This window comes from Chiloscyllium plagiosum, unplaced genomic scaffold (assembly GCF_037043375.1).
Source record: "Chiloscyllium plagiosum isolate Xiang-an unplaced genomic scaffold, Cpla_swu_hap1 HiC_scaffold_38, whole genome shotgun sequence".
Classification (NCBI taxonomy): Eukaryota; Metazoa; Chordata; class Chondrichthyes; order Orectolobiformes; family Hemiscylliidae; genus Chiloscyllium; species Chiloscyllium plagiosum.
The window spans coordinates 73,601,000-73,745,178 of NW_028270176.1; the positions used below are offsets into that span (position 1 = coordinate 73,601,000).

Consider the following 144,179-nt stretch of genomic DNA (forward strand, 5'->3'; position numbering starts at 1 on the left):
GACCCCCTCACACTGACTCCATCAACGTCACCCTGATCCCCTCACACTCACTCCATCACCCTCACCCTGACCCTCTCACACCCACTCCATCACAGTCAATCGGAGCCCCTCACACTCACTCCATCATCCTCACCCTGACCCCCTCAATCTCACTCCATCACCGTCAACCTGACCTCCTCACACTCACTCCATCACTGCACCATGACACCCTCACACTCACTCCATCAACGTCACCCTGACCCCCTCACACTCACTCCATCACCGTCACCCTTGCCCCCTCACTCTCACTCCATCACCGTTACCCTGACCCACTCACACTCACTCCATCACCGTCACCCTGACCCCCTCACAATCGCTCCATCACAGCCACCCTGACCCCCTCACAATCGCTCCATCACCGTCACCCTGACCCCCACAAAGTGACTCCATCTCCGCCACCCTGTCCCCCTCACATTCACTCCATCACCGTCACCCTGACCCACTCACACTCACTCCATCACAGTCATCCTGACCCCCTCACACTCACTCCATCACTGTCACCCTGACACTCTCACACTGACTCAATCACCGTCACAATTAACCCTCACACTCACTGTATCATCTCCCTGAACCCCTCAGACTCACTACATCACTGCCACCCTGACCCCCTGACAATCACTCCAACACCGTCACCCTGACCATCTCACACTCACTCTATCAGCATCACCCTGATCCCCTCACCCTCACTCCAGAGCCATCGCACTGATCCCCTCACACTCACTCAGTCACCATCACCTTGACACACTTACACTCACTCCATCAACCGCTCCCTGACACTCTCACGCTCACTCCATCATTGAACCTAGACACTTGCACACTCACTCCATCACCGTCACCCTGACCCCCTCACACTCTCTCCATCACTGCCACACTGACCCCCTCACACTGAATCCATCATCGTCACTCTGTGCTCCTCACACTCACGTCATTACCGTTACCCTGACACCCTCACACTCACTCCATGACCGTCACCATGGCCCTCTTACACACACTCCATCACAGTCAATCTGACACCCTCACACTAACTCCATCACTGTCACTCTTTCCTCCTCACACTCACTTCATTACCGTTACCCTGACTCCCTCACACTCACTCCATCACCGTCACCAATGCCCTCTCACACTCACTCTAACACCGTCACCCTGGCGCCCTCACTCTCACGCCAGCACCGACACCCTGACACCCGCACATTCACTCCATCACCACCACCATGACCCCCTCACACTCACTCCATCACCGTCACTCTGATCCCCTCACATTCACTCCATCATCCTCACCCTGACCCCCTCACACTCACTCCATCACTGTCAACCTGATGCCCACACACTCACTCCATCACTGCCCCATGACCCCCTCACACTCACTCCATCACCATCACCCTGATCCCCTCACACTCACTCCATCAACCGCTCCCTGACACTCTCACACTCACTCCATCACCCAACCTAGACCCTCGCAGACTCACTCCATCACAGTCACACTGATCCCGTAACACTCACTCCATCACCGTCACCCTGAACCCTTCACTCTCACACAATCCACCGTCAACCTGACCCCCTCACATTCACTCCATCACTGTTACCGTGACCCCCTCACACTCACTCCATCACTGTCACCGTGACCCCCTCACACTCACTCCATCACTGTCACCGTGACCCCCTCACACTCACTCCATCACTGTCACCCTGACCCCCTCACACTCACTCCATCACTGTCATCCTGACCCCCGCACACTCACTCCACCTTTGTCACCCTGACGCCCTCACACTCACTCCTTCACCGTCACCCTGACCCCTTTGACTCACACCATCACCGTCACACTGACCAACTCACACGACTCAATCACTGTCACCCTGACCCCCTCACAATCACTCCATCACCGTCCCACTGATCCCCTGACACTCACTCCATCACCATCATACTGACCCTCTCACACTCATTCCATCACCATCACCCTGTCCCCCTCACACTCACTTCATTGCCGTTACCCTGAAACCCTCACACTCACTCTATCACCGTCACCCTGTCCCCCTCACAATCACTTCATTGCCGTTACCCTGAAACCCTCACACTCACTCTATCACCGTCACCCTGACCCCCTCACACTCACTCCATCGCCGTTACCCTGACCCCCTCAAACTCACTCAATCACCCTCACCCTGACTCCCTCATACTCACTCCATCGCAGTCAATCTGACCCCCTCACACTCATTCCATCACCATCACTCTGATACCCTCACACTCACTCCATCACCGTCATCCTGACCCCCTCACACTCACTCCATCACTGTCACCCTGACCACCTCACACTCACTCCATCACTGTTACCGTGACGCTCTCACACTCACTCCATCACTGTCACCCTGACCCCCGCACACTCACTCCACCTTTGTCACCCTGACGCCCTCACACTCACTCCTTCACCGTCACCCTGACCCCTCACACTCACACCATCACCGTCACACTGACCAACTCACACGATTCTATCACTGTCACCATGACCCCCTCACACTTACGCCATCACTGTCACCCTGACCCCCTCACACTCACTCAATCACCCTCACCCTGATTCCCTCATACTCACTCCATCACAGTCAATCTGACCCCCTCACACTCATTCCATCACCATCACTCTGATACCCTCGCACTCACTCTATCATCCACACCCTGGCCCCCTCACACTCACTCCATCACTGTCACCCTGACCCCCTCACACTCACTCCATCACCGTCACTCTGACCCTCTCACACTCACTCCATCATTGTCACACTGTCCCCCTCACACTCATTCCACCACCGTCACCCTGAATCCCTCACACTCACTCCATCACCATCTCCATGACTCCCTCACACTCACTCCATCACGGTCACACTGATACCCAGCCTGATCCTCACCGCCGTCCACACTCTGCCCCCAGCCTCACCCTCACCGCCGTTCAACACCACCCGCAGCCTGACCATTACCGCCACCCACGCACCTCCCTCCGCCTGAATATCACCACTGTCCACACACTGCCCACAGCCTCTCTCCCTCTCCTCTCTCGCTCTCTCCTTTCTCACCCTCATCCCTCTCTCGCCCTCCCTCTCGCCCTCCTCTCCAGCCCTCCCCTCTCTCACCCTCTTCTCTCTCGTCATCCTCTCTCGCCCTCCTCTCTCGCCCTCCCCTTTCTCACCTTCTCCTCTCTCGTCCTCCTCTCTCGCCCTCCTCTCTCGCCGTCCCCTTTCTCACCTTCTCCTCTCTCGTCCTCCTCTCTCGCCCTCCTCTCTCGCCATCCCGCCTCTCGCCCTCTCCCTCTCTCTCGCCCTCCTCTCTCGCCCACCCTTCTCTCACCCACCCCTCTCTTGACCTCCACTCTCTTACCCACCTCTCTCTCGCCTTCCCCTCTCTCGCCCTCCCCTCCCTCCCCTCTCTCATCCTCCCCCGCTCATCCTCCCCTCTCCCTCCCTCCCCCTCTCACCCTCACCCCTCTCATGCGCTCCCTTCCCTCCCCTCTCTCGCCCTCCCCCTCCCCTCCCTTGTCTTCTCCCTCCCTCTCGCCCTCCCCTCCCTCCCGCCCCTCTCACACCCTCCCCTCTCTCTCACCCTCCCTCCTCTCGTCCTCCCCTCTCACACCCTCCCCCTCTCTCGCCCTCCCCCCTCTCACCCTCCCCTCACTCTCACCCTCCCACTCTCTGGTCCTCCCCTCTCTCACCATCACCCCTCTCTCGCTCTCCCCTCCCTCCCTGTCCTCTTTTGCCATACCCTTCCCTCACACCCTCTCCCTCCCTCACACCTTCCCGTCCCTCCTTCCACTCTCTCACACTCCCCATCTCTCGCCCTCTCCTCTCTCGACTTCACCCCTCTCTCGCCCTCCCCTCCCTCCCTGTCCTCTCTTGCCCTACCCCTCCCTCACGCCCTCCCACCCCTCACACCCTCCCGTCCCTCTTTCCACTCTCTCACACTCCCCCTCTCTCGCCCTCCCTACTGTCCCTCTCCTCTCTCACCCTCTCCCTCCATCACACTCTCCCCTCCCTCCTTACACTCTCTTGCCCTCCCCCTCTCTCTCCCTCCCCTCTCTCTTGCCAGCCCCTCTCTTGCCCTCCCCTCTCTCGGTCTCCCCTCTCTCGCTCTCCACTCTCTCGCTCTCCCCTCTCTCGCTCTCCCCTCTCTCGCCCTCCTCTATTTTGCCCTTCCTCTCACGCCCTCCCCCTTTATCGCCCTCCCCTCTCTCTTGCCCTCCCCTCTATCGCCCTCCCGTCTCTCTTGCCCTCCCCTTTCTCGCCCTCCTCTCTCTCTCCCTCCCACTCTCCCTCCTCTCTCTTACCCTCCCCTCTCTCTCCCACCTCTCTCCCCTCACCTCTCTCTCTCACCTTCCCCTCTCTCGCCTGCTCCACTCTCGCTCATCCCTCTCTCTCTCCCTCCCCCCTTTCTCGCCCTCCACTCTCTCGACTTCCCCACCTTTCGCCCTCCCCTCTCTCTCGCCTTCCCCTCTCTCCTGTCACTTCTCTCTTGCCTTTCACTCTCTCGGCCTCCCCCCTCTCTCCCCCTCTCGCCCTACCCTCCCTGCTTCCTCTCTCTCGCCCTCTCCTCTCTCGCCATCCCCTCCCTCCATCCACTCTCACCCTCACCCCTCTCATGCACTCCCATACCACCGTCCCCACTATCGCCCTTCCCTCCCTCCCTCCCCTCTCTCGCCTTGTCCCTCCCTCTCGCCCTCGCCTCCCTCACTCCCCTCTCTCCCCATTCTCTCTCTCGCCCCCGCCTCTTTCTCGCCCTCCCCTCTCTCGCTCACCCTCTCTCGCACAACCCCTCCATCTCACCCTCCCCTCCCTCCTTCCCCTCTCTCACCCTCCCCCTCTCGCTCTCCACTCTCTTTCCCTCTCCCTTCCTTTCGCCCACCCCTCCCTCCCTTCACTCTCTCACCCTCCCGTCCCTCTCGCCCTCTACCTCCCAATCGCCCTCCCCTCCCTCTCTGCACTCTCTCACTGTCTCCCCTCTCATGCACTCCCCCCTCCATCACCTCTCTCGCCCTCCCCCTCTTGCCCTCCGCCCTCTCTCGCCCTCCCCTGTCTTACCCTCCTCTCACTCGCCCTCCCCTCTCTCACACTCTCCTCTCCCTCGCCCTCCCCGCTCTCACCCACCCCTCTCACACTCACCCCTCTCGCCCTCCCCTCGCCCGCCCTCCCCTCTCTCACACTCACCACACTCTCACACTCCCCTCCCTGCCTCCATTATCTCACTCTCCTCTCTCGCCCTCCCCTCCCTTTCTCCCCTCTCTCCCTCCCATCCCTCCCTCCCTCTCTCGCCCACCCCTCTCTCGCCCTACCATCTTTCACATTCCCATCTCTCGCCCTCCTCTCTCTCCCCCCCTCAACTCAATCCTCTGGCCCTCCCCTCTCTCACACTCACCCCTCTCTCGCCCTCCCCTCCCTGCCTCCCCTCTCTCGCCCTCCTCTCTTGCCCTCCCCTCCCTCCCCTCTCTCCCTACCATCCCTCCCTCCCGTCTCACGCCCGCCCGAGTCTCACCCTCCCCTCTATCGCCCTCCCCCTCTTTCACCCTCCCAATCCTGCTTCCCCTCTTTCGCTCTCCTCTCTCGCCCTCCCCTCTGTCCCTCCCATCCCTTCCCTCCATCCCACGCCCTCCTCTCTCTCGCCCTTCCCTCTCTCTCAACCTCCCCTCTCTCGCCCTCCCCTCTCTCACTCTCTCACTCCCACTAGCCCTCACCTCCCTCCTTCCCCTCTATCGCACTCCCCTCGCTCACCCTCTCCCTTTCTCTCGCCCTTCCCTCCCTCCCACACGTCTCGCCCTCCACTCCCTCCCACTCCTCTCTCGCCCTCCTCTCTCGCCCTCCACTCCCTCCCACTCCTCTCTCGCCCTCCTCTCTCGCCCTCCACTCCTTCCCACCCCTCTCTCGCCCTCCACTCTCTGACACCCCCCTCTCTCACACTCCCCTCTCTCGCAATCCTCTCTCTCTCGCCCGCCCCTCTCTCGCCGTCCCCTCTCTCGCACTCACCCCTCTCGTCCTCCCCTCGCTCTCACTCCCCTCTCTCGCAATCCCATCTCTCTCGCCCTCCAGTCTCTCATCCTCCCCCTCTCACCCTCACACCACTCTCGCCCAACCCTCCCTGCCTCCCATTTGACGCGCTCCCCTCTCTCGCCCATCCCTCTCTCGCCCTACTGTCTTTCGCCCTCCCCTCTCTCGCTCTCCCCTCTCTCGCCCACCCCTCCATCGCTCTACGGTCTTTCGCCCTCCCCTCTCTCGGCCTCCACTCTCTCGCCCTCCACTCTCTCACACTCCCCTCTGTTGCCCCCCATTCTCTTGCCCTCCCCTCTCTCGCCCTCCCCTCCCTCACGCTCCCCTCTCTCGCACACCTCTCTCTCTCACCCTCCTCTCTCTCGCCCTCCACTCTCTCGCCGTCCCCGCTCTCGCACTCATCCCTCTCGCCCTCCACTCGCTCAGTCTCCCCTCTCTCGTACTCGCCTCTCTCTCACCCTGTCCTCTCTCTCGGCCTCCACTCTCTCGTCGTCCCCGCTCTCGCACTCACCCCTCCCTCCTTCCCCTCGCTCACTCTCCCCTCTCTCGCACACCTCTCTCTCTCGCCCTCCTCTCTCTCGCCCTCCAGTCTCTCACCCTCCCCTCCCTCACACTCCCCTCTCTCGCCCTCCTCTCTCTCGCCCTCCATTCTCTTGCGCTCCACTCTCTCACACTCCCCTCTCTCGCCCTCCCCTCGCTCACTCTCCCCTCTCTCGCACACCTCTCTCTCTCGCCCTCCTCTCTCTCGCCCTCCTCTCTCTCGCCCTCCACTCTCTCGCCCTCCACTCTCTCACACTCCCCTCTCTCGCCCTCCTCTCTCTCGCCCTCCATTCTCTTGCCCACCCCTCTCTCACACTCCCCTCTCTCGCACTCCCCACTCTCTCATTCTGTCCTCTCTCTCGGCCTCCACTCTCTCACACTCCCCTCTCTCGCCCTCCATTCTCTCGCCCTCCCCTCCCTCACTCTCCCCTCTCTCGCACACCTCTCTCTCTCACCCTCCTCTCTCTCGCCCTCCACTCTCTCGCCGTCCCCGCTCTCGCACTCATCCCTCTCGCCCTCCACTCGCTCAGTCTCCCCTCTCTCGTACTCCCCTCTCTCTCACCCTGTCCTCTCTCTCGGCCTCCACTCTCTCGTCGTCCCCGCTCTCGCACTCACCCCTCCCTCCTTCCCCTCGCTCACTCTCCCCTCTCTCGCACACCTCTCTCTCTCGCCCTTCTCTCTCTCGCCCTCCAGTCTCTCACCCTCCCCTCTCTCACACTCCCCTCTCTCGCCCTCCTCTCTCTCGCCCTCCATTCTCTTGCGCTCCACTCTCTCACACTCCCCTCTCTCGCCCTCCCCTCGCTCACTCTCCCCTCTCTCGCACACCTCTCTCTCTCGCCCTCCTCTCTCTCGCCCTCCTCTCTCTCGCCCTCCACTCTCTCGCCCTCTACTCTCTCACACTCCCCTCTCTCGCCCTCCTCTCTCTCGCCCTCCATTCTCTTGCCCACCCCTCTCTCACACTCCCCTCTCTCGCACTCCCCACTCTCTCATTCTGTCCTCTCTCTCGGCCTCCACTCTCTCACACTCCCCTCTCTTGCCCTCCATTCTCTTGCCCTCCCCTCTCTCGCCCTCCCCTCGCTCACTCTCCCCTCTCTCGCACACCTCTCTCTCTCACCCTCCTCTCTCTCGGCCTCCACTCTCTCGCCCTCCACTCTCTCACACTCCCCTCTCTCGCCCTCCTCTCTCTCGCCCTCCATTCTCTTGCCCACCCCTCTCTCACACTCCCCTCTCTCGCACTCCCCACTCTCTCATCCTGTCCTCTCTCTCGCCCTCCACTCTCTCGCCGTCGCCGCTCTCGCACTCATCCCTCTCGCCCTCCCCTCGCTCACTCTCCCCTCTCTCGTACTCCACTCTCTCTCACCCTGTCCTCTCTCTCGGCCTCCACTCTCTCGCCGTTCCCGCTCTGGCACTCACCCCTCTCGCCGTCCCCTCGCTCATTCTCCCCTCTCTCACACACCTTTCTCTCTCGCCCTCCTCTCTCTCGCCCTCCAGTCTCTCACCCTCCCATCTCTCACACTCCCCTACCTCACCCTCCTCTCTCTTGCCCTCCATTCTCTCGCCCTCCCCTCTCTCATACTCCCCTCTCTCGCACTCCCCTCTCTCTCGCCCTCTCCTCTCTGTCTCGCCCTCCACACTCTCGCCGTCCCCGCTCTCGCACTCATCTCTCTCGCCCTCCCCTCGCTCATTCTCCCCTCTCTCGAACACCTCTCTCCAGCCCGCCTCTTTCTGGACCTCCCCTCTCTCAAACGCACGCCTCTCGCCCTCCACACTCTCATGCTCCCCTCTCTTGTCCTCCCCTCTCTCACACTCACCCCTCTCTCGCCCAACCCTCCCTGCCTCCCCTCTCTCGCCCTCTCCTCTCTCGCCCTCCTCTCTCTCGCCCTCCCCTCTCTCAAACTCACCCCTCTCGCTCTCCCCTCTCTCATCCTCCCCTCTCTTGTCCTCCCCTCTCTCACATTCACCCCTCTCTCGCCCACCCCTCCCTGCCTCCCCTCTCTCGCCCTCCCCTCTCTCGCCCTCCTCTCTCTCGCCCTCCCCTCTCTCAAACTCACCCCTCTCGCCCTCCCCTCTCTCATCCTCCCCTCTCTTGTCCTCCCCTCCCTCACACTCACCCCTCTCTCGCCCACCCCTCCCTGCCTCACCACTCTCGCTCTCCTCTCTTGCCCTCCACTCCCACCCTCCCTGCTCTCCCTCCAATCCCTCCCTTCCCCTCACAGCCTCCCGTCTCTCGCCCTCCCCTCTCTCGCCCTCCTCTGTCACCCTTCCCTGTCTCAAACTCACCCCTCTCGCCCTCCCCTCTCTCCACCTCCCCTCTCTCATCCTCCCCTCTCTTGTCCTCCCCTCCCTCACACTCACTCCTCTCTCGCCCAACACTCCCTGCCTCCCCTCTCTCCCTCTCTTCTCTTGCCCTCCACTCCCTCCTTCCCCTCTCTCCCTCCCATCCCTCCCTCCTCCTCATAGCTTCCCCTCTCTCGCCATCCCCTCTCTCGGCCTTCCTCTCTCGCCCTCCCACTCTCCCGTCCTCCCCTTCCTCCCTTCCCTCTCTTGCCCTCTCCCTCCATCTCACCCTTCCCTCTCTCCCCTCACTTGCCCTCTCCCTCCCTCTCGCCCTCCCCTCTCTCACCCTCTCTCTTACTTTTGCCCTCCACTCCCTCCCTCCCCTCTCTCGCCTCCCCTCCCTCCCCGCTCTCGCCCTGCTCTCCTCTCTTGCCTTTCCCTCCCCCTCCCCTCTCACGCCCTCCCCTCTCTCTTGCTCTCCCCCTCTCTTGCCCTTCCCTCTCTCGCCCTCTTCCTCCCTCCCTCACTCCCCTCTCTCGCCCTCTCACTCCCACAAGCCCTCACCTTCCTCCTTCCTCTCTCTCGCACTCCCCTCGCTCACCTTCTCCCTTCATCTCGCCCTTCCCTCCCTCCCTCACCACTCTCGCCCTCCACTCACTCCCACTCATCTCTCACCCTCCTCTCTCGCCTTCCCCTCTGTCCATCCCATCCCTTCCTACCCTCTCTCGCCCTCACCTCTCTCGCCCACCTCTCGCTCGTCCTCTCCCTCCCCTCTCGCCCTCCACTTCCTCCTTCCCCTCTCTCGCCCTCCACTCCCTCTCTCCCCACTCTCGCCCTCCGCTATCGCCCTCCCCTCCCTCCCTCCCCTATCTCGCCCTCCTTTCTCGCGCTCCATTCCCTCCCTCCACTCTCTTGCCCTACTGTCTCTTGCCCTCCCCTCTCTCACTCTCCCCTCTCTCGCCCTCCCCTCTCTCGCCCTACCTTCTTTCGCATTCCCCTCTCTCGCACTCCCCTCTCTCTCACCCTCCCCTCTCTCTCGCCCTCCCTTCTCTCGCACTCACCCCTCTCGCCCTCCCCTCACTCGGCCTCCACTCGCTCCCACTCCCGTCTCTCTCGCCCTCCTCCATCTCGTCCTCCACTCTCTCACACTCAACCCTCTCTCGCGCCCTCACTCCCTCTCACCCTCACCTCCCTACCTCCCCTCTCTCGCCGTCTCCTCACTCGCCCTCCGCTCGCTCGGCCTTCCACTCTCGCCCTCCCCCTCCCTCCCCTCTCTTGCTCCCATCCCTACCTCCAGTCTCACGACCTCCCTTCTTTCGCCCTCCCCTTCTCTCCCCCTCCCCTTCCTCCCTCCCCTCTCTTCCCCTCTCCCTCCATCTCGCCCTTCGCTCCCTCCCCTCACTTGCCCTCTCCCTCGCTCTCGCCCTCCCCTCGCTCACTCTCTCCCTCTTTCTCACCCTCCCCTCCCTCCTTCCCCTCTATCGCCCTCCCCTCCCTCCCTCCCCTATCTCGCCCTCCTCTCTCGCCCTCCACATCTCCCTCCACTCTCTCTTGCCCTCCCCTCTCTCACTCTCCCCTCTCTCGCCCTCCCCTCTGTCGCCCTACTGTCTTTCGTATTCCACTCTCTCGCATCCCCTCTCTCTCGCCCTCCCCTCTCTCACACTCAACCCTCTCTCGCCCTCTCCCTCCCTCTCACCCTCACCTCCCTCCCTCCCCTCTCTCGCCGTTCCCTCTCTCGCCCACCCCTCCCTCCCTCCCCACTCTCGCCATCTCCGTCCCTCTCGCACTCCCCTCACTCGCCATCTTCCTTCCTCACTCCCTCCCTCCCCTCTCATGCTCTCCGCTCTCATGCCCTACACTCTCTCTTGCCTCCTCCTTTCTCGCCCTCCCCTCTCCCGCCCTCCCCCTTTCTCTCACCCTCCCCTCCCTCCCCTCTCTCGCTCTCTCCGTCGCTCTCTCACTCCCATCACTCCCTTCCCTCTCACACCCTCCCCACTCTCGCCTTCTCCCTCACTTTCGCCCACACCTCCCTCACCTCTCTCGCCCTCCCCTTTCTCACCCTCACCCCTCTCTCGCCCTCCCATCACTCCTTCCCATCTGTCGCCCTCCCCTCCCTCCACTCTCTTGCCCTCTCCTTCCCTCTCGCCCTCCCCTCCCTCTCTTCCCTCCCTCGCCCTCTCCCATCTCTCCACTCTCCATCCCGTCTCTGGTCCAACACTGCCCCCTCCCCCAACCCTGTCAACACTGACCCCTCCCCAACCCCGTCCATCACCTCCCCCTCCCCCAACCCCGACCATCACCGCTCCTACCCCCACCCGCCCAACCCCGCCCCCTCTCCCTGTCCAACACCGTCCGCTCCCCAACCCAGTCCATCACCATCCCCCCACACCGTCCAACACCGCCCCCTCCCCCTCTCTGTCCAACAGCGCCTCCCCTCCCCAACCCAGTCAAACTCCAACCCCTCCCCAGCCTCGTCCAACAATGCTCCCCTCCCCCAACCCTGTCCAACACCGCCCCCTCCCCAACCCCATCCATCACCGCCCCCTCCTCCAACCCTGTAGAACACCTCCCCTCCCCAACCCCTTTCTCACGAACTCTGGCCCGCCCCCTCTCTCTTTCTCGCCTCTCTCTCTCTCTCTCACCCCTTTCTCTTGCCCCCTCCCTCTCTCGCCCCATCTCTCTCTCTCTTGCCTGCCTCTCTCCCACCTCTCTCTCGCCCCGTCTCTCTCGACCCCCTCTCACGTCCCTCTCTCTCTCATCGCCCTCTCTCTCGCGCCCCCTCTCTCTCTCTCTCGCCCACCTCTCTCACCTCCCTCTCCCTCTCTCGCCCCCTCTCTCTCGACCCTCTCTCTTGCCTTCTCTATCTCTCTCTTGTCATTCTGCTCTTTTTTGCCCCTCTCTCTATTTCTCACTCCTGTCTCTCTTCTCTTTCCCCATCACTCTTTCACCCCCTAATTCTCTCTCTCTCTCTTCCCTCTCTCCTCTTCTCTCTCTCGCCACCCCATCTCTGTTTTCCCCTTTCTCCTTATCCCTCCCTCTCTCTCTAAGACTTGCCCCCTTTCTCTCTCGCCCCCTCCCTCGCATCTCTCTCGTCTATGTCTCTCATTATCTCTCTCCCTCCCTTACCTATCTCTCTCTTGTTCCCCTCTTTCTCTCCCCGCTCCTTCTCTCTCTCCACCTTCTCTCACTCTCGTGCCCTCTCCCTCGGTATCTCTCTCTCTCTCTCCCCCCCCCCCCCCACCTACCTCCATTTCTCTTTGACTGAATCCCTCTCCCTCCTCTACCACCCTCCCTTTCTCTCTGACACTCTGTCTCCCTGGTCCTTCCCTCTCCCTCTGACCCAGAGACTGGGGTGGGTGGTGGTGCGGCTGCATGTGGGGGTGGGTTGGGGGGGTGAGAGAATAGAGAGATGTGGGATGTAGGAGGAGGGGAAATGGGGTAGAGACGGAATTGCGGGAGGGAAACAGATACGGCAGAGTGAAGTGGAGGGGGAGAGTGAAGAGTGGAGGCAGTTGGAGAAATGGGGTTTGGGGGTGTGTGAGAGAGAGAGAGAGGGAGTGAAAGGGAGAGTTGGTGAGAAAGGGTGAGTGTGCAGAAAGGGAAAGAGAGGGAGACAAGTGATAAGAGAGAGTTGGAGAGGGGAACTGGGGAGGTCAGGTTGAAGTGGAGGGGACAGAGGGAGTTAGACCCAGCTCCGGAGCTCAGGGTGAAGTGCCCTCCCCTTCCCTGAGGCCCGGGACTTGAGGCTGAGTCTGTCTCTCTCCAGCTCAGCTTCTCCAACACAAAGACACACAACAACATCGGTCACTCTGCTGCTCGGCACGCTTTAATGAACATTTTTATTGTTTACAAATGGAAGTAATGGATACAGTCAGTGGGATGGTGCCTTTTCTCACCGGCCCCTGAGTTGTGAGAAACATTCAAATGTGTCCCTGTAACCCCGCTGTGGGATAAGGATGGACAACCCAGCGCTACCCTCAGTCTGTTACCATAGTGACAGGCTGCTCCATCGCTGAAACACCGAACTGAAATGAGAAAATCCCGGATGGATTGATTAATGAGGGAATTTTATTGATTGATGGATTTGGGTGAAGGGATATTTCAGCACATTCTTCAGCTGCTGCCTGAACTTAGTCTGGGTCACGGCATAAATCGCTGTGTTTGTGCAGCAACTGAGGAGCTGCAGCATGAAGCCCAATTCCTGCACAAAGTCATGCAGATACAAAGAGTAATACCCCAAATCATGCATCCGGGCCCATATAGAAAACAGCATGAACGTTGACCATAACAGGATGAAATTGGCCGAGATCACAAACAGTAAAATGATGGATTTTTTTCGGTTTCTGATTTCAGTGTCAGACTGAGCGTCCCCATTGGTGTGAGCGCGGAGTCTCCTGTGGGCTCTGCTGGTCACTAAAATGTGTCTGACGGTGAGAACATTGAGCAGCAGAATCAGGAGAAATGGGACACACGGGGTTAGAATGTAATGGAGGAGCTCGATTGTGACCCAGACACTGGAGTAACGAACAGCGGCTGTAATCTCACAAAACCAGGGGAGGTTCCACAGCCAATACCAAGCCTTGAGCATAAAATCCCAGGAAATGTCCTTTAAACAGCTCAGCACAGTCACTGCTCCCAGAATCACAGCCGCCGTCTTCTCACTGCAATATTTACTTTTCAGCTTCTGGCAACAAATGGCCACAAACCGATCAAAGGTGAAAGTGACGGTGAACCAGACAGAGCAGTCAGTGGCTGCATAAAGCAGGACGGCATGGATATTACACACGGGCACGGAGTACAGGAAATAAAACTGTTCCCAATAAACAATGGGAATGTGTCTCAGGATCAGGTCGAGGATAATGACCAGGAGATCCGCCGCTGCCATGGCCCCCAGGTAACGTCTGACACATGGAGACAATCCACAATCTTTATAAAGCAGGACGTAGATGGTCACTACGTTAACTGTGAGGAAGGAAAACAAACCCATTATCCATCAGCCAGGAGGCAAAGGAATCCGTTTGATCGGGGACCCAGTGAGATTTTCAAATGTGTCCCTGTATTCAGGGATTTATTAAAATAATTGGAGCTGGAATAACAAATGGGAAGGACGGAATTACTGACAAAAATGTCAGTTTTGGAATGTTGGGGACAGAACGTTCCGGGGGATGTCAGTTATAGAATGTCAGGGACAGAACGTTCCAGGATCTCCTTCAACTGTCCATCACCTTTCCATCATGATGTACTGTGCACAGGCTACATATCTGTCCAGCATGGGGAGCTGTGCAGACCACAGCAGGGTACTCATGTGTGAACCTGAAACAAATATCCATCCATCATGGGGAGCTGCACAGACCACATCATTGCAGTATCTATAAACCTCAACCAGAATGACTGACCAGCCACAAAGACCTGCGCAGTGATCACCCGTGAATTAATCTGTAACCCAGGAGCAGTTACCCTCCCAGTATGTAGGACTGTGTACACCACCCAGTGCATTGATCTATAAACCAGGAGCAGTTACCCTCCCAGCATGTAGGACTGTGTGCACCAACACAGTGCATTGATCTGTAACCCAGGAGCAGTTACCCAACCAGCAAATAGCACAGTGTACCCCACCCCAGTGCATTGATCTGTAAACCAGGAGCAGTTACCCTCCCAGCATGTAGAGATCTGTACACCAACCCACTGCATTCCTCAGTAACACTGTGCTAGATCCCTGCGCAGTAGGAGAAACTTGCAGCCCGTGCTGGAAGTGACAGGATGTGCAACTCCCACCCATTAACAGCTACATATCTCCGTTCTACCATGACAAAGGGGTACAGTGGATATGAACATCAGTTCCAGAGAGAGGTGGCGGGGGAATCAGTTTGAATATCACTACATGGGAGTGGTTTGGGGAATAGACAGAGAGGGGGAGACTGAGAGACAGGAGCATGGAAGGATGCGTTCGCAGGTTTCAGAATGCTCAAATGTAGACACTTCGATAACATCCTATAACATGAGCCAATCTTCCCAGGAAAGATGGGAAAAATGGATATTGGTGTGAGGCAAGATTAGCATTTGTTCTGCATCTTTGTTACTGGGATTGCTTTCAACCGAATCTATGACTCATTGGGCATTTCTAACAATAATTTATCTTTGTTTGATTTTCCATGAGTGTGACTGAGGAATCGTCCGCACGAGGCTGAGATAGTTTCCTGGTGCTATCGTATCGGACTCACCTCATTAACTACCCAGCCCACCCCATGATGTCTCTCTCATTCAATACCAGCCCGATTCTCCCACCCATCATGGTGGGTGGTACTCACCATCGCCCGGATGCCCCTGGATATTCCGTGATCCCTGGCACTGGTACCATCTTTAAAAGGCCAATGGGCACACGGTTGAGCTTTCTCAGTTCGGAGCTGCCCTGCATAGTTTAGCTCGACCATGGCAGATCACGGGCAATTACACCACGGTTTGTCGACAGGGGCAAGGAGGTGCTGGTGGATGAGCTAGTACAGAATGAGACCAGTCTCTTTCTAGAGGAGGCCACACCACCAGACCCATCGAGCATGGTCTGAGCTCCCCACCTACCTCAGTGCAGTATCTGTGGTCTGAAGAAATGGCCAGCAATACAGGTCAAGCTTCAATAACCTTCCCCGCTCTTTCAGGATAAGGGTCACCGTATTCTCTCTGCTCCCTCACACTCACTGTACATCTGTTATAGCACCGACCCCCAAACAAGGCTCATGCTCCACCACTCTCACGACTGCATGCAGCACCTTCGCCACCCACCCACTTCCTTCCACTTTACCCCACTCCCCTACACTAATAATGCTGCATGCATACAACTCCGTGGACTGACTCCCTCCGGACACCTCACCATGACATTGTCCCCCACCTACACCAGCAAAAACAGCAGGGCCACCCACCCGCACCCTTACTCCAGCCCCCCCCCCCCCCCCCACCTTCTCCCACTCCAGGAGAAACAGCCTGGAGTAGGACAGAGACGGCCAAGCCGGGTGGTGGAGTGCCCGATATCCGTTCCCTCACCCCCCTACCCTTGCCATGTGGGGAGAACCCTGGTACAAGCCGGAGAGGACCGGGACGCCTCGTGTAGAGATTCTGAAATATCCACGTCCCACCGACCGAGTAAGGAGCAATGTTCAGTGAAGGGCATTTCTCACTTTAAACTCACTGGCAGCTCCGTTTCCCCCCGGCACAACTTAGAAGCCGTGGCCCTTTTCCCATCTCCCTTTTGTGTTGAGATGGTACAAATGGAATCCCCACGGTCTCGGTGGGCAGGAGGGTGGGCTCACAACACATCGTCACCACCACCTCCCAGGAAGGGAGCACCGAGACTCCCTCCTACACCTCCCCCTTTAAACAGCTCAGATACTGAAACTAATCTGTGATAGTTACCGCTTTCCTCACTTGTCCTGACATCTTCAACAATCTATGCTCATATACACGCAGCGCTCTCTGTTCCTGCAGCCCTTATTTAACGGTACGGCCTGTTTCAAACTGTCTTTCATTGTCTTTCCTACCAAAGTGCATCACCTCACACAGCTCTGCACTGATCCCCAGCTGCCATACACCTGAACACAAGACCAACGTGTGATTGTATTGTTAGAGTTCTACACTGTCCTCCATAGACTTTACAATTCTTCCAGGTTTGGTGCCATCTACAAACATTGAGATTGTTATAGCGTCACATTTCCCATGCAACAACTGAAATTCCGCGACACTCACTAGTGTGAGCAAGTGAAATACCGCTATATTCCCACGGACAGAGTCGAATAATGACATGCTGTCAATGGAGCAACAAAAATCCTGATACAAACCAGACGAAGTGAACGAAATATTGACAAACCATAGTGAAGAGAATTCCAGATTGGCTCCAAGTTTCTGTATTGACATCAGGGTATTAATGTCATGAAGTCGTAAGTGTGTATGTACCTGTAAGAGAGAGGGAAAGCTGTTCTGAACTGAGAGCTACCTCTGATATGAGTGTGAAGGACAACTGAAAATATGTCACATTTGGCTGTGAAATAGATCCCTGAGATGGTTGCTCCTTGGACAATAATTCGAATTTTACCAATCAGTTTAAATTATGCCCCAGGATACTAAAACCAAATCAAGTTTGAATGTATTGTTTTTCGGAAGTTGAACCAATGAGATGATCCGACGTTGTGCATATTAAAAATGCAGGCATTTAGAAAATTTCAGACAGAGTAAATGCCATCAACACAGATCCAAGAGTTTAGGAAACACACTGTATCAAAGGTACCTTTTCATATGGAACATATTCACAGTAAAAAGAAAGAAGATGACCCAGGGAGATGTATGGCCACAAGAAGACACACAAACAACAGCTGCTGTGTGATTTTGAAATTAAATGAGTGCAATTTTAATAAGTGTCTTATTGAAACAGTATATCATTATAGAGTTGGAGTGGGGTAATAAGCAGTTAAAAGAAAGGGGGTCTCAGAATTCAGAATGCTTGATGTAAAATGTTCCCTCTCAGAGTTAAAAAATATATTGATGTTATTATGTAAACAGTCGAATTTGGGAGTTCTCTGTCACTCATATTTTAACAGTTTACGAGGTGAATTGAGCATTTCTTTATGTTTAGTTTAAGTTACCAGATGAGCTTCACGTCGCGCGCTAACAATTCCTGTGTGTGTGTATCTGTGTATCTCTGTGTGGGGCAGGTCTGGCAGTCGCTGTGGTTCTTTGAGTAATGCAATGCCACCCTTTGCTGGCCTCCCCACGCCACTGCACCGGCATTGGCAGAGGGTGAAAACCAACAGAGATTCATTCAGAGAGGGGGAGGGGGAGGGCATCTGCTCACAGCACCATCCGAACTGATGTCTTATCCATGTACTGATCTAAATGTCCTTCAAACATTGTAACTGTCCCTGCTTTCACCAATTGCTCTGGGATTCATTCCACACATAAGCCATATTCTGACGAAAATAATTACCTCTCATGACTTCTGTAAATCTTTTCCTCACACCTTAAAATATCCCTGAGTTTTGAATCCCCAACTGTCGGGAAAAGACATCAGCCCTTCAGCTTCTCTGTACCCCTCATTATTTTATAAACCTCTGTAAAGTTACTCCTTAATCTCATACTCTCCATAGAAAAGAGTCCCAGTCAATCCAGCCTCTCCTCATAGCTCACTCCCTCCATTCCCAACAACATCCAGGTTAATATCTGCTCAGTCCTCTCCAGCTTTATTATATCAACGTCAGTAATATCAACGTGAATAATCAATATATTTTCTATGGGTGGGGAGACCAAAACTAGAGGGTACAGGTTTAAGGTGAGAGGGGAACACTTACAAGTGACCCAAGGGGCAGCTTTTTCACCCAGAGGGTGGTGTGCCTATGGAATGAGCGGGCAGGGTGACCAGACTGGACACAGTATTCCAGAAGAGGCCTCACCAATATCCTGTGCAACCTCAACATGACATCCCAATTCCAATACTCAAAGGTCTGACCAATGAAGTCAAGTGTGTTAAACACCTCCTTAACCACACTATCTATCTGAGATGCAAATTTTAAAGAATTATACCTGACGGCCTGGTCTCTGTTCTCCAACACTGCCAAAGGCCCTGCTTTTAATTGTATAGGTCTGCTCTTGTTTGATTTACCAAATCCAATACCTCGCATTAATCCAAACTAAACTCCATCTGCCACCCCTCAGCCCAGTGTGTGATATTACCACCTCCTCACTCTCCCCCTTTAAAATATCCTCCCCGTCTCCAGGATGCCTGAACACTCCGGCCTTGAGTTTCACAAAGACCCTGAACTTGGGTTGCCTTGTGTGGTTTGGGGGAGGAGGGACAGGTTGCAGACACTGTCAATGGGGAGGAGAGGCTGGAGAGTAATCAGCGGCCGAGTGTCATTTCATTGTTTTAGGAAGAGGGCAGTTGCACGTTAGAGGTGAGTAATATTGATCGGTGTTTTGGGACCAGAAATTATGCTTTTTCGTTGTCTGTGGTGTTCAGTGATAAAAATCTATTCGAGACCCTTCATTGGGCAGACTGTGACTGAAGGATTTCTTTCCTTAATATTGTAGATTACAGATAATAGCTATTGAAGACGTTCATAGTTAATTTCGATAGCATAGGACGTGCACTCAATCTCCTACAGTTGAGACAAATATCTTGCATTTGTTTAACAATACAAAGTGTTTTGTGTAATTCAGTAATGGTAACCTGATTATAATAAATCCACACTGAGCTGAAAGCTGGCACTTTAAATATGACGCAAGTCTGGTTATGGTAGTGTTGTGGATAGTGTCCCTGGCTCTGAACCAGAACTCTGGAATTGATTTTAATTCCATGAACTTGTGTGGTAGTGGTCCTATCTCTGGTCTAGTAGGACTGGATTCAAGTCCTGCCTGTTGCAGAGGTATGTCACAGCATGTCAGAACAGGCTGATGAACAAACACACAGGAGAATACTGTTACAGCTTTATGGGTATTGCCCAGTGATGCTCGTTTCCCTACCTCCGAGCACAAAGGTCTCGGTGTAAATCCCACAGAAGTGTCTCATGATACATCTGAACAAACTGATTACACTGGTTGTAGAATTGTGACCTGATGGAGAAAGAACTGTCAGAATTGAATTTCAGAATTTAGGCCCGGAATGACTGAAAGCACAGCTATTCGTGTTGATTGGAGTCACATATTGCAGCAGTAGAGGTTTATAAAATCAGAACGGTCATGGATAGGGTGAGTAGTTAGGGTTTTCCCCCAGGTTAGGGGCGTTCAAAACTAGAGGGCATTGGATGAAAGTGAGAGGGGAAAGGTTTTGAAGAGGACTAAGAGGAACCTTTTCACACAGAGGTGGTGTGCATATGGAATGAGCTGCCAGAGGAAATGGTGGAGGATGGTATAACTACAACATGTAAAAGGCATCTGGGTACTGACAGGCCTGCCGAGCTTTACCAGCAATTTCTGTATTTCTTTAAAAAATGCATTCATTTTAACACAGGTATTCTAAATACATTAAATATTTTATGTTTTTAAAGACGCAGGGGCATATCAACATATTTTCAAATTGACCAAGACCATTTTCAGCTATGGGTGTGGCTATGTGCGAGATGGCAACAATGATGCATCGACATGGAACAGGGAATGTGATGGAGACATAGTTTGGACATTATACAAGGAGACCTCACATGATCCATTTTGGGAGAGGATGACATTATTGTGTGATTCAACTCAGAGAGGGAGACAATGTAATCTTCCTGAGAAGGAATGACCTATTATACTCTCTCTCTCTTCATTATTCCTCATCACAGCAATGTGTGTGAGCGAAAAAAAAAAACTATATGGTCATCATTACCATTCTTATTTTTAAAGAATTCATGCAGTGTGGAAAAAGGCCCTTCGGCCCAACAAGTCCATACCAAACTTCAAAACAGTAACCTTGCCAGGCCCGTTCCCTGAGATTTATTTCTGACTAATGCACCTAACCTAGAAATCCCTGAATATGACTGACAACTTAGCATGAACAATCCACCTAATGTACACAGTTTGAGCTGTGGGAGGGAACTGGAGCACCTATTAGAAGCTCAGGCAGTCAAAGGGAGAATGTACATACCCCACACAGATAATCGCCCGAGGCTGGAATAGAACCCCTGTTCCTCGTGCTGTGAGGTAGCAGTGCTAACCACTGAGCCATTGCGCTACCCTTTGGGTGATTACTGACCAGAATTCATTGGGATTTTCTCACTGCCTAATGCAAAGGGAATTCAGCCAAATTCAACTGTCCCAGGATGAAATCCCATTGCTAGCGGCTTGTGTGAGTAGAATATCTTCAGAAGCCGAATCACATTTTGGACAATCTCTCATTTTTTTCCTTTTGTCAAAAGTTACACTAATTTTTGGACAAAGTTCTTCCAACTTCAAATTGCAGAGATTGTGTGAATGTGTGTCTCAGCATTTTAAACAGGGAAATATTGATTATATATTTGCAATACCCAAACAGTTTGCCATTCATCTTTCCATCATAGTTTGAGTAACATTGTTCTGGATCATAAACGTGTTGTTTTAGCAGATTAAAGAAACTAGCCTGATTTGTTCCTAAAACTGACCCTGACCCAGTCTGAGACCGATAACATCGGCCATATCACCAACCTGGTCACATCTAACATTTGCTGTGAGCAGTGGAGGAGTGGGACTCGAAAAGGAAACAGTGACACAAAAAGTCGGGGAACTATAGACGGGTGAGCCTGATGTCAGTGGTGTGTAAGTTGTTGGAGGGGATTCTGAGGGATAGCATTTACATACATTTGGGAAGGCAAGGGCTGATCGGGGTAGACAACGTGTCTTTCTGCATGGGAAATCATGTCTCATTAATTTGGTTGAGTTTTATGAAGAGGTAAAAAAGAAGATTAATGAAGGCAATTTGGTAGACATTGTCTATATGGACTTCAGCAAGGTGTTCATAACATTCCAATTGGTAGACAGATTAAAGGTTCGGTCACATGGAACACAGAAGAAGCTAGTCACAATTGGCTTGAAGGAAGAGGGACATTTTTCAGACTGGAGGCTTGTGACCAGCAGTGTGCTGCAAGAATCAGTACTGAGTTCACAAAACATTTCATCATTTATGTAAAGAACTTAGATGTGGATATCGGGGTCATAGTTAGTAAGTTTACAGATGACATAAGAATGTGGTGTAGTAGATTATCTCAGAGTACAACGAGACCACAATTAGATGGGACAAATGGCAAGGAGTGACAGATGAAGTTTATTTAGATAAATATAAGTTTTTGCATTTTAGGATGAAATTATACACTTAATGGTAAAGTCCTGGGGAGTGTTACGGAACAAAGGGACCTAGGGCTGCAGGTACATTGTTCCTTGAAAGTGGAGTCGCAGGTAGACAGAGTGGTGCTGAACATATTTGGCACATTTGCCTTAATCAGTCAGAGAATTGAGTATAGGGATTGTGGTGGCATGTTGCATCTGTACACCGTGTTGGGAAGGCTATTTTAAGAATTCTGCACACAACGCGGTTGTCTGCAGAAAGGATTTACGCAGATGTCCCAGGGATAGGTTGATTAGGTTGAGGTGTTTCTCCCTGAAGTGTCAGAGGCTGAAGGGTGACATTATAGATGCTTATAAAATCATCAGGGGAATGGATATTATGAACAGCCACGTTCTGCTCTTCAGGATAGGGGAGACCAGATTCAGAGGCATAGGTTGATGAGGAGAGGGCGAATGATTTAGAAGGTACCTGGAGATAAATGTTTCACACAGAGAGTGGTGTGTGTACAGAAAGTGCTGTCAGAGGAAGTGGTGAAGGCGGTTACAATCGCACATTTAAAAAGTATCTGAAAGAGGAGGGATATTGGTCAAATGCTGGCAAATGGGACTGGATCAGATTTGATATCTGATTGGAGTGAACAGATTGGACTAACGGGTCTGTTTCTGTTCTGCATGACTCTCTGATTCTATAAGAAGAATGACGAAAAATTCTAAAATGACCTTTTAAGTGGGAATTCTCTTCACTGGAAGTTTATCGGGCCTCTAGGTTCATGTTGATTGAAAGCTGCATTATTAAATATTTGACAGGGAAGTAAGTCACGGATATTGGGATACAGACAGGAAAGTGGGGCTGAGACCCCAACCTGATCAGCCACAATCTTAGTGCCTGGTGGAGAAGGCTCAAAGTATCTAATGTCCCACTCCTGCTCCTCAGTCTCATTTTTCTGTATTCCATTCAGCCCCTCATACCTGCTAGACAGGGACAGTCGGAGGCCACTTACTCTTATAATCTGGTGCACAGAAACAGAGGAGACCATTCAGCCTCTCAAGACTGTCACACACGATTTGAGGTGATTTGGGAAATGTAATTCGAAAATCCAGGCACAGGTGGAAGAGGCCCCTCATCTCTCTTCACAGAGCTTCCCCTCTCTGCAACTTGTGCTTCATTTGTTGGTCATGCTGTCGACGCAGATTGACTCTGAATACAGCCCATATACTCACCAGAGATGGCTCACAAAATCATCTGGTCTCCCTGACTGCAATATTCAGTAATTGCACATTTATGACAATAACACCCACTAACTCTCCAATAACAGAATGTGAGAGCATCAGAAACAGGGACAGGTCGTTCACTCCCCAAGCCTGCCTTGTCCTTCACTAAGATCATGACTGATCTGCTCTTGGTCTCAAGTCCTCTTTCATACCCAATTCTTCATCGCCCTCAACTCTCTGTCAGGTCAATATCCATCTCCCTCTTCTTCAAATACTTTCATTCATCTTGCTACCTAACATTCTTGAGAAGAGAAACCGTCACATTCAATACCATTCTTTTTGAAGAAAACACGTGTTGTTCCTATATCATGGCCTATTGACATGGACAAAAGATGTTGGCACAAGGGTTCAGGTAAAAATGACTGGTCCTGATATCAAGGCAATGGTTGGCTTTTGTTGACATCAAGGAGCTTAACAAAGATGGACTTAATGGTAATCAGACTAAACTGTCCAGTGTTTGGAGTCAAACATGGCACAAAGGAAGATGTTCACCATCTCAGTCATGGGTCACCTCTGTGGGAGGTCCTCAGGGTAGCTTCCCCTTCACAAACATCTTCAGTTGCTTCATCAATGTCTCCCCGCCCCCACCCTCCCCACCTTCCCCACCGTTCCCGCCCCTCCCCTTCAAAGATATTTGAAGGCGGTAGCCTTGACTCTAATGTTTTCGTATTTTAAAGGAAATGTAAACTGTCTGTTCCAGATGCAATGTGACTGGCAAAACCAATCGGTGTGAAGCAAACACCATTTATTTAAACAGGAAAGATAAAATGAAATCAAAAAAAGAGGAATTTAGAATAACGTAATTCTATTGGCCAAGTTAACAGAATAATAGATCGTGGAGCGGTTACTAATGAACTGTTCCAATATAGCGCTTGGCAAAAATGAATGTTCAGACTCAGAATGTCACAAACATTTCTCCAATCCAGGAATTAAAAACAGCAGCAAGAGAAAATACAGAGAGAGTAGCAGCCAGGAGCCATTCACTGAAGCTTCCAACTCTGTGTAGACCCAATATTTTCTGATGTTGCTGAGAAACCAAAACCCAGAGATCCTAATCTGTGAGAGTTGGCCACACCCATTCAAGCTGCATTAAAATAAACCCAAGGCCTCCCTCGCTGTTTACCCAGTGGTCTTAACTAGCCAGCTCGTTCAATCTCTCTCTTAAAAGAAACCAGGACAAAATAACCTCTTAAAGTTGCGGCATCATCACACTTGTCAGCACATCTAGCTGTCAAACAGGAAACAGGGGTAACCCAATTCGGCCCTTGGCCATGTCCAACCGGACAAGGAAGAAGTCATTCAGTCCTTTGAATCAATTACACAGAAACAGAATGAGGCCATTCAGCCCGTTGAGCCACTTATATAGGAACAGAATGAGGCCATTCAGCCCGTTGAGCCACTTATATAGGAACAGTAGGAGGCCATTCCCACCTCAATGCACTTACACAGGAGCAGAATAGGGTAATTGATGCTGATCCTGATGAATGGCTTAGCCCAAAACGTCGACTCTCCTGCTCTGCTTTTCCAGCAAACCACTTTCTACTCTGATCTCCAGCATGGGCAGTCCTCACTGTCTCCTAATTGATGCTCTAATATGATGACCAATTGGAGCAGAGGCTGCACAGACAGATTGCCCCACGTTGTATCTCGTGGCGCCATCGCTCATGATACACACGTGGGACATTAATGTGGTTTACTCGCGGTGAGGAGGGAAGCCATATGGCTTGTGTGAAGTCTCAAAAAGGCATGTTCCATCTCCGAGGTGACAGCCTGGTGTTCTCTATGTAGGGCGGAAGCTGGTGGGAATGGCTACCTGTTTCAGATGGAAGGTGTTGTGGATGTTGTTGGGGCTTGTGAACAACATAATGTTCAGTACGGGTTCACACGACGATTAGATTAGATTACTTACAGTCTGGAAACAGGCCCTTCAGCTCAACAACTCCACACCTACCCACCGAAGCGCAACCCACACAGACCCATTCCCCTATACTTACCCCTTCACCTACCACTATGGGCAATTTAACTTGGCCAATTCACCTAACCTGCACATTTTTGGACTGTGGGAGGAAAGCGGAGCACCCGGAGGAAATCCACGCAGACACGGGGCGAATATGCCAACTCCTCACAGTGAGTCGACAGAGACGGGAATTGAAGCCAGGTCTCTGGCGCTGTGAGGCAGCAGTGCTAACCACTGTGCCACCGTGCCGACTTCGCATTCATGTGGGGAGAGTTAATTAAGGCATATAAACTATTAGGAAAAACACGTCAGACTGATGAATGGACTCTCTAAGTTCAAATAATGCTGATCTTATTCATGTTGATCTTGTCTAGTGCTTGTCCTGTACAGTGTATCCTGCATGCCTTACTCTGTCCAAGTCTATTTCCACCCTATGATCTGTCTGGCCATGCTTAGACAATAGATAATAGGTGCAGGAGTAGGCCATTCAGCCCTTCGAGCCTGCACCGCCATTCAATATAATCATGGCTGATAATTCCTAATCAGTATCCTGTTCATGCCTTATCTCCATAACCCTTGATTCCACTATCTTTGATAGCTCTATCCAACTCTTTCTTAAATGAATCCAGAGAGTGGGCCTCCACTGCCCTCTGGGGCAGAGCATTCCACACAGTCTCCACTCTCTGGGTGAAGAAGTTTCTCCTGAGCTCTGTCCTAAATGATCTACCCCGTATTTTTAAGCTGTGTCCTCTGTTTCGACACTCACCCATCAGTGGAAATATGTTTCCTACTGCCAGAGTGTCCAATCCTTTCATAATCTTATACGTCTCAATCAGATCCCCTCTCAATCTTCGAAACTCAAGGATATACAAGTCCAGTTGCTTCAGTTTTTCAGTGTAAGGTAATCCTGCCATTCCAGGAATTGACCTCGTGAACCTACGCTGCACTCCCTCAATAGCCAGAATGTCTTGTCTCAAATTTGGAGACCAGAACTGCACACAGTACTCCAGGTGTGGTCTCACCAGGGCCCTGTACAGCTGCAGAAGCACCTCTTTGCTTCTATACTCAATTCCTCTTGTTATGAAGGCCAGCATGCTATTAGCCTTCTTCACTACCTGCTGTACCTGCATGCTTGCCTTCATTGACTGGTGTACAAGAACACCCAGATCTCTCTGTACTGCCCCTTTACATAAATTGATTCCATTGAGGTAGTAGTCTGCCTTCCTGTTCTTACTACCAAAGTGGATAACCATACATTTGTCCACATTAAACTGCATCTGCCATGCATCTGCCCACTCACCTAACTTGTCCAGGTCACCCTGTAATCTCCTAACATACTCATCACATTTCACCCTGCCAACCAGCTTTGTATCATCAGCAAATCTGCTAATGTTATTGCTGATACCAACTTCTATATCATTAACTATGATCTGCCTCCAGTGCTCATAAATAAAGTGTTTCCCTGTATTGAAGAATATGTGGCAATAAATCAAACCAATCAATCCTTAGTAAAGTATGGAATTTCTCACCCTATCAATGTCTCTTTTGGAAATAAGTGATCGCTGCCACTCCTTGTGTTTCAGCATCACCATTTCTTCGTCTCTCACAGCTCTACCGATTAAGCACTCAGCCAAAGTGCCAAAAGCCTTTTTCACTGCCCTGTCTACCTGTGACTCCACTCTTAGAGAACCGTGCACTGAACCCCAAGGTCTCTCTGCCCACTACACCTCTTAAGACCCTCCCATTCACCATGAAACTCCTACCTTGATTTGAGTTTCCAAAATGCAAGACCTCACACATCTATATTAAACTCCATTTGCCATTTCTCAACCCACATCCCCACCTGAAAAAGGTCAAGCGGCAATTTCTGATAAACGACCTTCAGCTGGCATCTGTGGCTGTACTTTCTATTCAGCAAAACCCGTTCTGTCTTAAAGTGACCAGACATGATTTCGGCTTCATAACACCTCCCTACTTCAGGAAAAAAAAACATGGAACAGCAGCATGAAAAAATGGCTTCAGTTCATTTCCTCTAATTCTTAATCCCATTATTATGAATTACAAAAGTATTAATCTCAGCTATACCATACATCTTAATTCTGCACACATAACTAACATTGCAATAAGTCAAATCTTATCTAAACCTTTTCCTTTAAATCTGCGATAACACATCTGCTATCACATTTTAGAAACCACAGCATGTACATTTTGTAAGTTTAAAGTCGGTAAAATAAGACTCCAATGAAATACTCTCATATTCTTTTCTTTAAATATTCAAAAAAATGCGAGAGGTTTGTTGTTGTCCACGATCATCTCTGACAATTTGTTTATCATATAAACATTAAAATAATGTCAGCCCAGTGCGAAACTTAATCATTCTTTTTCAATAATGGAGATGTTGTATTTTTTTTTCTGGTGGATATTGAGTTTTTTCGGCAAGTAGCTAATTGGCCATTCAATTCCATCATCATCTGATTGTATCAATACATCTCCGAGCCCTATATCGCGAGCATCAAATGCAATTTTCAAAGGTTTTCAAAATATTTGGTTCAGCTAAAACTGGTGCGGTGATTAGTCTTGCTTTAAAATTCTCAAATGCCTCCTGGCATTGTTCTGTCCACTACAATTCTGTGTTCTTCTTTACTAAATTCAGCAGTGGTACCAATACGCTGCTGAAGTTTGGAACAAACTTCCGATAGAATCCACTCAGTTCCAAAAATCGAAGCACCTCTTTCTTCGATGATGGTCGTGGAAATTCCTCAAAGCCCTTCATCTTTGTGTTCCATGGGATCAACCTTCCATGTCCAATGTAATGTCCCAAGAATCTCACCCCAGCCTTCGAGAATTCTGTTTTCTTTAAGTTTATTACCAAGTTTGCTTCTTGTAATCGTTCAACATGGTCTGCCAACTGTAACATGTGAGCTTTCAATTACTTGCTAAAGAACACTACATCATACCGATAAACTACACAATTTGTACATCTGGCCAAAACTCTGTTCCTGAGTCTTAAATGTGTCTGGAGCATTATTCATTCACATGACGTACTCTAACTTTTTTTGTCATCTCCGGTATCTTTACCAGATAGTTGAACTGACTCAACACTTTTTTAATTTGAAAGGGGCCACTAAACCTGGCTTTGAAGGGATTTCCTACCACTGGTGGCAATTCTAGCACGTCATCCCCACGGAGAATCCTCAAAGTTTCAGTGTTTTTATCTGCCACCTGCTTCATTCCATGCTGTGTCCTCTTCAGGTGCTGTTTAGCTAACTCACCTACTCCATCTAATTTCTCCCTCACCTCAGATACATAATCCAAGTGTGAGATCTCCGATTTCGGTCCTGTCAGTTTATAGTTAATTAATTTCAAAGGACCTCTCACTTCATATACGAATATTAACTCAGAGGAAGTAAAGTGAGTCGATTTATTTGGGGCATCTCTAATGGCAAACAATATAATGAGAAATCCTTTATTCCAATCATTCGGGTAATTCTGACAGTACACTGTTTATATTGTCTTCAGCATCTGATGCCAACTTTCCAAGACTCCCTGGGATTTGGGATGCGATGCACTTGATTTAAACTGCTGTGTGCTGAAGCTATCCAAGATATCCTTAAATAGCTGATTGGTAAAATGAGACCCTTGGTCTGACTGAATCACACTGCGTAGCCCACAGTGAGTAAAGAAACCTACCAACTCCTCCACCTCCCCTTTTGCCTTAACACTCCGTAATGGAATTGCCTCTGGAAATCTGGTGGACACATCCATTATGATCAGCAGATATTGGTTTCCACTTTAATTTGGAATGGGGAGCTACACAATTAATCATAACCCACGTGAAAGCTTCTTCGAATACAGGAATTGGCAACAATGGTGCTGGTTTTATTACTGCCTGTGACGTACCTACCATTTGGAATGTATGACATGTACAACAAAAATTAACCACATCCTTGTGCATTCCAGCCACTAGAAATGCTTTAGCCTGAGTCTTCCGTGCATCAACTCCTTTGTTTTTTACTTTTGGTTTTCCTTCCTGTTGTAACTTATGACAGTGGGATCTTGTTACTACACTGTCTGTAAAAATCCCTGGGTATTTTTCTTTTAATTCCCCTGTTCCCTTGTCTTACTTTAGCTTCACCACCACAAGGGGTGCCTCTTCTACCTTTGATCCTGCTAAATCATTCCCAAGAACAAACTGCATTCCTGGAGCTGACACCCTTTCAATCAATCGCACTGTTACTTCCCCAACCTTGACTTGGCACTCCAACCTAATGTTAAACAGGGAATGCTTAATTTCTGTCCCCAATCCACAAATTATCACACTGTTCAGTAACATGTCAGAAAGAGTGAAAATACTTCCACCTCTTACTATTGGAGGCCGAGAGAAAGTGAGGACTGCAGATGCTGGAGATCAGAGTTGAAAATTGTAGGGCTGAAAAAGCACAGCAGGTCGGCAGCATCCGAGGGGGAGGAAAGTTGACGTTTCAGGCATAAGTCCTTCATCAGGAAAGTGGGGGGTAAGGGAGGGGGAAGGGGGTTGAGAAATAAATAGGAGGGTGGGGATGGAGCTGGGTGGGAGGTAGCTTGGAAGGCAATAGGTAGATGCAGGTAGGGGTGATGGTGATAGGTTAGAGATGAGGGTGAAGTGGAGGACATTTGGACCCCCAAACGATACAGCATCAACGTTGACTTCACCAATTTCTAAATCTTCCCTCCCCAAACTCATCCCAGATCCAACCGTTCAACTTAGCACTGCCCTTTTGAACTGTTCTAACTGACCATCTTCCTTCCCATCTATCCACTCCACCTTCTCCTCCGACATATCACTGTCACTGCCACCTACATTTTCCTATCTCCCTCCCAATGACCCTCCAGCCAGCCCAGCTCCTACCCTCGTATTTATCTTTCATCCCACTTGTCCCCCGCCACATTCCTGACGATGGGTTTATGCCTGATATGTCGATTGTCCTGCTCTTCGGATGCTGCCTGATCTGTTGTGCCTTTCCAGCTCCTTGCTTCTCAACTATTAGATACTGAACAGATCCCGTATCTTGCAAAAATTATAACTTCTTGTCCTCCCCCACACCCCATTTTTACTTAGTAAGCTTTATCTACGGAGACAAATTCTTTATAGAGATCAGGCACTGACTCCATACACAGGCCCTCCCTAGGCTGTGCATCATCCTGCATCTCCTCGACTCTACTTGGGGTCTCCTTTACCAGGTTCACTAATACCACTAGATTAAACTCTTTTGCCACATCTTTTCCCAAAGTTTCTTCCTTCAACCCCCAGCACTGTGTGTCCCAGTTTACTGCAGTGAAAACAACTTTTCCTAGTGTCCTTCTTAAACCATCGGCACTGTAATTGTATCTGTACTGCTCCGTTATAGTGAGAACACCTGAGGCCTTTCACCACCTTTCAACCCCCTTGGGCTTCTTTTTCACTGGTGGTAAACTATTGATGTCACAAGGAATTAAGGGCTACGGGGAGAATGTGGGTAAGTGGAGTTGAAATGCCCATCAGCCATGATTGAATGGCGGAGTGGACTCGATGGGCCGAATGGCCTTACTTCCACTCCTATGTCTTATGGTCTTATTGCCAGTGTGCTTTTCTCTGTTTTGTAGTGTAGGATCTCCCCTTCTCTCAATTTCTATCCCTCAACAGGATGAAAATCCTCCCAGAAGCTAAATTTCATCTCATGCACCAATGCATACATAACTGCCATTTCTGCTGCGCTTCTCACTTCTTGAAGTTCCTGTTCATTCACATGAATTCTTACCTTCTGTGGAAGTGAGTATTTAAACTCGTCCAGCCTCACAGGTCTTATCCATTTTTAAGGCCTGCACACATTTATCAAAATGTCTGTGGTTATTTCTTTCAAACTAAACATAACTCTGACCTGCTTCCGTCTCTACATTTCTGAACCGCTGTCTATATTCTTCTAGTAACAATTCATAAGCACTCAAAATAGCCTGTTTGACATCTGCATAATCTTTTGCTCCCTCATGTGACAGCACTGCACATACCTCTCAAGCTGTGCCAACCATCTTAGTCTGAACTAGCATTACCCACATGTTCACTGGTCACGCCATTAGATTACTTACAGTGTGGAAACAGGCCCTTCGGCCCAACAAGTCCACACCGAACCGCCGAAGCGCAACCCACCCAGACCCATTCCCCTACATTTACCCCTGTACCTAACACTACGGGCAATTTAGCATGGTCAATTCACCTAACCTGCACATTTTTAGACAGTGGGAGAAAACCGGAGCACCCGGAGGAAACTCACGCAGACACAGGGAGAATGTGCAAACTCCACACAGTCAATTTCCCGAGGCGGGAATTGAACCCGGGTCTCTGGCGCTGTGAAGCAGCAGTGCTAACCACTGTGCCACCATGCTGCCATCTGCCGAGCCAATTTTGCAAATGAAATAAAAAAGGTTTTGGCATTTTTCTCAGCGAAATATTGCAATGTATTAAAAAGTTGTATACATCCCTACGTTCTCCCTTCATCTTCATTCTGCTAATTTAGCTTTCTTATCTAATTCCAAACTTCTGAATTTCAAATTCTCCCCGTCTTCCTTTTTCCTCACTTTCTCTTTCGCTACCTTTTCTCTCTCTTCCTGTCTCTCTCTTTATCTTCTAACTCCAATTGCTCCACTTGCAATTTAAGTTTTGTCTAACTCGACTGCAGTTTCCTGCTTCTCTGATACACCAAAGTGCTTGACCAATTCCATTATGGTGACAGCTTTCCTTTTGTCTCTGGTGAAACCCAATTCTAATCTACATGTTAATTCTAAAACATTTACCCATTACCTAACACTACGGCCAATTTAGCATAGCCAATTCACCGGACTTGCACATCTTTGGACTGTGGGAGGAAACCGGAGCACCCGGAGGAAACCCACGCAGACACGGGGAGAACGTGCAAACTCCACACAGTCAGTCGCCTGAGGCGGGAATTGGACCCGGTTCTCTGGCGCTGTGAGGCAGCAGTGCTAACCACTGTGCCACCGTGCCGCCTCGGAAATGGAGGTGAGTCCATCATACTACAGCAGCACCACCCTTATCGGCACAGGCTGAATAACACAGTCTGGGTTGGATCGAAGCATACAGCATACAGTCTGTTCAGAGAGTGATAGGTGGGATAGGGTGACGGGGATGCAGAGAAATTAAAACAACCAGTGTCACACGAAAAGTTCTCAAAGTACAGAGTGAGTCAAAGTAAACGCCATAGGAATGGGTCTCGGTGGAGGGAGAGTGTTGGAGCTGGGGGAAGTGTCTGTGGGATGGTGAATGGACTTTTGCTCAAAGAAATGGACACCGAGGAGAAGATAGTGGAACAGGATTTCAACATTAAGTCGTTCCTGAAATTCATTAAAGTGGGGGCAGAAAGGGATAAAGCTGAGACCTTTGCTGAGTACAGAACATTCAGCATGAGAGTGTGGAAGTTTCAGGAGGGATGGTGAATTCACGACAGGAGGTGGGCTTTGGGGAGGGGATGGACTCAGAGCGCAGGGCATGGGTGGGGTGGCAGGTTCCAGAGGCTCATAGGCATCTCTGAGTTGTTCCATCTTGTGGGCCTCGTATAAATGGCGAGCATGGCAAATGAGCTGGAGAATGAAGTAGAATTGTAGAATGGTGCAGCCTTGAGCCAATGTGATGAGATGCTATTGGACAGAGAAAATGTTGATCTCAGTGGCAGTGACATCGCACGATCTGTCCTCATAAAGTAACTGATTGAAAATAATCGGAATCGTTATTTTATTAGATTAGATTAGATTACTTACAGTGTGGAAACAGGCTCTTCGGCCCAACAAGTCCACACCGACCCGCCGAAGCGTAACCCACCCATACCCCTACATTTAACCCTTTACCTAACACTTCAGGCAATTTAGCATGGCCAATTCACCTGGCCTGCACATTTTTGGACTGTGGGAGGAAACCGGAGCACCCGGAGGAAACCCACGCAGACACGGGGAGAATGTGCAAACTCCACATGTGAGTCGGGAATTGAACCCGGGTCTCTGGCGCTGTGAGGCCGCCCACTAATTGCAATGCTCTGATTTCATTGGGGTAACACTCCAATTGGGGTAACACTCAACCAGCAAAGTCTTACTTTTCTGATACTTTAGACCAAACTGTGAAAACAAATGATGATATTAATAAGACAAATCCATCCATGGTTTTGGAAGGTACTAGCAAAGGCAGAGTTTATTTGTCATCCCCAATAGCTCTAGGGAAGGTGTCATTGTTCATTGAGGAAATTACCAGCGCAGGATCTCATCTGATTCCCGTTAACCACAGTTTGCTGAGGGATAATGATGCTACATGAGTCAAATATTACTTTGATGCAAGGGAATTTACTCTGTTCTCACCTCTAATGACATTGGAAAATCAGTTAAAATGGTAAAAGCAAAATGATAGAACATGGCTTATTTGAAAAATGTGGTCACTGTCCTCACAACGTTTAAGGAAAAAGTGATGCATGGACGTTTGATTCTGAGGAGAGGTTTGTCCTATTTGTGATGAGGCTGTTTGGTTAAACGTTATGACACAGAGACAGAAAAAACGTTCCAGTCTCTATGGGGAACAAAACCACACTGTTCACGGTGCATTGGACAGTGACACACACACACTATTGCCTGTTCCTATTGGGCATTGATCATCTCAATGTCACCATTCACTGATGACCAATAGCAGCACAGAAGCCAGCAGTTCCCATCTCCCAAGTTGGAAAGCAAACAGGGAAAGGAATGGCCAGTGGAAGTGGGAGTAACTAGGGAACTGGTGTAACTTACAGTGGGAGTGGGAGAACAAAGATGCGAAGAGGTATCATCAGTGGAAGAGTATGCAGCAGCAGAGGGGGTAGTTCAAGGGAAGTAGGAGTGTAAAAAAGAGTAGGAAGGCGGAGAAAGAATGGTTAATGAAGCTTTAGTGACTGGGAAAAATTTGCTTTAGCAACAGTGAGGTTGGGTGAAAAACATCACTGTTCAGGAAAATTGGGATCTGGTTCCATTGAAAATTAAGTTTTGATGTACTTCATTTTACAGCACTTGATTCTTGGACAGATTGCACATTCACTCTGTACTTCTGTGTCTCCATCAAGTGCGGATGACATGTTTTTTTTTATTCCCTGGTATGGTTTTTCAACATTTTTGAATTTTTTAAGAGTATTGTATTTGCTTCGAATTCAATGTAAACTTGAGAACATGATTTTATCTCCTGCAGTTTGTCCATAACGTAGAATTTAATTTAGTATTTATCCTCATCACATTCACTGATTCAAGCAATGAGTCAGTGTCCATCCTGCAGATGAAAAAATTCTTCAGCTCTGACTATTGTTACGAAGAACAGTGCCACACAGAAGGTTCCAGTGCAATGTGCCAAACCCTAGTTCATCTTAAATTAGGTGCACGCTTTATGAATAAGACATGCTGAGTGGTAGAGTGTAAAAGGTGAATTCAACTTTGTGTCGAAAATGCTATTTGCAGCTCCCTGATAATAGCTGTGAACTGCATCACTCTGTAAATTTCCCAAAATAAGAAAAGTAAGAGACTAGAATTCTTAATTCCTCTTCTGTGAATAACATCTTGAGAACAGGGAGGAAATCAAGGTTTGTTTGTGATATTCATAAATGATGATGGTGAGAATGTGGAAGATGAATGGCAGTGGGATGATAACTAATGTTGGAGATGACACAAAGATTAAATGGGTGGTTCACAGTGAGGAGGAAATGGTTAGCCGAAGGACGATATTAACAGATGGTTTCTATACCAGATTAATGGCCGATGAAGTCTAACACTGATAAATGTGAGATAATGCACATCTGAATTAACAAGACAAGTGAGTACTCAAACTGTGAAGGGCAAGGGATAAATTTACTCCTGTTTTCATTGCAGCAGGGAAGGTTGAGGAGGAAACCTGGTACAGGTGTACAAGAGCATAAGGGGAATGGAGAGGATGAAGAGACAGCAGCTGTTTACCTTACTCAAGGGTCAAAAACAAAGAGATACATACTTTACGTGAAAGGCAGGGAATTGAGAGAGGATTTGTGAGTCTGTTTTGAACGGAGAGGGTGGCACAGACATAGAATATAAAATTCCTACAGTGTGGAAATAGGCTCTTCGGCTCAACAAATCTACATTAACCCACCAAAGAATAACCCACACAAACACGTTCCTTCTATATTTACCCCTGAACAATGCACATAACCTACACATCCCTGAACACTATGGGCAATTAAGCATGGCCAAGTCACCTAACCTGCACGTATTTGGATTGTGGGAGGAAATCGGAATACCTAGCATAAACCACGCAGACACGGGGAGAATGTGCAAAATCCAGACAGGCATGCACCCGAGGCTGGAATCAATCCTGAGTCCCCGTGCTCTAAGGCAGGAGTTCTAACCACTGAGCCATCGTTCTGCCCCTGGTGACATGTGCCTGGAATGCATTTTCTCGGCAGGTGATTGAGCAGATAATCTCACAACCTTTTAAAAAGGCCTTTGTATATGCAATCGGTGGTGCAGGCTCGCATTTTCTTTCAATGATTCTATGTGGTGGCAGCCATGAACACTGATATATTCTGAAGCAATAGCTAATTGCAGGTGCTGGTTTGTTCCATTGACTGTCTCAGTAAGTGAGCCTCCAGTGAAGTGCTGGTGTTGGTTTTCTTCCGTTGGTAATGTAATTTCCTGTGTCGATGATGTCATTTCCAGCCCTTTTTCTCAGAGGGTGGAAGATGGAGTCAAAATTGATGTGTTTGTTGATGGAGTTCCGGTTGGAATACCATGTTTCTAGGAATTCTTGTGCTTGTCTCTGTTTGGCCTGTCCTAGGATGGATATGCAGACCTAGTCAAAGTGGCGTACTTCCTCATCAGTACGCAAGAAATTAGGGTTGGGGTCATGTATTTTGTGGCTAATTGATATTCATATATCCTGGTTACTAGTTTTCTGCTTGTTTTTCCGTTGTAGTGTTTGTTACAGTTCTTGCAAGGCCTATTGTTCCTGGAGCAGAACAGACAAAGATATGAGTTTATTGCCGTGCTCAAAAGTATGAATAAATTGGCACAGTGAAAAATAATACTCTCTTAGTTGGCATTATAGCATCAAAGAATTCTAATTTCAAGGTTGTCAGCAAAAGAGCGAGGAGTGAAATAAGTGTCTTTATTTAGAGAGTTGTTACGAATTGGAATTGACTGTCCGGGAAAGTTGTGGATGAAGAGTCAAAAGAGAGCTGGATATGTATTTGGAAATTATGAATTTAACGGGCAACAGAGAGAGGGCTGGCAAATGGGGGATGCTTGGGAGACGTGTTTGGCGCTGATTCATACATAATGGCCATTGGCTTCCTCCTGTACTTTAAAGTTTTGTACTTTATCATGTGTCAGCTGTGAATAAAAGTCAGTATCCAATTATTTCACAGTGTAAATGCTCCCAAATATCTGATTATTTGGTGTAGCATAAGCATTTAAAATGCAAGTATTGCAAGGTCAGCTTCATTATGAACTCTAATTATTACTCAGAAAATGAATACTTTACATGTTGTATTCCAATTACTAAAACAAATATATCATTGCATTGGCACAAAACTCTTTGGAAAGCTTTGACTTTTCACTGACACGATATAATGTTCGTTGTTTTTTTCACTCTCCACATTTCATATTAAATATCATTCATTCTAAAAATTGGAAGTTTTCAAGTTATTGTTCACTGAAATTTGATAACACAAATAATTTATTTATTTTAATATTCACAGTCCATGTTGAATTATTGCCATTTTAAAATTGCTGGCAAATAGCTGAAGATCATACATTTCAGTGAGAAATTAAACTGATTGATATATATAAATGTATAAGAACGCTAATTCTATTTGTATGTTCAATCTTCTGCTCACTTTGAATATGCAATCACTCAGAAGCCAACCACTTTAAAAATGTTGGACTGGCAAAGCATTGCTTTGAATCCTGACATTGAATATCTAATTCTGATCACCACAAGAGTTATGTTCTTTCTTCGATAAAATAAAATGTACATACTTTATTTCTGTGTTAGAAAATCTTGACAGGAGTTTATATTTTAGTTCCATAAATATAGAATCAAAAAAATTGATTGAAGAGATTATCGTTCAGTTAAATGATTATTGTTCACATCTTGTTGTTGCCCAATTCATGAAATATAGGAAACATCCGTTTATTGTTCTGGTCAGTAAAGTCAACACCTTGCAATGAGCTACGCTGAAAATTGCTTCCAAATTATCTGAAATCATTTAGTGTTATTGGACCTCAGCGCTGCCTGTGATACAGAGAGACTCAGTGGCCTCTTCCAAAATCTGTGCATAGAGCTTCTAACCTGGTTCAGGGAAGTCAGTCAAACATTACTTCAAAACAAATAATTTGGAATCCTCCTTGGGCAGGGGGAGAACCCGCCAACAGACTATCACTGTTCTCAGTGCAGGTACAAATATTGTCCAGGTTAAATACTAATGGCTGACCATCAACCAGATTTTGAAATTCATCTTCAGTCAGAGCCTGTCCCGGAGAGCAAACGTGTTGACATGGAGAGCCAGAATCACACCATACAAGTTACCTATGGTGATGAAACCTGACCTGACTCCCAGAATCCAAACATCTGCACCCCGGTCCAGACATGGGTGAAGACGTTAACAAGTTGACAATCTATTGCAGTGCCTTGTGTCTCTCAAAGAAACCTCTAAAGCCATATCCAATACATGTCACCTTCACATTCTTCAGTATCAAAGTAAAATTGTACATCTCTATGAATGGTCAGAGATTACTACATGGATCACACGGTAGAATTTATGTGAACTAACCAGCAGCAAACGGCAAACCACAAATCACATTAATAACTGAACTTGGCGGATTCTGTCTGGTCCAAGTAACCACACTTATTATATTGGCTTTCAGGTGACTGTAACAATGCACACCATAACTGGAGGTTTTGGCCTTACACCTCTCCAAAGCTTCCTGTTCTCACACACATCACTCCCTCACACATTCAACAATTGATGAAAATCCACAAGCTGGGTGAAACTGGAAACATAGAACAGTGCAGCATTGTACAGGCCCTTCGTCCTTTGACGTTCTGTCGACCTTTTATCCTACTCTAAGACCAGACTAAACTATATACCTTTCATTATACTATCATTCATGTGCCTATCCAATTAAATATCCCTACTATAGCTGACTTTACTACAACTGCTGGCTGTTCATTGCACACACCCACCACTTTCTGTGTAAATAACCTACCTCTGACATCTCCCCTAAACCTTCCTCCAATTACCTTGAAATCATACCCCCTTGAGATAGCCATTTCCACCCTGGGAGAAAGTCACTGGCCATATTCTCTATCTATGCCTGTCATCATCTTGTACACCCCGTCAAGTCACTTTCCATTCTTCTTCGATCCAATGACGAAAACACCCGAGCTCCCTCAAATTTTCTTTGTAAGACATGCCCTCTACTCCAGGCAGCATCTTGATAAATCTCCTCAGCATTCTCATCAAAGCTTCCACATCTTTTTTATTACGAGGCAACCAGAACTGATCACAATATTCTAACTGTGGTCTCACCAGAGCTCCATATATTTGGAGCATAAACTTCCAGCTCTTAAACTCAATCCCTCGACTAATGAACACATCAAACACCATCATAACAACCTTATAAACCTGGGTAGAAACTTTGTGGGAGCTGTGCTATGGCTCATATGATCCTTCATTCCTCCACAATATAAGAATCCTGCTTCTAACCCTGTATTCTGCATTCAACTTCGACCTTCCAAAATGAATCGTATCCCACTTTCCATATTGAACACCATCTGCCACTTAGCAGCTGGGTACTGCATCCTGTCAATGTCCTGTTGCAAACTACAATAGCCCTCCACACTATCCACAATTCCACCAAACAGTGTTACATCATCAAACTTACCAACCTACCCTTCCACTTCGTCATCCAAGTCATTCATCAAAATCACAAACAGCAGAGGTCCTAGAACCGATCCTTACGGAACACCACTGGTCACCTAGTTCCACACTGAATACTTCCCATTTACCACCACCCTCTTTCTTCTGTGGGGGAGCCAATTCTGTATCCAGACAGATAGGTCTCCCTGTATGCCATGCCTCCTTACTTTCTAAATGAAACTACCACGGGGAAGCTTATCAAACACCTGTTAAAATCCATGCACTCTGCATTCACTGCTCTACTTTCTTCAGTGCGTTTAATCCAATCCTCAAAAAATCCAATAAGAGTTGTGAGGTATGACCTGCCCCTCACAAAGCCATGCTGACTATTTCTAATCAAACTATGATTTTTCAGAATCCTCTCCAATACTTTGGCCAATACTGATGCAAGACGGACTGGTCTGTCATTCACAGGACAATCCCTGTTCCCTTGCCTGAAAAATGGAGTAATATTTGCCACCCTCCAATCAACCGACGCTACTCAAATGGAGAGTGAAGACGCAAAGACCATCGCCAAAAGCACAGAAATCTCTTTCCTCTCTTCCTGTAGTAACCTAGGCCGTTTCCTGTCTGGCTCAAGGATTTATCTATCCTTATGTTTGTACTTCAATCAGTCTGTATTTCACCTCAACTTGTTTACTCCCTGTCCACCAACTGATTGACTGCTATCCATTTCAGGGTTCTGCACAGTGCTGCCTTCCTGAGCAAGTATGGTTCCGAATATCCTGTGTATTATGACATGGAAAACATGGAAATGCCTTTCTCATGAAGGGCAGATGCCAAAACTTTGACTCTGCTGTTCCTCAGATGCTGCCTGAGTGGCTGTGCTTTGCCAGCGACACATTTTTCGACTCGGATCACCAGGATCTGCAGTCCTCACGTTCTCCATTACTGAGGGCTGTCCTCTCTGCACACAGAGCAGGCAATCAATCAGCAGAAACCCGTTGTATTTAGAGCTGACTGTTCAGTTCTGGAAAGCTGCATTTGACGAACATTTTACTAAAAACGAAATTACAATTCAACAAATTTTCATTCAGTCCCAGAGTTACAGTTTTGGTTCATGAATTGGACAGGTTGACAACGAGCAGTAAATGACTGAAGAACTCCGAGGTACAGAGTATTCCAGGTGATATATTCTAGGTCGGGTGTGCTTTACCTTAATGCTGCTAATATTATCAGACAGACAAATATGACAAAGAAACGAGGTGACATGTGGAAGTGTGACATTTTTGCCATTGCAGAGTTGTGTTTGAGGGAGTTCATGGCTAACAACTCAATATTCTGTGGTACCAGAACTTTTGTCAGGACAGGAGAGAGGGTAAAAGAGGAGGTAGTGGCGTCTTATTAATTATGGATTCAGTTACTGGCGTAAGAAGGGACGATATCTTGAAAGATTCTTCTAATGAGGCTTGGTGGTTAGAGCTCAGGATCAAAACCCATGACAGAAACACTGCTTGGAATATATTGTAGACCCCCAGATAAAGGAAAGTACAGGAGCAGGTATATGACCAAGTTACTGAGATGTTTAAAAACAATAATAGGATCATTATATTCAGGCATTTCAATTCCAAACATTCATTACGGCAGTGATAACTTCTTAAGCTGGGGCAGGTGCTTTGAAATTTATTTCAAAGAGCTTCTTATATCAACACCGAGCAGATACAACAATGGGCAGTGCAGTTCTGGGACTCACTGTGGGAAACGAATCCAGTCAGCTGTTCCAGGCAGAAGTGGGAGAGCATTATAGGGCCAGTGACCGTGATATCACACATTTTGACTTTGCTAAGGAAAAGACCCCAAAAATGTTGAAAACATAAAAGCTTTTTGGATTGGGTAGACAGATTTTATAAGAAATAAATTACATGATCTGGGCAAAGTGTAGTTGCTTCTGGGTGAAACTGTAGCAGAACAAGATGGGGCGGGGGTTGGGGGATCATTTGATTAAAATCGAATTGATGACAGTGTCGGCCCAGCATGTTACACCGAAGATAAAATTTAGGAACACAAGCCCAGAAAACCTCAGATGCCGAAACAAATTCCGAACAGGATGAAAAAGGAAAGAGAAGCTTAAAACAGGTACCAAGTGAGCAAGTCAATAAGGTCCTAAATGAATATAGAAAGTGGAGGGCTAAACTTAAAAAGTCATTGGAAGAGCAGAAGGAGGGGTGATAAAACTTTAGCGGGTAAGATTAGCAAGAAACCGAAGTCATTTTTTTTGTTTCTTAAGTGGAAGACGATAACGTGGGAAAGAATGGGAGTGTCAGGGACTAAGGGGGCAGCCTGTTCACAGAGCCAGAGAATATGTTAAACACATCCTACGAATCGATCTTCAGTTTGGAGAAGCAGTTTCCGGATTCAGGGAGAGTGACCGTTTGACCTTTGAGCAAATTGATGCAGGAACGGAGGAAAAATTGGAAGTTTATGCAAGATAGAGTAGGCAAATCCCCAGATTAAAGACCACCAAGTCTCACATCAGTGAAAGGGAAGCAATTGTAGAAAATTCGGAGGGCTGTTGAGACTGGATCATTAAATATCTTCAAGATTGAGACAGATTTTTATACAAGTTTACGGGGAAATCATAGGAAAGTGGAATGGGGGATTAACAAAATAAATATAATCTAATCAAAGAAAAAGCAGACACAGTGAGAGGATAGACATATTCTTGCCCCTATGTCTAATGGTGTTCTTTTCCAATAACCCTGTATTCACAAGAACATCACCTCTCACACTATGGAATGAGACACAGTTTGGAATGCAATCGAGGGATTCAAGGAATTCATAAAGCGATACTAATAGACAGAAAGTACGAGAGGACTGCGACAACACGGATTGCCTGTCGGGGTGAGGATTTGCATTGACACAGTCACCACTACCAGAAGGAAGACGTCAGCAAGACACACTCCAAGGCCAAGCAGAGACCTGCACTGAGGAGCAGGTAGTCAGGGGCCAGGTGTCAAAGAGTGCTGAAGGCCTAAACATTACATCACTGCCGTGTCTCCTTCCTTCCCTGACCAAAATTAAACGTGGAGGGGTAGGGAGACATGCTGTTGGTAGCAGAGTAAGCAGGAAGGCTTTGGCACGAGAAGCTTCGGACAGCTCTAGTTCAGCAAAATATACAGGAAAACTCAAATAAAGTTAGTTTAACTTTATTGTTACAGTAGTGGTGATGGCATTTAGGGCAGTCACACGCTCCTCTTGTGGGATGTGGGAGCTCAGGGAGATTTCCACCATCCCTGATGACAACACGTGTGGGCACTGCACCCAACTTAGCTCATGGGAGACCGTGAAAGGGAGAGATACTGAGCGGCACGGTGGCTCAGTGGTTAGCACTGCTGCCTCAGAGCACCAACGACCAGGGCTCAAATCCTGCCTTGGGCAACTGTCTGTGTGCAGTTTGCATATTCTCCTCGTGTCTGAATGGGTTTCCTCTGGGTGCTGCGGTTTCCTCCCACAGTTCAAAGATGTGCAGGTTAGGTGAATTGGTCATGCTAAATGACCCGTAGTGTTGCGTGTACGGGGGTGGGTGTGGGTGGGCTGCTGTTCGGTGGATTGTTGCAGACTTGTTGGTCCGAAGGGCCTGTCTACACACTGTAGGTAATCTAATTTAGGATGCACTCAGGGTCATCCGAGATACTGACGAATTCATAGACACGCCCCTAGTTACGTTTCTTTAATGACTGTGATATTCCTGTCCAACATTCATCGTCCTGAGTTCTTCAGCCTTACATATCAGTCCTGTTGTATTTAAATAAACACAATTTCATCCAACAGGTGTTCCCTCCTTCCTGTCATGTTCCAGGCAGAGAGTAGATGAGCGACCACCAGGAATGGCAATGGGAGTAGGCAGGGAGTGCAGGAATCTCCTGTGGCCATTCCCCTCCAAAACAAGTAAACCATTTTGGATTGTTGGGGGAGATGTCCGTTCAGGGGAAAGTAGCAGTAGCCAGGTTGGTGGTACTACCACTGGCTCTGGGACACAGCGGGAAAGGGTAAAGGTAAACAGGACGTTAAAGATAGGAGGATCGATTGCTAGTGGGATAGATCAGAGATTCTGTGGTCGCAGACGGGAATCCAGGATGGTGGGCTACCTACCAGGTGCTAGGTTCCAGGATGTCTCCAAGTGGCTGCAGAACATTCTCAAGGGGGACGGTGAGCAGCCAGAAATCATTATGCACTTTGGCACAAATGATACCCGTGGTAATAGGGACGAGGTCCTGCAGCGTGATTACAGAGAGCTAGGAGAAACATTTAAAAAAAAAAAACCTTGACAATGGTAATCTCCTCAGAGGGGGAATTACCGTCCGAGACATACACTGGAGGGGATACCAATATCTTGGCGGCTAGTTTTGCTAGGGTTACAAGGGAGGGTTTACACTAGATTGGCAGGTGGTCGTATCCTCAAGAGCAGGGAGGCAAGTGGAAGGAGACAGAGTAAATAGAAATAGTAAGGTTAGGCTGAAAAACGGCAGAGAGAAAGTAATGCATTTTGGATTAAATTGCATCTGTTTCAATGCAAGAGGGCTGACAGGTAAGGCCGATGAACTTAGGGCGTGGATATGTAGGTGGGACTGGGATATTATACCATTACAGAAATATGGCTAAGTGATGGATAGGACTGACAGCTTAATGTGCAAGGGAAAAGGTGCTTTAGGTGGAACAGAGATGGTGGAAGGAGAGGAGGGAGAGTTGCATTTCTGATTAAGGGGAGAACCACAGCATTAATAACTGATGGATCACCCAATGAGGCTTTGTAGGTGGAGTTAAGAAATAGGAATGGAATGGTGAGGTGTTTGGGGTTGTAATATAGACCCCAAAGAGTCAACAGGATGAGAGTAACAAATATGCAGTGAGAGAGGGGAGACCTGCATGAGAAGTAGGGTTATCATAATACGGGATTTTCATTTTTCTAATACAGACTGGAACGGCCAGAGCTTTAAGGAATTTGATGAGATAGAATCTATTAAACGCGTCAAGAAAGTTTCCTCAAGCAGTATATAGAGTGTCCGACTCGGGAAGGGGCAAAACTCGAAATTTTCTTAGGAAATAGGACAGAACAGGTAACTGAGTTAATAGTGGGGGGAGCACTGTGGGACCAGTAACCTATTTCTATTAGTTTTCAAATAGTTATGGAGAGGGACGAAACTGGTGCACAGGTTCATGTTCGAACTTGGGACGTGGCTCAGGTCCAGGCAGCTGGGATCAAGGGAATCCCTGGAGGTATATAAGAGATAACGGAGTTTACTGAAGAAAGAAATCAGTAGGGTGAAAAAAGGGCAAGAAAGCAACTTGGCCGAGAAGATTAAGATGAATCCAAAAAGCTACTTTAAACAAATTAAAAGAAAAAGCAATAACTGGAGAGAAAATAGGACCCCTGGAAGACCAATGTGGACAAATATATGTGGAACTATAAGAGATGGGTGAAGTCTTCAACGAATATTTCTACTCTATGTTTACCGTGGAGAAACACTTGATGACTTGAGAACTTCAGAAAGTTAGTAGTGATATCTTAGGGACAATCCATATCATAGTAGACGAGAGTTTGGACGTATTAGAATGTTTGAAAGTGGATAAATCTCATGGTCCTGACCCGATATATCCAAGAACACCTCAAGGGGCTCCAGAAGAATTTGCGGGGACCCTGACCTATAATATTGATCATCATTAACTACAAGTAATGTCCAGGAAGACTGGAGGATAGCAAATGCTGTGTCCTTATTCAAGAAGAACTGAACAAAAAAGCCTTGGAACTATAGACCAGTAGGTTTAACATCCGTGGTAGGTAAGTTACTTGAGAAGGTTCTGAGGGATAAAGTTTACATGTATTTAGAAAGACAGGCTTTGCTTAGGAATAGTAATGTGGCTCTGTGCGAGGAAGTTTGTGCTTGACAATTTTCTTAATGTAATTGGATGAAGTGACCAGAAAGATTGACTTGGGTAGGGCAGTAGACGTCGAAACATGTGGTGTTGGAAAAATACAGCAGGTCAGGCAGCATTCGAGAGGCAAGAGAATCTATGTTTCGGACATAAGCCCTTTATCAGGAACGTCCAATACACCGATTCTCCTGTTCCTCTGATGTTGTCCGACCTGCCATGTTTTTCCAGTGCCACACTTTTCGACACTGATCTCCAGCATCTGCAGATCTCACTTTCTCAAAGGGCAGTAGATTTAGTCAATATGGATTTCAATTACACCAGAACAGAATGAGGCTTTTCAGCCCCTGGAGCCTGATATACAATTACAGGAGGAGGCCAATACGCCCCTAAGGCCTATAAACCTGTAACCAGATCATGCAGCACGAGTGTCCAGTTACACAGCAGCAGGATCAGTCTATTCAGTAATTTGAAGTTAGTAACACAGGAAATGGAAGAGGCCACAAAGTGACTGGACTATGGGGTATACTGGAATAAAACCGGCTACATAGCCCGTCAGACCTGCCATTCCATTCAGTAAGTCAGGGCTGATCTGCACTCGGTCGCGATTTCTCTTTCATGCCCAATTCTTTGTAGCCCTCGACTCTCTGATGGGTCAAAATCCACTGACACCCACTCGCACCCCCCAAACATTTCAGTGATTTGGCCTCCCCAACTGTCTGATTCCAACCGTCACTACCGCCTGAGAGAAGGAAACACTCCCCACACATATACCTTGGCCTATTGACCTGGATAGAATTTATGAACAAAGCATAAAGTGACTGGCCCTGATATCACGGCATTATTTGATTGAGCAAGATGTCAAGGAGACTGAACAGAATTGAACTTGATGGGAATCAGTTGTAAACTCCCCACTGGTTGGATCATTCAGAACACAATGGGGCTGGTAGACATCAACCCTCCCAGTCCCTGGATATCCCTGTGGGCAATCCTCAGGGTAGCTTCTTCGGCACAAACATCTTCAGCTGCTTCATCAATGTCTTTCCCTCACGTCTTACGATCAGAGGTGGGGATGTTCTTTGAAGATTATACAATGTTCAGAACAATGAGTCGCCTCCTAAGGTACTCAGGTATCAAATCTGGACAACATTCAAGCTTGTGCTGTTAATGTAAAGGTAACATGAATCAAAAGCACTGCTGGACACTAAACATTTCCACGGTTAAAAGAAAGAGGAACTCCTTCAGTAACTCTAGCTGGTTTCACAGTAATATAAGAAAGCCATTTCGCCCATCTGATCTGTTGGATAACACGAGGCGCAATGCATTCACTCACTCCTGCCTATTACACAAGGAGGCAATTTTTAAAAAGTAGGTGTTGGAATCCAAACTACACACGCAGGAAGCTGGAAGAACAGAATAAGCAAGGCAGCATCAAGACGTTGAGAAGTGAACGCCTTGGATATAACTCTTCGTCAGGACTGTGGGTGGGAGTAAGGGGGTCTATAGATAAAGTGGCGGGTGAGGGAGGAGGAGGCTGAGGTGGCGAGGTGGGGGATAAGTTAACACAGATGAAGGGTATCAGCGAGTTGTTGATAGGAGGGCTGAATCCAGTTGGTAGCTGGACAAAAGCTTGATCAGAGGAATGGAAGGGGGAGGAGAGCCTGGGCAGGGAGTCAGGGGATTTGAAGGGAGGTTATTAGAAATTGGAGAATTCAATGTTGAGCCCCGGGGTGTAGGCTGCACAGGTGACAGATGAGATCTTGTTCCCCCAAATTATGGTTTGATTCATTGTGGCAATGGAGGAGGTCAAGGATGAATATGTCGGAAAGGGATTGGGAAAGAGAATTGAAATAGGAAGTGACTGGGAGGTCTTCCATTCCACCTAACGACCCTACCTTTCAGCTCGCAACCGGATTCATCACTCCCATCGCCCAACCAGGTTGCACCCACCACTTGTGTCCACATATCCAAAACTCACCATCCCCCGATCTCCCCACCCCAACCACCCCTTCCCTCTTTATCTCCCCCTATCCACCAACCCAGTTCTGAAGGACATTTATACCTGAAATGTTGACTTTCCCAGCTCATGATGCTGCCTGGCTTGCAGTGTTTTTTCAGCCTTCCGTTTGTCTCCTATAACTCAGGAAGTTCGAGTCTCGTCAGCACGTCGTGTTGATAGGCAGGAACCACGGGCTTCCCACTGACGTCTTTGAATGCCTTCCCTCTGGCCAGGAGGAAGACATTCAGTCCCTCGAGACACTGACACATGAACAGAAGAGGTCATACAGCCCCTCCAAACTATTACACTGAAATAGGAGGATGTCATTGTTGCTGCAACACTACAAACCAATGAGGCATGGACTGCACAGACAGTCTGCTCCACGTTGTTCCTCCTGGCCCCATTGCTAAGGGTACACACGTGTTATGTTAACGTGGTTTGCTGACCATGAGGAGGGAAAGTGATTGGTTTGTAGCAAGTCCCAAGGAGGCACCTTCCATCTCTGATATATTACGGACTAGGCTAGACCACTCAAAACATTTTTAAGCAGGCAGCCCAGAGCATACCTTTGCAATTTGTTTCAGTAAGTGCAAAATGAAAATTACCCGGAGTAATTTAGATAGGTTGACTACTAGATTTTAAAACAGACAAAAACTTTATTCATAAAATTAAACAATAAAACTCAAAGAACAGAATAAAGAATCACGACAGAATTCAACCTATTCATCTAAACCTAATGATGCTATTCTGAATATATACAATAGTCCCAATGCACAAACCCCCAATAAAACCAGTATAAATGGAACACATACTTCCAGGTTGAAGTTGAATATCAGAAAAGAGAGAGAGTTTCCACACAGCTCCCAGTTAAACTTCCCAGTTCAAAACTCAACTGAAAACTGCTAAGCTCAGCTAGTTCAGCAAAAATAGCTCACCACTCTCCGTTCATTATACTGGTCACTTATAAAGCATGACCACTTTGGCCTGAAGTCTCATCTGTTTCCATGTAAACAAAAGGCCTCTGAAAATCCTTTTCATCTCTGTACAAAACCAGACTGATCGGAGCTTTGCCCCGTTTTATTGTACCTCTGAGAAAAAAAAATCAAGGACAGAGTCTCCTTGAGCCAAGGAACAGGTTTTAGACAAAAAAAGGGATTTGCTTTGTGATATGTCTACTCCCCCTAAAAAAAAACCATCAATGCTAAAAGATGGCTGCATTTTTAGCCCTTCAAACCCAGTTAGTAGTCTCAATACAGACAGATACACTATACTAACTGTAAACATTCAAACACAAACCTATGCAAATTCAGGCCACGGTACACCCACCATCGAACACCTCCGTATCTCATTCGAGTCTCAATAACTCATCAGCTTTCACGTTTTCGCGACCTGCCATATGCACAGTTGTCAGATTGAATGGCTGCAGCAACAAGCTCCATCTAAGCAATCTGATATTTTTGTCCTTAATTTTTTCCACAAATGTCAATGTGTTGTGATCAGTGTATACGATTGTCTCAGATGCGTTGCTGGTAATATAAACCCAGTTCTGCTGTAATGCCAACAACAAGTTTAAAGTCTCTTTCTTCACCATTGAACATTTCTGTTGATGAACGTTCGACTTCCCAGAAAAATACTATTCCCTCATCATCCTCCTGCAGCAACACTGGACCAATACCCACATCACTGGCATCGATAGCCACCTTGAAAGGCTTCATGTAATCTAGTGTAGCTAATACTGTGGGTAGTGGTTAACACAGATTTTAATCTGTAAAATGCTTTTGACAGTCCTCTTTCCACTGAGAGTTCTTGCCCTTGACAATTTGGTGAGTGGAGCAGCCGCACTGCTTAAAATCAGTAAAATCCAGTCAATCCCAGGAACCGTAGCACTGCATATTTCTTTTTGACGACGGTGTGAAACATTTCCCCAACTACTTTCATTTTCATATCTCATGGGGCCATTTGTCCATGTACAATAACGTGACACAGGAACGTGACTTGGGCTTTCTCAACTTCACTTTTAGCTAGGTTACCACCAAGCCTACCTTCTGCAGTCAATTGAAAAAGTCCGATAAATGCTGTAAATGTTCAGTTCATGAGTGACTAAAAACCACCAGGTCATCAATGTACACCACATAGTTGGGTAATCCGGAAATGACCTTATTATCAGTCCCTTAAACGTGGCTGGATTATTTTTCATAACAAATGCCACAACTTTGAACTGATATAGTCCATATGGCATTATGAAAGCCGAAATTGCCTTCGCTCTCTCTGGCAGAGGTTCTTGCCATTAGCCTCTGAGTAAATCCAACTTAGAAATGTAAGTGGCTTCTCCCAGTTTTTCGACACAATTCTCCAAATATGGAATTGGATATGCATCAGTCTTTGTAACGGCATTGACTTTGTGATAGTCCAATCATGGCCATTGGGTACTTTCTGGCTTTGGTACTATGACTACATGTGAACTCCAGTCACTGTAACTCACTTCGATTATGACATTTTGGAGTGTGCGCTCTATCTACTTCTGAACCTCTGCCAATTTTGGACAGTCATGCCTCTTAGGATGTTGCTTAATCAGAACAACATCCCCTGTATCTACATCATGCACAATTATGTTCGTACTTCCCAGTTTATTGCCGCATATCTCTCCACGATATCGTAATAACTCTTTCAGGTCACTTTGCTTTTCTTGTGTAAGGTAACTCAATAGTTTATCAATTTTTGAAAACGTTCTCATTGTTCAATTTGATTTGAGGAATGTCCAATTCAGAATCCTCTGAACTTGGTTCTTCCTTCTGTGCTGTAATCATTAATACCTTCTCCTCTTGCTTTTCTTCCATTTCAAAAGACCTTTTGAGCATATTCACATGACACAGTCTGTGAGATCTCATCCTGTCTGGAGTCCATACCAAGTCGTTCACCTCATTCAATTTCTTCCCAATTTGATAAGGTACACTAAAACTTGCTTCTAAAGACTCAACTGTTACTGGAAGTAACACCAATACCTTATTCCCAATTGCAAAATTGCGAATTTGTGATTTCTGATCCGCTTCCTGTTTCATTGCACGCTGCAATACTTTTAAATGCTGTCTAGCCAACTCTCCAGCTCTATTTAAGCGTTCCCTCATATTTGACACATCGTTCAAATGGGTGGTCTCTGAATTCTGATTTATTAATTTCTCGTTAACCATTAGTAATGGTCCTTTTACTTCATGCCCACAAATTAATTCAAATAGTCTGAATTTGGTCAATTCATTCCGTGCGTCTCTGAATTTCCTTATCGCATTCATCTGGATAATCCTGACCATAAACCCTCAACATTTTCTTCACTCTTTGATACCATCTCGCTCATGCTCATTGTGATTCCGAATACTACGTAGTAGACTTGAATTGCTTTATTCCTAAGTTATCCATCACCTGCTTGAATAGTTCAGATGTGAGGTTTGATCTGTCTGGATCTCTATTGGTAGTCCACACCTAGTTGAAAAATAAGCATTTTTTTCTACAACTCTTTTAGCTGTATTGCTGCATAATGGGTCTGCCTCTGGAAATCTCGTCGATACATCCATTATTGTTAATAAATACTTATTCCCACTTTTGGGTTGAGATAGGGGACCTACACAATCTATCAACACTCTTGGGAAAGGTTCCTCAAATGCTGGAATCGATATTAAAGTTGCCGGTTTTATTACTGCCTGTGTGACATGTTTGAGATGTCTGGCGATATTCAACTACATCTTTGTGTAGTTCAGGCCAATGAAAATAGCTTTGTATTTCAGCCTGTATTGTCCTCACCCCGAAATGATCTCCAAGTGGTCGCTCATGTGTCACTCGCAGCACCTCCTTTCTACACCCAACAGACAAAACAATTTGATGAATTTCTGTCCACGTCTGACCTGCTTCAGTGTGTGCTGATTTCCATATCTGCATTAAAACATCATTTGTTAAGTAATAACACACAGGAATGCATTCATTTTCTTTCTTGTTAAATATATTTTGAGATAACTTTTTTAACTCCTCATCTTTCTACTGTAAATCAATCAACTTAGCAGAGCTAAAAATACGTTCATGTTTTCCTACTTGCTCCTTCTCTGTTCCACTTATCAGATCAAAAAGAAACTTTCAGATAACTCTACGTCAGCTTCCTTATCTGTACCTTTAGCCTGCTTAAACCCGTGTATCTGTGATCTTCTGATCACGCAATCAGGGGAAATTCCTGGATAAACATTTTCCAGGTCTTCAGTTGCCTGCATCTTCACTGGCTTTTCAACTAGAGTAGGCAGCACGCCTACCAGTGAATCAGCTATATTATTTGAAAGGACAAATTTTATTCCGGGAGCTGAGAGTTAGGGGTCCAGTACTCCTACCACACATTCTCCACTCTGCTCTGGACTCTCCAGCCTCACTTTACATAACTGAGCACTTTTTGCCTCACTATGAATTCCTGTTCCCTGCACATTTTCTGGTAATAGTCTCTCAAGAGTGCATAAAGCCTCACCCCTCAGCATTACAGATTGCAAAGATGCTGTGTCAATTAATATTGGAACTTCCTTACCAATTACTGCTGGCCTGTGTGAATAAACTTTACCCTTTCATGTAAGTTTATTATGCAGAATTGGCACGTCCACTGATCATCTTGTACACTCTGAGGCAGTTGCCTAACTTCCCTTACGCTTTTTGTTACGAGTCCAACAAAACTTCCAGGCCTGTCTAGTTATCCTACATATGGTTTTCTCCCACCTCACCAACACTGTGATTTTGTGTGGCCCACTTTATTACAATGAAAACACCATAGTATTTTAACTTCTTTGTCCCCCTCAAGGTTTTCTTTATTACTGTGGTAAATTATCCTTATGATCTACACTGTGATCTACCTTTCCCTTTTTACGTGAGGATATCTCTTTGCTCCAATTTCTGTCCCGCAGAGACCATAACTGGTTCTGGAAGCCAAACCAAGTTTATGGACCAGTTCATAATCATCAGCCATTTTAGCAGCTAACCTTGCTGCTTACACTCTCTGCTATTCCACCTGAGTTTGCACTACTTCAGGCAGTGAATTGTTTGAATTCCTCCAAGTACTAACCTCTCTAAGGGCATTATAGGTTTGTTCGAATTTTAAAGCTCATATCTAACTATCGAAATTAGTCTGTTTGATCCTTACAAACTCAGTGTAGGTTTGACCAGGGTTCCTCATTAGATTCCTGGAAGGTTGCCAATGCAGACAAAATGTTTTTTAACCTCCTCGTACGCCGCAGATACCTCCTCTGATAGGGATGGGAGTACCTCACCAGTCCTTCCTACATATTTGGTTTGGATCAACAAAACCCGCAATGCCCTTGGCCACTGCATTTGTTTAGCCAACTTTTCAAATGAGATGCAAAGGGCATCACATTCTTCTCATCAAATTGAGGCATTGCTTGAACATACTCAAACAAATTCTCACTAGGCTTCTGACTACGAGGGGCTTGCTCATCCTCACTCTCTTCCAGACTAAGCGCACCCTCAGCCGTTATCTCCAGCCTTTTACACTGACTTTCCTTATTAAGTGTCAGTTTTTGCTATTCAAAAGCTGTCTCTTTCTCTCTCCCCTGTTGCTGTCTCTTTTGCCAATTTTTTAACTCTCTGTTCTCCTGCTCTCTTCCACCCCCCCCCCCCCCCACCCCCCCACCACCTTCTGCATTTTATCGAAAGTCAAATGTTTCATTTTGGCTGCCCTTTCCTTACCTCTCGACGTTAACTCAAGATGTTTCATTTGCAACTGAATTCTTGCCATCTCTGTAGATTCTGATGGTTTCTCCAGTAAGTATAATTGACGAGCTACTGCTGTAATTATCTCTCCGTTCCTCACAGAAGCAGTCAGTTCCAATTCCAGCTTCTCAGCTAATTTTTGCAACTTGGTCTTATTCACTTTTCGTAAAATTTCCAAAGTCACTGCATGCACACCCAGGAAACGTTTGGCGACTGAAATAGCCATTACTATTCGAAGCTTTGTCAACCCAATCAAACTAATACCCGATTTAAAGACCTCCCACTGCTGTTGAAAATCCAGCAATGAGCCCCCAGTCTGTTATGGACGAGGCTAGACCACTCAAAACATTCTTAAGCAAGCAGCCCTGAGCATAACTGCGCAGTTTGTTTTGGTCATTATCTAATGAAAATTACCCGGAGTAATTTACCTAGGATGATTTTAAATCAGACAAAAACCTTATTCACAAAGTTACACAATGAAACACAATGAACAGAATAAAGAACCCCTACAGAATTCAACCTATCCAGCTCGACTTAATTATGCTATTCCAAATACACACAATAGTCCCAATAATCAAACTTCCTTGAAGAAACGTTATAATGGAATGAATGCTTTCAGGTTGAAGCTGAAGGGCATAAAAGAGAGAGAGTTTCCACACAGCTCCCAGTTGAACTTCCCAGTTCAAGACACAACTGAAAACTGCTCAGCTCAGCTCAACTCAGCTAGCTCAGCTAAAAGAGCTGACCACTTCCCATTCATTATACAGGTTACTTCGAAAGCATGACAAATTTGCCATGTAGTTTCATCTGTTTACATATAAATAAAAGGCCTCTGATAATCTCTTTCGTGTCTGTACCAAACCAGACTGATCGCAGCCTGACCCCGTTTTATTGACCCCTGAAAAACATCAAGGACAGAGTCTACTTGAGTCAATGAACAGCTTTTAGCAAAAAAGAAGTCAGAGAAGACAGGCTAGTGTTCTGTGTGGAGGTCAGAGCTGTTGGGAATGTCTAATACTATCTCATGACAGATTTGTGAACAACATGACGTTCAATACAGGGTCACATACCAATTGTACATCCAGACGGTGAGACTTCATTCAGAACCTGGAGCTCTGTCTCAACCAACATGGGGGCTCCATAGATCTCTGTAAACTATCATCGAGTCATAGAATCCCACAGCACAGAGACAGGCCCATTATCTCATACAGGTTCATGCTGATCAAAATGTCCATCCATGCAAACCCCATTTCCCTGCGCTTGGTCCATATCCTTCTAAACCTTTCCTATCTTTTCATTTGTCCAAATGTGAAGGCACGTATCATGGACAACATGTTATATCTAATGCTATCCGTATTTTGTTTTGGAAATAATGAGTGTTGATTCAATCACGTTTCATTCTTTTTGTAGCGTTACAGATTAAACACTCATTTCTTTCACACTCACCTCATGGTATCATCACTGCAGGGATTAGTCTGGTGAAACTCCATCACACCGTCTCTCTGTAGCTAGGAGATCATTGATCATAAATGAAAGAAAATATTATCTCAAGTACACTCCACAACTGCTGGATGGTGTCTTCACTCTTATACTTTAATCATTTGTAATGAACGCACCTACTCATTTATTGTGCTGATTACTTGCTGAGTCATAGAGTCATAGAGATGCACAGCATGGAAACAGGTCCTTTAGTCCGACCCGTCCATGACGACCAGATATCCCAAACCAATCTAGTCCCACCTGCCAGTACCCGACTGCTCTGTATGAATTCTGTTAGTGCCCCATGATCAAGGACATCCAGCTCCTTTTCACCAAGAGTACTTCCCATCATCTCGCCGTCTCATAAATACAAAATGCGAAGGATGGCATTTTTTGCCAATCATTTATTTGCCTTATGAAGCAAAGTCACACCAACCACAACATCACTGTTGCCATTGGAGTTGATGGGAGATACTGAGGAGGCGATGATCTAGCTGTATTGTCTCCGAATATTAATCCAGGGAATCAGGTAATGACCCAGACACCGGATCCGAATCCCACAACGGCAAATGTTGGAAATTGAATGCAATAAAATATCAGGAATTAATAATCAAATGAAACAATGACACCATTGTTGATCGTCCTACCTGGCACCCTCATGCCCTTCAGGAAAGGAAATCTACCATCTTCAGCTGGTCGGGCTTACATGTAACTCCAGACCCACAGCAATGTGGTGAACTCTCAGTTGCAGTTTGAAATAGCCAAGCCAGCCACTCAGTTATATCAGTCACTTCAAAGCCTCAAAGAAAAGAAACCGCATGGACCTCAGCACTGACTACTTACAGCCCACGGACTGCAGTGGGTCAGGAAGGCAGCTCACCAAAACCTTCTCAAGGACAAAGAGGAAAGGGAATTAAATGTTGGCCCAGCATCCCATTCATGAATAAAGGAGCATGATCCCACTCAGGGAAGAGAGAAAAACAGACATAAATAACTTTAAACAGGAACTTTGACATATCCCTTGCATGGTCATAATTATCAGTAATATGGGAACAGGAGAAACATAAGTAAGGTTTAATTTCATTTTTTATTTCCATCCCAACTGATCATCAACAATCCCTTTGTTTGCTTCTTTCTCTCTATCTCTCTCTCTCTCCATCTATTCAACTCAATCCTTCTCCCCTTCATAACAGATGTCGGTGTCACCAACATCAATCACACTATTTCCCAACTGTGTTCAGTTCTGATGTATGGTCATTAGAATCGAATTGCCAATTGTATTTTTCTCTCGACCCGATGTGGCAGATGGGCCGCCACACCTGCTCAGTTTGTCTTGCACTTTCTCATTCGTTATTGTTTCTGATCTGTTGCATCATTCTTTGCTTTATTTAACCTTTAATATTGTTATTACTTGGAATGTCTGCATCGCTGACAGGGGCAGCATTTGTTGACCTAACCAAGTGTCATTTTCTGCGAGGTCATTCTTTCAGGCAGTACAGAACCAAGCACATTGCTATGGGTCTCACATCAGTCTTAAGCCAGACCAGATAATAACACAAGATCTATTTACCAAAGGACAACAGTGAAATAGACAAAATGCTGGAAATGTTATGGTTGGTTATTTCCAATTCCTGTCTTTTGTATTTACTTTCTGACATCGTCTGTGGTAGGATGTGGAACAGTGTCTTTCTGTGTAATAACCTGTGCATCAGAATTACATTTCTTCCGACATTACTGCTCTGAGAGAGTGTTCCTGTCATTAAGTTATTTTAGAGACAAGAACAAAGTTGTGATCGGAATATTTGCAACTGAAGGAGTGCTTAGAGGAGAGGTGGAACCGTAACGACTGAATTTTACCAAAGCATAGATAATGGTTTATTCAGCGCCAGTTTGAAGCCAAGATGGTGACTGGGCATATAATCGAGCTGGTAGTTGATAGGTTTTGTGATGGATAGAATAACGAGACATAAATGAACTTCATTTATTTAAATTCGGTATTGTGAACAGTCTCGTTCTCCGATGTTTGTGAGGGCGGGGGTGTGGGCGGTTCTGAATTTTGTGGGGAACCAATGGAATTTGCATTTGAAACTGAAGACAATAGTTTCCGTCTTTGTCAAATATAGATAATAGAAATAGCAACGATGTTCGCCATGGTTGAAGAGATTAATAAATGGATAGAGATGAAGAAACTTACCAGGAACACCAACAATAGCGAGGATAGGATAGTAACCCGCCTGGATAATCATCAGTGCACCATATATCCGAAATGGCAATGTTGACCAAGACCAGGAAAAATAGAAAAGACCCAAGGATAAACTCCTTTCCATTGTTGCAGCATTCCAGTCTAATGTTCGCAGATTCTGATCCATTAATGGATCATTCCAGACTATTCTCAGACGTTTAAATCTCCTTTTTCTGTCTCTGCAGCTGCTGATCCCTTTGAGCATTGGAGTTGATCATCTGCTGCTGCAATGGCATAAACCATTGCAAGTGGCCCCTTACTAATAGGAGACGGAAAACATCCAGTGACACAACCAGGATCCATGGAGACTGGCATCACTCACAGTCACTGAACAAACAGCTCCATTTAACCCCTTTCAGTATGGTTCCTTCAGTTCACAAAAACTACTGGACTGGATTGAATGTTTGCACCGTTGGCTATTGGTCACATCTCCCATCACCCATTGCTCTCGTGAAGTTAGCATTGAAGGAGAATGATGCATGGTTTCTTATCGCAGGCTAGATGATTCTGCTGCGTTGACCGTTTGCAATACCGTAACCTGCTGAACCTTCCACCACCACCACCCTCAGAAACCACAATCTACATGCTGTTACCGTGCAGATCGCTCCTCGACGAGAACAGGCACCAGCCAATATATTTACAGTGGATATATTTGCAGTCCAATGCATAGGAAATGTGAATTTGCCTGGGCATTCCTTTAATTGGTCTAACAAAGCAATTTTGTACCTTCAACATTCAATGTGGTTCATCACTTTTTAAAATATAAGCTCACAAACTTCTTAACACACTTTATTAAGCAGAAGTTTCTTCACATTCTCCTCATGGTAGCATCATGCCAGGGTTTAGTCTGGTGAAACCCCTTTGCTGAATAAACCTGTACACAATACATCTAACAGTCTCTCAACAAAACACTACCATTGGGAAAGATACATTTACTCTGGTACTTTAATCATTATGTATGAAGATCCACATATCATTTACTTCCTGCTGCGTAAAAATTCTGTTTGTGACTTATGGCCAAGCATTTCAACAACAGCACTTCCCAACCTCTCACTATTTAATGAACATAAATGTGAATGATGATATTTGGTGTTCATATCCGAAATATTTTAGATCTTGCGAAGAGCTATTGCCCAAACACTGATCCTTCTGATACCCCAAAGCCTTCACTCCAGATAATTATACTACTCTCTTCATTCTCTCGATTATCCAACTTTTAATACATTCGGTGTATTCCACCCCTACCTACCCATGGACTCTAACATTCTCTACTCACCTGTATTCAACCATGACAAACGTCTGCTGAAAATTCAAATACTTCATTTCCACTGGTTCTCAATTGTCGATGTCACAACGGACAACCTCCACAATATCCAGCAGGTTTATCAAAGATCAAGATCATTTCCTCTTCCTGAGTCGAGATTGACTCTACTGAATCATGTCATTATTTTCCAAGTGTCTCGTTGTCACCTTCCTTACAAAAGGTTACACTGTTTTTTCTCACAGCTTACATCAAGCTAGCCATTGTTTAGTTTGCTGTTTGCTCTCTCCGTCCTGTTTTAAACATTTAGGTTTACAATCGCTGCTTTCCAGTCTGGAGGATCCTTTCCAGAATCTAACCAGCTTTGAAGAATAATCAGTAATTCTTTCACTAGCTCTACTGCCACTCCTCAATACTCTGGGATGTAGCTCATCAGATGCAGCAGTATACCAACCTTAAATTCAATGAGGATTTGAAAGACGTACCTTTTATTAATTCTAATTTCCTGCTGTTCCCCATTTTCACCAGTCACTCTGTTCCCTTGTATTTCTGGAAGTTTCTTTCTCTACCTTCCTCAGGGAGATGAACACAATATATTGCTCTCAGTGGACAGATGGGTTCTGTCAGCCAGTGAATATATCGGAGGACTGCATTCCAGTGATGATGGATATGTTACTCCTCAGTGGAAAGTTCCAGAATTAATCCAGTTTAATTCATGATGAGCATCAGAACAGTCCTGTCACAGGTGTGAGGCTATACAGTATACTGAAGGAGGGGGGCACAGCTCAGTGACCACCTCAATTTTGAAACCATCTGGCTTCATACCTGACACCTGGTCCAGCTTAGACAAATGTCCCGGGAAATCCCAGGAGAGATAATGCACTGTCCTGCACCTCCCTATTTATAGAGCTTCCCTTCTGTGGAGCTTCATCTCCATTTGTTTACCATGGACCCAGACACTCTGTAAATGCAATGTATAGAATGGGGTCACCAGACCCAGCAGCTGACAATACAAACCCGAGGTAAGCATCCACAGGAACTCCAATGATTTTCCAATGACAGGAACAAATCAATTCCCCACATGGAACGTGCACGCGCTCAGTGTTGAAAATTATTTCCACTCCTGAGTTTCACTTCCTGGCTGAGAAAGCCGTTGCATCTCTGCACAGTCCCATAGTAAGAGTTCCTCTCTCCAAAGAAGCATTTGACAATGTAACATTACCTTCCTCTATATCTCAGCAACTATAAGGGCTGCACCAGCATTGCTAATGGATTTGATCATCACACTCAGAGAAGAGAGGTACAGGGAACCTAACTCACTTTAAACAGGGACAAATCTAAATGGACGCGATATTCAGGAATATGGGAAAACGGGGAAATGTGAGAATAACTTGCCATTCTTTTTTCCTTTCAGTTCATCATCAGCAATCCCTTTGCTCACTTTTCATTTCATTTTCTCTCTTTTTCTAGCCATTTCTCCATCCATTCAATTTAAACCTGGCCCCCACCTCTCTCTCCAACCCAACCATCCATGATACCAGGATAAATAATATCATTTCCCAGTTTGCTTTCAGTTGTGAGGCGGGGTCACTGGACTCAAACCGTTATCTGCATTTCTCCTGACAGAGGCTGCCATCCCTGCGAGATTCTCCACCACATTCAGACGCTGGAGAATTTTATTTTCGATCTCTCGCACTCACCGTTTCTTGGTTTAGTTCACCTTTCATGCTGTTGCTTCTCCGAATGTCAACATCACAGGCAAGGGCAGCATTTGTTGTCCATCACGAATGGTCTGTGACTACACGGCCAATAGTCAAGACAAAATGGAGCCAACAATGTTTTTGTGGGTCTGAAGTCACACTGAGTTCAGACTGGGTAATAATGTTAAACTTCTTTAGCAAAGACTATCAGTGAAATAATAAAAATAAATCTTAACGGTTTCTGAGTGAAATTGCCTAGTACGTATTCCCTAGTTCCTGCCAGAGAGAGATGGCGGGGAAATCAGTTTAACTGCCATCAATCAAAAGGACTTTGGAGAAAAAAGCGAAAGGGAGATTGAGAGATAATTTCCAGTAAGATCACAAGTTTCAGAATGCTGAAATGAAGACATTTCTCCAGCATCCTGCAACATGAACCAGTATTCCTCGGAATGATAGGTGAAGGGGATATTGGCGTCCATAAAGATGAGGGAGAGTTTTAGATGAAAATTTGTTCTGCAACTTGGTAACTGGGTGTGTGTTCAGCAGAGTCTTCGACTCATTGGGCTGAATCTAACAATAGTTTGTCTCAGTAACATTGTTATTGAGTGTGACAGAGGGATTGTCTGTACGAGACTGAACTAGTTTCATGGTGCCATCTTCTCGAACTCACCTCATTAACTACCCACTCAATCTCATAGTGTTCCTCGCATTCAATGCCACCCGATTCTCCAACCCAACATGGCTGGAGGGACTCACCATCGCACTGATGTCGCTGGCTATTCTATGATCACTGACACTGGTGCCATCTTTCAAAGGCCAATGGGCACACTGTTGTAATTCCTCAGTTTAGAGCCACCCTGCAAAGTTGACCCCGAGTATGGCAGGTAAGGGGAACTAACACCACGGTTTTTCAACAGGGGTAGAGAGGTCCTAGTGAATGGGCTAGAACAGGGGGCTCCATTATTTTCCAAGAGGAGGCCTGAGCATGGTCTGAGCTCACCACCCAGCTCAGTGCAGTATCTGCGGTCTCCCTCTCTCTCTCTCTTACACACACACACACACACAAACACACACACACAGACAGACACACAGACACACACACACACACACACACACACACACACACACACACACACACACACACACACACACACACACACACACACACACACACACACACACACACACACACACACACTGAATATGGAACATTCCAGATAGTGTTCCAAAGAATTCCCATTTCCAGGTGCAGGGACTTGCAGTCATTCAACCCCCTGGGTTCCTGCATAAAGATGCACTTATTTCATATCCAATCACAATTAGTAATTCTGGCTAGTTCACTTTGTCTCACTTTGTTGTATTCAGCCAAGCACTGCGTCGAAACACTTGTCCCGTTATGAAATAGAATTTTGAGCAGAGAACCTTTTATCCTCAGCTGTTATCTGGACCGTTATCTTTGTACTCTGGGATGAAACTGAACCATTGAGAGGAAACTCACACAGATACGTGGGGAATGTTCAAACTCACCTGAGGTTGGAATTGAACCCAGCTCCTTGGGTGATGTGCGGCCGCAGTGCTAGCCACATATCCATCATACTCCTCAGTTAGTTCTGTTAATTACTTGTAGCTAAATGAAGAAATCCAACTATCTTGTTCTGATAACTGAACCTGACCCAATCTTAGACCTTTATCATCGACCATATCGCCAACCTGTTTACATTTAAAGTTTGTTGTGAGCAGTGGAGGAGTGGGATTAGAAATGGAAACAGTGACACCCTTCCACCTCAGTCAGAACCGCAATAAGGAGAAATTCACAAAGTGGGAATTCATTCAAGTAGGAATTCTCTCACCCAGAAGATTGGGAGGGCTGAATCTTCATATTATATCTAGGCTGACTTTGTCTGATTTTCCGGAGACAGGTGAATCAGGGATCATTGTGAAATCAGAGAAAAGTGCAGCTGGGAACACAATGAGATGAGCCATGAACTTATTGACTGGTGGAATAGTGTCAAAGTGCCGAATGGCCCAGTCGTGTCCGTTCCATTCAGCCCTTCGGTTCTGCTGTGAAGGAGCAGATTGAGGCCACTCTCATGGTTTGGTGTAGTTTGGGAAATGTATTGCAAAATCCAGGCTGTGTCAGGAAGTGACCCTCATCCCCTAATCCCTCTTTTCAGGCTTCCCCTCTCTGTAACTTCTGCTCCTGATGTAGGTCATGTTACAGGACCAGAATCGCATTGAATAAAGCCCCCATGCCCCACACATGGTCAACTCGCACAACCCTCTGCTGTCTCTGAATGCAACATTTTACATCATGATTTCCAGGAAAATAATCAATTATTTTCCAAAAACATAAATAAGAACGGAATAAATAGGAACCTGCGCTGTTATTCAATAAGAACATGGCTGATCTACTCCACGGCTCAACTTCACTTTCCTGCTAACCCCTTGCATCCCTCAACTCGCTGTAATGTCCCAAACCAATCCACCAGCCTGTAAATACAATCAGTGACCCAACCTCCACAACTCTCGGGGTTAGGAAATTCCAGCCATTTACTACCTTCTGAAAGAAGACATTTCTTTACATCTCAGTTTGAAATCGATATTTCTTACTCTGTATCTACATCTCTGAGTTCGAGACTCTGCCCTGGTGTGGAATCACATTCTCAATGCCGACCTTGTCAAGCCCCTTCTGTATGTTGTCCGTTTTAGTAATGACACCCTCATTCATTTAAACCACAATGAATAATTGCCTCAGCATTTTTGATGTATTCAATAATTCAATCCTTTCATCCCAGGAACCAGTCTAATGAACGAACATTTCTGCATAAACATGCTAATATTATGTTTCCGACACAGAAACACACCACTCCGTTGTACTGCTCCTTTTTTGGGAGTTCTCTCCATTCAATAACAGCTGCCTTATGGTTGTCAGTGTCGTCCTCAAACTCGAATATATATTGCACTCATCTCCCGCCGTCAGGAGCTGAGTGCAGATCTTGTCAGCAGCTCTTGCCATCGGACTGATATTTGTGGTACTCCAGTAGATTCATTTTTTTCATAAAGATCGATGAGTCCAGACTCTCCGATTTCTAAGTGTTTACCAAGTGTCATCCCATGCTCATGCATTATCCATCATACTATGAGCTTCTGTCTTGCGTAAGAACATTTATTTAGTGATATCTTGTGGAAAATCTCTGGAAAGCCTCGTGTCTACCAAGTCCCCCTTTTATTAAGGCCACTAGTTGCATTCTCATGGATTTCCAGAAAAACTTTGCATGATTTTACAGGCAAAATGTAGTTCGCCTTTAACAAGACCATGCTGACTCTGTGAAGCTTTTCTAAATCTTCTGCAGTCCCTTCCTTAATAACAGACGCTCACAGATTCCCAGCAATAATGGTGAGGCTAAGTGGGTCCTGCTTTCAGTCTCGCTCGTTTCTAGAAGACAGGCGCCACATTGGAGGGTCTCAAGATTCACTGGGTCACTCCTTTTATCCAGAATTATGGAGTATTTCACACAGTGCCACCAGCCACTCTGTGACCACTTATTTTAAAACCAGCTCTGAATTGTTGATGACCTGTTTACCCTTGGTCTTATCTGTTTGAGAAATGCTTTATTCCTTCTGTTGGAGACAGTTCAAGATCTTCCCTCCTATTACCATTTTGTTTATACCATTGAAATATTTACAGCACCTTCATCTGTGAGGGACGATGTAAAATACTGGTGCAAATTATCTGTCTGTTTCCTGTATCCAGTTCTCCAGTCACACCCACCAAATGTCCTCAATAAACTTGCCTGACTTTCTTTATACCAAAGATCACACACACCTCTTGAACTCCTCTTACATGCATGTAAAAGCTCGTGCTGCTTGTTTTTATATTTCTTGCCAATTTGCTTACATCACATCTTTTCTTCCCTTTTCTTCACTTTCTATATTCATACTGTCATATCGCATACAAACACAATCTTTGGTCCAACTTGTCCATGCAGGCCACGTTTTCCAAACTAACTATTCCCATTTGCTTGCATTTGGCACATATGCCTCTAAACGGTTCACATTCATATGTTTGTCCAAATATCTTTCAAATGTTGGAGCTGTACTTGCATCTGCCAGGCTTCCTCTGGCAGCTCATTCCATAAACGCATCACCCTCTGTGTATAAAAAATTTCTCTCTTCCTCCCATTTAAATTTTCCCCCATCCACCATTAACCTATGGCTCTATGATTTAATTTTCCTATCCCGTGGAAAAGACCTTGGCTTTTCACCCTGTCCATGCCTCCCAATATTTTATAAATTTCTATAATGTCACCCCTCAACCTCCTACACTCCATCTGATATTAACTTCAAGAACAAACATTTAAAGATCAGCACTGTAAATTTGAAACAATATTAAAAGTGACATGTAAACAGCACTCAGCCCAAACTTCATACTGTTAGTTGTTTCCTTCGTTATATTACAATAATAAGGCAGCATGAAAATCTTACTAGTGCCGATAAGCCGTCAAGAACCTGAATTCCTTTGTCTGATGGTGGTGATGATCTCTACAGTGAAAATGTATCCCTGGCCAGATCTATATAATTCCACATGATCAACATTCTCCCTCCTGGCCTCCGTATGACCTCATGTGGTTGTGTCTTCTTTATCTTGCACTCAATAGAGAGAACTCCTTTTCCCCATTCACATCTTAATTTAAATTCATTTTGCATCATCTTCTCGTTCACCACTGCTAAAAGCCTGATTATCTGTTGTCACATCCTCTTTTCCCTGTCACCTACCCTCACCTCTGGAAAGTGACTAAAATGCCCAGTTTCCAATCATTTTCTGTTCTGGAGAAGTGTCACACTGGACTTGAAACGCTAGCTCTGTCTCTCTGTCTCTGCAGATGCTGGCAGACCTGCTGAGTTTCTCCAGAAATGAATAGGCACAGCACAAATTTTCAATTAAACAAATAATTACGGATACTGGAAATGAAAATGCATAAATTGCTGTAGAAACTGGGAGTTTGTCGAAGGGTCACTGGACCCGAAAGGTGAACTCAGCTTTCACTCCACAAGATGCATCGAGACCTGGTTAGTTTCTTCAGCAATTTCTATTTTTGAACATTTTCCAAAGGCGTGTGTCGAATCTGCTCAAACGCCCTGTCCAGCACAGAGTGCTGTACATTGGGAAGGGAACAAAAACGCAAAGTGCACAAGTTCATTGGCTCTGAAACAACATCGCTGACACGATAGAGGTCTTAATCATGGTCAGAGAGAAAAACAGAGGAAAAAAACATTCGCGTCAAACACAGCAGATGGTATTACGGGAAAGACAATGATTCAGATTAATATTTTAAAGTACCTGAGTAATGTAACAAATTGGAGGCGTGACATCAGGGCGAGACCCTCAGCAGAATGAGACTATGAAACTGGATGTGTTCGCACGTCAGAAACCAGGTTAGGTCACTGAGTACAGGGCTGATGGGTGAATGGGTTTCGGTGTGAACTGGGGGAAAGTCAGTAGAATTGATTTGCAGATATTGCATCTCACACTGGGTTATCATGTGATGCTGTAGATCACAGCAGCAGCCGCAGCAGAATTGCATTCATTCACAATCCATAGCTTTTACCCCAGGATAATCCATCACTCTACCATTATCATCAAGCCGAGTGATGGTTCAGTGCCGAGTTTGGGTGAACATGCCAGAGTCAGAACCATGTGCATCTAAACCTGATGACAATCCATTAAAGCTACCGCACTTGACTGGTTACATTACAAACAGCAGAACTACCATCTGGTGGAGAGCGGGAAATGATCCCAAGACAAACAGATAAGATCGAAACTCTGCAGTCAAGCCACATCCAGTCATCAATGTCGATGGATTAATAAACAACTTACAGGAGGAGAGGGCTCCACAAATATCCCCAGCTCTGTACATCAGTGTAAAAGACCAGGATGTAGTATCTGCACCATCCTCAGCCAGAAGTGTTGAGTCGATAATCCACCTCACCCTCCTCAAGATGCCCACAGAATCCCAGATGGCAGTCTTCAACCAATTCGATTCGCTGCACGTGACATGAAGAAACAGCTGAACACAGTAGATATGACAAAGGCAATGGGCCCTGACAGCATTCCTACAATGGGACTGAAGATTGTGCTGCACAACAAGCCGTGTCGCTGGGGAAGCAGTTTCATTCCAGCTCCAACTCTGACATCTGCCTGGCCACGTGGAAAGTTCCTCAACTATATCCAGTCCCATAACAAGTGAATGACTATAGTCTGACCATTTACCACGCCCTCAGTCCCGTCGCGATCGTCGCATTGGTGGGAGTTCTTTTTGACAGAGCTGTCAAGCAGCACAGAAATAATGTAGTCAGTGTGGTTTCCGATAGGTCCCCATGTGTAGATGGTGCTGTTGTGCAAATGTCACTGGATTACTGATCCAGACCAGGCGAATGCTCTGGCAGCTGGTGGAAATTGAAAACAATTAACAAAATATCTTAAAATCTGGTGCCAGTAATATTGACCTTGAATCTAATATCCATTGTAAACAGATGTACTTTCCCCAATGTACTTTCATGAAGTGAATCTCCCGTGCTTCCTGGTCTGGCCTACAAGTGTCTCCAGACACACAGACATGTGATAAACTCTGCAATGGTCTCTGAAACGGCCAAGCAAGACACTCAATTGTATCAAATTACTGTGAGTTCTTGAAGGATAAAACTAGACAGAACACCGGCAACGAGCTTTGGAGAAGGGAACGGGAAACACAGTCCTTTCAACCAGACAGATGCTACCTTCCTAATTTTTAAGAGCTTGTGACCACAATGACAGAGTTTTCCTGCACACTGCACAGAAACATCAGGAAGGGACAGGACATTAGACACTTTGAGCTTCCCCTGTTCTAGCTCATCGAGACAAGTTCACTTTTACCACCCTAGTTAATACATTCTTCAGGAACTCATCAATTCCTGTCTTATGCTGCTCAATAATTGACCGTCCAACCCATACAATCACATAAGCACTGATTCTGCACTGTCATAAATACAGCACGACCTACATTAGTCCCACTTTCCGATACGAGGCACATAGCCATGTATGCTATGGCACTTCAAGGGCATGACCACATATTTATTCACGGTTGTGAGGTTACCTGTGCCAACTGCCCTCTCAGGAAGTTCATTCCTGACCCCAACAGCCTCTGGATGAAAACCAATCCTCAAATCCTCACTAAACATCCAACCCTTCACTTTAAAATGACACTCCCTTCTTCTTCGCCCTTTGACTGAAAGGAACAGCTGCTGTCTATCCATCCTGTCCATGCCCCTAGTAATCTTCTCCTTCTGAAGCACGTCCCTCTCAGCCTTCGCTGCTTCAAAGTAAACAACTCGAGCTGATCTACTCCATCCAAGGGAGCATACTGGTGAATCTCCCCTGCAACCTCTCCAGTGCAATCACACACTTCTTGTAATATGGCTCCCAGAATTGTACATAGTATTCCATTTGGCCTAACCAAAGTTCCACATAGCTCTTATAATCTGTGTCTCCATGAATAAAGGCTATGTTTATGCTCGCTATGCTTTGTCAACTTGTGTATTAACCTGTTTAATCACATTCAGGGATATGTGGAGAAGCACCCTCTGAACTTCTTAGTGTGCTGCTATTCATTGCGTCCTTCCCTGTCTGGTTCCTTCTTCCAAAGTACACCACGACATATTTATCAGGGTTACATTCAATCAGTCATTGATCCACCCATTTGATCATTCCATCTGTATCTTCCTGTAATATAAGGCCTTCCTCCTCACTGCCAACCAACCAGCCAAACTTTGTGTCAAACGCAAAATGATTTATCACTCACCCCAACACCTCCATATTCATAGCTGCATCATTTATGAATACTACAAATAATAAGGTTAAAAATCACACAACACCAGGTTATAATCCAACAGTTTTATTCAGACGCACTAGCTTTCGCAGCGCTGCTTCTTCATCACGTGATTATGCTCTTTGAAAGTTCGTGCCTCCAAATAAACTGTTGGACTTTCATCTAGTGTTCTGCAATTTTTAAACTTTGCCCAAGCCAGTCCAGCACTGGCATCTCCGAATCACAAATAATATGGGACACAGCACTGATCCCTGTGGTACACAATTGGATACGAGTCTCCAGACAAACAAACAGACTTCTACCAGCAGACCTTCTGTCTCCTGCCACTAAGTTGATTCGGATGCAACTTGGCAAGTCACTAATGAGTACTACCTGTTACCTGGTTATTCTGTTCCACTTGATGTACCTGCAGAATATCTGGGGATTCTCCCTAATCTTGTCCTGCCAGCAGGTTTCCATGTCGCTGTGTTGGCCAGTCCCCTTCAAATGAAGAATTGCCTTCTTATTGCAGTCTGAAATGGTCTATCATTTACCTGCCATTATTTGCCTTAAATGTAGAGTAGACAACCAGAGAAAAATCCTCTTTATTTCCACCTTGTCATTTGTTTAGTGACTTTTCTAAATTTCACAATGATCACCTCTCATTCTTCGAAACTCTAAAGAACACAGGCCGAGTTTCCACATCAGGCAATCTCGCCATCTGAGGCGTTAATCTGGAGAATGTCCATTGCACATCCTCCGTGGTCAGTATATTCTTTCTCAGATTAGATCAATATTCTCTGTACAGTCTCATTAGCAAGCTGTGAAACTGCTTCAACATGACCTTCCAACTATGTTCTGCTTCTCTTAAATGAAGGCGAACCTGACTTTAACTTTCCACTTCTATATATTCCTCCAATTACCATTCACATTACTTTATTTAGGAATTCACTGCATGAGTTCTTATAAAAAGCCTTCTAAAAATCGAAATATGCCATTTCTATGTTGTAATAAACAAGTTCAAATCATTCTGAAGTTTTTCAAGTATGAAGACTCTGTCAGACTCAATTAGTGCAAACAAAGATAATATATATCTAATATCTGATCCTATATAATAGATTCCACCAGTTTCCCTACAGATGTCAAGTTAATTGGCCTGCAGTTCTCCACACTATGTTTTCTTCCCTTTGCAGATGCTTGAATCCCTTCTATTCATCTACAATGCTTGGAGCACATTGACGAACTTCCAGCCTCTGCAGGAAAATAAAACAGTCATCGACCCACAATTAATGCATCTATTGCTGATTTATTTCTAATATTTTTATACGAAGTACAACTGGCTTATCTGACGTAGCAATGCCCAATCCAGCTACAACACTAATATGCTAGCCTTCAGCTACTACCTTGTTATTGATATGAATTGACTTTATGTCTTTAGTTCCACAAGTTCCATGTGATCACTTGGTATTTCTCAGCGATTTTCTGGATCTTCCTCCGTGATGACAGATGCAAAGTAACTGGTTACTTTCTTGGCCATTTCCCTGTGCTCCACAATAACCTCTCCTCTCCCGATTATAAAATTCCACATTTGACCTCGCTTTTATTTTGTTTTCTTTGCAATTCAGATTGTAGATTTATGCAGTCTTTGTGTTCTTCTTTCACAGAATCATTAAAAGCCCACAGTGTGGAAAAGGCCCTTGGGCCAAACAGGTCCACCGCGCCTCTCCGAAGAGTAACCACTCAGACCCATCCCCCTCTGATTCTACACTTTGCGACATATGCACCTAATCTACGCATCCCTGAACACTTTTGGAAAATAAGCATTTCCAATTCAGCTGACCTGTAAATCTTTGGGCTGTGGGAGGAAACCGGAGCACCCGGAGGAAACTCACGCAGACACGGGGAGAATATGCAAACTCCACACAAACAAATTTCTGAGAATTCTCCGGTTTCCACAATGTCTAGAATTCTTCTGAACTCCCTTCCTATGATTAATATAATCTTTAATTTATTAAGATAACCTTCATTAAGTCACTTGCCCTTTCTTCGGTGATTCTACCTTAAAGAAACAGACATATTTTTCACACATTGCAGTATTTCTGTAGATATCCTGGTCCTGATCAGGTGTATCCAAGAACACAGCAAGAGGCGAGAGAAGATATTGCGAGGGCCCTGGCTGATCTTTGTGCATCATCGCTGTCCACCGGGGAGGTCCCAGAAGACTGGAGGGTAGTGAATATTGTGCCCTTGTTCAAGTCGCGTTTGTGAAGAAGAACCTGTGAACTATAGACCAGTTAGCTTAACAACTGTGACATGTAAGTTCCTTGAGAAGGTTCTGAAAGATAATATATACATGCATTTGAAAAGATACGGTTTCATAAGGAGCAGTCAGCACTGCTTTGTGCATAGGATATCATAGCTCTCAATTCTTTAGCGTTCTTTTGAGGAAGTGACCTGGAATGTTGATGAGAGTATGGTGGTAGACGTAGTCTATCCAAGTCTCAGAAAGGCCTTTGATAAGGTTCCACATGATAGGCTGCTCTGAAAGGTTCGATAGCATGGAATCCAGGGGGATCTGGCAAATTGGATACTCAATTTCCTTGATGGTAGAAAGCAGAGGCTAATACTGGAAGGATGCTTGTTGGACTTGACGCCTGTGATTAGTGGAGTGTCTCAGGGGTTGGTGCTGGGCCTATTACTGTTTGTTATCTATATCAATAATTTGGATGAGAATGTAGAATGGATGATTGGTAATTTGGCTGATGACAATAAAATAGGCAGTGCTGTGAACAGTGAGAAAGGTTATCAGAAATTGCAGCAGGACATTTTTTCAGCTGGGGAAGTGGGCCGAAAAATGGCAAATGGAGATTAATATTGATATGTGTGGGTTGTTGCATTATGGAAAGTCAAATCCAGGTCGGAGTTTCGTGGTGAATGTTAGACCCTGAAGGAGTGTAGTGCAACAGAGGGACCTTGGAGTTCATGTCCGTGGTTCTCTGAAAGTAGTTGCACGTAGACAGGGCAGTGAAAAAGGCTTTTGGCACACTGGCCTTCATCAGTCAGGGCACTGAGTATAGAGGTTGGCGAGTTATATTGCAGTTGGACAGGACGCTGGTGAGGCATGCACTTGGAGTATTGTGTTCGGTTGTGTTCACTTTGCCATAGGAAGGATGTGATTAATTTGGAAAGAGGACAGAAGAAATGTACACGGATGTTGCCAGTACTCAATGCGCTGAGTTGTAGGGAGAGTTTGGACCGACCAGAACATTTTCCTTTGACTGTAAGAAACTGATGGGGAAATCGTATAGAATTTATAAGATCATGAGATGCGTGGATAAGGTGAATGCACTCATTCTTTTTCCCAGTTTTGGGAATCAAGGACTAGCGGACATCAGGTTAGAGGTGAAATAATAAAAAGGATCCTGAACGGCAACTTTTTTACGCAGAGGTTGGTGCACATATGGAATTAGCTGACAGCTAATCTGGTTGAGGCATGTACATTAACAACACTCAAAAGGTTTTTAGATAAATACGTGGATAGGAAAGATTTAGAAAAATAAGGAGCAAGGACAGGGAAATGGAATTAGCAGGATGGACATTTTGGTCGGCACGGACGACTTTGGTCCAAAGGGCCTGTATTCATGCTGCAGGGCTCCATGATTCCATGACTCTAACAGCCATTGCGTGTCTACCACTTCATGCTCAAACATTCTATATTGTATACTGGTGCCGTGTAAAATACAACATATTAACGCCTCTAGTCCTCAGAGCAAGGTTAATAATGAGTCCTTCTGACCACACATAACCAAATCCAAAATAGCCTGCTCTCTCCTTTGAGTCACAACATACTCTTCAACCAACTTGTTATATGCTTATGCAATTTATTTTTCACAGCATTAGCAGTTACTTAGTTAATGTGGTTTTGATGTAATTTGAGATCATGCAGTAATACTGCAGCACACACAATATTTGCATCTCTAATTTCCAGAGCATATAATGCACAAAATTTGCACGAGAGCATTGGTTTAGATACATAATACAAAAATGTTTGCTTCTACTTCCTATTTGTAAGATCTACCCAAACTGATTCTGTGGAATCTGAGGGACAGGGTCTGTGGTGTTATTACTGATTGACTTGGACAAGACATTCGGGGAGGGTCACCTTGACGCTGACATGATCTGAAGAAACGACCAGGATCACAGGACAAGCATCAATATCCTCCCCACCTTGTCAGGATAGCTGTCACCGTACTCTCTCTGCTCCCTCACACTCACTACCTATTATAGCACCCACCCCCTAACAAGGCTCGCACTCTATCTCCAAATAAGGCTCACGCACTCACTGTCACGACTGAATTCAGCAGCTTCGCCCCCCTACCCATCACCCCGCGCGCTCTCTCTCCCTCCACTATACTCCCAACATTAATAACACTGCATGGATGCAACACTGTAGACTGACTCCCTCCGGACACCTCACCATTCCCCCTCCCCCTCTCCCTACACCAGCACTAACAGCAGGGCCACACACTCCAACCATCTCTCCAGCCCCCTTCTCCCATTCCAGGAGGAACGGACTGTAATAGAAGAGAAAGGGCCAGGTCCGATTGTGGACCACCCGATATGTGATCCCTCCTCCACCCCACCCCCCTCCCCCCGCCATGTAGGGAGGACCCTGGTATGAACCGGAGTGGACCGGGAGGTGTCGTACGGAGATTCCGTGACATCCATGTCCCTCCAACTGAGTAAAAAACAATGTTCAGTGAAGGGCAATTCGCACTTTAACAATTCTGTCTGTTTTCATAATTTTCTCCCTCCCAAAACAACAAATATCTCATTGCAGAGAGATACAGACACTAAAATATTCAGAGACATATGTAACCACGCCAATATACTGACACTCACAGTACATATATGGAGGTGGACCGGAGTGGCATACGGAGACATAGACAGTCGCACACAAATAGACAAAAGCACAAGTAAAACGCACAGGCTAACACACAGATAAACCGAGGTCAGCACAAAAATACACAAACGCACAGACACATGAACAAACACACACAAGTGCTCACACGGACCCACAGAGACACAGACACTAGTGCTTATAAAACAGAGATAGATAGGATTTTGTTGAGTAAGCATGTCAAGAGTTACAGAGAGTAGTCAGAAGAATGATTTTGAGAAATCTCAAAGCCAGTATTAAATGGCATTCAGAGTCGATGGGCCGAATGTCCTAATTCTGCGTTTTTAATGCTTGTGTGGTGTCATGCTATTAGTTATTCTCTTCCTGGGACAGGAGCAGAGAATGAGTTTAATACATATTTGATTGAAAAGGGTCAGTGGTACAATTGGAAAGTTTTAGAGGGCTGAATGGTTTATGTCTATGCCTATTTATTCTGTCTTTGTGTTTCAAAAGAGGTGGTGATTTCGTGTTAGGTTAACACAGTTTAATATAACAGGTCCCACACTGAAATAAGGTCACCCCTTTCACTTTAGTGTTGTATTATCTGTAGGATCCTCATCCTCAGGGAGCAGTGAAGACTCGGTTTTTGAAGATATTCAAGGCTGAGCTCGGCGGATCTTTGCTGGACAGGAGAGTCAATATTCATTGGGAACAGACAGGCGACGAATGGTCAATCACAAAGGGATGAGTCATGAGCATTCCGACTGGTGGCGCCGAATGGACAACTGCTGCCCCTACCCCATGTGTTGTTCCCTCAATCTACCCCTCGATGCTGTTACAGAGATACACTGCTGCCCCTACCCCAGGTGTCGTTCCCTCAAGCCACCCTTCGATGCGGATACAGAAATATACTGCTGGCCCTACCCAATGTGTTGTTCCCTCAATCCACCCTCGAAGCTGTTGCAGGATACACTGCTGCCACTACCGTATGTAGTGTGCCCTCCATCCACACTCGAAGCTATGACAAAGATCGGGTGCCACCTCATTCAGCCAGTCATTATCGCTACCATGAGACTTGGAGGAGACCATTCCGCATATTTAACGAGTTACAGAGGAAAATAGAACTAATCATTTTAGCTCATTGAGGATATTTTACTGCACAGGACGCCATGTAAACATCTGAGCTGTTACACAGGAAGCTGTTGCTAACAGGAAATAAAGATTAGCGATAAATGCTTATTTTCACATCACAAAGCTGGAACTGGTGGAGTGCCTCAGAGATCACTATGGGATCATCAACGATCAATATCTGGACCAAAGATCTGGAGGAAGGGACTGAATATATTAAGGCCCAATTAGCCTAAACACCAAGCTGGTCATCCAGTATGTCATCAAATGGAGGTCCTGTGTGATCAATGTGATATAGGCAAAGGGAGGTTAGTGAGCAAACCTTCACCAGATATAGCATAATGTGAGTTGTCTATTTTGGATAAAACAATGGTAAACAATTTAAGTGGAGAGAGATTGCAGAACTCTGTGATACAGATGGTATTCATGATCCTGGTACATGAATCATATGTAGTTAGTCTGCACTTGCTGTAAGTGATTTGGAAGCTAAGTGGAATGATTGTGTTTCTGGCAAAGGGTACCAGGTTTAATCAGGAATGTTTTACTGCATCTGTACCGGTAAAAGTGAGAAGTGCAGTTGCTGGAGATCAGAGTCGAACAGTGTGAGGCTGGAAAAGCACAGCCAATCAGGCAGCGTCCGAGGAGCAGGAAAATTGGCGTCATGGGTATAAGTCCTTCATCAGGAATATGCCAGAAACATCGAGTCTCCTGTTCGTTGGGTGTGCCTGACCTGTTGTGGTTTTCCATAATCACATTTTTCGAGTGGACATCTGTACAGGGCGTTGCTAAGACCACATTATGTGCGGTTTTGATCGCTTAACCTAAAAAACGTTTTAGAAGCTTATCAACAATGTTTTGTTCACACTTTCTTGGAATGAAGGCCTTTTGTTTTAAAACATTATCAGTTTTGGACTTAGATGAGAATCCTTTAGGAGCATGCACGATTTTGAGAAAAATCAGCTGGATGCACATTTTCTCTTCTCAGGGAGACAAAAACTACGCAATAAATTTTAAGAATAAAATGTATTGATTTTAGCACAGATATTATGAAAACATCAAACGATTTTTAAAAAAAATTAAGTGTATGCATACCAAAATATCATCAAATTATAAAGCAGGATTTTTCTCTTTTGTTATTGAAAGGCACTGTGTCTAACAACAGCAATGAAGCACTTGCATATCATCCATTATGATCCATTCCAGAGAATGTTCACGACGAGCGGACACGGTCCAGTTTGGTGTTCAGTTGACATGATTGCATGTTTCAACACAGAGCGGGAGAACAATGCTCCCTGCCTGAGAAGCAGCAACCGATTGATCCCTCTGTCTTCTTTTGTTCCACCTGACAACAGTAAATCTCTGACTCACCTCTACCTGATGTGACATGGATTATTCCTGATGAGAGATTCATTGGAATCTCTCTACCGTCTGAAGCAAAAGGAATTCAGCTAAATCCAACTATTCTGGGGAGAAATCACATCACAAGTAGCTTGTCTGAGCAGAATGGGCGGCACGGCGGCTCAGTGGTTAGCGCCGCTACCTCCCAGCACCAGGGTCCTAGTTTTGATTCCAGCCTCGGGCGACTGTCTGTGTGGAGTTTTCATATTTTCCCCGTGTCTGCTTGGGTTTCCTCCAGGTGTTCTGGTTTCATCCCACAGGTCCAAAAATGTGCAGGACAGGTGAATTAGCCATGTTAAATTGCCCATATTGTTCGGTGCATTTTAGCCAGAGGGAAATGGGACTGGGTGGGTTGATCTTGGGAGGGTCGATATGGATTGTTGGGCTGAAGGGCCTGTTTCCACACTGTAGGGAATCTAATCTAATCACTTCAGAGGACCGAATAACATTTGGGACAGTCTATCGTTTATCCATTTGTAATGAGTTCAACTATTATGAAACTCTGGAAAGCTTTCATTTTTCTGTTTTGTCTTAAGATATGTGTGTGTGTGTGTGTGTGTGTGTGTGTGTGTGTGTGTGTGTGTGTGTGTGTGTGTGTGTGTGTGTGTGTGTGTGTGTGTGTGTGTGTGTGTGTGTGTGTGTGTGTGTGTGTGTGTGTGTGTGTGTGTGTGTGTGTGTGTGTGTGTGTGTTTCACATTACTCTTGAAGATGAGCCAGGCTGACATTTATATCACTATACTTTGCCATATCACTAAACTTTGAAATGTGTTGTAAATAGTGGAGCAGTGTCACTGCAAAAGGAAACACTGACCCTGCAACATTGATTGGAGCACGAATGACAAATTCTAAAAGGGCTGTTCAAGTGGGAGTTCCCTTCCTCAGAAGTTTGTGGTGCCTGGATGTTTACATTTATTCAAAGTTGTGTCTGTTAAATATTTGATAGACAAGTGAATGTAGGAAAATACTGCACGTGCAGAAGAAGTACTGCTGAGACCACAATCAGATCAGGTACGATCTTAGTGCGTGGCAGAGCAAAGACAAAGTGCCGAATAGCCCTCTCCTACTCCTCAGTCCGATGCTCCTATATTCCAATCAGCCCCTCACAGCTCCTGCACAGTTGCAGACAGAGGCCAATTGCTCGAAATACCTGGTCCACAGTAATACAGGATCTCCTTCTGTCCCTCACAATTGTCACACAGAGTTTGGCATGGGTTGAAAAATGTTAAATCAAAACCCAGGCTGATCTCAAAAGACGCCTCTGGTCTATTAATAGAGTGTCTCCTCTCTGCAACCTGTGCTTCATTTGTTGGTCATGGTGCAGACCCAGATTCATTGTGAATACAGTCCCCATACCTCACCCTGAGATGACTCATGAAATGCTTTGCTCTCTCTAACTGCAACATCCAATAACGGAATGTTCAGGAAAATTACAACCATTAACTTCCTAATTACAGAATATGAGAGCATAAGGAACAGGAACGGATGGTAATTCGGATGGTCAGGCCTGTCGTGCCATTGTATAATATTATCAACTTGTTATCAACTCTGCTTTATTTCCCAATTCTTCACATCCCTCAATTCTATGGCAGGTCAAAAACCCACCTAGCTCCTCTGTAAATACTTTCAGTGCTATAGCTCCACGAACTCTCTTGACCAGATAATATCTGACATTCAGTATCCTCTGTGAGAAAGTTACGCTCCCCAACCATACACAATAACCTATTTGTATGTTCAAAAGAGGTGAACACAGCAGCTCATGTAAGAGTGACAGACCCTGATATCAAGGCAGGGGTTGACTCAGGATGGTATCAAGAAACGTTGACTAAATTAAATTTAATAGGAATCAGCCACAATCTCTCCACTGGAGGTCAGCCATCGCACAGAGGAAGATGCTCATGGTTGGTGGACATCAATCCTTTCCGTCCCGGGACATCCCTACAGGAGATCCTCAGGGTATCTTCCTCCACACAATCATCTTCAGCTGCGTCATAAATGTCCTTCCCCATCATTACATCAGAAATGGGGATGATCACTGAAGATCACACAATGTTCAGAACATTTACCCCCCTCAGCTCCTGAAGCAGTCTATGTCCATGTGCAGCAAGAACCGGACAGCATTCCAGTTCGTGCTGTTAAAATATGGTAACATTTGTGTAGCAGCAGAGCCAGACATTGCACATTTCCATAGTTAAAAGGGGAGCTCATTCAGCATCTCAACCTGGTCACATATGAATATGAACTAGCATTCAGCCCATCAAATCTATTGAACAGGAAGAGTGGCAATACGTTCAATATTCCTGTCTGTTACATAGGAAGAGGAGGGGTCTGGTCAGCACATCGAACTGTTAAATAAGAACAGGTGGAGCCCAAACAGTCTCCAGAAACTTTTCCACGGGACCAGGAAGAGGCCATTCAGCCTCGCAAAGGCTTATACAAGAACAGGAGGATGTCACTGATGCTCCAACATGACAAATCACAGGAGTAGATCATGATGTTCATCGTGGCTCCTTTGTCTGTGGAACAATTGCTACTTTAACGTGATTTGCTGGCATTGAGGAGGGAAGCGAGATATTTTCTGTCAAGTCTCAAGGAGACATCTTCCATCTCCGAAAAGGCAGACCCGGGTTCTCCGTGGGGGCCAGAAGCTGGTGGGAATAGTTAACTGTTTTAGATTGAAGGTATTGTAGCTGATATTAGGATTGTGAATAAAATGACGTTCAGTGCAGGATCACACACCAAATACACTGCATTAATATGTGGAGTTTTTATTCAATGTCTGGATTTTCTGCTCTCCCATTGATATGGGGAGTGGGGGGTGGTTGGGGGGAATGTTCTCAGAGTTAATAAAAGTATCTAGAATTTCGTAAAGTTAGTTAAAAAAGAGGTCGTGGGATCCATCACCCTATCAGTATCTATTTAGAACAATATGTGTGATTGTCCATCCCCCTGAAGTTCCAATACAATCCCATCTTATTCTCTCACAGTGCGACAGATTAATCTTCACTCACTCCTCATGGTACCATCATCCCAGGGAATGGTTTGGTGCAATTCCTTTGAACTCTCTCTGTGGTAAGAAGATCATTCCTTATAGAGGAGAGAAAATTTATAGACGATACCCCAAATACTGCCTCAACAAATCTTTCAGGGATGATCACATTAATTACTTTCCCTCACTTCGCCGTTTCCACTTCTTTCTAAAGGCGTAAAAAGCATCATTCTCTATATATTGCCACTGATGCGTAATTTACATCTTCCTTATTCTGTATGCCAGTGTCAATAAAACCAGCACCAGGGGTGCCTATCGAGATGGACATCACTCTCGGGGACAGACTCAATGAGATGGAAAACACCTAAAATAAGGAATAGTCGCCTACCTGATGGAAATGAGCAGTAGCAATATGGGAAACAGGAAGTAGGAGGGAGTTATCTTTACATTTCTTCTTCTTCACGAGGCATATGAAGCCCTGGTCAGACCAGCATGGTATCCCTATCATGAACTGAGTGGCTGGTTCAGCTGCTCCACTGGTCAGAAAAACGTAAACCACATTGCTGTGGGTTTGCAGTTACACGGAGACATGACCAAGGAAGGATAGCCCATTGCCTTCTCGAAAGGACATGACGTAAGCAGATGGGCTTCTGTATATTACAAATAATGATGGTTTCTTTTAAATTCCATCAACTTGCTTCATGAGACATCAACAGATTATTATCTGTACCTCTACATGAAGAGTCAATGACTTGAGCACCACGCACTACCTTCCTGTCTGACAGATTCTGTGGAGAGAACAAGTTAAACATCTCAAGTACAATTCTCTTGTCATGGACATGTGGTTTGAAGGGACTTGAAAGAGATGAATCCAGATTTCATAGTGGCACAAATAAAGAAGTTTATTCAGAAGTTGCACTGAGGCTGACGATTAGACTGGGACATCATAATTGTGGTACTGGGCAGGATTGGTGAGTCGGAAGAATATGGAAATGTAGATCTGTGCAGGGCTAGAAGGATTACGGAGATTGAGAACACTCTGGTTCCTTCTCGCATATCAGTGAGCTATTTATAAATAGTAATTTGCTTTGTAGAATTTATCAGGAAAGGAATTTTTGACTGGAAGTGAAGACACTGCCTTCCCCTTTTCCAAAATTTACCTAACATGAGCAGAAACACAGTTCAGCCCGGTTTAATAGACAAAGAGAATGACTTACTAGGAACACCAACTATATCAGTACCTGTGATCCTATCTTCTCCATCTCAAATTGCAGAATAAATTCAATCATATTATGATTACTGCTTCCTTCGTGTTCCTTCACTTTAAGTTCTCTTAAATAGTCTGCCTCACTGCACAACACTAAACCCAGTATTGCCTGTTCGTGAGTGGGCTCCACCACAAGCTGCTCCAAAAAGCCCTATCGAAGATACACCACAAATTATATTTCTTGCGAACCACTACCAACCTGATTTTCCCAGTCCCCCCGTAGATTGAAATCTCCCATGACTACTGTACTTTGCCTTTTGTATGCATCTTTTCTATCTCCTGGTGTATATTGTGCCGCAGCTCCTGACTAATTTTTGGAATCCTGAACATAACGCCGTCTATGTTTCTTTATTCAACCTTTGGGGATACTTAATTCTACCCACACTGATTTTGTGCCATCTGACCCTACTTTATGTCATACAGTCAGAAAGTTGTACAGTCAGAGAGATGTACAGCATGGAAGCAGATCCTTCAGTCCAACTCGTCCATAACGACCAGGTTACCCAACCTAATCTAGTCCCATTTGCCAGCACTTGGCCTATATCCTTCGTACCCCTCCTATTTACAAACCCATCCAGATTCCTTTTAAATATTGTAATGGGACCAGGTCCACCACTTCCTCCCACAGTTTTTTCCATACACACACCACCATGTGCATGAAAAAACTTCCTCTCTTGGTCCCTTTTAAATCTTTCCCTTCTCAACCTAAAGCTATGCCCTCTAGTTCTCCCCCACCCCAGGGAAAATACTTTGTTTATTTATCCCATGCATGCCCCTTGTGATTTTCTAAACAGCTATAAGGTCACCTCTCAGCCTCTGACGCTCCAGGGCAAACGGTCCCAGCCTATTCAACTTCTCCCTGTAACTCAAATAGTCCAATCCTTGTAAATCTTTTCTGAATACTTTCAAGTTTCATAACATTCTTCCGATAGCAAGGAGACCCGGATTCTTATGATTGATTTTTCTTTCAATCTTACTCCCCCCACCAACCTATCTTTTAGTAGGATGCATACCCTTGAATATTGTCAATCCTGATTCCCTTTCAGCACGTCTCTGCCAATTTCAATCTGCGCTACAAGCTCATTTACCTGATTTCTTATGCGGTATGCATTCAGCTTTAACACTCTCAGTCCTGTATTAACCGTGCCTCCTCTCAATTTCATTTGTCTGTCCAGTGTGCTTGAAGTTTGATTGTTTACACTCTGTCTATTTGTGCATGTGCTGGAGATTTTAATAAACTCTCCTGCGTTCTCCACTCTTACCTCCTCTTTGAATTCGAGTTTTCTATTTTCCCCTATAACTGAAGCCCCAGCCAAACCTAAACATTTGTTGAAAGATCTGACCGAAGCCCTAGTTATGTGATTTGTTAGGACTCTGGTACCATCATTGTTCAGATGAAGACCATACCATCAGAACAGGCTCCTTCTTCCCCAGTAATATAATATGCTTATGCATCACAAAATACAGGGTCAAAATGACTTGTCGTACATTCAAAAATATGGAAAGTACAAACAGATATGATTGTTAAAATACACTCGTGACCTTGAGCTATATAAATTGAAATGTGAATTACAAAACCATGGAAGTGCTGTCCAAACTTTATCAATCATTCTTCGTCCCACAGCTGAGATGTAGATTTCCCCTTTGTCAGTGATCCCCTTCACTGAGATTTTCTGGTCCAGTCCCACACACAGTATTTCGGGGGCTTATCAGTTGTTGCTGCTGTTCGCCCAGTCTATTGAAGTTAATCCACCTTCTCCCTGGAACCAAGCAATTGGTCTATTGGATTCCGTTTAACTGTCAGCAACCTAGCTCTGTGATGTTATTGGAGATAAAGGATCTGGGATGACAGCCAATATTAGCACAGTGCTCACAGGGTATGGCACCAGACAAAGGCCTTCAGTCCAGGGTCATATCAAAATAAAATTTCCATATTCTGTGTACTTTCCTCATGGTGTCTCCTGATCTAACCAGCTTTGCTCTCTTCTAACACCCGTTTCTCCCACACAGTTCACGCTTCCTATCCACGCTGTTGATCTTCCTTCACATTCTTTCTTTCTGTTTCATTCTCTTTCTCGCTGTCTTTCTCTCTCTCTTTCTGTATCTCCAATAACTCTGTCTGCTTTTGGGTAGTGCGGTTGGAGAGCGTGTGGATGTAGGATGGCCTAAATTGCCTCAGTCTGTGCCATATTAATTTTGAAGGTCTCTGACCCACAATAAAGACTTTCAGTGCCTGGAGAAACAAGCTGGTCCTGCGAAGGACAGAGTACACAATCATCCATTATCTCTTCCTGTTTTCTGACATGCAGTGTCCTGTAAATATCTGATCAAACAAAATAGACTGACATTCGCGCAGTTGGGAGGACATTCACCAGACGATAGTGAAATCAGGATTTAATAAACAGTTCCAACATGCAAAATGTGGATTTGCCTGATAGCAGCTCCTCCTAATTAACAGCCCCTCGCTTCTGCCTGATGTGGATTTGCCTTCCACCAATTTATTAACTTCCACAAGGTCCTGACTTATTCCATGATCGTAGCTATCTCAAACCTGAGGGCATTGTGATCACTGTTTCCAAAATGATCTTCTACTGAATGGTCAATCACCTGGACAGACTCATTTTCTAATACGAGGTCCAGTATGGCCCCTCCTGTGGTTGGACAAGCCCCATCCGCTGCAAGTAACTTTATTGGATGCAGTTAAGAAATTCTAACTCGTCTAAGCCTCTTTCTCTAAGGGATTCCCAGTCAATATTGGGGATGTTAAAGTCACGCACTGTGGCAACTCTGTTTTTAATACCCGTTTCCATAATCGGCCGACATATTTGTTCCTCAATCTCTCGGTGGCTGTTGGAGGGACTACAGTACAATCCTAACACATGCATCCATCATATGAGCTCTCCTCATGTTGCCTCAGTAGATGAGCCCTAAGTGCAGATGTAACAATCTCCCTGATTAGTAATGCAACTCCTCCGCCTCTTTTAGCTACCCATTTATCTCATCTAAAACAACAAAACCCTGGAAAGTTGAGCAGCCAGTCTTGTCTCTTTCTCAACCAAGTTCCTATAATGTTTTCAACATCGTAGTCTCATCGTAGTCCCATTCAGGCTCTAAATTCATCTGTTTACCCATAATAATACTTGCACTGAAATAAATACACTTCAGACAAACACATCACACACTGACCTGATATTTGGTTTGAGATTCCCTGAAGTATTTTCTACTGCTATTTTCCGGTGACAGGAGGTTACAAAAGACTATCAGTAAAGCAGAAAATATTGTAGACAGACAATTCCAGTATCCTCCTTTGTCACTTCAGTCTGTACATTGCATTACACATGGTCCGATTTCGATAGAGTGCTGGATAATTATTTCACTTTCAACGACTGTCTCCAGCCACTCACTGCATATTCAGCAAGTATTTCTGTACCCACTGGATTGATTGCTCTCTTGTCCCTCTCTCACGAAATCTCTTTAATATTTACATTGGAGTTATGTGTACTCATCCAATCTCGAGGTCCCTACAAACCAGATTCCTCGCATTAAACTAATAACCCTTACGCCTGCCAGTCCCATTGTGTTCAGTGCCCTCTGCGTCTTTGCTATTGATCTTAGATGCACTGGTTTTAGTCTCCAATTCCTCCTCAGTCACTGTACTGTGGAACTACTGCTCTGCTTCCCACTCCCCAGTGCCACACTATTTTAAACCCTCCTGAGTGACAATAGCAAACCTGCCTGCCAGGAGATTGCCGCCAGTACAGATCCATTCCGTACTTCTTGTGTCGGTCCTACCGACAAGGGAATCCCAATGATCCACATATCGGCGATTGCTGCTAGTTTAGGTCCACCCCGCTCTCCTTGGGTATATCCTACCGAGTCGGGAATCCCCATGATCAACATATCAGAAGTGCTACCAGCTCTTTGGCCGTGTATTTAACTGTTCTACCATCCTATTCCTAATCTCACTCGCAAGTGACATATTCTAGCGTCTCCAAAATTCAGCACAACTCCAGCAAGGCCTTTTCTTTAAAGTGGATTGACGAGATAATAAAAAAACGTAAGTGTGACTTCATTAACCAGGAAGGTGGAGCCCACTGACTCAGTCCAATGGCCAGAGGATCTGATATCTATCACCTCCACCAAACCTGTTACAAGGTAGACATATGGACCATTTATTTGCAGACTGACGAGGATAAACATAAGACTACAAAATGTCAGAGCAGATGGATGTCATTCAGCCTGTTTACTCTGCTTTGCTTTAAAATTGGAGTTTTGATGTTCAGTTCCTTTCAATGGCAAGTTTCTTTACCCAGCATCCCCAGCGGGTGAGAAAGTGCCCAGTGTCGTTGTGTGCACAGTCCTGCGAAGGGAGTATCCAGTGCCAGGCAATGGGGTGTGGGGATTCCCAGGGGTGGCAAAGGAAAGGCTGCATGCAGCGACGATGGACTGAGGGACTGAAAGAGATGGAATGAGTCTCCAGGGACACTGCACTCAGACAAATGGCTGGGCAAGATGCCTAAATAGTCAGGGGAATCCGCGAACCACGGCTGTTTTTACAAAAAGCTGTCACATTTGCATCATTTCTCCTTCAAATAAAAGAAAAAATACTGTAGATTGTAGAAATCCGAAGCCAATACAGAGACATACTGTGGAGAGAGGAAACATCTAATGCTCCCAGTGCTGACACGGGAAGAATATACAAAGTCCACACAGACAGTTTGCAGAGATTGGAATTGAACCCAAATCACTGTGAGGCAGCATTGCTGTGTCACTGTGATGCCCAGTTATGGATAATTGGGGATAGTACAGTTAGAGGCATAGATAATATTCTCTGTGACCAGGATTGACAGTCCTGAAGGTTTTGCTACCTACCTGGTACTTGAATTTGGGATATGTCATCTGGGGTGCAGACGAAGTTGGAGTGGAAGGGGAATGAGTCAGTGGCCAGAGTCTGTAAGGGTAAAACGGCTGGACAAGAAAATGACAATGATAAGAGGGACGGTAAGTACAGAACTGCACTGTTATATCGGAATGCAAGTAGTAGAAGGAATAACGTAAATAAGCTTGTGACTCATATACAAATTGGCAGGGATGACGTGGAGGGCATCACAGTGACGCCATTGCAAGAGGATCAGGATTGGGAGCTGAATATTCAAGGGTATTCATCCTGTCGAAATGATAGAAGGTGGGTAGAGACACAGATTTGTCTCATTAGTAAGAAATCTAATTTAATAAATTAGAAGAAATGAACTAAGATCAGGTGGTGTAGAAACTGTGTCGGTAGAATTGGGGAATCAAAAAGGTGATAATATGCAGTTGGGGTTATGTACAGGCCGCCAAACTGTAGTCAGGAGCTGGGGTGCAAGATACACCAGGAGATAGAAAGATCTGTAGGAAAGGCAACGTTACAGTGATAACATGAGATTTCATTATGCAGGGGGAATGGGAATTCGGTTTGATCGTGGTTTGCAGGAAAAGGAATTTGTGGAATGTCTATGAGATGACGTTTTGTAGCAACTTGTGCAGGAAGACTAGATGAGGGGAGCTTTGGAAAAAGGAAATCATAGGAGGCAGTGATCATAATAAGATTGAATTTACTCCGCAATTTCAGATGGAGAAGTTAGAATCAGAGGTAATGGTATTACAGCTGACTAAAGGCAATTACAGAGGCATGAGAGAGGAGCTGGATAGAATTAACTGGGATACAGGCCCAGAAGGAAGGACCGTGGAACAGCAATGACAGGAGATTTTTGGAGTAATTCAGGATGCACCAGAGATTTATCTTGAGGAAAAAGCGACATGTTAGAGAGAGGATGAGGCAACTATAGCTGACTAGGGAAGTCAGGGACAGCATAGAAGCAAATGAGAACACATATAATGTGGCGAGTGGCTGTGGGAAACCAGAGGATTGGGAAGCTTACAAAGACAAAACGGAGAGCAAACAAAATAAAATAAGGAGGGAGATTATTAAATATGGGGGTAAGCTAGCCACTAATATAAAGGAATTCTGTAAGAGCTTCTTTCAATATATAAAGTACAAAAGAGAGGCAAAAGTAGAGATTGGACTGCTGGAAAATGATAATGGAGAGGTAGTAGTGGTGAACAAGAATAGGCTGAGGAACTGAAAAGTTTGATCACGGAAGAAGATACGAGTAATACCTTAACATTCAATATAGTGAGGGGTCGGAGCTGAGTACGCTGGCCACCACCATGGAGAGCGTGCTAGAAAAAACTGAATGACCAGCAGGTGGTTAATTATCCTGGACCGGATGGACTACATCCCAGAGATATAAGGAAGATAGCTGAAGATGATGTGGGGGGATAGTGGTGATCTTTCAGGAATCACTACAGTAAGGAACAATCCCAGAGCACAGGACACCCACTAACGTGACACCCCATTGTAACAAGGGAGTGAGGAAAAAGACAAAAAATATCCACAATTAATGGCGTAACTTCAGTCGTGGGTATGCTCCCGGAATCCATTGTGAAGGATGAGATTTCTGAATAATTGGAAGTGTTTGGTGAAATGGGACAAAATCACTTTATCAAGGGAAGGTCATGCCTGACAAATCTGTTGGAATTATTTGAAGAGTAAATGAGCAGGCTTGACCAAGCACAGCCAATGGATGTTATCCACCTGGATCTCAAGAAGGCCTTTGACAAGGTGTCACACAGGAGATGGCTGAGTATGATAAGGGTCCGTGGTGTTAGTGGTAAGGCAGTGGCATGTAATGGAAGCTTGTCTGTCTGGCAGAAAGCAGAGAGTGGGGATAAAATAGTCATTCTCAGGATGGCAGTCGGTGACAAGTGTTGTTCTACAAGGCTCAGTGTTGGAATCGTATCTTTTCAATTGTTATGTTAACAATCTAGGTGATGGAACTGAGTGTATCCTGGCTAAGTTTGCAGATGATACTAAATCGGCAGATGGACTGGTCGTATTGAGGAGGCAGAGAGGCTGAAGAAGGAGATCGGCAGATGCATTCCAACGTTGGAAAGTGTGTGGTCATGCACTTTGGTATGAAGAATAGAGGCATGGTCTATTTTTTAAATGAGGAGAAAATTCAGAAATCTGAAGTGCAAAGGGACTTGGGAGTTCTAGTGCAGGGTTCTCCCAAAGTAAGCTTGCAGGTTGAGGCAGTAGCCAGGAGGGAAATTGCCGTTATTACTGAAGACATTTGTTAAGAGAGCAATTGAATACAAAACAGGTTGTAGAAGTCTCTGGTCAGACCACATTTGGAGTATTGTGCTAAATTTTGAACCCCATATCTCAGGAAGGATGTAGTGGCCCAGGAGCTTGTGCAGAATATTTTCACGAGAATGGTCATAGGAATGAAAAGATTATTGTATGATGAGTGTTTGTGGGCTCTGGGTCTATCCTCGGTAAAGTTTAGAAGGATGAGACGGAATGTAATGGGAGCACAGATTCCTGAATTACCTGGACAGAGTTGATGTTGGTAAGGTGCTTCCATTGGACATGAGCTCGAGGGCAGATGTTAGGGTGATAAGGAGAAATGTATTTACCAGAGGATGTCGAATCTTTAAAATTTATTGCCACAGAAGCAGTGGGAGCCAGGTCTTTAAGTATATTTGAGACTGCTTTAGATAGGTTCTTGATTATCCAGGGGAAGAAGAATTACGAGGAGAAGGCCGGAGAACTGTTTTGAGAAACCTATCAGCGATTATTGAATGATGGGCAGACTCCACAGATGAACTGCCCTAATTTCTGCTCCTTTGTCTTATAGACTTCTCTGAGAAGATGGATTCATGTTCTTCATGAATGTCAGAAGCTGTTGGGAATAGTTAACTGTTTTAGAATGAAGGCTGTTCTCAGGGTGGTGGATACTATAGCATTCAGTGCAGGATCATACACCAACTGCACTATATTAATGTGGTGATAGTTTATTCAAAACCTGGATCTCTCTGTCTCTCCTAATCACCGTGGGGAGTGGAGGTTAGGGTGTGTGGGTGTAATGTCCTCAGAGGCACTTAAACTATCCAGAATCATGCATCCTGAGTGAAACAGCAGACATGGAATTTATCACCTTCTCATTATCTGTTTAGAATATAAGGAGTCCCTCCCCCCTCAGTGTTGAATGCAATCACCTCTTATTCTCTGAAAGCACTCCAAATCAAACTTTACTCACTCCTTATGATGCCATTATCCCAGGGATTAATCTGGTGGAACTCCTCTTCACTCTCTCTGTGGTAAGGAGATCACTCCATATAAAGGAAAGAAAATCTGTTCACAATACCCCAAATACTGCCTCAACAACACTCTCAGGTTTGATCGCAATAAATCCTTTCCCTCACTAAGCTGGCTCCATTTCCTTCATGTGATAAAGGAAACCATTCATTTACAATCCATTGCCACTGATGTGGAATGTAAAACATCCTTACATCTGTAGGTCAGCATCAATAAAGCCAGCACTTGAGGTGCCTGTCGAGATGGACATCACACTCGGGGAGAGAGTCAATGACAAAGAATGCACCTAAAACAGTGAATGGCCACTTAATTGAATGAAAATCAGCTGTTGGATTAGGGAAATAGGCAAAGGAAGGGAGCTGCCTTCACTTTTATTCTTCCCTCACGGGATGTGTGCAGCCCTGGTCAGGCCAGCATGTCATACCGATCTTGAACTGAGTGGCTGGTTCAGCTGTTCCACAGGACAGTAAATAGTAAAACAAACTGCTGTAAATTTGCAGTTAAATAGAGACCTGACCAGGGAAGAATGACCCACTGCCTTCTCTAATGGGCATCAGGCAAGCCGATATGAACAGATTATTATTCTGTGCATCTAGATTACGAGCCAATGGCGTGACCACCATACACTATCCTCCGATCTTTCAGATTCTGTACAGAGAACAAGTTAGTCATCTCAAGTTCAATTATTTTGCAATGGACACGTGGTAAGAAGGAACTTGAAACATGTGTTCAGAATTAACAAAGGCGCAAACAATGGTATATTCAGGAGTTGCACTGCGGCTGAGGAGGAGACTGGGACGTCTTAATGTTTGTTCTGGACAGGATTGGCATGTGGGGAGGATATGGAGATGTAAACTTTGCAGGAGAAAATGGATCAAGAAGGTTGAGAACAGTGTGTTCCATCCCCGCAAATTGGGGAGGTATCTGTAAATAATAATTTGCTCGTTATTATTTCCAAGGAATGGAATATTTGATTGGAACTGAAAAAGTTGACTTGCACCTTTCCAAAATTTACATATCATCAGTATCAATGCAGTTCGATCGACAGACTGAGTGACTTACCAGGAACACCAACTATAGCAAGAATAGGATAGTAACCAACTTGAATAGCCAGCAGAACATCTTCAATCCGATATGCTAATGACATCCAAGGCTGGGAAAGCCAGTAAAGACCATAGGATAAACTTCTGCCCATTGTTGGAACATTGCAGTCTAATGTTCTCACAGACTGATCTCTCCTGCACCTCTCTTTGGAGCTGCTGATCCCTTTTACTGGTGTGGGTGATACTCCCGCTCATACTATGGGATAAAACCCTGAAAGCATTCCCTTATTGATAGAAGAGAGAAACTCTCTAGGGACGCTTAGGATCCATGGAGACTGACATAATTACACTCGCTGAACAAATAACTCCAGTTAACCGATTAGCCTTCAATGCTGTTTTATTAAAGTTCAAAATAACTTTGAATGTTTATGCATTCTGGGTGTGATATGTGAAAGTGACTGAAGGAAGGAATGTTGAAGATGGCAGATTGATTGTGTGTAATCTTTCAGTCTTGAAACTTTATTGCTGGAACAGCACAGCAGGTCAGGCAGCATCCAGGGAACAGGAGATTCGACGTTTCGGGCACAGGCCCTTCTTCCGGAAGAAGGGCCTGTGCCCGAAACGTCGAATCTCCTGTTCCCTGGATGCTGCCTGACCTGCTGTGCTGTTCCAGCAATAAAGTTTCAACTTTGATCTCCAGCATCTGCAGACCTCACTTTCTCCTCTAATCTTTCAGTCTGCCTTGGATATAGAAGTAATGCCAGAGGTTTAACGGAACATAAACATGTTTCTCTGCTCATAAATAGAGAAATAAATCCTGAAACTACAGATCAGTCATTGTAATATCTGTAAAACATTGAGACAACATCTTTCGTCCATGATCTAATGGCAAAGTGTACCTAACAAAACGAAGGTTATAACAAACAAATGGCATGGATATGTTAACAGAGAACTGTACGTGACAAACACAATTCAGATTGTTATTCCAGAATGAGACAGGGCAGGTGTGGGTCATGTCGTTGATCGTATCCATGTTAACGAACTGTGATGAAGTGACATTTAATGGACTTCAATTACATTGTGATTATGACATTGGGGAAAGAGAGAAGACGGAGAGGACTGGTTGACATGGTTATTTAGACTGGGTGGAGGGACAGTGATGTTCTCCAGTCGCCAGTATTGAAACGTTACTCTTTATAACTCATATGAAGAACAGATTCCAGGATACATTTACAATGGGGAATTAGCAGAGACAATATTAATGAAATGCATTAATGCAATATAAAATCCAGAAACAAAATGATTTTCTGCACATACCAATCTATGCAAAGTACAAAGAGATAAGGTTCTTAAAATGCACTCCTGATACTGTGCTATATACATTGAAATGTGGATTACAAAACTAGGTAAGTGGTGTGCAAACATTATCAATCATTATTTCACCCACAGCTGAGATGTTGATTCCCCTCTGTCAGTGACCCGCGTCACTGTGATTCTCTGGCCCAGTCTCTCACACACTCTGGGGCGGGGGGCGGGGGGAGTGGTCATCATTTCCTGCTGCTCTTGGCACAGTCTATTTAAAAACTCTGCTTTCTGCATGGACCCAATTTGTTGGCCTAATGGGTTGTGTTTAGCTGTCAGTAAATTCTGTGATATTATTGGAAATAAATACTCTGAGCGAACAGCCAGTATCAACATAGTGCTCACAGGATATGGCGCCCAGACAAAAGCGCTTACAGTCCAGAGGAATTTCTAAATAAAGCTTCTAACTTCTGTCTGTCCATATTTATCTACCCTAATGCGGTCTCCTGATCTACCTAACTTCACCCTCATCTAACACCTCTCCCACTCAGTCAGTCATTCCCCTTCTTTCCTCTCTCAGTTTATCCCCCTTCACTTTCTTTCTCTCTGTTTACTTCTCTCACACACCATCTCTCTCCACACACTCTCTCTATGTCCGTTTGTGCTGTTGGAGAGCTTGTGACTCCTCGATGGGCTGAATGGCCTCCATCTGTACTCTTATAAATCTGAGGTTCTCTGACCCACAGTAAATACTTTGGGTGCCTTGACAGACATGCTGGTCCGGTGACACGTACAATGCACAGTTATCCATTCTTACTTCCTGTTCTTTTCTGATGTGCAGCTGCCTTGAAATGTCTGTTCAAACGAAACAGATTGAATGAAATTCAAGCAGTCGAGAGGATGTTCATGACTCTGTATTTCAATCAGGATTTAATGAAGGATGAGATTCCAGAATAACATAAGCAGTGAATGAAAAACAGGGCAATACAAGAAATGGCAGTTGAGTACAACATGTGGTTCCAAGTAGGCCTCATGGTATTACCAATAGATTATCAATCCAGAAAATCAGCTCCTGTTATTTGGGCCCAGATTCGAATCCCGCCACTGCAGATAGTGGAAATTCAATTCAACAATTTTACAATATCTTGGAATTAAGAATCTACACATGCGAATAAAGACATTGCCGATTTTAAGAAAAATCCATCTGGATCACTAATATCCTTTACTGAAGGAATATTCCATCCTCACCTGGTCTGGCTGACATGCAGACCCAAGGCAATGTCATTGACTCGCAATTGCCCCTTCAAATGGTCTAGTGAGTCCTTCAGCTGTACCAATCGTTGCAAAGTTTCAAAGAAATGAAACCGGCTGGACCAGCTGGCATCAAACTGTCCACTGGAAAAGTCAACACTGGAAACATCAGTGTAGAAGCTCCAAAGTCTTCCTTACTATCATCTAAGGTGTAGTGCCAAAATTGGGACAATTGCCTTACAGACTAGTCAAGCAACAGCCCGACATAGTCATACTCACGGAATCATACCTTACAAAAATAACCCAGCCACCACCATTACCATTCCTGGATATGTCCTGCCCCAAAGGCAGAACCGATCTATCAGAGGGGGCAGTTCAGTGAGGTAGAGTCGGAAGGTAGTTGCTCTGGGAGGCCCCAAAATTGACTCCAGACCTATTGAAGTCCCATGGCTTCAGATTAAAAATGGACAAAGAATTCTCCTACTGATTACCACGTAACATCGTTTTTCGTCTGAATCAGTGCTCCTCTATGTTAAACAACACTTGGAGAAAGCACTGACTGTGGCAAGGGCAAAAAATGTATTCTGGACGGGAGATTTCAAAGTCGAACACCAAGAATGGTTTGGCAGCAGTACTACTGATCAGGCTGGTCGGGTCCAAAAGGACATAGATACTAGATTGGGTCTGCAGCAGGTGGTGAGGGAAAAAAAATCATACATGACCTCACCTTACTAATCTATCAACTGCAGATGTATCTGTCCATGACAGTATCGGTAAAAGTCTCACAGTCACATTCAGAATAAACTCTATTGTGTTGTGTGGCACTATCAACATGCTAAATGGCACAGATTTGGAAGCGATCTATCAACTCAAGACTGAGCGTCCATAAGACACTGTGGATCATTAATAGCAGCAGAACTGTACTCAAGCACAAACTGTAATTTCACGGCCCATCATATCTGCCACTTAACCATTACCATCAAGGCAGAGGATCAACTCTGGTTCAGTGGAGAGTGCAGTAGGGCATGCCAGGAGCAGAACCAGGAAAATACAAAGGTAAATATTAACCTGATGAAGTTTCCAAACAGAAATACTTGCGTGCCAAATAACATAAACAGCAAGGGACAGACAGAACTGAGCTATCACGCAACCAATGCATCAGATTTAAGCTCTGCAATCCTTCCAATCCGATCATGGGATGGTGGTGGTCGATCAGCCAACTCACCAGAGTAGGAGTCTCCAAAAATATCCTCATCCTCAATGATGGAAGAGCCGAGCACATCAGTGCAAAAGATAAGTTTGAAGCTTTCACAGAAATCTTCAGTCAGAAGTTTCGAGTGAATGATCCATTTCGGTCTCCTCCCGTGATCCCCATCATTGCAGATAGCAGTCTTCAGCAAATTCGATTAACTGATATCAAGAAACAGTTGAAGTTACTGGATACTGCAAAGGCTATGGAACCTGGTAACATGCTGGCAATAGTCCTGAAGACTTGTACTCCAGAACTTCCCGCTTCCCAATACAAGCTGTTCCAGTACGGTTAAAAACCGACAATGGAAAAAACTGCTCAAGTATGTTCTGTACATAAAACGCAGGACAAATTCAACCTGGCCAAATACTGTCTCATCAGTGTAATCCCCATCATCAGTAAAGTGATGAAAATTGTCATCAATAGTGTTATCAAGCAGTACCTGCTCAGCAATACCCTGCTCAGTGACGCCCCGTATGGGTTTTGCCAGAGACACTCAACTCCTGACCTAATCGCAGCCTTGGTTCAAACATAGAAATAGGAACGAATTCCAGCCCTTGACATCAAGGCTGCATTCTTTCAAATGTGGCATCAAGGAACCCCAGCAAAAAGGGTATCACGGGCAAGCAGTCCGTTATTGGAGTCATACCTGACAGATAGGAAAATGGTCATTGTTTTTGGAGGTCAGTCATCTCAGTTCCAGAACATCTCTGCAGTAGTCACTCTGGATAATGTTGATGCAGTTTGCTCCATGAACTGGACTGTTCATTTACAGACATTTCATCACCATACTACGTAACATCTTCAGTGGTCCTCCGGATGAAACCTAAGTCCAAACATCTTCAGTGGCTTCATCAATTACCTTCTCTCCATCATAAGTTCAGAATGGGGATAGTCGACGATGACTGCATAATGTTCATCACCATTCGCAAATGCTCAGATACTGAAGCAGTCCATGCCTAAAGGCAACAAGATCTGGACAATCTCCAGACTTGGGCTGACAAGTGGCAAGTATCATACGCATCACACAAATGCCAGACAAGGCCATCAACAGTAAGAAACAATATAAACACTTGGTATTCAGCAGTATATTTGTCACTAAATTCCCTGCCACCTCACCCCCCACCCCCCCACCCCGCCACCCCCATCATTACACTTGGGGTTACCATTGTCCAGAAATTCAACTGGAATCGCCACATAAATATAAGAGCCGATCAGAGACTAGGATTACTGCGTGAGTAACTCACCTCCTGTCATCCCAAAGCATGTTCACCAACTACAAGGCACAAGTCAGGAGTGAGATGGAATACTCCCCAGTTATCCGAATGACTGCAGCCACAACGACACTAAAGAAGGTTGACACCATCCAGGACAAAACAGCCCATTTGATTGGCATCACATCCACCAGCATTCACTCCCTTCACCACCAACGATCAGTAGCAGCAGTGTCTACCATCTACAAGATGCACTGCAGAACTTCTTCAGAGATCCTCAGAGAGCACCTTCCAATCCTATGAACACATCCATCTAGAATGACAAAGGCAGCAGGCTTTTGCGAACACCACCAACTTCAAACTCCCCTGCAAAACCAGTAAACATACTGAGTTGGAAATATATCACAATTCTTTCACTGTTGCTGGGTCAAAACGCTGTAATTCCCTCCCTCATAGCATTGTGGGTCAATGCACAGCAGGTGGACTGCAGCGGTACAAGAAGGCAGCTCAGCACCACCTTCTCAAGGGGGCAACTAGGGACGGACAAGAAATGGTGGGCCGATCCAGCGATTCTCATATCCTAAAACAAATGTAACACGTTCCAGTTGAGCACCTTGATGGGACAGGTTGTCTGATTTGAACTTAAACAGGAAAGTAGTGTTTCTGATGATGAACATTTTAGACCTTTCTGTTATTAGAAAGGTGTTCAGTGTTCCACCATGTATTGTTGCTGAGAGCTGTGATAAATTGCACCTGTTTTGTTAAATTCAACAATATTAGCGTAGCAGGATCGATCCTTCAAAAATACCAGACTGAAAATGACAATCACCGTAGAGACAATGTACTGCTGCCAGATGAGACTTACAGATAGCAGCTTATATTCAACATTTTGCTGCGCTACTGGCTGGCAGTGAATTCTCCCACGGTCCATATTCCTGGGGTTACCATTGACCAGAAGGTGAAGTCAAATCAACGAACAGATACAAGGGTTACAAGAGCAGGTCTCAGACTTTCAGCTGAATAATAGACTGTATGACCATAAGGGCATGAGATATAGCAATAGATTTAGGCCATTCAGCCTATCTCTTCATTCTGAAACTGTGCCATTTAGTCATAGTCACTAAGACGAGTGGAAATATCTTATATATTCTAACTGTATCAATCTTTGCAGTATCGATCAGTTTCAATCAGATGCGCCCCCACCATTCTTCTAAATTCCATTGAGTACAGACATAGAGCTCGCAACTGCCTCTCGTATGCCAAGCCATCATTTCCAGGATACATCATGTCCAACACCCGTAGAGGAAGAAGAACACCTATACAATGTCTTCACCAAAACCGGATATCCGCGCAATTTCATCAACAGATGCCTAAGGGAAAGACAACGGAACGAGGACATGCCACAACCCAAAGGACTAGCCACACTACCATACATCAATAGCATTTCTGAACTGACAACCAGACTACTGCGACCACTAGGACTCATAATAGCACACAAGCAAACAGCCACTCTCAGACAAAAACTCACCAGAACGAAGGATCCGATACCCAGCATGAGCAAAACCAATGTAGTGTACAAAATCGCATGCAAGGACTGCACAAAACACTACATAGGACAAACAGGAAAACAGCTAACGATCCGCATCCATGAACACCAACTAGCCACGAAACGACACGACCAGCTATCCTTAGTAGCTACACATGCAGATGATAAGCAACATGAATTCGACTGGGACAACAGTACTATTATAAGACAAGCCAAACAGAGAACAGCCAGTGAATTCCTCGAGGCATGGCATTCATCCACAGGTTCAATCAATAAGCACATCGATCTGGACCCATTATACCGGCCACTGCAACGGACAGCTGGAACTGACAACCGGAAGCGACAGATTCAAACCACTACAAATGCCAAAGGAAAGATCACAGAAGCGCTTCACAGGAGGCTCCCAAGCACTGAGGATGTCACCCAGACAGGGGACGAAACGTATGCAACACAGATTCCCAGCTCGGCGAACAGAACCACAACAGCCATGTGTTTTCGCAGTGTACTAAACTGTCCAAGTCTTTCTGCAGCCTCCTCACTTCCTCAATATCACCTGCCCATCCAATCATCATTGTATCTTCTGCAAACCTAGTAAAACTGCCGTCAGGTCAGATGGTTCGCGTAAATGGGACTTCCTGACTACCTAAGAACTGTCCACCATTGAAAACGCACAATGCTAAAGATGCTTGACACCATTCAGGTTTAAGCAGTGGCTTGACTGGAATTACACCTGCAAAGTCTTCACAACTTGCATCACTGGTACTGGCACCCTGCACGCTATTTTATTGTGAATTTATCCCATTGTGGTGCCACAGAACCTGATGGCGCATGATCACTGTCTTTTTATGGCAATCTGTCTCAATGCTGACTGGGTGGTAATCACACCAACCAATGTCATTGTATGTTTAAGACGACAGAGGGATGTGGGGGGAGGGGATTTCGATTATAAATGACTGTGTGACTGTCACTGAGGGCTGACACCAGCCGCGAAAGCCCCAGATGTACTTGTGTCTGTTGTCACCGCTGCAGGCATAGTCAGTCTTTCAGTGAGTCAAATCAAAGAAAGTGATGGGCCTGGAGAGTGTTCCTGGCTGAGTACTCAGATCCTGTTTGTACCAACTAGCAGAGGTATTCACATACAACTTAAGCCTCTTCCTCCTGAAGCCGAAGTCTCAACCTGATTCAAGAAGGCCATCATCATCCTCGAAAGTGAGAAAGCCACCCAGTGGCTCCGACTCAATAATTATGAAGTGCTTTGAGAGGCTGGTTATGGTCTACACCAACTCCAGTCTCCCAGCCTGACCTGCTGCCTTATAATTTGCTGACTGATGTAACGGGTTCACAACGGATAATATATCCGAGCCCTGCTCGCATCCCTGGAACATCTGAACAACAAGGGCACCTAGGGCTCATTGACTAAAGCTCCACCATCAAAATCATTATCACTTACAGACTAATCACAAAACTCAGCGACCTTGGTCTCGGTTCGACTCTCTGCAACTGGATCCTCAGGTTTCTGTCACACAGACCGTAATCATGAAGATCGGTAAAATCAACTCCTCCACAATAACACTCAACACTCAAGCTGCTGAAGGATGTGTTCTCAACACCCGACAATACTCCCTATACACCCACGGCTGTACCCTCAACACCTTACTGTCTTCCCTATACACCAACGGATGTGTCCTCAGCCCCTTACTGTACTGCCTGTACATCCACAGATGTGCCCTCAGCCCCTTACTGTGCACCCTGTACACCCACACTGTGTCCACAGCCCCCCACTGTCTTCCATGCACACCCAGGTCTGTGCCCTCAGCCCTCTACTGTACTCCACGTACACCCACGGCTGTGTCCTCAGCCCCCCACTGTCCTCCCTGTACAATCATGGCTGTGCCCTCAGCCCTGTACTGTCCTCCCTGTACACACACAGCTGTGCCCTCAGCCCCTTAGTGTACTCCCTGTACACCCACGGCTGTGTCCTCAGCCCCCTACGTACTCCCTGTACAGCCACGGCAGAGTTTCCAAATTCCAAGCAACGCCAGCTACAAGTTCGCTGATGACATCACTAGAGAAGTACGGATTTCAAACAACAATGCGTCAGAATGTACAAAGGAGATAGAGAGCTTGGTGGAATGATGTATTGATCATGACCCCGCTCTCTAATTCGGCAAACGTAAAGGGCTGATCATTGACTTTAGGAAGAAAGAAGGGGAACACAGCCCATCTACATCAACCACTTAAGGGAGTGCAAAGCATCAAGTCCCCGGTGTGATGATGACTGACAACCTGTCCTGAACTTCTCACATAGGTCCGACGGCTGGGAAGCCTCTCCTTCCTCAGGTTGTTCAGGACATTCAGCATGTGCTACTACAACAGATGCACTATTGAGGGCGTACTGTCCCGGTGCATAAAAGCCTGGTATGGCAACTGTTCTACTCAGGACCGTGAGAAACTACAGAAGTTTGGATGCACAGCTCTGACTATCACGAATTCTAACATCCCAGCCATTGATTCCATTTACATGGCTCGTTGTATCAGAAAGGCTGCTAACATCTACCCCAGATTACTGAGGGAAGGGAGAGAGGAAAGAGCTGGGGCATTAACAGATATCTTTGTAGCATCCTTGAACACTTATGAGGTCCCGAAAGACTGGACAATTGTTAATCCCCTTGTTTAAGAAAGGTAGTAGAGATAATCCAGTCATTTATAGACCAGTGAGACTGATGTTAGGGGTAGGGAACCTGCGAGAGAATATACTGAGGGATTGGATCTATTCTCATTTGAATGAAAATATTTTTATCAATGATATGCAACATGGTTTTGTGCAGCAAAGATCATGTCTTACCAACTCAATGGAATTCTTTGAGGAAGTTACAAAGTTGATTGATGAGGGAGGGACTGTGGATGTCATGCACATGGACTTCAGGAAGGCGTTTGGTATGTTTTCCCATGGTCGGGTTATAGCGAAGTGAAGTGACGTCACATGGTGTGCCAGCTACATGGATAAAAAACTGGCTGTGCAACAGGAGGCAGAGAATAGTAGGGGGAGGGAGTTTCTCAAAATGGAGAACTGTGACCAGCGGTTTCACTTAAGATGTTTCTGAAAAGATAAATGAATGGGCAGGGAGCAAAGGGATGCAGATCCTTAGAAAATAGGCGACAGGTTTAGATAGAGGATTTGGATCGGCGCAGGGTTGGACTACCGAATGGCCTGTTTCTGTGCTGGAATGCTCTTTGTTCTAACACTATCAAAGACCCATCAGACCCCAGTAATGTTCTCCTATAACCTCTTCCATCAGGCTAAAAGGTACAGAAGCTTGAAAACACAGAGCAGTTGGTTCAGCAACAGCTTCTCACTGACTGTTATTAGACTGATGAATGTACTTTTTAATCTCAGATAATGCTGATCTTTTTCATGTTGATCTCGCCTTGCACACGCCTTGTTCAGCGTAACCTGCATGCCTCTCAGACATGTTTTACAGCCATTGTTCTGCATATCCTTGCTTAATATGATTGGCCTGTACATCTTGGTGCATGTCAAAGTAAATTCTCACCTCCCTCCCCCCCACTCCCTCCAGTGCTCACTCCGAGCTCTCTCCGGTCCTCACCCCCATCTCCTCCCACTCCTCATCCCTAGCTCACTGTGACCCCATCCCCAGCTCACTGTGTGCTTTGTATCTCACTATTTTTCTCACACTGTCTGTTTCCCTGTGTTTTCCTTTTCTCTGTCTTCTATTTCTTTCCCTGAACTCACTATCTCCCCTTCTCCCGTCCATGTTACTGTTTCTTGTTCTGTTTCCTTTCTCTGTTTAACTGACTGTCCCTCTGTTTCCCTCGCTGTGTTCTCTCTCTCCTTATACGTGTTGTGATGGTGATGCCTTCTTTATTCTTTTGAAGTATGTGATGGCTCTTTGGTTGGATGTTGGCAATAAAATAAATTCAATTGTGTATTGGTATCTTGGGCATAATTTAAATTTATTTGTGAAATTCCAATTGTTGTCAAAACAGCAACCAGAACTTGGATATCCATTTATAAGCCAATTGTTACATCCAAATATTTTGGAACTGCCTTCTCCCAATGCTCTGTATACTGGAAACTGAAAGCATTCTATTCACGTGCATAATAGTGTGACGGTAAATGCTCTGCCAGGATCATAAGAAACTACAGACGGTTTTGTGCACAGCCCAGACTATCATGGAAGACACCTTCCATCCATTTATACTTCTCATTGTCAGCGAAAGGCTGGCAACATCAAATATCTCTCCAAAACCGGTAATGGTCTCCTACAACCTCTTCCAAAAGGGAGGAGATAGAGAGGCTTGAAAACAGGGACCAGTATTCTCAGGAACACCTTCTTCCCCACCGTAATTACACTGACGAATTGAAATCTCTAACTTTTCAAATAATATTAATCTTGCGAAAGTCGCTCTTGCTTTGCACACCTCCTGTGCAGCTGTCAACTTGTGTGCCTCACTCTGTCTAAGTGCCATTGAGGCTCAAGGTCTTCTCAAGTGCAATCAGAAAAGTGAACTAATGCTGGCCCAGCCAGCGATACCTATATCCCATTAATAAATATAAGAAGATGACGACACTCCGGGAAGACAGGCAGGTGGGATCAAATCGCTTTAAACATGATCTTACCTATATACAGGTTTCCCTCGGTATCTGAAAGTAGAGTGTTCCTACAAAACCTTTCATAAGCTGATATGGCGTAAAGCGAAGTAGCATTAATTTATGTCGGGGAAACAAAATCACCTTTCATGGTAAAAGTGAAAACCCTTTTCGAATTTCTTTTGGTTAGCGAAAACAGGACCTAAGGGAGGTTTATCGGAAATGGAAGTGGCAAAAAGCGAATTTTTGCAAAGCGGGGGATACATGTATTGGCATGGGCATGATATTCAGGAAGATGGAAAAAGTTAAAAATAAATGAGGTGAATCTCACATTTTATTTCCATCCCAGCTGATCATCATTCCCTTTGTTTGATCTTTTTCTTCTATCTCTCTCTTTCTCTATCGATTTAACTCACTCCTCCTCCCAATCAAAGCAGACTTCCCTGTCACCAGCATTATTCACACTATTTTCCAACTGCTTTCAGTTCAGAAAAGCTCCCCTGAAAAGCTTCTGTTCTTTTCTTTGCATTTCTTATGCAATTTCAGATCTCCAGCATCATTTTTAATTTGGTTTCACCCTCAAATTTGTTATTCCATGGGACGTTAGCATCTCTGCCAGGGGCAGTATTTGTTAATCATCACTAATTGCCCTGACTGTGACGCCATTCCACAAGCCAATATAAAAGCAAGCACATTGATATGGGTCTGAAGTCACACATAACCCAGACCGTGTAGTAACATTAAATTTCTTTACCGAAGGTCATCAGTGAAATAGGAAGATTTTCAGACAAAATGTGGGTTGTTTTTGGTGAAATTCACTTTTATTCGAATTCTTATCATTTATACTTAAGTTCTGCCATCAGCTGTGGTTGGACTTGAAACAAATCGCTTGAAACAATGTCTTTTGTTTAATAAGCTTTGCTCCTGAATTACATTCAGTGACATTCCTACTCTGATACATTGTCCTAATCATGAAGTAACGTCCGAGACAAGAACAATTTTGTGATTGAAATACTTGTAACTGGAAAAGTGGCCAGAAGAGAGCTTGAAACATAAAGTCTGAATTTTACCAACGTGCAGACAATGGTTTGTTCAGCCACAGCACTGACGCAGAGATAGAGACTGGGGATATTGTGAGCTGGTAGTGGACAAGGTTCGTGACAGAGAGAACAAGAGACATAAATCAGTTCATGGCAAAAAGGGATCTCGAGGTTGTGCAGTTTTGTTCTCAGATGTTTGTAAGGGAGTGGTCTGCAATTCAGATGAATGGAAACTGCAATTGAAATTGAAGATAAACGTTTCTTTCATTTGCAAACATAGATATAAGAAATTTCAATAAAGTTCAAAATTGTTTATGTGATTAATGAATGGACAGAGGTAGAGAACACCAACAACAGCTAGAATAGTTTATGATTTGGAGATGCTGGTGTTGGACCGGGGTATACAAAGTTAAAAATCACGCCAGGTTATAGTCCAAAAGGTTTAATTGGAAGCACACTAGCTTTCGGAGCGACGCTCCTCCACCATAGGTTAGTAACACACTCTCCATCCCGCCCAAAATAATAATCAGCACCACTAATATTCGATAAGGCAGAAATTTCCAACAGAGGAAAATGTTGAAAAGACCCAAGGAAAGCCTCCTCTCCATTTGTGTAATTATCCAGTCCATTATTCGCAGATTCAGATCTGTCATCTCCACGTCTGTGCAGCTGCTGATCTCTGTTACCGTTGGAGCTGATGCATCAGCTCCTAGGCTGGGATAGCGCACTGAGTGAAGCCCCTCACCAATAGGACACTGTTACAATGCATGGAGACTGACATCAATCTTAGTCACTGAGCAAACAGGTCTAGCTTTCAATACAGCACATTCAATTCGCAATATATCTGGACTGGACTGGACTTGATGCAGACATTGCTGGCTATTGGTCACATCTCCCATCACCAATTCCTCTAGTGAAGTCAGTTGTGAGGGAGAATGATGGACGTTTTCTTATCGCAGGCTAGATGACTCTGCCCTGTTGTACGTTTGCAATGCAGTCACCATCTTACCCCGAATCTCCGCCCCTCCACAAGAAAGAAACACCATCAGGATGTTGTTTGGTGCTGATCTATCCTCCATGGGAACAAACGCCAGCTAACACACTGTCACTAGGCACAATTGCCCTGAACATAGACAGGAAGTGTGGACTTCTCTGAATGGTCCTCTCATTGCTCTAATAAAGAAACGTTGGACCTCCCATATAGAATATGCTTCAGTAATTAATTTATAAAAATTGACAAACATCTTAATGCAGTTTTATTTGCTGTAAAGCAGGAATTTTTAACCTTTTTCCCCCTCAGTCCAAAACCAAAAGTGAACTTATTCATTAATACTTATGAACTAATAAGTCAGGTTTAGCTGTAGATAGGGCGGAATGGGGGTAGTTGCTGTGGAGACTGCATGGGGAGTACAGTGATATTCACCAGTCATCATCACTCTTAATGTCAGATAGAATTAAATGTAGTTCACAACAAGAAACGAGCCAACGTTTGGGAGATGCAATGCTGAATGACAATGTGAACAGAACAGGATAATTTTAAATGTGATAAAGTGAACTATATTTTATATGCACACCATTTAATCATTGGGAATACAGATTGAGTAGCGTCACGGCATCTGAAGCATTGACTTTGATGTCTCTTCACAGATACAGCCAGACCTGCTGAGCTTTCCCGCCAACGTCTGTTTTTTGTTTGAGATTTATCATGTTATTCATTTCTGGCAGGATGCCTACAATTAAAAGCAGATGCTAATAACAAAATGTACAGGAGTATGGGGACAATACAAGAGAATGATAGTAGAAATATCGCTCATTCCAAATTGGAAGAGACAATGGGCTGAGTTTTCACCACCTTTGCTGTAATAATTCTATGTTATTCATTGAAAGCTTTTGGAGATTGGGGAGACAAGCTAGTTCAATGAAGGACACGGAGTGTTCCATCATCAAAAATCTATCCCCATTGTTTCATGAAGTTCAGCTGCCTCTAAAATGTACTTTCAAACAAAATAGATTTCCTGAGATTTACAAGATGTTCAGATTTTCTTTTTACTTTCTATCTTAAAGAAGAAACAGATTTCGGCTGTAATTCAGGTGTCACAGACACACCAACTGTAATAGAAACATGAAAGTACCACATTGTCCAAATATTACCAACATCAACGTGTAGACCTGTCAAGAAACATGAAATATAGAGATAATGGAAACATGAAATGCAAACAGAAAATGGTGGAGAAACGAAAAAGATGAAGACGTATCTGCAAAGAGCAACAGAATTAACATATGTAATATGATGTGACACTGTTCTGAAAAGTCATATTAGAACCAAAGGTTATTTTTTTGCATCTCTGCTCAGATGTTGTCAGATCGACTGAGTTTCGCTCCAGCTCTTTTGATTTTTTTCTTCTTTCTGATCTGTGACAAAGTGTCTGATCTGAATGATAGCAGTAAAGCTGTTATCTCAGTTGTATCTCGAGTAATTTGTTATGGACATTAAATGAGAAATTACCAAGTTCCTCTCTTTGGCAGGGCTCTAAATATCGATGACGTATTGCATTGTGAGAACTTGCGATGACAATGTTGAAACAACACAGAAGTTGCTGTAAACGCTCAGCAGGTCTGGCAGCGTCAGTGCATAGAAATCAGAGTTAACGTTTCAGGTCCAGTGCCCCTTCCTCAGAACTGATAGTAATACGGAAAATGTTGGTTTATATGCAGAAGAGACTGGATAGATCTTAATGGAGACTGTTAGTAGCTAACAATAGGGTGTGAGTAATGGAAGGCTGTGTGACAACTCGGCCTGGTGTATGGGTAGGGGGCTAGGACATTGGGGAGTTCAGGCCCGAAAAGTATTGAACTTGATTATGAGTCTAAAAGGCTGCAGGGTCCGCACATGAAAAATGAGGTGTAGTTCTTTCAGCTTGCATTGAATTTGCCTGGAACACTGCACCAAGCCTGACACAGAGATATTGGTCAGGGAACAGGATGGGCTGTTAAACTGGCAGGCAACTGAAAGCTCAGAGTCATTTGCAGCGGTCCAACTTGGATGTTCTGTGAAGCTTTCACCCAGTCTACTCTTCATTTTCCCGATGTAGAGGAGACCACATTGTGAGCATTGTGTGCGAATGTAGTAGACCGGACTGTGGGAAATGTTGGTAAGGTGCTGCTTCACCTCGAACGTATAGTTGGGCCCTTTGATACTGATGAGGAGGGGGGTAAATGGGAATGTGTCACACCTCCGGCAGGGGAAAGTGAAGTGGATCTGGAGTGGGAGTGAATAAAGAATAGACCAGTGTGTCCTGGAGGGAATGATTCCTCCAGAAGGTGGACAAGGGAGGAGATATGAATATGTGCAGGTGGGGACATCTCGCTAGAGGTGGGGGAAATATGGGCTGATGATCCTCTGCATGTGAATACTGCTGGGATAGTAGGTAAGGGCAAGGGAAACTCTGTTGCGAGAGTGAAGGGGAGGGGTAGGCTTGAAGTGCAGGAGATGACTTGGTTGAGGACCCTGTTGACAACAGTGATGGGGAATCCCTTGATTGAGGAACAAGGTGGACATTTCAAAGGCTTCCTGGTTGAATTTAGTATCATCAGAAGCAATGCGGTGGAGACGGAGGAACTGGGGGAATGGAATTGAGTCTATGCAGGAAACCAGGTATGAGGATGTATACTCCAGGAAGCTGTGAGAGTCGGTGGGTAATACCAGATATCAGTGGCTTGTCTATCCCCAGAAATGGAAGCAGAGATGTTGAGGAAAGGAAGGAAGGAGTCAGCGATAGACCAGATGAAACTGATGGAGGGGTTCAAATTCCAAGCGAAATCGGTGAACTTTCCAATTCTGCGCAAGAGAGGGGTGCAGCAGTGATGATATCATCTATGTATCAGGCAAAGAGTTGTGGATGGGTGCTGAAATAGAACTGGAACAGGGAATGGCCGACGTACCCCAAGGTGAAACAGGCATACCTGTGTATCCATCCACTTCCTCTGTGTGACAGGAGCAGGCAAAAGCAATGGGTCTGCCCGGGCAGTTCTGTTTGTGAATTTTTGGGAAGAGATAGAAGCGAGCACTGTTATCAGAGGACCATGAACTTGGGGGCATTTAGGGGGGAGGGGTGTGTGGGGCAGGAATCTCCAGATTAAATATGGTCAGTTATCATAGTTGATATAATGGCATGATGTGCCATGACAGGGTGAAAGAGCAGGGGGAGATTAGAGGAGGTATCTGAGATTGGGCGTTAAACCTCTGCAATTTCGAAATCAGTCCACCAGACTTATCGGGACAGGCTGAGTAACACAGTCAGGGTTGGACCTAAGCACATGGAGTGTAGGCTGTTTGGACAGTGACAGGTTGGATTTGACGAGGGGAGTGCAGAGAAATTAAGACAACCAATGTCATGTGGAGATTTCTCAATGAACCGATTTAGTTCAGGTAAAGGCCAGAGCGAGGGGTCCAGGTGGAGGGAAGAGTGTTGCAGCTGGGTAACGGGGTATATGGGACAGGGAGAGGAATCTTGCCGAAAGAAATGGGCACTGAGGTGAAGACAGCGGAAGAGCTCAACTTAATGTCATGCCTAAAACTCTTCAAAATGGGGGCACAGAAAGGTAAAGTTCAGATATTTGCTATGTACAGAACATTCAGCATCAGAGAGTGGACGTTCAGGAGGGATGGCGAATAAACGACAGGAAGTGGAGTTGGGGGAGGGCATGGAGTCAGATGGCAGGTATGGGAGGGGAGGAAGGTTCCAGAGGGTCAAGGGCATCTCCACTTGTTGCAAATTGTGTGCCCAGTACATCTGGTTAGCACAACGAATAAGTAGGTGAATAAGTTAGAATTGTGGAGTGGTAAAGTCTTGAGACAATATAATGCGATGCTGCTGGACAGAGAACATGTTGATCTCAGTGGTACTGATATCGCACGATCAGTCCTCAGAAAGTAACTGATTGAAAATAATTGGGAAGGTAATCTTATTGTAACGTCCTGATTTCACTGGAGTGACACTCAAGCAGCAAGGTCTTACTTTTTGGAGACTTTAGACCAATCTGAAAACATAATATATTTTGATGTAATTAACAGGACAAATTTATCCGTGGTTTATGAATGCACTAGCAAGAGCAGAGTTTATTTGTCGTTCCCAATAGCTCTGGGGAAACTATCATTGTTCAGTGAGAAAATTACCAGCGCAGAATTTCCTGCGATTCCCATTGACCACAGTTTACTCAGGATCCCTGAAGTCTCATGAGTCAAATACTACTTTGAGGCAACGCAAGTTACTCTGACCTCAACTCAACTGACGTTGGAAAATCAGTTAAATGAATAAAGAACAAAAGGTCAGTACCCGGCCTGTTTGGACAATGTGCTCACTCAACTCACAATGTTTAAGGGAAAACTGATGTATGGATTTCTGATTCTGAGGAGAGGTCTGTCTTATTTGTGATGAGGCTGTTTGGTTAGATGCTGTGACAGAGAGACAGAAAGACACTTCACTCTGTACCATGAGGAACAAAACCAGCCTGTTCACAGTGCATCAGACAGTGACAGAAACACACTACTGTCTGTTCCTATTGGACATTGATAGTCTCAATCTCATCATTGACTGATGACAAATAGGAGCACAGAAGCCAGCGGCTCCCATCAACCCAGTTGGAAAGCAAAAAGGGGAAGGGTTGGCCAGAGAAAGTGGGAGTAACTGGGGAATTGGTGTAACTTACAGTGGGAGTGGCAGAAGAAGAGTGTGATGGGAGATCATCAGTAGAAGAGTATGTAGCAGCAGAAGGGGGGGGGTGAAGGGGAGTAGGAGTGTAAGAAAAGCGTAGGATGGAGGAGGAAGAATGGCTGATGAAGTTTTAGTGACAGGGAAAAGCTTGTTTTTGAGGAAGTGAGATTGGATGAGAAAACATCACTGTACAAGAAAATCTGGATCTGGATTCCGTTCAAAATGTAGAAAGGATTTCTTGTCATTTCTCTTCTATCGCTTGATTCTTATTCCGGTTGGACATGGACTATATATTTCTATATCTCCATCAAGTGCAGATGACATGTTTCTTTCTCCCCTATGGTGGTGATTCAATGTTTTTGATTTTATTTGCAGTGTATATTTGCTTCCAATTCAAGGTGGATATGAGAATATGATTTGATCTTCTGCAGTTTGCCCATAACATAGAATTTAATTGAATATTTATCCTCATCACACTCGCTGATTTAAACAAACAATGAATGAGTCCATGTCCATCCTGCAGATGAAAAATTTCTTCAGCTCCAGCAATTGCAGGGAATGTTACAAGAACAGTGCCACACAAAGTGCTAATGTTCCACTGCAAGGTGCCAAACCCTAATTTATCCTAAATTATTTACAAGGTTTATAAATAAAACATGCAGAGGGGCAGAGTGTAAAAGGTGAATTCAACTCTGTGTCGAAAATGCTATTTGTGGCTCCCTCGTAAAATGTGTTAATTACATCACTCATAAATTCACCAAAATAGGAAAAGCAAGAGACTGGAATTGTCAAATCATCCTCTGAACAACATCTGGAGAACAGGAAGGAAATCACGGTTTGTTTGTGATATTCAGAAATGACGACTTTGAGAATGTGGAAGGTGGGGAGCAGTGGAATGATGACCAATGTTATGGATGACACAAAGATGAGCTGGGTGGATCACATTCAGGAGGAAAGTGTTAGGCTACAGGAGGATAGAAACAGATTATTCAGATAGCCAGATCAATGGCCTGATGAAATTTAACACCGATAAATTGGGAAGATGCAAGGCAAGTGAATACTCAAAAGTGAGTATGAAAGAGGAGGTTTAAATTTGCTCGTTTTTTCTTTGCAGGGAAGGTTGAGGAGGGAACATGGTACAGATGTACAAGAGCATAAGGGATATGGAGAGGATGGACATACAGCAGCTATTTCCCTTAGTCAAAGGATCAAAAACGAAGGGACACATTTTGAAAGTGAACGTCAAGGGATTGAGAGAGGATTTGTGGAATGTGTTTAGAACTGAGAGGATGGTATGAAACTGGAATGCGTTGTCTAGATGGGTGGTTGAGGCAGGTAACCTCACAAACGTTTAAAAAGCCTTTGGATATGCACGTGCTGGCACAGACGTGATAGACCTGTTTTTCATTGCATGATTCTTTGCAGTGGCAGCCATGAACACTCTGATATATTCTGAAACAATAAGCAATGGCAGTTGCTACGTTTTTTACTTTGATTGTAATCAGTAAGTAGCTATATTACAAACCAGCATCATCTCATGCAGCTCCAGCACTTACTCAACCAAAGTCAGCCCAGCCATCTCTGGGAACATCCAGGGTAATTCACATGCTTGTGCAAGCATTGTCCAACAACAGCACTGATATTATTCTGGCTGTTTGCCACCATTATTATAGTCACAGCCATAACTTGAACACATCTTTTCCTCCATTATAATACGGATCTTTAGCAATAAGGATGTTATTTCTCTGAACCATAATAAATTATGTCCCATGTATTCACTTTGACAAACTGCAAGTTTTCATGTGTTTTTAGCCATTTGTTTCCCACAGAATTCACCACTTTTTTCCACTTTAACATTTTCTTGTGCACTGTCTCCCTGATCTCACACACCTCACTCCCACACATCCCCACACTCTCCATCCTTATTGATGAATCTCTGAAAAATTTGCGCCTCATCTCGATAATTTATTCCAACTTACAACTCACATTTTGGACTAATTTGATTCCTTCTCAAAACATGGTCATTAAACTGTTCTTGCCTGATGTCCTATTCACCTCGACCTTCTACTCAGTTCCTGATCTGCTGCTTTGGTTCTCACTCTCCTGGCTTATTCAAATCCATATGACTCGCACTAACAAACCTCCCCACAAGGATGCTGATGCTCGTCCACTTAAGATACAACCTGTCTTTTTTGTACAGGACCCCACCTGTCTTGGAAGAGATCGCAATGATCCAACAATCTGAAACCCTCACCACTGAAGTAGCATGTTAAAAGCATGTTAAGCTATACTGTCTTCCTCATCCTTCCCTCTTTTCCACATGGCACGGGGAGTAATCCAGACATTACAGAGGATTGGTCTCTCTCACTCTCGCGCACGCGCTCTCTCTTTCTCCCCCTCTCTCTCCCCCCATCTCTCCCCCCTCTCTCTCTCCCTCTCTGTCTCTCGCACACACACCCCGCCCACCCACACACACATTCAGAAGACAGACAGACAGACAGACACCACATTACTTTGCAGAAGAATACAACTAACCCTAAAATAATCGGAATGATAACGGGAATGAAGGATTTAGTTAAAGGGAGGATGAGAGAAATTGCGCTTCTTCTGGATGTCAGTTTGCTCGCTGAGCTGGAGAGTTCATTTTCAGATGGTTCATCATTGTACTAGGGAACATTATCACTGAGCCTCTGGTGAAGTGCTGGTGTTATGTCCAACTTGATATTTATGTGTTTAGGTTTCCTTGAGTCAGTGATGTAATTTCCAGTATTAGTGATTTTGTGTCCGGTTCCTTTTCTCAGAGACTGTTAGATGGAATCAAAATCGATGTGTTTGTGGTTAGAGTTCAGGTTGGAACGCTATGCTTCTTGGAATTCTCGTGTGTGTCTCTGTTTGTCTTGTCCTAGATGGATGTGAAGACGCAGTCGAAATGATGTACTTTCTCATCTGTATGTAAGGATACTAGTGATAGTGGGTTATGTCTTTTTTTTTTCTGGCTAGTTGTTGTTCATGTATCCTGGTGGCTAGTTTTCTGCCTGTTTTTTCCGATGTAGTGCTTGTTACAGTTCTTGCAAGGCTTATTATACCTGGAGCAGAACAGACAAATATGTGAACTTATTGCGGTACTTAAAAGTATGAAAATATGTAAAACTGGAGTATTCCGTTTCCGTTAGTTGGCATTACAGCATCAAGGAGTTCTAATTTCAAGATTATCATGAAAAGAGCCAGGAGTGAGATAACGAAAATCTTCTTTATTGAGAGAGTTGTTCGGATTTGGAATGGACTGCCTGGGAGAGTTGTGGATGAGCCAGACCTCTGTGGTGGGCAATTTGTTGGAGGGAATCCTGAGGGACAGGATGTACATGTATTTGCAAAGGCAAGGATAGTCAACATCGCTTGGGAAATCATGTCTCACGAACTTGATTGAGTTTTTTGAAGAAGTAACAAAGAAGACTGATGAGGGCAGAGCAGTAGGTGTGATCTATATGGACTTCACTAAGACGTTCGACAAGGTTCCCCATGGTAGACTGATTAGCAAGGTTATATCTCATGGAATACAGGAAGAAGTAGCCATTTAGATACAGAACTGGCTCAAAGGTAGAAGACAGAGGGTGGTGGTGGAGGGTTGTTTTTCATTTTGGAGAACTCTGACCAGGGGAGTGCCACAACGATCAGTGCTGGGCCATCTACTCTTTGCCATTTATATAAATGATTTGGATGTGAGCATACGAGATACAGTCAGTAAGTTTGCAGATGACACCAAAATTGGAGGCGTAGTGGATAGCGAAGATGGTTTCCTCAGATGACAACAGGATCTGGACAAGATGGGCCAATGGGCTGGGAGGTGGCAGATGGAGTTTAATTCAGATAAATGCGAGGTGTTGCATTTTGTGAAACCAAATCTTAGCAGGAATTATACAATAGACAATAGGTGCAGGAGTAGGCCATTCAGCCCTTCGAGCCTGCACCGCCAATCAAAATGATCATGGCTGATTATTCCTAATCAGTATCCTCTTCCTGCCTTATCTCCAGAACCCCTTGATTCCACTATCCTTGAGAGCTCTATCCAACTCTTTCTTAAATGAATCCAGAGAGTGTGCCTCCGCTGCCCTGTGGGGCAGAGCATTCCACACAGCCACCACACTCTGGGTGAAGAAGTTTCTCCTGAGCTCTGTCCTAAATGGTCTACCCCGTATTTTTAAGCTGTGCTCTCTGGTTCGGCACTCACCCATCAGTGGAAATATGTTTCCTACTGCCAGAGTGTCCAATCCTTTCATAATCGTATACGTCTCAATCAGATCCCCTCTCAATCTTCGAAACTCAAGGGTATACAAGCCCAGTCACTTCAGTCTTTCAGTGTAAGGTAATCCTGCCATTCCAGGAATTGACCTCGTGAACCTACGCTGCACTCCCTCAATAGCCAGAATGTCTTTTCTCAAATTTGGAGACCAGAACTGCACGCAGTACTCCAGGTGTGGTCTCACTAGGGCCTTGTACAGCGGCAGAAGCACCTCTTTGCTTCTATACTCAATTACTCTTGTTATGAAGGCCAACATGCTATTAGTCTTCTTCACTACCTGCTGTCCCTGTATTCTTGCCTTCATTGACTGGTGTACAAGAACACCCAGATCTCTCTGTACTGCCCCTTGACATAAATTGATTCCATTGAGGTAGTAGTCTGCCTTCCTGTTCTTGCTACCAACATGGATAAGCATACATTTATCCACATTAAACTGCATCTGCCATGCATCTGCCCACTCACCTAATTTGTCCAGGTCACCCTGTAATCTCCTAACATCCTCATCACATTTCACCCTGCCACCCAGCTTTGTATCATCAGCAAATTTGATAATGTTATTGCTGATACCATCTTCTATATCATTAACATATGTTTTAAAAAGCTGCGGTCCCAGCAAGGATCCCTGCGGTATCCCACTGGTCACTGCCTGCCATTCCGAAATGGAGCCGTTTATTTCTACCCTTTGTTTCCTATTAGCCAACCAATTTTCAATCCAATCTAGTACTTTGCCCCCAATAACATGCGCCCTAATTTTACTCACTAACCTCCTGTGTGGGACTTTATCAAAAGCTTTCTGAAAGTCCAGGTACACTACATCAACTGGATTTCTCTCATCCAACTTCATAGTTACATCCTCAAAAAATTCAAGAAGATTAGTCAAGCATGATTTCCCCTTCATAAATCCATGCTGACTCTGTCCTATCCTGTTACTATTATCCAGATATGCAGTAATTTCATCCTTTATAATAGACTCCAGCATCTTTACCACCACTGAGATCAGACTAACTGGTCTATAATTTCCTGCTTTCTCTCGCCCACCTTTCTTAAAAATGTGGTATAACATTAGCCACCCTCCAATCCTCAGGAACCGACCCCGAATCTATTGAACTCTGGTAAATAATCACCAAACGCATCCACGATTTCCCGAGCCACCTCCTTCAGTACCCTGGGATGCAGACCATCAGGCCCCAGAGACTTATCAACCTTCAGATCTAACAGTCTCTCCAACACCAAATCCTAGCAAATATAAATTCCCTTAAGTTCAGGTCCTTCAGCCACTGTTACCTCAGGGAGATTGCTTGTGTCTTCCCCAGTGAACACAGATCTGAAGTACCCATTGAATTTTTCTGCCATTTCTTTGTTCCCCGTAATATATTCCCCTGTTTCTGTCTTCAAGGGCCCAATTCTTGTCCTAACCATTTTTTTGCCTTGCACATACCTAAAAAATCTTTTACTATCCTCCTTAATATTCTTGGCCAGTTTACCCTCGTACCTCATTTTCCCTCTGCGTATTTCCTTCTTAGTAATCCTCTGTGCTCTTTAAAAGCTTCCCAGTCCTCAGTTTTACCAATTATCTTAGCTATGTTATATTTTTTCTCTTTTAACTTTATATGTTTCTTTATTTCCCTGGTCAGCCACGACCGCCCATGCCTCCTCCTGGGATCTTTCTTCCTTTTAGGAATGAACTGATCCTGCAACTTCTGCATTATACACATAAATATCCGCCATTGTTCCTCCACGGTCATCCCTGCTAAGGTATTGCAACATTGAACTTTGGTCAGCTCCTCCCTCATAGCTCCATAGTTCCCTTTATTCAACAGAAGTACTGTCACTTCCGACTGTACCCTCTCCCTCTCAAATTGCAGATTGAAGCTTATTGTATTATGGTCACTACTTCCCAATGGCTCCCTCACTTCGAGGTCTCTGACCAATTCTGGTTCGTTACACAATACCAGATCCAGAATTGCCTTCTCCGTGGTCGGCTCCAGCACCAGCTGCTCTAAGAATCCATCTCTGAGGCACTCCACAAAGTCTTTTTCTTGAAGCCCAATACCATCCTGATTCTCCCAGTCTACCTGCATATTAAAATCCCCCATACACTTAATGGTAAAGTCCTAGGGAATGTTGCTGAACAAAGAGACCTTGGAGTGGAGGTTCATAGCTCCTTGAAATTGGAGTCGCAGGTAAATAGGATAGTGAAGAAGGCGTTTGGTATGCTTTCCGTTATTGATCAGAGTATTGAGTACAGGAGTTGGGAGGTCATGTTGCGGCTGTACAGGATATTGGTGAGGTCACTCTTGGAATATTGCGTGCAATTCTGGTCTCCTTCCTATCGGAAAGATATTGTGAACCTTGAAAGGGTTCAGAAAAGATTTACAAGGATGTTGCCATGGTTGGAGTATCTGAGTTACAGCGAGAGTCTGAACAGGCTGGGGCTGTTTTTCCTGGATCGTCGGAGGCTGAGGGGTAACCTTATATAGATTTGCAAAATTATGAGGGACATGGATAGGATAAATAGGCAACGTCTTTTCCCTGGGGTCAGGGAGTTCAGAACTAGGGGACATAGGTTTAGGGTAAATGGGGAAAGATATAAAAGAGACCTAAGGGACAACTTTTTCACACAGAGGGTGGTACGTGAATGGAATGAGCTGCCAGAGGTTGTGGTGGAGGCTGGTACAATTGCAACATTTAAGAGGCATTTGGATGGGTATATGAATAGAAAGGATTTGGAGGGATATAGTTCGGGTGATGGCAGGAGGGATTAGGTTGGGTTGGGATAACTTGTCGGTATGGACAGGTTGGATTGAAGGGTCTGTTTCCATGGTATACATCTCTATGACTCTAACTGGGTATGTATTTTGAAATGTGAATTTAACAGGCTGCAGAAATAAGGCTGGCAAATGAGAGGGGCTTGGGAGATATTCCTGGAGTTGATGCACACACAGTGGCCAGTGGCCTCCTCCTATATTTAGAAGTTTTGCACTCTATCATGTGTCTGATGTGAATAAAAGTCAGTATCCGATTATTTCCCATTGTAAATGCTCGCGAATATCTGATTATTTAGTGCAGCATAAGCATTTAAAATGCAAGTATTGCAAGGCCAGCATCATTAAATAGTCTAAGTATTGCTCAGAACATGAATATTTTAAATGTTGTATTCCAATTACTAAAACAAATCTGTCATTGCTTTGGCACAAGTCTCTTTGAAAAGGTCTGACTTTTCACTCACACAATAATATGTTCCTCGCTTTTGATAACTGTCCACATTTCATATTAAATAACATTCTTTCTAAAAAGTAAAAGTTTTCAAATTATTGTTCACTAAAATTTGATAGCACAAATCATTTATTTAGTTTAATATTCACAGGGCATGTTGAATTATAGCAATTTCTAATTCGCTGGCAAATAGCTGAAGCTTGTACATTTCAGTGAGAAATTAAACTGATTGATTATATATAAATATATAATAACGCTAATTCTACTTGATTGTTCAATCGTTTGCTCACCCTGAACATGTAATCATTCAGAAGCCAACCACTTTCAAAACGTTGGAGTCACAATGCTTTTGAATCCTGACATTGCGTATGTAATTCTGATCGCCTAAAGAGTTACATCCATGTTGTTTATTCTATACAAAATAAAATGTACATTCTTTATTTCTGTGTTAGAAAATCTTGACATGAGTTTATATTATAGGTCCATAAATATAGAATCAATCTAATTATTTTCAGAGATTATTGTTCAGTCGAATAATCATAGTTGACATCTGAAATTTGCCCAATTCACGAAACATAGCAAACATCTAATCAATACATGGGTCACCCAACAGATTGTATCTGTAGAAAACAGCAGCAAATGACAAGTCAAGAATGAAGTTAATAACTGCACTTGGCGGAGCCTGCCTGGTGTAGGACACGACACACATTGCAATGGCATTCAGGTGAATGGAATAATGAACAACATAACTGGTAGCTTTGGACTAACGCCCCTCCCCTGCTTCCAAATCTCACACATATCACTCCCTCACACATTCAACAATTGATAAGAATCCACAGGCTGGGTGAATCCAAAAGACAAAACAGAACAGCACAGTACAGACCCTTCAACCCTTGACGTCCTGCTGAACTTTTATCCTATCAAAGACCGAATAACTGACATACCCTTCATGTGCCTATCCAATGCACTTAAATATCCATAATGCAGCTGACTCTACTAAGCACCCACCACTCTCTGTGTAAAGAGCCTACCTGTGACATCTCTTCAAACTTTTTTTCCAATCACCTTAAAATTATGCCCGCTCGAGATAGCCGTTTCCACCCTGCGAGAACGTCTCTGGCTACCCATTCTACCTGTGCCTCTCATCATCTTATTTACCTCTATCAAGTCACCTCCTATTCTTCATTGCTCCAAGGAGAAAAACCCTTGCTCCCTCAACTTTTCCTGGTAAGGCATGCTCTCCAGTCCAGGCAGCATCCTGGTAAATCTCCCTGGCACCCTCTCCAAAGACTCAACATCTTTGCAGTATTGAGGGAACCAGAACTGAACACAATATTCTAACTGTAGTCTCACCAGAGCTTTTTGGTGCTGCAGCATAACCTTGCGGCTCTTAAACTCAATCCCTGGCTAATGAAAAAAACATACATCTTAATAACCTTATGAACTTGGGTTACAACTTTGAGTGTCCTATGATATGGAACACTTGATCCCTATTGTCCTCCACACTGCCAATAATCCTGTCTTTAACCTTGCATCCTGCATTCAAATTCGACGTTCCAAAATGAATCACTTCACACTTATCCAGGTTGAACTCCATCTGTCATTTACCATCCCAGTTCTGCATCCTGTCAATGTCCAATTACAATCTACAACAGCCCTCCACACTATCCATAACTCCAACATCTTTGTTACATCGTGAAACTTACTAAAGCACCCTTTCACTTTATCATCCAAGTCATTTGTAAAAATCACAAAGAACAGCAGTGCCAGAACCAATTCCTGAAGAACACCACCGGTCACCAAGCTCCAGGCTGTAAACTTTCCATGTACTACCACCATCAGTTTTCTACAGGCCAGACAATTTTGTATCCGCACCGACAGATTTCCCTATTTCCCATGCCTCCTACTTTCCAAATGAGCCGACTTATCAACCACCTTGCTAAAATCCATGTACGTCACATCCACTGCTCTATCTTCATCACTGTGTTTGATTCCATCCTGAATGAATTCACTAAGTTGTGTGAGGCATGAGTTGCCCATCAAAAGGCCATTCTGACTATCTCTAATCAAACTATAATTTTCCAAGTAATTATAAATTCTGTCGCTCAGAACCCTTTCCAATACTTTGTCCAATACAGAAGTAAGACTGACTGGCCAGTATTTCGGAGGATTATTCCTATTGCCTTTCCTGAACAAGGGAATAAAATTTTCCACCATCCGATCATTAAGCAGTACTTCAGTGGACAGTGGGGACACAAAGATCATCGCCAAAGGCGCAGCAATCTCTTCCCTCACTTCCTCTGGTAACCCCGGGTGCTTCCTGTCTGGTTCAGGGGCCTTATCTATCCTTATGTTTGTACTTCAATCAGTCTGTACCTCACCTCACTTTGTCTACTCCCTTTACAACCAACTGATTGACTGCTTTCCATTTCAGGGCGATATACAGTGCTGTCCTCCTGAGCAAGTACAGTTCCAAATATTCAATGATTCATGGAATGGAAAAAATTGTGAACACACCAATGCCTTCCTGATGAAGGGTTTAAGCCCAAATCTTTCACTCTCTTGCTCCTCAGATGCTGCTTGACTCGCTGTGCTTTACAAGCACCACACTTTTCGAATCTGATCTCCAGCATCTGCAGTCCTCACTTTCTCCATTACTAAGGGCTGACCCCTCTGCACACTGAGCACGGAACTAATCAGCAGGAATTCATTGTATGTGGAGCTGACTGTTCCGTTCTGGAAAGTTGCATTTGATTAACACATTAATTAAAAAAATAAATTACAATTCTACAATTATTCATTTAGTGACAGTTACATTTTTTAGTTCATGAAAAGGCAGCTTGATAACAAAAAGTAAATGACTGAAGAACTCTGAGGTACAGAGTATTCCAGGTCCTACATTACAGGCTGGATGTCATTTACCTTAAAGCTGAGAATATTATCGGACCGACAGATTTCAGAAGGGAACGAGGTGACACGGGGAAGTGGACATTTTTGCCATCACGTAGATGTGTTTGAGGGAGGTCTGGGCTGACAACCCAATATTCTGTAGTACAAGAACTATAGGCAGCACAGGAGAGGGGTAAAATTAAGGTGATGTTGCTTTATTAATTATGGAGTCAATGACTGCAGTAAGGACGGAAGATATCTTTGAAGAGTATTCAAATGACGCTTTGTGGGTTGAGGTTAGGATCTAAACAATGACAGACACACTCCTGGGGATATAGTATAGACTCTAGATAAAAGAAAATACAGGAGCAGATAAATAACCAATTCACTGAGGTGAGTAAATACAATAATAGGATCATTATGGTCAGGCATTTTAATTCTAAACATTCATTAGGGCAGTGATAACATTTTTTTAAGAGGGGAAAGATTTCTTGACGTTCATTCTAGAGAGCTCCTTACATTAACATGCAGCAGATACAACGATGTGCGGGGCAGTGCTGGGCGTCGCTGTGGAGAACGAAGCCAGTTAGGTGTTGCAGGCAGGATTGGGAGAGCATTGCATGACCAGTGACCGTGACTCAAGCATTTTTAGCGTGTTAAGGAAAATACCAAAAGAAAAAGGTTAGAAAAATAAAAATAATTTGGATGAGGGAGGCAGATCTTTTCAAAACAAAGACAGGATCTGACCACAGTACCGTTACTTCTGGGTGAAACTGTAACAGAACAGCGTGGCGGTGGTGGGGATTACATGTTCACAATGGAATTGATGAGCGTGTCACTGCAGCAAGTTACAACAAAGAAGAAATGTGGGAAAATAAGCCCGGAGAACATTGGATATCTTCAAATATTCAGAATGGAATTAAAAATGAAAGAGGAGGTTAAAGCAGGCATAAAGTGAGCAGGTCAATTGAGGTCCCAGAAGAGTAGAAACGTGTAGGGCTAAACTCAAGAAAGTAAGTAGAAGACCAAAAGTGGTGGTGGTGGGTTGGGGGGTAGGGGCGGTAATAAAAACGTTAGTGGGCAATGTTTTCAAGAATTTAAATACATTTCATCGGTGTATTAGGGGTAAGAGGGTAACAAGAGAAAATATAGGAAGTATTAAGATCCGAGGAGGCAACCTGTGCATTGAGCCAGAAAATATGTCAAACACATACTACATACCGGTCTTCACTTTGGAGAAGCAGTTTCTGTATGCAATGTCTGCTCCTGACAGTGTGACCTTGAGCAAATTGACACAGAAGCTGCGGAAGAATCGGAAGTTGACGCAGGATAAAAAGTGGACAAACCCTGAGATCCGGATGAACTGTATCTTAGACTGATGTGGAAGATGAGGGAGGAGATTACAGACTCTTAAAATTTGTGTATTTTTTTTCTTTTGCCTTGGCCACAGAGGTGGTATGATCGAACAGGACAACATCTAATGTAGGTTTAACTTCCACACAGTATGCTAGAAAAAAAGCCATGGGATTAAAGACCACCAAGTCTCACATCAATGGGAGGGAAACAATTTTACAAATTTGTGATGGCTGGTGAGGAATGATCACTAAATATCTTCAAGGCTGAGATAGACAGATTTTTAACAAGGGTTATAAGGAAAACGCAGGAAAATGGAATGGAAGGATATCTGAATAAATGTACCCTAATTGAAAGGAAAAGCAGGATCAGCGAGCGGAATTGCATACTGTCGCTCGTATGTCTAAAGGTAAACCTTTTCTAATAGCCTGTATTCACTGGAACATCAGCATCTGTCCCTCAGGAGTGAGACACAGTTTGGAATGCAATCAATAGACTCAAGGAATTCATGAATGCAGTAATAAAAGACAGAAAAGACCAGAGGACTGCGACAATGCGGATTGGCTGTCAGGTTGAATATGTGCATCAGTGCAGTCATCACTACTAGAAGCAAGACCCCCTCCAAGTCCAAGCATGGGCCTGGTGTTAATGAGCGCTGAAGGCCCAAACAATACACCAATGTATTGCCTCCCTCTAAAAGTAAATGTGGAGTGGTCTATTGACGTGCTGTAAGTTGCAGAGTAAGTAGTAATGCTCTGGTTCCAGAGGCTTCAGTGAGCAGCAGCTCAGCAAAAGGTGCAGTTAAGCTCAAATAAAGTATTTTTAACTCTAGTCTGACAGCAGTTGAGATTGCAGCGAGGGCAGTTGCATGCTTCTTGTGCGGGATGTGGGAGCTCAGGGAGATTTCCATCGTCCCTGATGACTACACGTGTGGACAGTGCAACCAGCTGCAGCTCCTGGGATACCGTGTTCAGGAGCTGGACCTGGCTGGTCTCCGGATCATCCAAGATACTGAGAACTTCATAGATAAGAGCTTTAGTGAGGTGGTAACGCCCATGTCCCCCCTTAGCCATGTTTCTGTAAAAACTATAATATCCCAGTCCCATGTCAAGATCCACGCCCTGAGTTCATATGCATTACCTGTCAGCATGTAAATAAACGGAATTTATTTTCGTTCGTTGCTTCCTGTCGTGTTCGAGGCAGAGAGTAGCTGGGCGACTACCAGGAATGGCGAAGGGAGTAGGCAGAGAGTGCAGGAATCCCCTGTGGCCATTCCTCTCGAAACACAAGTATACCATTTTGGTTACTGATTTTGTGTGTGGTGGGAGATGGGGATGGGTGTCAGGAAATGACCGTTCAGGGGAAAGCAGCAGTTGCACTACGACTGGCTCTGGGAAGCAGCAGGATAGGATAAAGATCAACAGGGTCTTAGAGATAGGAGATTCGATTGTCAGGGGGACAGATCGGAGATTCTGCGGCCATAAACGGGAAACCAGGATGGTGTGTGGCCTCTCAGGTGTCAGGGTCCAGGATGTCTCTGAGTGGCTGCTGAACCTTCCCAGGGAGCTGGGGAGGGGGGGGGGGGGGGTGAGTTGTTAGAAGTCATTGTGCACGTTGGTATAAATCACACAGGTAGACATAGGAATGAGGTCCTACAGAGTGATTACTGAGAGCTAGGAGAAAAGTTAAAAACCAGGACCTTGACAGTTATAATCTCATGATAACTTCCAGGGTCATGAGATAGTGAAGGTAAGAATAGGATGACATGGCAATAAATATGTGACTAAAGAATTGTTGCAGGGGGAGGGATTCATATTTTTACATCATTGGGAGCTTTTCTGTGACAGATTTGACCTGTTCAAGGGGGACTGGTGGAACATGCACTGGGGTGGGGGGGGGGGGGGGGGAAGGGGGGAGAACCAATATCTTCACAGCCAGTTTTGCTCGTGCTACAAGGGAGTGTTTAAACGAGATTGGCAGGAGGTGGTATCCTCATGAGCAGGGAGGCAAATGTGAGGCTGGAAGGAGATACAGTATTCAGAATAGTACGTTGAAGAGATAGATCAGGCTGGAATACGATAGAGAGCAAGGAATGCCTATGGATTAAATTGCATTTACTTCACTGCAAAAGGACTAACAGATAAGGCCGATGATTTCAGGTTGTGGATAGGTAATCGTCGCTGGATAGATTAGCTATTACAGCAACATGGCTGAGAGATGGATAGGACTGACAGCTTAATGTAACAGGGTAAAGTGCATTAGGAGGGACAGAGATGGTGGAAAGAGGGGAGGGGAGTTGCAGTTCTGATTAAGGGGAGTATCACAGCAGTGATCAGAGATAAAAATAACCGATGAATCATCCAGTGAGGCTTTGTGGGTGGAACTAAGAAAAAAGAAGGGGATGGTGACATTAATGGGGTTGTACTATAGGCCCCCAAATAGTCAACAGGAATTACAGGAACAAAAATATAGACAGAGATTGGGGAGACGTGCAGGAGCATTCGGGTTGCTATAAATATGGGTTTTAATTTTTATAACACAGACTGGAACTGCCAGAGCATTAAGGGATTTGATGGGATGGAATCAAGTAAGTGCGTCAGGAAACTTTCCTCAAGCAGTATATAGAGGGTCCTAATCGGGAAGGGGCAAAATTTGACCTAAAAAAAATAGGTCAGGACAGGTGAGTGAGGTGACAGTAGATGTGCACTTTGGGACCAGTGACCATAGTTCTATCAATTTTAAAATAGCTGTGGAGAGGGGAAAATATTGGTCCACAGATTCAAGTTCTAAATTGGGACATGGTTAATTTTGATGGACTCAGATAGGAGTTTGCAGGGGTTGATTGGAGTCGTCTGTTTGCAAGCAAAGGGAGCTCCAGCAAGTGGGAGTTTAAGATCTATATGTTCCTGTGAGGGTGAAAGGAAAGTTGACAGGAATGATGAAGCCTGAATGACAAGAGATGTTTAGGTTTTGGCAAAACAAAATGTCGAGGCGTGGGTCAGGTAGAGGCAGCTGGAATCAAGAAAATCCCTGGAGGTGTACAGGGGATACAGGAGCTTACTGAAGAAGCAAATCAGTAGGGCGAATAAGGGGTATGAGGTAACCTTGTCTGGGAAGATCAGGGTGAATCCAAAGTGGCGCTTTAAGTATATTATAGGAAAAGCATTAACTAGAGAGAGAGAATAGGATCTCTCAAAGATCAAAGTGGATATGTATGTGTAGTACCGTAAGAGATAGGAAATGTCCTCAACACATATTTCTCCTCTGTGTTTACAGTGGGGAAAGACATGAATACATGGGAATTTGAGGAAATTAGTGGTGATGTCTTGGGGACAGTCTATATCACAGTAGAGGAGGTATTGGATGTACTAGAATGTTTGAAGTTGGAGAAATCTCATGGGCCTTACCAGATATATCCAAGTACACTGCAATGGGCTAGAGAAGAATTTGGGGGGGGGGGCCTGGCTGATAATTTTGATGATCAGTTACCACAGGTTAGATCCCAGAAGACTGAAGGATAGCAAATGTTGTGCACTTATTAAAGAAGGACTGAAAAATAAAGCCTGGGAAAGACAGACCATTCATCTTAACATCTGTGGTAGGTAAATTACTTGAGAAGATTCTGAGGGATAAGATGTGCATGCATTCGGAAAACAGGGTTTGATTAGGAATAATAGGCAAGGCGTTTTGAGTGGAAGTTCATGCCTGACGAATGTCCTAAAACTCTTTGCTGACGTGACCAGGAAGGTCGAGTAGGGCAGGCCGGTAGACGTCCAAACGTGTGGTGCTGGAAAAGCACAGCAGGTAAGGCAGCATTCGACGGGCAAGAAAATTGACATTTCTGGCATAATTCCATCATAAGGAATGTACAAGACATCGATACTCCTGCTTCTCGGATGATGCTTGACCTGCTGGGCTTTTCCAGTGCCACACTTTTCGACTCTGATCTCCAGCATCTGCAGTGATCACTTTCGCCAAGGGTGGTAGACCCTTGGAGAAAGTGTATTTCAGTTACACCAGAACAGGATGAAGCTTTTCAGCCCCTGGAGCTGGAGGGAAGGGCGGGCTTGAGGGGCTATATAGCCTGGTGTTATTCCAGTATACCCCATAGTCCAGTCACTTTGTTGCATTTTCCATTTCCTGTGTTACTGACTTCAAGTAGCTGAATAGTCAGATACTGTTGCAGCATGATCGAAACTGGGTCTAGTTCTATCAACTCAAGGGACTGATTGGATTCCTCCTGTAACTGTATACCATGCTCCAGGGGCTAAAAATCTTCATCCTCTTCTGGTGTTTCCTTCTCTCAACCGCAATTTCTCTTTCATGTTCAATTCTTTGTAGCCCTCAACTCCCTGATGTTTCAAAATCCATTAAGATCTCCCTGTGCCCCAAATCATTTCAGAGGTGTAGCTGTCTGGGATAGAGAAGCCCCAACAGTCGCTACCTCTGAGAGAAGGAAACAGTCCCCACACATATACCTTAGCCTATTGACATGAGCAAAAGTTATGGACATAGCGTCCAGCTGTCAACTGGATTCATTCCTACCATTGAGCAACTCGGTGGTATCATTTATCTGTATTCCCCACCTCACCATGCCACCTCCTCCTACTCCCCACCTCGCCTCTTTATCTGTGCAAGCACCCCCAGTCCTGAAGAAAGGATATACCCAAGGTGTGGACTTCTTCTCCTGATGCTGCCTGGGTTGTTGTGTTCTTTTAGCCTCCTGCATTCCAACACTTGCATTTTTAAACCAAAATCTCTTCTTGTGTAATAGGTCATAGAGAGTGAACGAGCTGTGCCTCTTCTTATCCAATAGCTGCGATGGGCTGAATGGCGTTCTCATGTTTCCGTGAAACCAGCTTTAGATGCCGAATGAGCACCTCGTTTTTAGTCCTGTGGAAATGTTAAGGTTCCAGTAGTACTGTAACACGTTAACAGCACGAGCTTGAATGTTGTCCAGGTTTTGATGTTTTATGCGATCTTTTCTGAGCATCCTCACTTCTGATCGAACTATGGAGGGTCAGACGTTGCTGAAGCAGCTGAAGGTGTTTGTGCCGAAGAAGCTACACGGAAAATCGCCCACAGAGATATCCTGGGACTGAGAGGATTGATCTCCACCAGCCACTTTGTGTTCTGAATGGCCCAACCAGTGGAGAGTTTACAACTGATTCCCACTCGGTTCAATTTTATTCAGTCTCCTTGACACCTTATTCAGTCATGGGGTAAAAACAAAGACTGCAGATGCTGGAAACCAGAGTCTAGATCAGAGTGGTGGTAGAAAAGCACGGCAGGTCAGGCAGCATCCGAGGAGCAGGAAAATCAACGTTTCGTGCAAAAGCCCTTCATCAGGACCAGAGGCAGGGTCCCTGCAGAGTGCAGAGATAAATGAGAGGGTGTGGAGGTGGGGAGAATGTAGTATACAGTACGATAGGTAAATGGGGGTGGGGATGGAGCTTATAGGTCAGGGAGGAGAGTGGGAGAAGATAGCAAAGAGTCAAATGGGTGATGTGCGTGGGGATGAAGGTGCTAGGTCAGAGGAGAGGGTGGAGTGGTTAGGTGGAAAGGAGGATTGGCAGGTAGGACAGGTCATGGGGACGGCACTGAGCTGGAAGTTGGCAATGGGGTGAGGTAGGGGAAGGGGAAATGAGGAAACTAGTGAAGTCCAAATTGAAGCCCTGGGGTTGAAGTGTTCTGAGGCAGAAGATGAGGCGTTCTTCCACCAGGCGTCTGGTGGTGAGGGAGCGGTGGTGGAGGACGCCCAGGACCTGCATGTCCTCGGCAGAGTGGGGGGGAGTTGAAATGTTGGGCCACAGGGCGGTGTGGTTTATTGGTGCGGGTGTCCCGGAGATGTTCCCTAAAGCGCTCTGCTAGGAGGCGACCAGTCTCCCCAATGTAGAGGAGACCGCTTCAGGAGCAACGGATGCAATGAATGATATATGTGGATGTGCAGATAAAACTTTGATGGATATGCAAGGTTCCTTTAGGGCCTTGGATGGAGATGAGAGAGGAGGGGTGGTCGCAGGTGGCAGGGGAAGGTGCCAGGAAGGGAGGGTGGGTTTTTGGGGGACATAGATCTGACCAGGTAGTCACGGAGGGAACGGTCTTTGCGGAAAGCAGAAATGGCTGAGGAGGGAAATATAGCTCTGGTGGTGGGGTCCATTTGGAGGTGGTGGAAATGTCGTTGGATGATTTGGTTTATGCGAAGGTTGGTAGGATGGAAGGTGAGCACCAGGGGCGTTCTGTCCTTGTTATGGTTAGAGGGATGGAGTTTGAGGGTGGAGGTGCGGGATGTGGATGAGATGCGTATGAGGGCATCTTTAACCATGAGGGAAGGAAAATTGCGGTCTCTAAAGAAGGGCCACCTGGTGTGTTCTGTAGTGGAACTGGTCCTCCTGGGAGCAGATTCGGGGGAGGCGGAAGAATTGGGAATGCGGGATGGAATTTTTGCAGCAGGTATGGCGGGAAGAGATATAATCCAGGTAGCTATGGGACTCAGTAAAAGTATCATTGTCAAGTCAGTCGTTATTAATGGAGATGGACAGGTCCAGGAAGGGGAGGGAGGTGTCAGAGATGGCCCAGGTAAATTTAAGGTCAGGGTGGAATGTGTTGGTTAAGTTGATGAATTGCTCAACCTCCTCGCGAGAGCACGAGGTGGCGCCAATGCAGTCATCAATGTAGCGGAGGAAGAGGTGGGGAGTGGTGCCGGTGAAATTACGGAAGATGGACTGTTCTACGTCGCCAACAAGAGACAGGCATAGCTCGGGCCCATACGGGTGCCCATGGCTACCCCTTTGGTCTGGAGGAAGTGGGAGGATTTGAAGGAGAAATTGGTAAGGGTGAGGACCAATTCAGCCAAACGAATGACAGTGTCGGCGTAAGGGTACTGTTGGGGACGTCGGGAGAGGAAAAAAACGGAGGGCTTGGAGACCCTGGTCATGGCGGATGGAGGTATACGGTGATTGGATATACATGGTGAAGATGAGGCTTTGGGGGCCGGGGAAACAGAATTCTTGGAGGAGGTGGAGGGCGTGGGTGGTGACTCGAACGTATGTGGGAAGTTCCTGGAATAGGGGGGATAGGACAGTGTCGAGGTAGGTAGAGGTGTGTTCAGTGGGGCAGGAGCATGCTGAGACAATGGGTCGGCCAGGGTGGTCAGGCTTGTGGATCTTGGGAAGGAGGTAGAATCGGGCGGTGCGGGGTTCCCGGACTATGAGGTTGGAAGCTGTGGGTGGGAGATCTCCTCCTGACGTGATAAGATTCTGTATGGTCTGAGAGATGATGGTTTATTTTGGGGAGTGCCGACATGGTCGAGGGGGCGGTAGGAGGAGGTGTCTTCGAGTTAGCTTCTGGCTTCAGCAGTGTAAAGGTCAGTGCGCCAAACTACCACTGCACCCCCTTTATCTGCTGGCTTGATGGTGAGGTTTGGATTGGAGCAGGGGGCGTGGAGGGCTGTACGTTGTGAGGGTGACAGGTTGGAGTGGGGGAAGGGGTAGACAGGTTGTGATGGTTAATGTCTTGGTGGCAGTTGGATACGAAGACATCGAGGGCCGGTAATAGACCAGCACGCGGTGTCGAGGTGGATGGAGTGTGAAATAGGAGAATGTCATTGATGCTGCAAAACGACATACCAACGAAATAGAGACTGCAGAGACAGACTGCTCCATATTGTTCCTCCTAGCTCCCTTGATAATGGTTCACGTGCGTTACATGAACGTGGTTTCCTGATGGTAAGGATGGTTTGTGCGATGTCTCAAGGAAGCATCTTCCATCTCTGAGAAACCAGACTAATCTTCTGCAAGGATGTCAGAAGTTTTTGAGAATGGCCAACTCTATCAGTGTGTGGCTGCTGACAGGTTTGTGAACAACATGGTGCTCAGTGCAGCGTCTCACACCAACTGTACATTCAGACGGTGAGAGTTTGTTCAGAGCATGGAACTCTGACTCAACCAACATGGGGGCTCCATACAGATATGTAAACTATCATAGAGTAATAGAGTTCAACAGGGCCTTTAGCCCAAACTGATCCAATCCGACTAAAATGTTCATCCATGCTAACTCCATTTCCTGCATTTGGCCCATATCATTCTAAACGTTTCCGAGCATAAATTTGTCCAAATGTTAAAATATGTATTGCGGGAAACACGTTATATTTCACGATATCAATGTTTCGTTTTGGAAATAATGAATGTTGGTTAATAACACTCAAGTTTTATTGCAATCACATTTTATTCTTTTGTTGCATTACAAGTTACACACTCATTTCCTTCACAATCTCCCCATGGTACCATCACCACATGGATTAGTCTGGTGTAACACATTTACACTGTCTCATTGTTGCAAGGAGATCATTCCTTACGAAGGAGAGAAAATCTGTTCACAGTGCCCCAAGTCCTGTCTCAATATCACTGTACAACTTCAATAAAATATCTTCACTCCTATACTTCCATCATTTTCCCAACATTTTCAGAACTGATTACGTATTCCTCCGTATGAATTCTGTCAGTGGCTCATGACCAAGGACATCCAGATCCTTTTCACTTAGAACACTTCCCATCATCTTTCCTTCTCATAAATACAAAATAATAAGGATGGTATGTTTTGCCAAATAATTTCATTGCCTTGCAAAGCGCTATGCTTTAAGCACAGCCACGCGACGGCACAGCACTATTGCCATGGAGATGGTTGAAGATGCTGAGGAGGTGATGGCCTAGCTGTGTTATCTCTGGAATATTAACCCAGGGAACAGGTGATGACCCAGACCCCGGAATTGAATCTCTCCACGGGAAATGTTGGAATTTGAATTCAATAAAATATCAGGAATTGAGAATCAAATGAAACAATGAAACCACTGTGTTTGTCCTACCTGGCACACTCATGCCCTTCAGGGACGAAAATCTACCATCTTTACCTGGTTGGTCTTACATGTGACTCCAGATTCACAGCACTGTGGTTAACACACAATTGCAATTTGAAATGGCCAAGCCAGCCACTCAGTTACATCAAAGTCTACAAAGAAATGAAACCGGGCAGATCTCAGCACTGACTACTTACAGCCCATGGACTGCAGTGCATCAGGAAGGCAGCTCACCAATACCTTCTCAGGACAATGAGGAAAGGAAATTAATTACTGGCCCAACATCCCATTAATGAATAAAGGAAGATGATCACGCTCACGGAAGAGAGACAAAGGGACATTTCAAACCGGGACTTTGATGTACACCTTACAAGGGCATGAAATTCAATAATTTGGGAACATGAGAAAGATATATAAGATTAATCTGGATGTTTATTGCCATTCCAGCTGATCATCAACAATCCCTTTGTTTGCTTCTTCCTCTCTATCTCTCTCTTTCTCTATTTATTCAACTCCCTCCTTCTCCCCGTCACAACAGACATCCCTGTCACCAACATCAGTCACACTATTTCCCAGTTGCGTTCAGTTTTGATGTCTGGTCGTTGGACTCGAAATGTCATTTCTATTTTTCTCTCGACCTGAGGCTGTCAAATCTCTTCAGTTTCTCTGGCACTTCCTCGCTCTTTTTCTTTCTGATTTCTAGCATCATTCTTTGTTTTTTTTCAACCTTTCATGTTGTTATTACATGGGATGTCTGCATCACTGGCAAGGGCAGCACTTGTTGACCTCACTAAATGCCTTTTACTGTGAGGCCATTCCTAAAGGCAGTTGTTCTGACGTCAGTCTTAATCCAGACCAGATAATAATGCTGGATATCTTTAACAAAGGACAAGAGTGAAATAGATAAACTTATTGACGAAGTACTGGTGGGATTATATTAGTAAAGTTTGCTTTTATTTTCCGTTCCTGTCATTTGAATTTAAGTTCTGTCATTCTCTGAAATATGATTTGAAACAGTGTCATGAGTGTAGTACCCTGGGCCACTGAATTACGTGAACAGCGACATTACTACTCTGACACAGTGTCCCTGTCATGAATTTACTTTACAGACAAGAACAAGATTGTGATGGAAACATTTGTAACGGAAAGAGTGATTAGAAGAGAACTGGAATCATAAAGTCTGAATTTTACCAAGGTATAGGTAATGGTTTATTTCGCACCCGCACTGACGTCAAGATGGGGTCTGGGGATGTCATGGAGCTGGTTGTGGGTAGCTTTGGTGATGGAGAGAATACCAAGGCATAAATCAATTCAGGGCAAATAGGTACTTAGGGATTGTGACAGTCTTGTTCTCAGATGTTTGTGAGGGCGGAGGTGTGGGCAGTTCTGAAATTTGTGGAGAATGAATGGATTTGCATTTGAAACTGAAGACAAAAGTTTCGATCTTTACTAAATATTGATAACAGAAATATCACTGAAGTTCACCATGGCTTGTGGGATTAATAAATTGATAGAGATGGGGGGACTTACCAGGAACGCCAACAATAGCGAGCATGGGATAGAAACCACCCTGAATAATCAGCAGTACACCATATATCCGATATGGTAATATGTGCCAATTCCAGGAAACAAGGTAAAGACCCCAGGATAAAGTCCTGTCCATTCTTCCAGCATTCCATTCTATTTTTCTTAGATTCTGAACCGCTGGTGCGACATTCCAGTCTACTGTTCTCAGATTATGATCCATTGTTGGAACATTCCAGTCTATGGTTCTCAGATTCTGAACTCTCCTCTCCCTGTCTCTTCTACAGCTGATCCCTGTTAGTGTTGGAGGTGATGTATCCGCAGCTATAATGGGATAAAGCATTGCAAGAAGCCCTTTACATATAAAAGAGGAAAGCCATTCAGTGACATAATTAGGATCCATTGAGACTGACATCAATCACAGTCATTGAACAAACAGATCCAGTTAACTCCTTTCAGTATGCTACCTTCAGTTCACAATAACAATTGAATTCAATTGAATGTTGACATCGCTGGCTAATGGTCACATCTCTCATCAGCAATTACTGTCGTGAAGTTAGTTGTGAGGAAAAATGATGGATGCTTTCTTGTTGCAGGCTCGATGCTTCTGCTGTGTTGTCCATTTGCAATATTGTAACTGCCTGAACGCTCCACCAAGACCACCCAAAATAAACACAATCTAGATATTGTTAACATGCTGATTTCGCCTCGATTAGAACAGGTGCCAAGCAAAGATTTTCAGTGGGCATATTTGCCCTGAACATGCACAGGAAGTGCGGATATGTCTGGACATTCCTCTCGTTGCTCTAATAAGACAATGTTGAATCTTCAACACACAATACGATTAAGCACTGTTTTCTGTAAACTCACGAACACCTTAATACACTTTATTGACTTCAAAGCAGTAAGACTTACATTTTTGGAATTCAGTCCAAAGCCAAATCTGTAATGTTGTCGCAAAACCAGTCCTTGATTGTCCTTGATTTCTATAAAGAGGCTCTAAACGACCCAAGATTCTAATATGTCAGAATTTTTAAAGGTTCATTGGTGCCCTTTCGTTTATATCTTAACAGATAATGCCTCATCCAGAAGCCTTTCATGTCTTTAAAAAGAAACATGTATAATCAAGAGGACGTGGCCAGCTCCCTAGCTGGACAGGTTGAATCAGTTATGGGGTTAGTTGAGTCAGGGTCACTGGACGCTCTCTGCCTCCTTCTGCGCTTCTGACCTTGTAACCTGTCAGCAGTTGTGTCAGTTTTACACTTGGTGCCAAGGGGTTTGTTTATTGGGATTGTTGCAAGTATTCTGGAACAGCATCCTTCAATCGGAACAGCCTGCTGGTTTCAGATACGATACGTTATTCAGGTATTCTATTTTCGGTTCCTTATGTTTCATTTCGTAATTTGGTAAAAAAATGTTATGTGTTTAAAACTCGGCAGTCTCACCAGCTGATTCACTCTGGAAATATCAGCTACACACTAACCTTCAACAAGTAGCAAAGTTATGGTCTGGGCTTTCTGCTTAAAATGTTTTGAGGGGTCGGGTTTGGCCCATAACAGACTGGGAGCCCTTTGCCGTATTTAGATAGCGAGTGGCAGGTGTTAGTGTCTCTTATTTCATGTGTTGGTTGGCGAGTAAACAGAGCTTCAGATAGCGATGGTCCTTGCAGGAACCAAGCTTGTTTTGGAGGTGGAAAAAGTGAGCTTGGGGGTTTTACAAAATGCACATAAGCAGAAAATGTGTTACTGGAAAAGCGCAGCAGGTCAGGCAGCATCCAGGGAACAGGAGAATCGACGTTTCGGGCATAAGTCCTTCTTCAGGAATGAGGAAAGTTTGTCCAGCAGACTAAGATAAAAGGTAGGGAGGAGGGACTTGGGGGAGGGGCGTCGGAAATGTGATAGGTGGAAAGAGGTCAAGGTGAGGGTGATAGGTCAGACTGGGGTGAGGCCGGAGAGGTCGGGAAGAAGATTGCAGGTTAGGAAGGCGGTGCTAAATTCGATGGATTTGACTGAGACAAGGTGGGGGGAGGGGAAATGAGGAAACTGGTGAAATCCGAGTTCATCCCTTGTGGTTGGAGGGTTCCTAGGCGGAAGATGAGGCGCTCTTCCTCCAACCGTCGTTTTGTTGTGGTTTGGCGATGGAGGAGTCCAAAGAACTGCATATCCTTGGTGGAGTGGGAGGGGGAATTGAAATGTTGAGCCACAGGGTGGTTGGGTTGGTTGGTCCGGGTGTCCCAGAGGTGTTCTCTGAAACGCTCCGCAAGTAGCCGGCCTGTCTCCCCAATATAGAGGAGGCCACATCGGGTGCAGAGGATGCAATAGATGATGTGTGTGGAGATGCAGGTGAATCTGTGGCGGATATGGAAGTTTCCTTTGGGGCCTTGGAGGGAGGTGAGGGGGGAGGTGTGGGCGCAAGTCTTGCACCTCCTGCGGTTGCAGGGGAAGGTGCCGGGAGTGGAGGTTGGATTGGTGGGGGGTGTGGATCTGACGAGGGAGTCACGGAGGGAGTGGTCTTTACGGAATGCTGATAGGGGAGGGGAGGGAAATATATCCTTGGTGGTGGGGTCCGTTTGGAGGTGGCGGAAATGACGGCGAATGATGCGCTGTACATGGAGATTGGTGGGGTGGTCGTGAGGACCAGTGGGGTTCTGTCCTGGTGGCGGTTGGAGGGGCGGGGTTCAAGGGCAGCGGAGCGGGAAGTGGAAGAGATGCGGTGGAGGGCATCGTCGACCACGTCGGCGGGGGGGGGTGGGGTGGAATTGCGGTCCTTGAAGAAGGAGGCCATCTGGGTTGTGCGTTTTTGGAACTGGTCCTCCTGGGAGCAGATGCGGCAGAGTCGAAGGAATTGGGAGAATGCGATGGCGTTTTTCAAAATATTTAGCGACTGAGGAGACAATGTGAGTCATAAAACGCACTATGTCATAATTAATGAACTGTACTTACTTTTCTTCGAGTGTAGCTGTCTCTAAAATGCCTTTTAAATTAAAATCACTTTCATGAGATCCACGCATTTATTTGCAGAGCTTAAAGAAGAAACAGAATCTAGTGTAATACATGCGTCATTGGCACAAGTAATGGGAACAGGAATGGAACATATTGTCCAAATATAACAGGGTTCAGCGTCTAGACCAATAAAAAAATATATTAGAGATAGTGGAAATTTGAAATACAAATGAAAAATGATGGATAAATGCAACAGATGACGCAGGATCTGGGCAGAGACACAGTTAACATATCAAGTCTTAAATGAACATGTTCTCAACAAGTCATATTGGACTCAAAAAAAGTTAATTCCATTTTTCTCTGCCCTGATATTGCTAGAACTGTGGGGTTTCTCTCCAGCAATTTCAATTGGGTGCAATGGCAAGAGACAGAGAGGGCGGTTACTTTTCGGACTGAAGGCTTATGCCCAGCAGTGTTCCACAGAGGTAGGTTCTGGGTGTTCATTGTTTGTCATTTATGTACATGATTTGCGTGAGAATATCGAAGGCGTGGTTAGTAAGTTTGAAGATGACACCAAAACTGGTGGCACAGTGGACAAGTAGAGTTCAAGCTGGATGAATATGAGGTGCACTCAATTTTGTTTGTTTGTTGCTGTCTTGTAAACCAGGAATGGGATTTTATTCCTCATTTCCTGAGGATCATCTACATATTGATGAAGAAAATTTTCGTGAACATATTTGACAAATTTTTCACCATCCAACCCTATAATACTGTGGTAGTCCCAGTCAAATTTTAGAAAATTAAAATCCCCCAGTATTACAACTTTATTAAGCTTACACATATCCGAGATCTCCCTACATGTTTGTTTCTCAATTTCTTTCTTACTGTTGGAGAGCATTCGGTACAATACCATTGAGGTGCTCTTTCCTTTCTTATTTTTAATTTCTACCAATATATTTTCACTGGACGATTTGTCACAATTGAGCATTTAGTACAATCTCTTCAAACAGATCTTTGCTTTCTTATTTTTAATGCTACCCGTATATTTTAACTGGATGATTTTTCAGAAATATCTTTCTCAGTTGCAACATTAATGTATTCCTTTATCAAAAAGGGTAGACCTCCCCTCAAAGCCAACTGCATGATTTTTCTATCCTTTCTGTGACACTTAACACCTGGAACATTGAATTGTCAGTCTTGAACATCTCTCATGAGAAAGTGAGGACTGCAGATGCTGGAGATTGGAGTCGAGAATGTGGGGCTGGAAAATTAAGCAGGTCAGGCAGCATCTGAGGAGCAGCAAAATCGCCGTTTCAGGCAAAAGTCCTTCATCGGCTCCCATGTTCTTAAACATGCTCTGAGTTCATCAGCCTTACCTGTCAGACCCCTTACATTTAAATAAATGCAATTGAGTGCTTTAGACTTACTGTACACTCTTGACTCTCTCGTCTTTCTTTTCTAATTGACATGCTATACTCACATTCATAAACTTCTCCATCCATCCTACAATTTGTTATGCTACTTGGAATATCCCCCTTGCTGTCTCTATCCATATAAAGTCTCCCTATATATGAGCAAATTTCTCTGCTAAGATATTGGTTGCTTTCCAGTTTAGATTAGACCATTCCTTTCTGAACAGGTCTTTTCTGAACAGCCATCCTCTCTGTCCCTTAAATGTGACCTTAAAAGCAGGATTTCTTTTTACGACACATTATGTTACCTTTCATTACCTACAGACAATGGAAAAGTATATACTTATACGTTTCAAACATACAAAAATTAAATGAAATCAGCCATTCAGCTAATTAAATCAATAAAAGTATTCCCCTTCAACAAATTCTGAGAAGAAAAGTCTTCTCCGGACCTGAGCATGTGTAGAACTCTCCGGAATGAAGGGTTAACTCCTTTGTTAAAATAGATTCCTCTTTCCCAAAAATCGAAATCCCTCAACTACATAATAGTTCTTCAGCCATTGATTTTTCTCCTTTAACCTTGTGTTCCTTGCCGGTTGGGGTTGGCATTGGGAATATATCAGAAATAACTACTTTTAAGATTTTATTTTTAATCTTCGACCTCCCCTCTTAAAATCATTCTGTACTGCTTTAACCTTTCCCTAAAATATCGTTCCTACCACTATGTCCAATAATTTCTGGCTACTCAATTTCACCTTTAAGAATGTGCTTGAAAAATTTAGGAACGTTCTTAATCCGAGCACAGGGAAAGCAACAAGCTATCCTTAATCTATTGTCACTGCCATAGAATATCCTGTTGATGCCCCTGACAGAAGAGCTCACTGTAGAAATAATTCTACTAAATCTTGTCAAACGCTGCCGAACATAAGAATCATTCCAAGTGTCCAATAACTGATGGCTCTTCCATTTTCCTCAGAGACACAATTCCCTTCAACAGTTCTAAAAACTGAAAATCATTTTGATAGATGAATAGGCACAAGAGGATTTTGAACTGTAATCCTATCTTTTCTGCCTGACATCCATCTATCTGATTGATTTGCTGGATGTTTTTTTTCTAAATCTCCCAGCCATCCTCTCTGTCCCTTAAATGTGACCTTAAAAGCAGGATTTCTTTTTACTACACATTATGTTACCTTTCATTACCTACAGACAATGGAAAAATACATACTTATACATACAAAATTAAATGAAAGCAGCCATTCAGCTAATTAAATCAATAAAAGTATTCCCCTTCAACAAATTCTGAGAAGAAAAGTCTTCTCCGGACCTGAGCATGTATAGAACTCTCCGGAATAAGGGACAACTCCTTTTTTTCTTTAAAAACTGATTAACTTTTCAAAACTAAAACATCTATTGCTGCGTAATAAAAGAAACATTTTAAAACATAAATAGACATTACTTTTTTTTAAACCTTAAAAAGATATTTTTAAAAAATATTCGTTTGAAAGAAAGTAGTGAGTTGTTTTGCTTTTATTGTTTGCTTTTGAATGTTAATAAAACAAAATAGAAAAAATAATGTTAAATTAATAAACTATGATAACTATATCAACTGCAAAAAAAGACTACATGAAATATTTGACTGCCTGCAATCCCAGGAGCAGCTGTAAGATCCATGCTGCTCTAAGAACATTTTTTCGGACCTGTTTTTACAATATGAAGAAAAATGGGCGTATGTCTTAATAAGTTATTTCCAATTCAAGATGACTTACGATATAATTTGATCTCCTGCCGTAAGGCTTTATATGTAGAATTTAATTGAATCTTTATCATCATCTCTCTAGCTCTTTCAAACAAAATTATGAATCTGTGTCCATCGTACAGACGGAAAGTTCCTTCAGCTCTGACTGTTGCAGGGAACGATAGAAATAACATTATCCAGGTCCACATAAAACACAAATGCTGCAGTGAAAACCACCTAACCCTAATCCAATAATAATTAAGTACAAGCCTTAAGAATAAAACATACAGAGGCGTTTAGTATAAAAGGGGAATTGAGCTCCATGTCCAAAATAAAATTTGTCCAAAATAAGAAAAAGCCTCAATTGCATCACGCTGTAAATTCATCGAAATAGGAAAAAAAAAACAAGAGAATGGAATTCTTAATTCTTTCCCTGTGAACTACATCTGAAGAACACGAAGAAAATCAAGGCCATATAGTGAACTTCATAAAAGATGATGATAAGAATTGGAAGGATGGAGTTTGGGGGAAATGTTAAATAGTGTTGTTGATGACACAAAGATGAGATGGTGACTCACAGTCAGAAAGAACGTGTGAGGGTGCAGGAGGGTATAAACCTATTGTTCAGATGGCCAGATCAATCGCTGATGAAATTTTTCATTGATAAATGTGATACATTTCAGAAGTAACAAGACAAGACAGTACTCAAACTGAAGGGAGGCTCGATTTATTTGATTTTACTTTTAACCAAAGAAGGATCAGGTGTGCTCCTGATGGAGGAGTTTAACAGCATGTGGGGGGGAGGTGGGGTATGGAGAGGGTGAAGAGAGAACAGCTTTTCCCCTTACTCCGAGGCTCAGTAATAAGGAGACACACTGTAACTATAAAGTGAAACTGATCTCATCATTAATATGTAAACTGTAGAAAAACTTTCCTATTTGTAAACGTGTTTGCTTTTAAAATATTTCAAGGTTTATATTGCCTCCCGAAAAATGCACTGTTTTTCCATTCAACTCGCCAACGTTCACAAAAACAGGCACATTTTCCCAACTATGATCCAAAGTCCAATATTTACCCGTTCCCTTAACATTCCCAGACCTCTATAAATTACTTATATCCTCTTCACATTTTCCTTTTCTAACCATTTCAATGCTTGTATTCTCCCATGAAATATTCAAAATATTGTTCATAAGACGTAGATAATGGACACTTTCCAACAATGTTGATAATGTAATATTTTTACTCAATATCTAAACTATAAAGTTGCAACAATGCTAAAGTGTTTTGTTGTCCCGTCACCCACTTCTCAAGCTGCAGTTTCAAATAGCCATTAAATCTAAAAGGACTTGCCAAATCTTTACTTCTGTTCTAAATGGCCATTTGTCCCGTTATTATGAAATGGGCATATTAATTATGGATTGACTGTCTGACTGCAATAGTGTGATTTGGTTTATTACGAACTAGGATAGGCCATCTGGTTGCGAGGCCTGCTGTGGTAATCAACAAGGTCTGACTCCGATATTTTCTCCACAGTAATGTCATGTTCCCCACACACACAGCAACCTGCATCTCCCTCATCCAAACCCCATGATTCCTGTTTCCTCAGCAACCAACGATGAATAAAATCCAAAGAACTACAGATGGAGCAACACAAGAACATAGACGTTAAGACTGGCGGTAGGAAATTCAAGTATGCACTTATCCACACTAAACACCATCGGCCAGATATAGCAATCTGCCTTATTTTCAAAGCCTATCAATATTCATCTGTAAACTCTTTAGCTCCTCATTACAGCCTGTTTTACCACCTAGTTTTATACCATCTGTGAATTCAGTTACTGCACTCAGTTTCTCCTTCCAGGTCGTTTGGGCAGATTGCAAACAATTGAGGTCCGAAAACTGAATGCTGCAGCACCTCAGTAGTTTCACTTCGCCAAAAAAGACGATATACCCCAATGCTTTGCTTTCTATTAGTCAGCCAATTCTCTATCCAATTCAATACTCTACACTTAAGCCCTGGAATCTAACCTTCTAGATCAGTCCTTTATGACATCTTGTCAAATGCCTTCTGAATTTTAGATGTACAGCAGTTACTGCATCCCAATTATCCACATTGTTGGTTACATTCTTAAAGAACTCCAACAGATTTGTCAAGCACAACCTTGCTGACACTGGTAAATTGATTTTTGTTTCTCCAAGTGTTCAGTTATTTCCTACTTTATGGTTGTTGAAGAAACTTCCCCACGGCAGAGGTTAAATTGATTTGTCTATAGTTTATGATTTGTTTGCCTATCTCCTGTTTTGAATGCTAGTGCCACATTATTAATTTTCCAATACTTCAGCACTGTTCTAGAATCCAGGGATGTTTTGAATATCGTAACTAACGCATCCAGTACTTCTGTTGTTGCCTCCTTTAAAATGATAGAATGCAGGCCGAGGGCCTGACCTAACTTTAATCCCATCAATGTATTTAATATCTTCTTCCTCATCATTGTACTTCCATCAAGATCCTTTGCAGTTGTTGTACATTTTGGGAAGAAATTATCTTCCACAGTGAAAATAGGTAATCTTGGTTTTGCCTCTGCCACTTCTGAGTTTCCCAGTATTACCTTGCCGTTTTCATCCTCTAAAATACCAACATTTCGGTACAGCATTCTTTTCCTTATTGTCTACTCCGAGAAGTGTTCATTATCAATTCTTATGATTTCTGCTCGTTTTCCTTCGTTTGATTTTGATTTTGTTTTTAGTAACCATTTGCTGACAATGTAAGCGTTTTCTTTAATTCATTCACAGGATGATGGCGTCGCTGGGTTACACAGCACTCATTGTCCGTCCCTCCTTACCTGGTATGACCTACATGTGGCGTCAAACACACACAAATTTGGTTGACGCTTAACTACCCTCTGGGTTCAAAGTTTGTGCGAAGATTTGTAGCTCGGGTGCTCGTTGTTGTGGTTCTGTTGAGTGCAGTCTTTGCATGGTATTTTGTACATTACATTCGTCTTGCTCATGTTGGGTATCGGGTCCTTCCTTCTGGTGAGTTGTTGTCTGAGCGTGGCTGTTGGTTTGTGTGCCGTTATGAGTCCTAGGGGTCGCATAGTCTGGCAGTCAGTTCCATACATCAGGAGCATGGTGTACAAAATACCATGCAAGGACTGCACAAAACACTATATAGGACAAACAGGAAGACAGCTAACAATCCGCATACATGAACATCAACTAGCCACGAAACGACACGACCAGCTATCCTTAGTAGCCACACACGCAGACAACAAGCAACTGGGACAACATTACTATCATAGGGCAAGCCAGACAAAGAATAGCCAGGGAATTCCTAGAGGCATGGCATTCATCCACAAACTCCATCAACAAACACATCGACCTGGACCCAATATACCAACTACTACAGCGGACAGCTGAAACTGACAACCGGAGGCGGCAGGGACAGACCACTATAAACACCGGAGGAAACATCAAAGAAGCGCTTCGCAGGAGGCTCCCAAGCACTGATGATGTCGCCTAGCCAGGGGACGAAACGTTTGCAACAAAAACTTCCAGCTCGGCGAACAGAACCACAACAACGAGCACCCGAGCTACAAATCTTCGCACAAACTTTGAACCCAGAGGGTAGTTAAGCGTCAACCAAATTTGTGTGTGTTTGACGCCACATGTAGGTCATACCAGGTAAGGAGGGTGGTTTCTGTCCCGAAAGGAGCGTCATGAAACAGAAACATCCAACAATGAGCAGTGGATTCATTATCATTGATAGACTCTTAATTCTAGGTTTATGTTTAATTTATCTTCCCCCATCTACCATGGTGGCATTTGAAGCCGTGTCCCCAGAACATTACCTGGATTAATAGTCGGCGATAATACGACCAGGCTATCACCTTCATGTTATTATTGATTTCCTTGTTAAGACATGGATCACTTTTCACCTTTATACAATGCCTGTTCCACTCAGGATTACACTTTAATGAGGGGTTTTTTGATTATCTCCCTAAGTAGTTGCCACTGTTCTTCAACTGTCCTGCCCTTTAATGCTTTGCCAAGTCCACTAGAGCCAACCCCTTCCTCAGGCCAGTAAGATTATCATTGTCCAACACTAAACCTCTCATATATGACGCTGTCTTTCCTGTTTCAATCTGAATGTGAAACCCCGGCATCCTGTGGTCACTCTTTCTAAAATAATCCAGTACTACAATATGATTTATCATGCCTTCCTCATTACGTAATACCAAACCCAGTTCTCTGTTTGGTTAGATTACATTTTACTCGAAGAAATAATCCTTCATACATTTGGTGAATCGTTCTCTGAGGCTCCTCTTGCCAAATTGATTAGTCCAGTAAATATGAATGTTCAAATAACCCATGATTACTCTTGTGCCCTTGTCTCAAGCCAACAATATTCCCTGCTTTATGCTATTCGCTACTTTGAAAGTAGGTTGCCGGGGTGGGAGATTTTGGGCTGGAAATGCTCCTACCAATGGGTTTCTTTCCATGTGTATTATTTTGAACCAGATTGATCAGTCATTATCGTCCCACGTGCTAGTATCATTTCTTAATACAGCCTTGACATTATCCTTAACCAATATAGACACTCCACCTGCTGTTTCTTCTTGTCTGAATAGAGTCCCCTTGGACATTTAACACCCCAGTCCTGATCTTTCTGTAACCACGTTTCAATAATCTCCACAAGGCCACACTCATTGACCTTTGTTTGAGCTGTCAGCTCATTCATTTTACTCCAAATACTGCACACATTTAGTTAAAAGGTTTACCACATATTCAACTCGACTATCTTCCTCTTCCTTGTCTCACTTCCAGGTGGCACAGGGAGCAATCCCAAGATTACAATACTGGAGATCCTGCTTTTAAACTCACTCCGAGCTCCCTGAGCTTTTTTTGCAGGACCTTTCACTCTTCTTACGTATGTCATTGGCACCAACGTGTACCACGACCACTGGCTGTTCACTATGCCCTAAACATGCTGCGAGACATTCTTGATCCTGGCACGAACTACCCTTTGTATGAAGAATACATAGAATCACAGAGTCCCTACGGTGGGGAAGCAGGCCGTTTCACACAGCATGACCACGCTGACCCTCCAAAGAGTAACGTACCCAGACCCATCCCCCTACTCTGTTACTCTGCAGTTACCCTGACTAATGCATCTAACCGGTACATTGCTGAACACTATTGGCGAAAAGTAAACATCCCAGACCTATTCCGTTACCCTATGTTGAATCTGCTTTCTCACAACAGATACTGCCAGAACTACTGGGCATTTCCAGCAACTTCTGCTTTTGTCACTGATCACGATTGCATATTGATAAGAACATGTGCAACTCAGACTTGAAAAATGCCGAATTTAAACTTTCAGGAGAAATCTAAATATTTGGTTTTTCAATAATCCCAGTAAATGTTCATTAAATTACTTCCGTCCTGTAAATGAACGTCATGTGCTCACTTTTCTAACCTGAATAAAGGAGTTTTTTCACCTTTTTAATATCAGAAAACTTGGAAACGTTGCACACTTACTTCTTCTTCTGGGAATGTGATTGCATCTCATTCTTTCATGTCAGTTTAATTATAGCGGATTAATCACAAAACACATGCACACAGACACGCAAACAGACACACACACACAGTGTATTACTTTGTTGAAGAATACCAGTGACATCGTTAGTAACTGGAATCATAACTGGAAAGAAGGATTTAGACAAAGGAAGGATGACAGTAAACCGGTCTTTTTATGGAACAGAATATGCTATTATGTGAACTTACTAAGATCATCAAATTTACAGAAAACCAAAGATATTGTTATGAAGGTGTAGAGGTGTACATTGTTCTGAAAGGAGTTAAAGTATAAAATTTGACTGTGAAATCAACAATGAGTTGAGTTGCCATGGAACAAAAACAAATTCAAATTGGGCCAATCAGTTTAAATTATGCCCAAATACACTGAAATCCAATCCAATCATGATTCCAGCATGAGGTGAACGTTTGCTCTGTGTCTGGTTTAAATTAGGAGGGGGTCTATTAGGAGAGGGGTCTAAATTAGGAGAGAGGACTTTCCTTTGCGATTTGAATAGGTTTAGACAGATCCAGTCTGAGATTTGGGCAGATTTAGATAGATTTGGGCTGTGAAAAACACACAGTAGGTTTAATTATTTGCACATTATTGTCCGCGAGCTTTAAATAAAACGTCGGTGAGACAGTTTGTTAAGTTTCGGTGACCTGTGGTTGGTTAAATTAAAAGTGAGAGAAATGGCTCTTAAAAATGTTAAAGAGGTTCTGGAGTTTGAAGATGATTCCCACATTTGCCGAGGGCGTTTAGAAGGAACGATAAAGGCCAAATGTTAAGAATTAGCAAATAACTTAGATATGGGTCTAACCAAGAACAAGAGTAAAGCAGAAATTGTCAGGAAATTACTGAGACTCTAAGGTGCTTCAGAGAAACAGAGAAATGCATGAGATTTAGAAAAAAACGCTTAAATTACAATTGAAGAAAATGCAGTTTAAAGATAAACAAAGGAAGAGAATAAGAGAGAGAAGAAAGAGAGGAGAAGGTTCTTAGCTGATCAAACAGAGAAGACAGAGGGAGAAAAAGAGAAAGAAATTCTTAGCTGAGCAAAGAGAGAGAGAATTAGAACTTGAGAAATTGCGATTTAGTCAGCAAAGTCAAGTTAACAGGATGGAGATTAAAAGGGGCGTTAGTGATCTATACAACTGTGTCAAAACACTGCCACGTGTTAATGAGAAAGGTGTTGAAGACTTCTTTATTTCATTTGAAAATTTGGCTCGGCAGGTGGAGTAGTCCAAGGATCTATGGGTAATGCTACTTTGGACTAAGCTGGTAGGAAGGGCTAGTGAGGTATTTGCTGCACTGTCAGATGAGAATTCAGGAGATTATGAAGACGTCAAACAAGATATTTTAAGTACTGACGTACTGGAAGCATATCGATAGCAGTTCAGAAAATTAAGGAAGGAACCAGGTCAGCCTTATGTTGAGTTCGAAAGAATTAACTATAGGCATTTTGAGAGATGGGTGCGGGATTGAAAGATAGCTAAGACCTATGAGGCTCTAAGGGAGATTATTCTGCTGGAGGAGTTTAAAAACTCACTTGCAGAAATGATAAGAATTCAGGTGGATGAACAGAAAGTTCAGGAATTGAGAAGAGCAGGAGAATTAGCAGATGATTACATGTTGCTGCATAAGACAAGCTTCCAGTCAGAATTACGTCCTGTGAGGGATAGAATTTGGGAGAAGGGGAGATTCTAGAATATAAAAGAAAGTGTAGAGAATAAGAGATCACCACAGGTTAAAGAAGATGCTCAAGAGAGTGGAAAGGAGGCGAAAGGCCTCAGGTGTTTTCACTGTAATGGAATGGGACACAGAAAATTACAGTGTCGGTGGTTTCAGAAGGGCACTAGGAAAATGATGTTTTTACTGCCATAAGGAGGGATACGTATGGTCACAGTACTGGTCGTTAAGAAAGACACCGTGGGAAAAGATGTGGTAAAAGAAGCTAAGCCAGTGGCATTAGTGGAAGTTTTAAAGGAGACACCAACACGAGCTGAGGAGCTGCAGGGAAGTGCACAGCCTAGGCAGGGGCTGGGTGTGGAGTTAGTATCTGATATCTATAAAGAATTCACCTCTGTGAATTCTCAGAAATAACAGGGGGAGAAGGGCAAGAAGTTATAATTTTGAGAGATACAGGATTTAGCCAGTCTCTAATAGTAAGGGATGAGCAAATTTGCAATCTTTCTGATCTGTTACCCGAGAATGTGGTGATTTGTGGAATAGATGGACAGAAATTTAGCATTCCCCTATGTAAGATCCGATTGGAATGCCTACTGATGACTGGGGATGTTACAGTTGGAATGATTAACAGAGAGTCAGTTCCAGCAATCCAGTTTGTTCTTAAGAATGATTTTGCAGGGTTCAAGTTGAGAGCGGTACCCCTGGTTGTGGAGAAGCACAAGAAAGACCAAGAAACTGAGGAGTTAAATCAGAAATATCCTGGTATTTTCCCAGGCTGTACAGTAACCAGATTCCGCTATCATAAGTCACAGCACGAAGCACCGCTAAAGACAAAAATGAAGGAGTTGATGTTCAGTCACCGGACACCCTGTTTGCCGTAATGATGCAAGGAAAACCTGAACAGGCAGTGGATCAGACAGAGGTGTTTAGTCCTGAAAGACGAAGGGATTTGCAACAAACAGACAAGATGATAAAACATTTATATATGGATGTGTATTCTGAAAAGGAGGCAGAGGATATTCGTGAGGGTTATTATCTGAAAAGTCGAATTTTAAGACAGAAATGGAGACCACGTCAAGTTAGTGCAGAGGAGAAATGTGCCAAAGTGCACCAGATTGTGTTTGCGATAGAATACAGACAGGAAGTGTTATGGGTAGCAGATGAACGACCTATAGGAGGTCACCTAGGGGTACGAACGATTCAGGCTAAGGAAAAAAACATTTTTATTGACTAACTTTTGGTTAACCTTTGACATACATGTCATATATGCCAAATGGTAGGTAGGCCAAAGGCAGTAATGAAACTAACACCTCTGTTGCCAATTCCTGCATTCGAAAACCCCTTCATGTGGGTTATAAATGATTGTATAGGTCCCCTCTTGTAAAGTAGAGGAGAAGAAGAACTGGAGAAACAGGTGTCAGTTACTGCCGCGCAGAGTGAGGAATCAAATCCAAATCTTGTGGATTTTGATGTGCCTCAAAGTATGTTAAAAATGCAGAAGTCCTCGAACAGTCGGAAAGGTTCGTAAACTGTCTGTCTCAGGAACATAGAACAAAGTTGAAAGGTTTGTTATTGCAGTATGAGGACATAAGTAAGAATCATATGGGGAGAACTAATGCTATTGTACATGAGGTAGCCGTCGGGAACACTGTTCCGATAAAACAGCATCCATATTGGCTTAATCCTCTCAAAGCCAGACAGGTCCAGAAGGAGGTGGAGGCCATGTTCAATGACGACATCATCAAACCAAGCCAGAGCGAGTGGAGCTCGCCAATCGTCCCAAACCGGACAGGAATCAATAATTTTTCTTGGAAGGTCAACACTGTTACAAATTCAGAAATATCCAATAACAACATTGGAGGACTGTATCGAGAAAGTTGGACAAGTCAGTTACATCACCAAGTTGGATTTAATGCGTGGTTACTGGCAGGTACCTTTATCAGAGAGGGTGAAATAAATTTCTAAATTGTAACGCCAAATCAGCTGTATCAATTAAAACTAATGCTCTTTGGAATGAAGAACGCACCCAACACATTCCAAACACTCAAGAACAGATGTATGGCTGGTTTCACAAACTGTGCAGTCCATTTGGATGACGTAGTGATCTTTAGTAAGTCCTGGAAAGATCACTTGGTACAGTTGGCAGAGCCCTTTGAACGAATACAAGAAACAAAACTGGTGGTAAAATTAAATCAAACTGAATTTGTGAAAGCACACGTGATGTTCTTGGGACATGTTCTTGACTCCATGGAATGCAAGGACAAAAGCTACCGAGGAATTTCCACGACCAACCTCAAAGAAAAAAGTACTTAATTTCTTCGGACTCAGCGGATTCATTCAGAGGTTTGTTCCAAACTTCAGCAGTGTAGTGGCAACGTTAACCGATTTGCTGAAAAAGAACACAAAGTTTTGGTGTAAAGAACAATGCCAGGAGGCCCTCGACTATTAAAAAGAAATATTAATCACCAACCCAGTTTTAGATACACCAAACATTACGAAACCTTTCAAAGCTGCAATCGATGCTAGTGACATAGGAGTAGGAGCTGTATTGCTACAGGACGATGAGATGGAGTTGTACTTTTCAAAGAAACTCCACAGCCACGAGAGGAAACGTTCCATGATTGAGTCAGAACTATTGAGTTTAGTACTAGCCTTATGGTATTTTAATATGTATGTCACGAATAATGCATTGGAGACAATTGTGTACACGGATCCCAATCTATTTACATTATTAGAACGCTTTAAAGATTATTTCATTGGAGACTATGTTACAGACTTTTAATTTTAAAATTGTACATGCAGCGTGTCATAAAAATGTAATTGCAGAGGCGTTCTCA

The 144,179-nt window shown here is 44.6% G+C and overlaps 1 protein-coding gene across 1 annotated transcript; it reads right to left on the reverse strand.

Moving 5' to 3' along the window:
• Positions 1-12,925: 12,925 nt before the first annotated feature.
• Positions 12,926-88,071, reverse strand: LOC148139631 (putative G protein-coupled receptor 139). The gene is made up of 2 exons (XM_087980960.1): positions 87,939-88,071; positions 12,926-13,833 (listed from the first exon to the last, which is right to left on the reverse strand). Exons 1-2 carry the CDS (start codon positions 88,069-88,071, stop codon positions 12,926-12,928), a joined length of 1,041 nt encoding a protein of 346 aa, XP_087837086.1.
• Between the last annotated feature and the right edge of the window lie 56,108 nt (positions 88,072-144,179).

What these genes read in the sequence shown, in the direction of transcription:
- LOC148139631 (XM_087980960.1), bottom strand. Translation starts at nt 88,071, where the DNA reads ATGGGCAGAAGTTTATCCTATGGTCTTTACTGGCTTTCCCAGCCTTGG. An exon ending in TGCTATAGTTGGTGTTCCTG is followed by an intron (nt 13,834 to 87,938) that starts GTAAGTCACTCA and finishes CCTTCCTCACAG; the next exon opens with TTAACGTAGTGACCATCTAC.